Raw genomic sequence first — 108,100 nt, forward strand, 5'->3', positions numbered from 1 at the left:
AACCCAAGTCTATGTCCCTTGCCCTTTTCATTCTGTGGTCTCTCATGAGGTGGTGGTGCAGAGGAAGGCCAGACTAAGATGCCGTGTCGTGTGCTAGGAGCAGGGGAGACTTGCCGGGAGCTGTCTGGGCCGTCTTGGTGCTGGCCAGGGGGCACAGAGGTTGGGGGTGCAGGGATGCGTGCAGCCGTGCAAAGAAAGAAAAGGCTTTGCAGAGCGCAGGGTACAGGACTGTGAATATCACCTTGGTTGCAATCAATCACAAACCTTAGATGTGATCCGAACCCTTCGTGGCGCAAATGGAAAAACTGAGGCTCAGGGAAGTTCGTTAATTGTTTGAGATCACGCACAACCAGTATAAGGCAGGCAGGCTTAAATCTTGGGGGTTTTTTTTTTGGGCTTTCTAAAGGATGCCAAGATAGCCAAAGAAAATGGAATCCGCTGGGATGGGAAGGGGAAATGTGGGATGAGAAGGAAGACAGCAGCTAAAAATCAGGCTAGGAGGAGGTAGGGACAAAATCAGAAAAATGGGAGCTGTGCCTTCTTGGGAATGTCTTTTTCTTCCACTGAATTACCCTCTCAGTGCTGACCTATAGAAAGCCTGCTGTCCTGTTACATATCTGTTATGGAACTCTAAATTCCTCGATTTCAGTACTTAGCCTAGCTCCTAGTACAGAGCAGATGCCCACTAGATGTGTTTTAATGACTGAATGGATGTTTTATAAAGGCCTTACAGATATCACAGCTGAAAATTTTTGAGTAGGTTTGTGCCTCTCCTGTGACCCGTGTGTAGTGTGGAATCCTTGAAGACCAACAACCAGCATCTAGCACAGAGTTTGGAATTTATTAGGTGTGCAGTATATGTTTGTTGATGAATAAATTACATTACTTCTTGATTCAATCAAGATAGGTAATCTCTTCTGGATCACAGGCTCTGAGGAAGGTCTTTGCCTTAGATATTCTTCCGTCATCACAGTCAATCCATAATTCTGGCACGGGGCTGGTGGGTGCCCGTTAGTCACATATTGTGTATATGGGTAAATAAATAACCAAAGTAAGTTTTTCTTAGGGTCTGCCACAAATGTGGTAGTACTAACACAAGTACCACCTTTACTCTTGACAGCCTTTAGTGGCTTCTCATTGTACTTAGGACAAAACACAAATATCTTACCATGGCTTGCAAGGCCCTGCATCATCAAGCCTTTTTTTTTTTTTTTGTTCACTACACTATAGCCACCCTGGCTTCCTTTTCAGTTCCTTTCGTGTACCACACTCTTTCATGCTGCCAGGGACTTGGCACACACTCCTCTGCTGAATGTTCCCACCCCCCCCTTAAGCTGGCTTTTTTTTTTTTTTTAAGATTTTATTTATTTATTCATGAGAGACACACACACACACAGAGGCAGAGACACAAGGCAGAGGGAGAAGCAGGCTCCCTGTAGGGAGCCTGACATGGGACTGGATCCCTGGTCTCCAGAATCCCGCTCTGGGTCAAAGGCGGTGGTAAACCTGGTAAACCACTAAACCACCGGGGCTGCCCACGCTGGCTAACTTCTATTTATCCTTCAAGTCTTAGATTAAATGTGGCTTTCTCAGAGAGTCCTTCCCAATATAAATCAGAAGGCCCCTGTTAATCTCCCTTGGGACATCCTGTTCTTTTCCTTCAAAGCACATTTTTGACTGTATTTTTGGAATCCCACACTAGGCTGGAAACTCCTTGAGGGCAGATAATACATTTGTTTACTTCTGTAAACCTAGCGCCTAGTATTCTCTAGCAGAATAGCATCTGCATCTGCTTAATAAATATTTGCAAAAATGAATGAAATGGCATACACTTATAAACTTGGTATCATATGCTGGCTACAGACTGTCCTAGGACAGGGGCCTGTCTTTATCACCTGCTACCTCTTGGTGTCCCAAGCTTTTTTAGGGGGCCCATGGAGGTTGCTGGGCACAGTGCTTGGGAGTAGCGTCTAGTCAAAGATCCTTAGCTCCTTGGCCTAGGCAGCTGCAGAAGCGTAGGCATAAAGATGGCCAGGTACCCGGAGAAACCAGCTCCTCTGACTTCTCTGGGGCTCTCTCCCAGGTTTCTCCCCTCGCCACCTCTCAGTCTCTCCACAAGGCCCCATCTCACATGCACACATCACCTGGGTTTCCCACCCAACGTAAAAGCCTCCCTAGCCTGTGCCTTGCCTCCTCTGCTGCTGCCACCTCTATCACCCACAGACAGATGGGAAATCTCCATCAGACTAACACTTCCTTCCAGGCTCAGAGGATCACAGCAGGGTCCTGGAAGAAGCTCCACTAACAGGCAGCTCAGGAAAGGATTGATAGGATTCATAGCTACCCCTCCCCTCAACACACACACCGACCTAAAATAGGAATGACCATCTGGATCCACTTATAGGGCTGGCTGGGGGAGGGAAGGATAGTAGAGCCGGAACTGTCAAGCTGGGAAATCTTCGAGGGCAAGATGCTGCTTGTTTGATGGGTGAACTCAGGGCACGTTCTCTCGGTGGGAGTCAGGGTACCCCCTCACTTGGCTCCATTTATGAGTCCCCGGGGCTCACACGCCACCTGCCTTCCACTATCACTCCTCATCCTGGCATTCAAGGCCCCCATGGTCTGGCTCTGAACCTCAACCTACTTTTCAAGCCTCATCTCTATTTCCCTCGGGACTTGCTTGGAGTTAACCTCACTGAGCTGTTTGCCCTTCAGAAAATGAGACCTGCACTTCATACCTCATGTCTTTGCTTACACTATTCCTTCAGTGGAATGCCCTTCCCCTACTCTCTCATACTACTTTCAAGGTTTCTGGCAAATGTTCCCTCTTTGCTCCCAGAGCACGAAGGCTGTGTTTCTACCTATTGAATATTCATGTGTACTTGCATTAGCATTAGCTGTTTACGTGTCTGTCTCCGCTGAGGGACTGTGAACTCCTTGAGAAGGGGTCTGACTTGGATCTATTGGTCCCTGTAGCCAAGCACAGCACCTGCAGATAGGAAGTGCTCAGGGAACACCACCATTGCTATTTATTGACCGTAGGTGGTCTCCTTCAGGCTCTGGGGAAGAATGACCTCGATCAATAACCCCAGGGAAGCAGGGCCAAGCCAGTGGGTGGTCAGGGGCAGGCTGGAGTTGCTGCTGGGCATCATGCAGTGTGTCTGGCCTGTGGGAGGGTGGAGTCCTCTCCAGCCTTTCTGTTCCTGCTCCATTCATTATCTTCTCTGGCTCCTGGACATTGGGATTCTCCCCCATTAAACCCTGAACTGTCTTCCAGGATGGCTCCAAACCTCTCCATGGTGGGGAGAATAGACAATCTGACTCTTCGGACATTAGAGTTTACAAAACAACTTCCTTCTCTGTTCTGTTTTATAGATGGCAAACTTGCCTGAGATTATTGAAAGCACAGCTAGGACCAGAATCTACATCTCCTACACCCTGGTGGACAGTAAAGCATGACAGTTAAACATGTGAACTCTGGAGTCAGTCAGCAAGCCCAGTGTTTCAACCTAAGCTTTGTCAGTGGTTGTCATATCTTAGGAAAGTAACTGAGACTCTTGGCATCAGTTTCCTCACATCTAATATGGGAAACGGTAATTCACATATAGAGTTCTTATAAGGTTTATTTGACAGGCTATACCTGAACAGCTCCTGGCCCCAAATAAACTCAATTTTAGCTATTATAGCAGTGAAAGCCACACAATTGTAGAACTCTTACTTAAAAAGCACTTTGATGCATATAATCTATGATTTGGGACCTTCTTACAATGTAGTGAAGTAACTGGAGCAGGTATTAATATACCCATTTTACTGATGAGAAAAATGAGCCCAGAGAGGTTCAAGAACTTTTCTGAAATCTAAGCACATATTAGATAAGAGTTGGGGTTTTTGAGCCTCAACCCTGGCTGTCTCTGCTGGTGACCCCTCTTAGGTCTACTGAAGAGTCACGAGGCTGAGACCAGCTTGAGATTCTGTAAATCACCACAAAATAGGTGCAAAGTATAGCTCATTAGGACCAGCTATTTTATATATATAAAAAGAAACCAGTCAAGAGCAGGAGGCAGAACAAGACTGAACAATAGAGTACCCCATGCCTGCCATCATGTCCATCAGAATGCTTTCCTCCTTTACCACCCATACCAGACACAGAGCCTGGCAAACCAGTGGGGAGAATGTACCGGGGAGGACTCCTGATTCCCACTGAAATCCAATGTTCAGGGACGATGCACAGTCTGCATTTCTATTCCACATCTTTCAAATAATGTGGAGGTACCAGGAGGGCAGGGATTAGTCTGTTGTATGTACTTTCATTAAGCCAGTGCTGGGCACAGAGGAGTTAAAAAAGTTTCATGATATTTAAATAAGATGATTTTTAAAGACTTGGACTAGGTGGGATCCCTGGGTGGCTCAGCAGTTGAGCCTTGGTTCAGGGTGTGATCCTGGAGTCTTGGAATCGAGTCCCACGTCAGGCTCCCTGCATGGAGCCTGCTTCTTCTCCCTCTGCCTGTGTCTCTGCCTCTCTCTGTATGTCTCTCATGAATAAATAAAATCTTAAAAAAAAAAAAGAAAGACTTGGACTAGGAATCAGAGTTTAGGGATCTAGTCCTGGTTTTGGTGCTTTTTTTTTTTTTTTTAAGATTTTATTTATTCATGAAAGAGAGAGAGAGAGAGGCAGAGGCAGGCAGAGGAAGAAGCAGGCTTCCTGTGGGGAGCTTGATGCAGGACTCGATCCCAGGACCCTGGAATCACCCTGAGCCAAAGGCAGACACTCAACCACTGAGACACTTAGGTGCCCCCTGCCTTATAAAACTAAATATGCACCCCCCCCACCCTGGTTTTGCTTGTAACTCACTGGAGTCCTTGGACAGCTCATCCCTTTTTCCTGCCCCTCTTTGGAACTGTCTCTTCAGAAAATGTAGTCTTTAGGGTTAGATCAGTGATCCTCAGCTCTAGCCATACTTAAAATGAATCTGGGATGCTTAAAACTAATGGATGGATGCCTGGGTCCCACCTTGGATCAATTAAAACAATCTCTGGGGTGGGACATTGTTTAAAGGGGCCCCTGGGTGGCTCAGTCTGACTCTTGATTTTGGGTCAGGTCATGATCTCCAGGCCATGAGATCAAGCTCCAGGTCAGGCTCCATGTTGAGGGCAGATGGAGGCTGCTTAAGATTCTTCTTGCCTCTGACCATCCCCCCCAAAAGTATCCTGGGTGATTCTGATGATATAGCCAGAGTGGAGAACCTCTGAGCTAGATGATCTCTCATTGCTCTTTACATTTTGCAGCCACATTTCAGCATGTGCTGAAGCATGGAGATGGGGAGCAGGCCTCTAAGGGCTACAACTGCTCACCACAAACAGGGGACCCAATTTTATTTTTTAAGTAGGCTCCACTCAGTGTGAAACCCAATGTGGTGGCAGGGACTTGAATTCATGACCCTGAAATCAGGACCTGAGCTGAGATAGAGACTTGGACGCTTACCAACTGAACCACGCAGGTGCCCCACAGGGGGCCCAATTCTAATGTCTGTTTTGCTTGCCAGGGCACCTGGCTGGTTCAGTTGGTGGCACATGTGACTCTTAATCCCGAGGTTGTGAGCCTCACATTGGGTGTAGAGATTACTTAAAAATAAAACAAAAATTTTAAAAAGGATTGTTTTGCTGTGCATTCACTGAGAGGGCTGATCTGACCCCCGCCTCTCTTACCAGTACGGCTGTAAGAGCTTTGGGTGAGTCACATATGCAGAAACACATTAAAAATGGAGCACAAGGGAACTTTTTTCTCTCTCGTTTTGTCTTTTCTAGAATGTCATATAGTTGGAATCATACAGTGTGGTCTTCAGACTGGCTTTTTTCATTAAACAATATGCATTTACGTTTCCTCCACGTTTTTGTGGCTTGATAGCTCATTTCTTTCTATCACTGAATAATACATTATGTGGCTATATCACAATTTACTGATTCACCTTCTACAGGACTTCCTGGTTGCTTCCAACTTGGACATAAGTTTCAACTAATTTGGGTAAATACTAAGGAGAGCGATTGCTGGATCTTATGGAAAGACTATATATTTAGCTTTGTAAGAAACTGCCAAACTATCTTCTCAAGAGGCCATACTATTGTGCATTCACACCAGTAATGAGAATTCCTGGTCCTCCACATCCTTGTCAGGATTTGGTATTGTCAGTTTTTGGATTCTAGGCATCCTAATGGGTGATGATATTTCATTGTTGACTTAATTTGCAATTCCCTAATGACACAATGCTGAGCATTTTTTTTTTTTTGTACGCTCATTAGTCCCCTGTAATCCTCTTTGGTGAGGTGTCTATTCAGATCTTTTGCCCATTTTTAAATTAGGTTGTTTTCATATTGCTGAATTTTAAGAGTTCTTTGTAGATCTTTGTATATTTGGGGTACAATGCCTTTATCTGACATGTTTTGCAAACATTTTCTCTCAGTCCTGGCTTGTCTTTTTCATTTTGGTAACAATGACTTCGTAGAGCAGAAGTTTTTAATGAAACCCAATTTATCTATTCTTTCATGGATTGTGCTTCTGATGTTGTTTCTAAAAACTCATCACCAAACCCAAGGTCACCCAGGTTTTCTCCTGTTTATCTTCTAGAAGTTTTATTGTTTCGTGTTTTACATTTGGATTCACGACCCGTTTTGAGTTAACATTTGTGAATGGTGTATAGTGTTTAAATCCAGCACTATCTATTGAAAAGACTATCCTTTCTCCATTGAATTGACTTTGCTCCTTTGGCAAAGATCAGCTGACTATATTTATGTGGATCTACTTCAGGGTTCTCTGCTCATTCCAATGATCTATTTGTCTAGTCCTTTGCCAGTACCACACTGTCTTAATTATTGTAACTTTATGATAAATCTTGAAGTTGAGTAGTGCCAATCTTCCTTTGTTCTTTGACTTTACTATCCATTCAGTTGCATGTAAGCCTGGGGCACCTGGGTGGCTCAGTCAGTTAAGTGTCTGCCTTCAGGGGGATCCCTGGGTAGCTCAGTGGTTTAGCGCCTGCCTTCTGCCCAGGGCGTGATCCTGGAGTCCTGGGATCGGGTCCCACATCAGGCTCCCTTCATGGAGCCTGCTTCTCCTTCTGCCTGTGTCTCTGCCTCTCTCTCTCTCTCTGTCTCTCATGAATAAATAAATAAAATCTTTAAGAAGAAAAAAAAAATGTCTGCTTTCAGCTCAGCTCAGGTCATGATACCAGGACCCATTGGGCTCTCTGCTCAGGGGAGAGTCTGCTTCTTCCGTCTGCCCCCCCAGCCCCCTGCTCATGGGCATGTGTGTGCACACATGCAAAAATAAATAAAAATCTTAAAAGTAAAAAAGAATAAGTCTAAAACTGCTCTAAAAAAGTATTTTAAAGAGGGGGGGAGGGTGAATACCAACTCCAAATGAAATGGGACGCCTGGTGAATGAAGTCTTCTAGTGGCTCCTCCCTGCTGACAGGCCTATAGACTCTTACCAAGCACAGAGTCCTCTACAACTGGACTGCCCCTTCAGCCCATGAGCCACCCCAACATCTACAGTGCAGCTGAACTGAATCACTCAGGCTCCAGGAGGCAATCTGGGACTTTACAATACTCTCTTGATCTGTTAACACTGTCCCTCCCTTGCCTGGTCTGCAAATATCTTGAAGTTTCTGCAGACTTCAACTTGGGCATGAAGAAGTGATACTAGTCCAAAGCACCTGCTTCATAACACCACAGTAGGTGTTTCTGTCTGGAGCACTTGTTTCTGTCAGGATCTCCTTCCTGTCTCCTGCACTAAACTGAGCATACCCTAACATATCCTGCTGCCTCCTCATCACCCCCTGTTCTTTCCAAATATACAAACAGAAGAATCACGTTTCAGGAATGAAGCTATTATTCCCACAATATTGAACCACAGTCCTGAAACTATGCATCAACAACCTTAAGGTGCCATAACAAATTTTAGGCGGTATGGTAGGATTTTAAATTTGGGAGATACTCAACATCTATTGGCTACAAAGAGATCTACTAGTTCAACGTAGTTAGTTCATAGTTTCATCATTAGGTTGTGATACATTCTTATGGTTATGTCATCTTTGAGGAGCTGGGTTTTTAGTGGTTGCTGTGATAAGAAGCAACTGAAAGTTGATGCAGAACAGGAAATAAAGGCAGTAGTGTCTAATCGCTGATTAGAAAGTGTGACAAGTTTTATAGTGCCCAACAAGCACACTGATCCCATTACTTACTGTATTTAAGAATGAAATAAAAGTATTGTTTCCCTTTAGTTTATATGTACTATTTTTTTTAAATGACTTAGTAGGACATAATTCTTGTTATGTGATTTGAGCATAAATACTTGATAAATAGAACTGTTAGGTATTTCTTATGGTTTAAAGGCTCCATGAGAAAATGACTGAGCCACTAGTGCTGAGGTGAGTGCTGTGAGCTGAGAAAGTTTGGGAACCTCTGGTCTAATAAATCCTCTAATTCAGGGCACATTAAAAAACTGTAGGTTTGTGAAGTCCATTTAGTGGGTTGTGGCCAGCATTTTTTTTTCTCCTTAATAAAATAGATTGGTAAATAGAACACATTGCATGTAGCAAAGGTAAATATTATTGCATAAAACTTATGTTCATTATGTATACGTACAAATAAGTATGGGTATCTTGGGTCACAATGTAAAATGTGTATTTCTTGTTTGGGATGATTTTAGAAGCTGAAAAGCCACTAAGACTTCAACCTCCTTATTTTAGAGATGAGAAAACAGCCAGGAGAGTGAAAGCTGATTACTGCAATTCACAGCCACCAGTGGCAGGCTCTGTTGCACTCAGCCTTGCTATGCTGGGTGGCCTCTGCTCACAGGGATCCTCCAAGGCAGGCCTCAATTCTACCCTGTAGAGGTATGGTCACTCAAAGTCACATAGCTACAGAAGTGAGGGATCAGTTACCCTCATTTTGGTTCCAAGACCCATTTACACCCCACAAATGCCAGCAGCCACACCTAGAACAAAATGGTTTTAATCAATTGCGTCACCCTCACTCTCCTGGGAGCGGAGCAACAAAAAGGCTCGGCTCCTGCCCCCAGAGGACAGTAAGGCTTATGTGTCTCTCCACACTGCAGGGCCCAGGCTGGGCAGGCAGGGGGCAGAAGGCAGGGAGGGAGGGAGGGTGGGAGGGAGGCAGGGAGAGAGGAAATGGCAGGTGGCTCGAACACAGGAAAGCAAAGGGGCCCCTGCTGGTCCTTGGGCCCCAGGGCCCAGCCCCAGTACTCCTGCTTTCCCCTCCCTGGCTCGAGAAAGGTCATGGAGAAGAGACAGGGGAGCAAGTCCCAGCAGCAGGAAAAGCAGCAGCAGCTGTTTCCTTCACCAATAAATATACTTCATTACCAAGCTAGAAGAGAGGGGTGGGAGAGGGACTGGGTGGGGAGGAAGGGGGGAGAAGCTGCCACCTGTGTTGCTGGGATTAAAGCAATGACGAGATGGTGCCAGACCCCCCACCACTAACCTCACCGCCCCCCAACCTTCTTCTTAAAACTGTGAAAAAGCTTTTAACATGGCCCTCCTGTCTCCAGGGCTGCTCTAAAGCCTGACTGAGAGGAGGCACCTGGCAGAGACCAGGCAGAGGGAGGGAAGGAGGGAGGCTGCTGCTCCCCAGAGGCTGCAGCTGGAGGGCTGGAGCCAAGTAAGCACTAAGGGGAGAGGGAGAGAGAAGGAGAGGGAGGGAGAGGGGAGGAAGGCTGAGCCACTCTCAGGAGCAGCTCCCAGCTGAGACCAGGGGGCAGAGAGAGGCTTGGTGGGTGGTGGGTGACCGCTGTCCAGTGTTAAGCTTGGGGCTGCTGAGGAGGGAGGGGGCCGAGTTAGGGATTTTCCCATCTGAGTGGCTCCGGAGACCCCCCTCCCCCCAGAGCAGCAGGGGACAGAGAAAAGCCATCACTTCTTTGGTCTTTGTGGCGGCTCAGCAAGTGGGGTGGGAGGGAGGGCAGAATGGGCCCTTAGCGGGGAGTGCCACCTCAGCAGAGTAGGACTGGCTGGGAGCTCTGGCAGAAAGGTCACAGTGAGGCCAAGGAGCCCCCAGAAAGAGGAGTGGGAGTAGTCGTAGTGCAGTGCAGAAAGGTATGGGCATGGTGCCCTACCCTCTGCCAGGGCCCTTGGGAAAGGCTAAGCCCCCAGGGGTGGCCAACGAGAGCAGGCAGGCGCAGGGTCCAGAGCCAGCACTGGGAGAAGGGCGAGGTCGCTCTACTGCCCAGGCAGGGGGCTGGTCTTGCCTACTGCAGAACTCCCACTTTCCTTCTGCTTCCACCCGACATGGTAGCTCTGGAGGGAGGGTGGGACCCCATCCTTTTTCAGAACCTTCCCTGAAGCCACGGAGGAGCTAGCCTTGCCCGTAGGAGCAAGAGTGGCAACAGGACAAGGCTAGCCCTTACGGACTGGAATTCCACTCCCCTTCCTGCCGCCAACTGAAGTATAGGGCAGTCCTTGAAGACAGCTTCAGCCCTTGCCTCCCAACCTGAGGCAGGCCAGAGCCCTCCAGGGACATGGAAGCGGGACATGGGGGGCATTAAGAGGGGCTTCCCCTCCCGCTCTTCTGCTCAGGGCTGGGACCAGTCAAGGGGCAATCTGCCCAAAAGTCTGAAAGCCAGCAAGTTGTAGCAACCCCCCACCCCCAATGCCAAACAAACAAACAAAACAGGAAAATGAAAAAATGGGGAGGGGGGGAAGACAAACCAAAACAGAACCCCCTGACCTCCTGCCCATGGCGGAGGGTCCAGCCAGTAGCAGAGGCTGGGGACCAGAGCTAGGAGGGTCTAGCTGGGCCGGCACTGAACCTGGCCCTCGGAGCTGTCCTCGTCGTCAGAAGCCCCAGCACCCCCACTGCTCAGGCCTGTGATCCGGTAGCCCATGTTGAGCAGCATCACCTCCAGTGGGTCGGCATTCATGCGCCGCTGGTTGGCCTGGGAAGCACCCTCCATGTCCTCCACAACTCGGCCTGTGAGGTCTTCACTCTGTGGGGGAAGGCACACACACCACTGGGATATATGTGTATGCAGGGGCAAACACACACACAGGAAGCAATACATTTGGAGGGGACATACATACCAGGAGATGTACATGAGATTTGTACATAAACTCATGTGTGTATATTGGGTGCAGGGGAATACACATACTGAGACATGTACAGGGACATGCTCACCAGGATACTTCTGTGAGGACATGACATACCACATGAGGGGCCCATTTGGTAATATACATTGGGAGGGAACAACACAATACACTGAGATAGATATATATATATATATATAGGCACACACCTATCAGGATACATGTCGGTGGGGCCCCATACCAGAAATGATGGGGACATACCACATGGGGGGCCTGTATGTGGACACATACAAGAGAGGACTCACACAGGGTCTGTTGGGCACACCTGCTAGATACCCAGGATGGGGAGCACAGACGACACCCCCATCCTATTCCCTTCTGTCATCACTTCCAACAATGCTTCCTTTATCCTTCTCTTCTCTCCTCATGGGAGAGGCCTGTAGGGTTCTCTTTAAAATTCACAGTAAACTGCCTCTGTAATTAGATACACCACTTGATTTCTGCTTTGCTGGCTAGAAAGGGGAGGGAAGTGGGTCAGAGGGCAGGGGAGGCCTCAGGCCAGCCTGCCTGGCTATGCACTCTGGGAGCAGAAGGGACCATAACACCCTAAGTGTCGCTATGGACTGGACACTTCATAGGAATCACTTCTTTAAAACAGCCTTCTGAGGTGGTATTGTCATTTCCATTCCAATGTACAGATGATAAAAACCTGGGCCAGAGATGGTTAAATCCCTCAGGCAGTGAGTGAAGGGACTAGGATTCAAACATAGGTTCACCAGACTCCAAAGCTTGCATACTTCCCATGTAACCAAGGGATTGGTTTTTGCCCAGCTTCTGGGGGACACAACACAGTGGTCTATGAGGGGCAGGGTACTTAGGTACCTAGGGGGCGTCTGAGGTACTGTTCTCACGAGGTGGTGCTGGAGCGCTTTGGTTCCCTCCCTCCCTGTCTCCTGCACCCCTGTCCTTGGTTACTATTTCCTGTATATGAGTCTCATCTCCACTTGCTCAGGGATATGCCCCTAGAAGGCAGGTGCCAACTCTTGCCCCGGAACTGCCCACTCACTACATTTGGCACTTCCAGAATTTGATGGTTCCCACCTTGACACAGTGTTGGGCCTTTGGGTAAGAGCTCACTCATCCTAGCAGCTTTTAGCCTTTGGCTCATTTCCCCTCCCAACCCTTCCTGAGTCAGCCAGAGGCCTTGCACAGTGTCCAGCCCAACCTTCCTCCCTGTCTAGTTTTGCCCATCTTCTCTATACCCTTACCTCTGGCCGTGGGTTCCAGAGCCGCACAACAGGGTCGATGCCGCTGGTGGCCAGGAAGCAGTAGCTGGGGTGTGGCTGCAGGCAGTTGACGATGGACTCGTCCCCTTGGAGCACGCGGACCAGGTTGGTGGTCTCCTTTTCCCAGATGAAGAAGGAGCCATCGTCAGAGCCACTGACGATGTACTGAGCGTTGCTGGCAGAGGGGCAAAGGGCAGGGAGGTCAGGTGGGGTACTGCCCTACAGCCTCAAGTAGAGGCTGTGTGGCTTAGGGCGAGGGGGAACACGGACATCTGGAGCTGCTCAGCCCCCTGAACTCTGGGATCTTCACTTGACTCAGAACTCCCACACGTGGTAATCCTCTCTCCAAATTGCTGAGCCCTAGTCACTGTCCAGCTATTATTAAGCTCAGGATTAGGGACTGTTTTGGTCCCTTCAAGATACTCTCCCTCAAAGCATATTATAAGCTCCCTGGGTGCTGGATCAGATCTTGCATCTCTTAGGTCTCTGGGAACACTCTTGTCTAAGCCTTCCCTCAGCAGCTCTAGCCTTCCCGGGTCCAGACCCTACAGTACATCTGCTCCTCACACAGGACTTACACTTAGAGGGGATCTTGATGGAGAGATTCTCAAATTCAAGTGTTTCCTACCCAAAGAAAGTTACACCATCTACAAAGGAGGGTTAGGGGTGATGGAATCTGAGACATGGGCTATGTCCCTCAGTAACTGGGCACAGTTCTGAGCACATGATGTGCCAAGACCGCCAGCTTCTGAGGGCTCTTGCCTCATACCTCCAGCGGAGGAAAGCTCCAAGTATCAATATCAAAAAACCAAGCTCTGGCACATGGAGACCGAGGAAGAGGAGGTAGAGGATAAAGGCAGAGTCCAGGCCCTGTGCTAGATGCTTTATGGTTGTCCTCATTAATCCTCATTATGGACGACCTCTGAGTGGGGATGGCTGGTCTCATTTTATAGATGAAGAGACTGAGGCCCACAGAGGTGAAGCCATTTGGTCAAGGATACAGAGGCAGAATTGGGATTTGAGACTTCTCTAAAAGCATTATGCCCCCACCCCCACCCCTGACCTCCTGCTGCCAACTAGCCTGTGCCCTCCTCCTCTTCAGGACCTCGGACCTGCCAAAGAAATTGGCCTCCTTGATATCCGTAGTGGTGTTGCAGTGGCCACAGTAGCGGAATTGGTAGTCGTAGCTTCGCTCCCGCAGCACCATCTCATCCTCCGAGATGGAGTCCTTGCGGCTTGTGCTGCGGAGGCGGACAGGGCCGCCACCGCCACCACCAGCTCCCTTCTTCTCCTCTGGGGGCAGAGAGCATGGAAAGGTGAGGCCTGTCCCTCTTCCCCTGCCCTCCCCTGTCTCCACCCCTGGCCCTGTTTTCAGCCCTACCCCTACCCTGGAAAGCTGAGAATGACTGTGAGGAAGAAGCATCTTTGGACAGAGCCCTTGAGGATGTTCAAGAGGGGACCTCAGATGCTAGGAGGGCCTTGGCTCAGGTCCCTGAAAAATGTCTGAAAGCCCCAAGGATGCAGAGGCCCGCAGTCTGTTTCTGTGGAGGTGAGAGGCAGGGAGGAGAAGGTGAAGCACTACCGAGAGCCTTGAAGGGGAGATTTTTCTAAATAGATCCATGGCTCTGAAGGCAGTAAGGTCCAAGCCCTTCCTCGTTGGAAGACAAGTTACAGATCCTAACTGAGGCACTGACTGGTTAAGAGCCTTGGGTAAAATCACAACAGTTTTCTCAGTGCCTTAAAAGTGCCTTGGTTCTGCCTGCCTCCAGGCCTTTGCATGTGCTGGTCCCGAGACCAGGAAGTCTTCACCTCCCACAGCTACTTTTAATCTAGTTACCTCTTCTCCCTCATCCTCGAGATCTCAGGTTAAATGTCTCCTCCTCTAGAACCCCAGCCTGATACCAAGCCCTGCCCCATGCACCCATACCATATCGGGTCCCCATGGCACTCATCACACTCTGTTTCTCCTCCATCGCTTGGTTCCTTCACTAGGGCTGTAAACTTCATGAATACAGAAATCTCATCTGACTTGTTCACAGCTGTACTCCCAGGACCCAGCACAGTGCCTAGCACATGGTAGATGCTTGATAACTACTCAAACAAATGAATCAATCGCACGGTTAGTAAACTGCATAGGAGAGATGAGGATCCATGTCTGCCTCCAGTGAGTTCACATTTCACCAAATACCCAGCTCACTCTCCAATGCTACTGAGGTGAGCTAGACAGGGCTTTTTAATGCTCTCTGTGCAGGTAAGGCAGTGGGTTCAGGGAGGCTGCGCTTCACCCAAGATCACATAATTACCACACGGCAGAGCCGAAGTTGGAACCCAAGGTTTTACACCACATGCATGAGGTATTTCTACTGCGCTATGCTGCTGCCTCTGTTGCAAGTGTGCAAACTGGAATGAGTGCAACCCCCAGCTGCTGCCTCTTACTCAGATGTCCAATGGAACGGCCAAGGCCCTATCTGTGAGCAGGCTGAGCAGGCCCAGCTGGAGCTACATAGATGGCCTGAGCTGAGCTTGTTCCTGTCCTGAGTTCCAGGCATTATACCAGGTGCTTTAAGCACGCTATTGCTAATCCTCCACAGAAACTGTGAATGGGAGGTACTATCACTCCCCCTTTACAGATGAGGAAACTGAGTCTCAGAGAGACCAAATGACTGTTCCAAAGCCACATGATTTCTGAATCAACACCTGAATCCAGGCGTCACTGATGTCAGAACTATGTCCTCTCTAGCATGTCACATAGGACCTCAAATAGAAAGTGACAGTAACCCCTCCTCAGTGCCCACTCACCACCATCATTTTTGGAGAAGAGGGCTGCCGTGATGTCTCGGCCCAATGCGTCACAAGCGCTGCTGTGGGCCTGTTCCGGGAACTTCCCTTTGAAGTCATCCAGGCACTCCAGGGCCTCAGCCACATACTTGAGCTCAAAGAGGCAGCGGGCCAGGCGAAAGTGTGCCTTCAGGTGGCATGGGTTTAGGGAGATGGCCTTGAGGCAGTCCCTCAGGGCATCGTAGTGGTCACCATCCCTGGGAAGGCAGGGGAGTGTGGCTTGGAGGTGGGGCCACATAGCAAGCAAGGAATCCACTCAGTCTCTTCTGCTTCCTGTGGCCACCTCCGCCCACCTCTGATGGATCTCAGGGAGAAGGTACTTGGGGATGGAAAGAACTCTAGCTCAGCCCAGGCCTTGGTCCCCAGGAGACAGAGTATGTTAAGGAGATAAGTCAGGAACCCTGAAGTCATGGTGGGGATGGTGGATGGGGGTAGGGGTGGGGTGGGTGGTGGGTGGTGGTGATGGTTTGTGTGTGCTCTTGGGGGGGAAAGCAGTGTCAGGCTGCCCTCTGCTGGGCATAGAGTGCAACTGTGCACTGGCTCACCCCAGGCACCCGCAGCTCTCTGCAGCAGAAGGCCTGGCATCTTGCCCATCTCAGGCTCCCCAAGCCCTCCTTTTCTTTTCCAACTACCTCCTCAAATCCCCCCGGCTGGTCTTCAAAGCCATGGCCAAGGCAGGGGGCCCTCAAGGACAGTTCTGTGGTCTGGGGAAGCCAGAAGTGCCAGGCTGGGGACTCAGGGTCTGATCAGCAGGCAGCAAGCCCTCAGCCAGACCCCCCTCTGTCCTGGCTGACTGATCCACAGCAGCTGTGGCCTCTACCTCCCGGGGCTGAAGGATGGGGACTGACAGACTGGCAGAGTCAGCTCTCTGAAAGCTGATGGCAAAGGGGGGTGGGCACACCAGGAGCTCCAAATCATCCCCACTCACTTCTTCAACCTCCCATAGCATGGTCGAAGGGAAGTGGGGATGGTTTTGTGGGGAGAGTGAGTGGGGAGGGGTCAAAGGAAAGTCTCTTGCTCTCCCACCCTATGCCAGAATATAGAATACACTCCCCAGCACCTCTCATCTGTTTCCACCTGTCATTTGGAGAGCCAGAGAGGTCATAAGAACCACTTCTTCTCCTTCGGTAACTGTGTGTTTTGTTTTTTTTTTTTTTCCTTTCCCTGCTGAGCTGAGATGGGCCTAGGACCCAACTGTGCCAAGCAACACTCTCCAGGGTAGATGTTCCTTCCACCAACATAGAGCACACAACCCTCCTGCATAGGGCCAAAGCAGGCCCGACAGGGAAAATGCCCTCCTGACCCTCCTTTCCTACAGCACTCAGAGGGAGCATTCAGCCCTTGCAGCAGCCATGCCCACTTCGACAACAAGCAGCTCACCAGTGTGGGAGCAGGCAGGGGACAGAGTGCTTTGAAGGCATGGCCTGCGTCAGAACGACTGGCTGTGATGAAGGAGCAGGCACTGTTTAGAAACCCAATTACCACCTGCAAAGTGCCCCTCAGAGCTCCTGGAGAGAGCCAGACAGAGACCAACCAGGAGCCAGGGGGTGACAGCTCCCACTGCATCCAGGAGCAGATGGCAGCCCTGGAGAGACAGGCCTGGGACAGAATGTGACATTCTAGGGGTCACTGGCAGGCATGTGGGGATGGGGAGAGCAGGCTGGCCCCAGGGCTCACCCATCCAGACTCACTGCCAGATCAATCTCCCTGAAAGGACAGCCCTCAGCACATCCCTCTCCTGCTCAAAACTCCTCAGTAGCTGCCCATCATCCCACTGAATCCAGGCCAAAACGCCACCGCTCTGCATTCCAAGTCCTTCCCAGGCCGGCCCCAGGCTACCTCACAGACTCATCTCCTGCCAGTCCCTTCCAGAACCCTCTGCTCCAGCCAAATGGATTTGTTGTTCTGCAAACAAGCTCTTCAGTCAGTCCCCCACCCCCACGCCTTTGTTCACACCATTCATCTTCCTGGGAATGTCCTTCCCTGTAATCCCCTCCTCCTTTTCATTTCCTTGCCTAAGCCTGCCCACATTTAAAGCCCATCAGACACCTCATCTTCCTGACATTTCCCTGACCCCAGCTAAAGTGACCTAACTTTTCTTGATGCCCACAGCGCTTCACCTGATCACTCAAAGACTCATTGCTTCCTGCCTCTTTGATGATGAACCATGATGTCTTTGTCCTCCGTCCAAAGGCTGGGCACTCTGGAACACAGGAACTCAAAGTGAAGAACTTTGTGTCCCTGGTCTCTAGTGCATAGTAGGAATTCAGAGAACATGTCAAGGGCACCCATGGATTGGGAAATCATTAGCCACTCTTAGCAAGAATGTAGGAGTGAAACAGCTCTCATTCTAAAGCCTGGATGAGGACACTATTCTACCCAACTCCTGAGACAGAGAGGCAAAACACATCAGGATGGCCCCCAAACCATCACCTCCTGGGTTGGGTTGCCATCTGAGCCTTTGGCAAACTCTTGATGCCTAAGCTAAGGCCTATGGGGGTAGCATCTTCCCAAACCCCCATCTACCATCCTGCTGACTTGGGTGGGTTTCTTAAGCTTCCCTCTCTGGCCTGCCTTGTTGCAGCCAGACGATGGCACACCAGCTGGCCTGTCTGTCTGGGCAGAGCCGACGGATGCCAGACGGAGCAGAAATGGCTGTGGGCCCAGCTCTATCCATCTCCAGTCCTGGCCTCGGCTGGGGGATGGGGTCTGCCCGCCTGCTTGCCTGCTGGTGCTGCAGGCAGAAGGGCTGAGAGCCCTGATGGTCTCCAAAGATAGCGGGTTCTTCAGGATATGGACCCACCCTTTTACCACCAGCCACTATGACCCAACATGACCTACGGCCAGCTTTAGATCCCTGGTATCTTGTTTGTGCTTGGTCCAATGGTCTAAGAGCATAGGGAAGCAGGCCCCAAGGTCAAGGAGCTGCAGAATCAGATAGATACCACCTGAATTCACCAAATGCCTCTTTTCTATCTAACAAGAATTCCACTGCTCCTTCACAGTCCAATTCAAGGCACAATTATGCAGCAATTGGGATTAATCATTCTCTTCAAATCCTACTTGCCCAGTGACCACATCATTTTATAACAAAATACCGTGTTGAAGCTACTTGTGAACATGTCCTACTTCATTATGAGCTTCCTTGGTGCTTGAGACCTCCTGACTTCCAGTCTGGAGGTGGGGAGGAGAAGGAGGCTAAGGAGCCCTAAGAGGCAGTGGGATGCCACTGCCACCTTCCCGGGAGGCCTCAGCAACTTGGCTCCACCAGGCCCCGTCTTCATCCCTCATCCTGGCCAGAGTCCACTCACCACTTGCGCTTCATGTAGGCAGCAGCTCGGTTCCCATAGAGCATGGCATTGTGAGGGGCCCTCTGCACGGCCTTGCTGTAAAGCTGAATGGCCTGGGTCCACTGCTGGCAGGCAAAGGCCTCGTTGGCTTGCTGTTTCACACGCTCCAAGTATGGGGGCAGCTCTACCTGGGGGCTATGGAGAAGGAGAGCCAAGTCAGGCCAGCCAAAGAAGGTCAGAGAAGTCTGAAGCCTTGCCTGAGGGCCACCCGTATTTTCTTGGTCTGTGAGATCTCCATTGTCATTTAGAAGAGGGGACCACTCCTATCCTTGGCCTGGATTACTGTAATAGGTAGTGGGCACAGTCCAGATACACTGAACCAGTGGAAAAAAAAAAAAAAAACAGAGAAACAGAAATGAAGCTATCACAGACAGGTTAAAGGCAATTTTCTCTCTAAGTAAACTCTACAACCAACATGGGGCTCAAACTCATGACCCCAAGATCAAGCGCTGCATGCTCCACTAACTGAGCTATCCAGGGACCCCAAGAGCGATTCTACTCTATTTCCCAAAGGCAATTCTTAATCAAATTCCTGGCCATGACAGTAGCTAGCCACCTGCCTCCACATTGAGATGAACCTTATGACCACCCAAGTTCCTCCCATGGATCTATAGACATCTGTTTCTCTCAAAGCTCAGAGGATTTGAGCACCTCTGTATCTAAAGTCCAGCATTGGGTCTGGCAGTGAACAGAAACCAAAAGATGGTATGGGACAAAGAAAAATATAATAGGGGAGGTCCATCTGTGTGGAACACCTTTAAGAGAGAGCTCAGTACTAAGAGGCAGCTGGCCCCCGGTTCCTGACCTAGCTACTGATACCAAGGGACTGAAGCTTCAGTTTGAGCATGACTGGAATCCTACCAGGGAGGAGCAGTATTGGAAACACTAGCCATATCCAGAAATACTCCGTTACTCCATTACAACCCTTGCCCCAGCCCCTCAAACTCTGAGGTGTGTGCCTGGATGCTTTACAGGACATGCTCTTTTCTCCAATTATATGGTAAGGTACCATAAGGTGTAATTGGGACTGAGAGGGCTGGACAAGTCAGTCTGGCCTCACCTGACATGTCCCCTATTCTCTGGCAGCCGGAAGCCGTTGCTGTGAAGGTGCAGGCCATTGGACACACCGTTGGATACACCATTGGTGGACATCTTGCCATTCTGAACTTCTGGCAGGGGTGGGGAGAAAGGAACAGCAACAACTCAAGAGAAAGTCCTCATTTCTCCTCAGCAGCCTTCCAGCTTCCATCACAGGACCTGATGGTTCCACTGTGGGCCATTCTCCCGTGGTGAGATCCATTCCCAGAGAGCAAGTTCTGACACGCAGGCAAATGCATAAAGAAAAGCCTGTGCGCCCTCTGCTGGTTGGAGAGGGACACAGCTTCAACTTGACATTACCCTTAGCTGGGGGTTGGGCAGGGAGAAGTAGAGGTGCCTAAATCAACAGTAAGGCTCAGAGAGGAGTCAGTGAGGAGACTGATCCAGGATGAGAAAGGAAGGGCAACTACTTCAGGTCCTCAAGAGACAAGCCATGGAAAGAAACTGCTTTTTGAGAAGGAAGTGAAAAGGACCGTGATGCCAACCTCTTTGATGGATCTCTCTGGCCTACTGTTATCTTCCTTCTTACTGTACAGAAGAATGTTCTTTCAGGGAATCTACCCCTTTTGGTGGATCACAGCCACAGTACAAGAGAAGAGGCAGCTTTCTCAGCAGAGGTGACACACATTCAAGCTCCCAGCAGAGATACCCTATCCCAAGAGAGAACTTACCCCCTGAGGAGTGGCATTTTCGAGGCAGGAGGAAGGTATATGGCCGCTGCTTATAAGTCAGGTCAAACAAATAGACCTAGAGAGGAAGGGTCAAGAAAAGAGACAGAGACCATGAGGTAAGAATGTGGCTAGCCATGAGCAAGGCCTTGGTGGCTTGATGGCTCTCAGGAACACAGTGGGTGTTGAGGAGGGAGCCATCAAGCAAGGCCAGGAGAGGTTCCTATGGAGCAAACCTCAGACAGGAAAATATTCCCAGTTCCTGGCCCTTAGGGTAGACTGCTTAAAACACTGCCATTAATTAGAATCACATGTTTAAATTGGAAAGGTGCTCAGAGGTCACAAAGCCAAATGTCTCACTTTACAGATGGGAAAACTGAAGCCTCAGAGAAGGGAAGCAATTTGCCCAAATTAACACTGCTACTTACTTATCTCAGCAAACATTACCTATTATATTATTATCTGTTATACCATTAGTATAATATATTTATTATAGCATCTATAGTATCTATTATAGTATATCTATTATACTAATAGTAATATATCTATTATACTATTATCTATTATAACATTTATTGAATTCTTACTTTGCTTTAGAAACTTTGCAAACTGTTTTATATGATTTATCTCATTTCATCCTAGAAACCACCCCATAGAGAGGTACTACTATTTTTTTAGTTTATTGTTTTTAATAATCTCTACACTCAACATGGGACCCAAACTCACAACTCCAGGGACCAAGAATTGCATGCTCTTCTGACTGAGACAGCCAGGTGCCCTAAGAATTGCTATTATCATCTCCTTTATAGAGGAAGAAATACAGGCTCAGACTTTACTTACCCAGGGCCATAAAAGCAACATGTAGCACAGCGAGGACCCAAAACCAAGTCTGTCTGGCTCCAAACCACTCTGCTAGACTGCCTCTCTACTCATCCGTATGTTACCTTTAGGCCAGGTGATGGCTCAGCAATCTGAAGCCAGAACTATATTCTGAACTCAGGTGCTCGCCTGTTCTCTATCCCAGTTCTTTGGTACATAACCCATCATGCCTTGTAATGTCATCAACTGGTTCGCTTGTCATGTTTCCCCTGTCAACCTGGGCTGGATCATGGTTCACATTTGTTTCCTTCATGTTTATAATAATGCTAGTCCCACAGTAAGTACTCAGTGAATGTATGCAGAATAAATGGATTTGAGCAAGGCTTACTAAATATCCTGAGAATATGCAAACAGTAACCTGCCATAATCAAGGAACACTCCTACAGCTGGCCCTAACCCACAGCCTCGCTCTGAGCCCCAGGATTTTCTCCTAGGAAAAAAGATGAGGAAATTGAGGCTCAGAAGAATGAAGACACTTGTTCAAATTCACAGTACACAGAAGATAGGTCCTGTCAGTTCTAAAGCTTAAGAAAAAGCCAAGGCCAGGGCACTTCTCTAGGAATTCCAAAGATGCCTTGTTGCTCGTACATTTCACCATAAAGTCATTTACAATAAGGCTGTTGCTTCTTGTCTGCCTCATGGTAGTGGAAGTAAGAAATAGGACCTGGCTACTGAATATGGGTGGCGGAGCAAAGCCACCCTGGGAAGCCATACATACCTGCTCCCCTCCCATGTTGACCAGCAGCTCTGTGCCATTGGGGCTGAAGGTCACATAGGTGGCAACCAGCACTCGCAGACGGTTGTTGTAATCAGGCAGCTTCACTGGCAGGTGACCTGTGGGGAACAGCTTAGTTACCCTAATTGAGCTTCTCCATCTCCCCCCACAGGGGCAGGGGATTGTATGAAGCCAACCATATCAATAATGGTAGCAATTATATTCATCATAAAAGCAGCTTCAAGTGTTGAACACTTACTAGATGCACTAGGCTAATTAATTGCTTTTTAAATACTCTATCTCACTTAATCATTATGATGCCATTTTATGGAAAAGAAATTAAGATTTATAAAGGGTAATGGTTTGCCAAAGGTCACAGTATGGCTGGTCAATGACAGTCAGGATTAAAGCCCACATCTGCCTTACTCTAAAACCCTTGCTCTTGACCACCATGCCATGCTGTCTCCTGTACCACCCCAGAGAGAGTCAGCACCCAGTCAAGAATTTGGGGCCAGAGCTGTACTCAGTCCTACCTGCTACGTAATACTGGGCTGCACCATCTGGAAGGGGCTTCTGCCGGTCACAGAAGGTGTGGACACCTGCTGAAGGGCTCTGCTTCATGCTCTTCCTGGTGGGAAGGCAAAGCATATAGATTATAACCCCTAGCACTACCCCTGGCTGGACCAGACCACAATCCCTAAAAGAAAACCTAAATGAGTAACTCTGAAAGGAGGTACCTTTCTTCCTTACCTCAGCAACCCCAAAGGTTCACCAACTAGATAGCCATGGCCACATACATTACAGTGCTTTACAAGTAGGTCCTGTCCATTGTCTTGGTCTTCATGACCACCCTATAATCCCCATTTTACAGATGATGAAGGTAAGGGTCAAGGTCCACTCCAGGTCATGTAGTGTGTGAGGAGCAGCAGTGGTTGCCCAAACCCACAAATGAAAGTAAAGCAGGCCAGACATTCCTGTGTCTGTCCCAGGAGTCAAGTGAAAACCCAAGCTAGCAGAGCAGGTCTGGGACTTATGTGGAGGTTCTGAGTATATTCTATGTTTGTTTAAAAAAAAAAAAAAAAGAATAAAAAAATTAAATTTTCTAAAAAAGAATTACAAGATTATAACTCTGTACAAATATTCAGAGTAAAAGAACAAGCAGAAAATATTATACACAGTGATTTCTTTCAGGTGGTGGACTATGGGTAGTTTCTTTATTATACTTCCCATATTTTCCAAAACAAGTATGGATTACATTTTTTTTTTTAAATCACAAAATTTAAAAAACCTACCTCAAAAAGAAGAGGGCATGGCAACGAGGGAAAGGGGCAGCAGGTTCCCAGGGACTTGCCCAGGGGAGACCGAACTATTCATACCTGTGGTTATGGATCATGCGAATGTCATAGAGCCTCACAAAGGGCCCACTGGCCCCTACTGCCAGGCAGTTGTTGTCCTGGGGGTTGACAGTGAGGCACTTGGCCTCCACCAGCTGGCCACAGTACTCTGTCAGGTCAATCAGCACTTCCGAGTGTTTGCTGTTCTCCCGAAGGTCATACTGGCTGTGAGAGAGGACAGTGTTAGGGGGTGGGGGTTGGGTCCTCCTGTGAGGCAGGGTAGAAGCTAATGCCTTGTTATATAAAGCAACTGAGAGTGGCTTTGACCTGTTCCTTAATAATAAGAATGGCAAAAACCATTCCTATTTCTTTTTCTTTTTAAAATATTTTATTTTTAAGTAATCTCTATACCCAATGTGGGGCTTGAACGCATTACCCTGATACCAAAGTTGCAAACTCCTCCAACTGAGCCAGCCAGATGCCCTGAAAAACCACTCCCATTTCTTGAGTGCTCACTGTGGGCCAGGCACCTGAAATAGGCTTCTCACACAATCTGTCTTATTCTTCATATAACTACTGAAGGTAAATATTACTGTACTGTTTTTTTTAACAGGTATCAGTGATATTGCTATTAAATACTATTACTTTTGATTAATAAGAGTGAGAAATTGCTTTGTGTCCAGTATTGTCCCTAAGTGTTGTGCATGGCTTATCTAATTAAATCCTTCCACCATTCCCAGGTACCATTAGAACACTGAGGCTGAAGGCAGGTAAAGAGCCTATCTGGGATGACACTGCCAATAAGTGTGAAGCTGTGATAGTGCAGAGCTGGCGAGACAGCCTTTAACCACTTGGCTCTTCTCCTTAACTCTACTTTTAATCTAATTTCTTACAGGAAACAGAAGAAGTATAGAGGTGACAGAAAAAAGAATCTAGAGGTCACCTAAGAGCTATCTAGAAACAGTGCGCCAAGACAACTCTGAATCCCACTCAGGCGGTAAAGGTCATGCCAGACATCCCGGGCAGTAACACGCCCCTCAGTGCAGTTTGGGGGACTGTTGTGCTGTCGAGAATGGCACAGAGAAAGAGGGGGGATGTCCCCTGTATGCTCACTCACCTCCTGCCTAGACATAGGCAATAATCTCTACCCTGTCCGCCTTACCTTTCTAAGCCAATCTCACTAGATTACTTTTCCTAAAATACTGTTTTTGTTATATCACTCTCCTGCTCAAAAAACTGCAGATTCCCCAATGCTTCTAGGATGAGTTTATTGTTAGTTTATTTTCACCAAACTCCTCAGTCTGTTTTCCAAGACCTGATTTCATACCAGTCTTATTCCTCAGTTTTCTGTGTCAGTTACAACTATCCCCTATGTGGCCTATCTACCCCTGCCTTTACAAACTCTGCTTAAGTTGGGGAGGCCACTCTGCTTTTCCTTGCCCATGCAAATCCTGTCTATTCTGGAAGGCCCAGTGTATGCTCACCTTCTACTAGGAAGGTGATTCTCTACTACTAGTAGTCTTCTACTACCTTCCCTGATTGTACCTTTGCTTAAGTGCTTAGGCTCCAACTCTAGATGCTTAGCTTCTACCTGCATCCCTGGCACACAGTAATTAGTCAAGGTCAACAAGAATAACATGGAGTTGCACCTGCCATCGCCAAGCGCTTTCTTTCTTCCAAGTACTATCCTAAGGTTTTCACAGGCATTATCTTTATTTTATTTTATTTTTTAAATAAATTTATTTTTTATTGGTGTTCAATTTACCAACATACAGAATAACACCCAGTGCTCATCCCGTCAAGTGCCCCCGCCCAGTGCCCGTCACCCATTCACCCCCACCCCCCGCCTTCCTCCCCTTCCACCACCCCTAGTTCGTTTCCCAGAGTTAGGAGTCTTTATGTTCTGTCTCCCTTTCTGATATTTCCCACACATTTCTTCTCCCTTCCCTTATACTCCCTTTCACTATTATTTATATTCCCCAAATGAATGAGAACATATAATGTTTGTCCTTCTCCGATTGACTTACTTCACTCAGCCATTATCTCAATTTTAATACTCAGGCCAGCAAAGGGGATAATATAATTCCCATTATACATGAATAAACTAAGATTCAGGGGGTAAAGTGACTTGCCCCAAACACTGAGTGACAGAGGTAGGACTTGATCCCAGGTCTGTCTGACATCAGTGCCCTGCTTCTAACTGCTGTTTATGAATGATTTACATATCTCTCCACCATTGTAACAGGGAAGAGGGCATAAAGCCCTATAAGATCTAAAGGGAAGCATTAAAGCAGGTTGGGGAGATAAAAATTCTAAGGTCACCTCTGAAGAAAGGAGTTAAAGGGCATTGTGACCATTTTAGGATGAAGGGAAGTAGAGGCAAAGGTGTGACAATCCAGGCCACTGCAAAGGGAGAAAGCCCACTTTACCATTTCTGGCTGGCTATCTCTCCCTTCTCACACATACGCTCACTGATCAACTATTCGAGAGAAGTGTATCAAGCACCTTTATGTGGCAGGCACTGTGCTGGGCTCTAAGGACACAACCAGGGACAAGAGACAGGTGGAGTGCTCTGACAGTTCACTGTTTGGTGAGTGATACAGACAAGAAGATAAACCAACAAGTAAATAAAATAAGAGAACTACGGATGGTAATTAGAGTGATAGAGGATATAATTAGGGTGCTGAGACAGAATAATGGAAGGGGGTCCTACTTCAGACAGGATAGTCAGAGAAGGTGCTTCTGAGGTGGTGATTCTTTTTTTTTTTTAATTTTTTTTATTTATTTATGATAGTCACAGAGAGAGAGAGAGAGGCAGAGACACAGGCGGAGGGAGAAGCAGGCTCCATGCACCGGGAGCCTGATGTGGGATTCGATCCCGGGTCTCCAGGATCGCGCCCTGGGCCAAAGGCAGGCGCCAAACCGCTGCGCCACCCAGGGATCCCTGAGGTGGTGATTCTTAAGGTGATCTCAGGGTGAGAAAATCCAACACAGAAAAAACTGAGGACAGAGGAAACCACATGGAGGGAAAGCAAGTGTGAAAGCCCGGAGGAAGCAGACTCTGTGCTGGTGAGAGCAGGCCGGCAGGCCTGGATATAGTGTAGGAGAGGGTAAAGAGTGGGGAAGATGAGAGCAGGACAAGCAAATGTTCACAGACAAGTGCCCTGGGCAGACAAGTGAGGGTGGAACTCTGCTGAAGGGAAGGAATGAGGCCTGTAGAAGGAAGCAGCAGGGGCAGATGGGATAGGGGAGCCAACATGCAGGGGAACCAGGGAAGGCACAGGCCCCGCTTCATCCCTCAGGCCCTTACCGAATAAGCCCATCCTCAGCAGCACTCCAGAATGTGTTGGGCCACATGGGCGCTGTGGCGATGCGTTTCACCCGGTTTGTGTGGTCTCCAAACATGTGGATCGTTTCCTTTACTGTCAGGTCGTGGACATGCACTTTGGAGTCGGCTGCCCCCGTGATCAAGATTCGGTCCCCAGCATGAGGCAGGAACTGCTCCAGAAAGATTGAAGAAGAGATTGGCAGGTAGTGGGGGTAGGGCTGGCCAGGAAAGAAGACTAGCCTGGATGTTACCACCCTCTTTTCTTCATATCAGGTAAGAAAATGAGCCCATCTAAGACAGTCCACTAAGAAAACTGGATCTCAAGAATCAGCCCATAGGCCTACAGGTCAAAATTGGGGCATACACCTTTACTTTGCTGGAGTAGTCCTGACATGCTAAACTGACTACCTAAGGAATCCCTTTCCTTTGATTCTTCCTCAGGTAAGAGCTGAGTGGATGCTAATCATGGCTGTTACCATTTACTAAGCATTTACTATGTGCTAGACACCTGAGCAGGTACCATATCTTATTCATATTTAAAATAACCCCTTAAAATTGAGGTTCAGCACTAACACTGGGTTAACTCAAGTCTGTCTGATTCCCATATGCACACTACCTTATGAGGACTTTTTGATAAACTGAGGATTCTGTAATAAATTATCTTTAAAATGAAAAGGACTTCCAGTGTTTTAAGAAGGAAGTAGGAATTTAAATTGGCTTCAAATATTTCTGGAGAATAATCTGGCAATAGGTAATAAAATAAAAACTGTTTCTATTTTTCGACCCCAAAGTTCCACTCCCAAGAAATAATTCTATTAGAAAAAAAGGGACCTGTGCAGAAATGCTCAGTGGCCCTCCTCATAATAACAAATACTGGAAATGGCTCAAATATTGGACCCTAGGGAAAGATTGAGCATCAGGAGACAACATCTCCATGTAGCTATTATAAAGAATGAGAACCCCGCCATTCAGACGAAGTTGAGAACAAAATATTCCAGATGACATGTGATAAGAACAAAACAGCCATAAGTATAGCTTTGAACAGTAATTTTACAAAAGTGTGCAGTTCTGTCACCTAGCTTTGGGAAGAAAAAATTTAGGTGTCGTGCTAGTTAACTTTTTCTCTTTTTCTTGAGTTCAAAAAAATTAATTATCTTCTTTCTTAATTGAAAAGTTTCTTCCTACCCAAAATAAGGCTGAATGGGTGCTGGGGGTAGGGCATTATTCTGCATTTAAGGAGCTCAAGTCCTACTTAACTGTTCACAAAAGAACAACAATTCACTCTTTCCACATACCATTCTCTAATGGATCACCAGGGCAAGGGGTAGATGAAATAGATGGAATTTAATCATTTTCAGGGGCAACTAGTAGTCTTTAATCCTGTCTGGAGACAGCATATACCTCATGCACAACAGAAATGAACAGGTGAGCTCTTGAGGGCTAGAGCCACACTCATCACACACTGTAGTTGCCACCAGGGGGAGCTTGTGGGTTAAATAAAATTGTGTGTAGTGCTACTTAGTATCTAGAGAGAAGAATCCTTTTCTACACTTGAATGGAAGAGGAGGCTGAGGGTCTGTGAATGTTAAGTGCCTTGCCCTAACTATTAGCGAGTATCAAGACCATTGTCAAATTCTGGTTTCCGAACTCAACATTTTGTGCTGTATGATGCCAAACTGATGGCATAGGTCCCTTTCCCAGATCCCAACCCCTGGATTCAAATTGAATCTAACACTTTTCAGGAGGCAGAAAACAGTCCCTGCTTGCCATGCAAGAGGTGAGTCAGCATTGTTCTGTCTCTAAAATTGCAGAAAATCATCTAGGATTGGTCCCTGGAACAGGAGGTGAAAATCAGAGCTTAGGAAGGAGGCAGGGTTTAGGGAGATAAGTAGGTTCTCTGCTCTCAAATCTACCTTCTTCATGTATCTTGTAATTCTTCTTGATATTAATTAGGAAAATATTTCTTAGATTAGTGAAGCTTTCCAAAAGACAGCCTCATTCTCACATACATCCATTATAGAATTTCAGAGCTGGAAAGGTCCTTAAAGGTCATTTCCTCCAACCTTATACCTGGCAGATAAAGTTCCCAGTGTGGAAGTACCTCAGTGCTTGGACATTTCTTACATTCTCAAAGGGTCCATTCTACCTTTTCCAAATTGCTCTAGCATTAGACAGTTCTCTCCTTCATCTGGTCCACATTTGCTCCTGTGGACTTAAGAGTCACTAATCTCACATCTGTTCTCTGGGACCAAAAGGCAGAAGTTTCATGTCACTTCCACTTACAAGCCTTCAGAGGTCTGAAGACACTTCTAAGTCCTATTCCCAACTCTCCTCAGCTCAACTTCCACCAACGAGTCAGTAGCCCAAATGTAGAATAGCGAAAAGCACCTGTGCCAGGTGCCTTTTTACAATTATCTCATTGAACTATAATATTAAGCCTATGGATTGCTGCTTCCCTTTTAAAATTAAATGATTTATTTACTCATTTATTCATGAATCTGGGGGTTTTTCCTAAGCTAACTTCCTATTTACAGATGAGTAAAGGGGCTTGCCTCGGTCACACAGCTTCTAAGAGGCAGAGAAGTCTTTCTGCTATCTAAGTTCATGCTTGGAACCATACCACATACCATCACCACTCAAATAAATGTAAATTCACCTAGAGCTGGCCTTGTGGCTCTACGTAAGGAAGCAGAACATGAAAAAGAGATGGGGTTCCAGGAATCATAGTCAGATGCTCAGATCACAAAGGTGTCTGTAACCCCAGGGGGAACATGGGACACCAATGGGCAAATACAACCATGTGCACAGCCTAGTCACACCTTGTACTTGCTCTGTGCCTTATCCTGCTCACCTTGACAGAGAAGATATTTGCTGTGTGTCCCGTGTGCATGGAGAGCAGCTTCTTGTGGTGCAGAGGGTCCCACACAATCGTGTGCTGGTCATCGGAACCAGAGGCAAGCAAACTGCAAGCATAATGAGGGGTTCTGACCTCTCAAGTTCCTAGGCTCCATTCCCTTACCCCACATTCCCTATTCATAGGGAATGAAGCCACATAGAGCACGACAAACAGGAGATATCACAGAATTCAAGGTTATCTTGTAAACATTACTTGAGTTTCTTATATTTTGTCCTAAGGACTCCTCATTATTCCTTAAGTGCCTTAGGTTATCAGAAAAACAGGGTTTGGGCAGTTATCCAGTTCATCATTCAACTCTGTGTTGATAATGATGGACTAAACTGAAGTATACAGAAAAGTGCAGCAGTCTCTCTTCCTTAGTTCTACTAAGGAGGAGGAAAGTTTCCCCTCTCAGCCTCCTCACTCCCATCTCCAGAACCTTCTGAGGTGCACTAGCTCATACTCACTCTCCCTTTTCATTCCATTCCAGACAGTTGACACATCCTGAGTGACCCTGGGGGAGTAAACGGAAAGGAACAAGAAGAGAGCCAGTTAGAGGTTCTTCTGGGGGAACACAACACCGAAAAGAACTAAACAGATAAGCTGGGGATCCCTGGGTGGCGCAGCGGTTTGGCGCCTGCCTTTGGCCCAGGGCGCGATCCTGGAGACCCAGGATCGAATCCCACATCAGGCTCCCGGTGCATGGAGCCTGCTTCTCCCTCTGCCTGTGTCTCTGCCTCTCTCTCTCTCTCTCTCTCTGTATGACTATCATAAATAAAAAAATAAAAAAAATTTAAAAAAAAAATTAAAAAAAAAAAAAAAAAAAAATAAACAGATAAGCTGGCCTTTCCATCATCCATGTTTTCCTGGTGCATGTGAGTGACCAGATTTGAATTAAACTGCCTGGAATCTTAGAATATATAACCTACTTTCATAATCACAATCTCACTTAATACTGAACCCCTGAGCCTTTTATTTAATATTTAAATTTATTTTTTTAAGATTTTATTTAAATATTTATTTAAATATTTATTTATTTTTTTTTAAGATTTATTTATTTATGATAGACATAGAGAGAGAGAGGCAGAGACACAGGAGGAGGGAGAAGCAGGCTCCATGCCAGGAGCCCGATGCGGAACTTGATCCCAGGACTCCAGGATCGTGCCCTGGGCCAAAGGCAGGCACCAAATCGCTGAGCCACCCAGGGATCCCCGGATTTTATTTAAACTTTTAAAAAGATTTTACTTGTGGGCAGCCCCGGTGGCTCAGCGGTTTAGCGCCACCTTTGGCCCGGGGTGTGATCCTGGAGACCTGGGATCGAGTCCCACATCAGGCTATCTGCATGGAGCCTGCTTCTCCCTCTGCCTGTGTCTCTGCACCCCCCACCCTCTGAGTCTGTCATGAATAAATAAAATCTTAAAAAAAAAGATTTTACTTGTTTATTTGAGAGAGAAAGAGAGAGAGAGAGAGAGAATGAGCTAGAGAGAGAGCACAAAGCAGGGGAGCGGCAGAGGAAGAAGGAGAAGCAGCCTCCCCACTGAGCAGGGAGCCCTATTCTCCCTGCTCCATTCCAGGACCCTGAGATCATGACCTGAGCCGAAGGCTGACGCTTAGCCTACTGAGCCACCCAGGTGCCTTTTATTATTATTATTATTTTTATTTTTCCAGGTGTCTTTTAAAGGACAGGTTTTATCGATCCTATTTTGCAGAAATGTAAACTGAAGTTCAGATTAAAGTAAGCAGCGGGAATGAGATCCAAACAAATTTTGGCTCTAGCACTAAAAGGGACATGTCCCCTTCCAGGGACATCCCCTCAGCCACAGAAAATTTGCCCAGAGGAGTATGTGACCCAAAGGCAGTCAATTAACTAGGAGGCTGATTGATCTTTCATCCATTTGCCATATATTTAATTTGTCAAGCACCTACTGCATATCAGGTACTGTTTAGACACTGGGGATACAGCAGTATAGAAAACAAAGTCCCTGATCTTCTGGAGCTTACTACAAGTAGGTGAAACCTGATATAGAAAGATTAATTGGGACAGTCTTGAGCTTAGAGGTCTGAATTGAGAAACATGGAGAGAGTGAGCCAGTTACCAATACACTGAAGGTGAGAGCATGCATGGAGAGAAATCATGGCAAAGCTAGAGCAATGAGGAAACAGAACCCATGAAAAGCAGAAGGTATAAATTGGCAGAAATTAGTCTTACATGGGAGAAGAAAGGAGCAACTCACTAGGCATTCCTACATACTGTTTTCTGTTCTCTCACTCTCCTTTACTCCTAAATGGTACCTAGATGTTCATTTATTTATCTCCCTGTTTCAAATTAGACCATGGGTTTTAGCAAGTGTAAATCCACTGTCCTTGCCATACTGATAGGTTTAGGAACTTAGGTCTTAGTCAAATTGGACATGGCATTCACTTGGGCACAGGGATTGGCTCAGAAGTAACCCTGTGACCCCAATCAGATGCCAGGGCCACGGTGGCTGGGATGCTTCTGGAAAAGGAATTTCCTCATTCTTAGAGGACAGTCTATGAAAGAGATGCCTTTCTTCTTTTGAATGCTGAGTGTATTGATGTGACATCTGGAATTGCCACCACAAGGGAAGCCAGCCTGAGAGTGAAGTCAACACGCAAAGGATAATCCAGCCAAAGGGAATCATACAAATATGGAGCAAGAATGACCAGAGTAACCAATACTGATGCCTACTCTACTTCTGGACTTCTAGTTAAGTGAGACAGTCAATTCATTATTGTTTGAGGTCATTTGATTCAGGCTGCTACTTGTGGCCCAAAGTGTGCTGATAGCTCCAACTCACTCTTCAGGTCTCAGTTTATGGGTACTTCCTTTAAGATGCCTTTCCTGTCCTGTAAATTTGGGAGGGAGGAACACCCTTCCTTGTGGACTCCTATTGTCACACTGTATTATGACTCTGTGTTGACATCGTTGTTTGCTTCACCAGACTGAGCCCAGAGAAAGCAAACTTTGTGTCTTATATTCATTGCATCCTCAAGGCCAGATACAGAGCCTGGCACATATCCATTGCCTGAATGAACAAACAAGACCAATGGGATTAGTAGGAAGGATCGAGCAATATGAACAAATCTAATTCCCCAACTATCTGGTTAGAAATGCTTTTCTTCTGCCTTCTCCTTCCCTTTTACCCTTTGTTCTATAAAGATTCTCATTGGGGTTGAACCACATTTCTTTCCAGGTTCTGCACTTATGTGCATTCACTCTGTTCAGACTTGTCAGATCACTTGGTGACCTGAGCCTCTCTCACATTCTCATCATACTTGGTTGAAACCTCCATGCATGGCTCTGGTCACTCTTTTTAGGTCAGAATCATTTCTGTCCTCAGCCATTTCATTTTCCCACTAGGATGTAAATGATGTGCCGGGGCGGGGGGCGTGGGGGAGGATTGTCACATCTATAGCTTGCAATGTTCCGGTGTACCAAAAGCCTTGAGTGATTGCCATCCACTGAGGGCTTCCACAGGGCTAAGTACTTGTGGTAGGCAGAAAAATGGCCCCCAGGTGTCTATGTTCTGATTCTCTAGAACCTATGAATATGTTATGTTTGGTGGCAAAGGGGACTTTGCAGATGTGATTAAGGTTAAGGTCTCTGAAATGGGGAGAGCATTCTAGATTATTCAGGTGGTCCCAATATGATCATGAGTCCTTAAAATCAGAGAACGGTTCCTGGCTGCAGAGAACTAGAGATATGTAGTTATAAAAAGGACTTGTCCTGTTATTCTAGCTTTGAAGATAGAAGAAGGGGCTTATGGGTCAAGAATGCAACAGCTTCTAGAAGTTGGGAATTGCAAAGGAACAGATTCTACCCTATAGCCTCTAGGAGGAACACAACCCTGTCAAGACCTTGCTTTTAGCCTTGTGAGACCTGGAGCAGACTTCTGATCTATAGAACTGTGAGATAATAAATTTGTATTGTTTCAAGCCACTAAGTTTGTGGTAACTTGTTATGACAGCAACAGGACACTAATACAGCACTCTACATCCATTATCCTATTTAAGAACAGGTTATCACTACTCATTTCACAGGTAAGAAAAACTGCTCAGAGAGGATAGCTAACCTGTGATACTGTAATTTATAATAAGAAATACATATTTGGTCTTGTTCCCCATTTCTGAACCCCTAAAGCCCTTAAAATTTCCTTAAGTGGTAACAGTGAAAAAGATGTCTTGATACTCATAACAAGTTCCTCCCAAATACATCTAAGTTGTGTTAATGAAGTGATTTTTGGAAAGTATCTAAGGATGGGGTCTGGCTGCCAGAGGAACCAACCATGTGACTGGCGAGTTAGAATTTTCAGGCCCACTCTGCAGAGAGGCAGCTGGAGGCTGAACAGATCACCAACGGTCTATGATTTAATCAATCATGCCCACGTAATGAAGCCTTCACAAAAACTCGAAAGAACAGGGTTCAGGGGATCCCTGGATGGCTCAGCGGTTTAGCGCCTGCCTTCGGCCCAGGGCATGATCCTAGAGTCCTGGGATCGAGTCCCATGTTGGGCTCTCTGCATGGAGCCCGCTTCTCCCTCTGCCTGTGTCTCTGCTTCTCTCTGTCTCTGTCTCTCATAAATAAATATAAATAAAAATCTTAAAAAAAAAAAACAGGGTTCAGAGAGCTTATGGGTTAATAAACATGTGGAGGTTTGGGGGAGAGTGGCACATTCCAAGAGGGCATGGAAGCTCTGCGCCCCTTCCTACATATCTTGTCCCAGGCATCTCTTCTCTGGCTGTTCCTGAGTTGTATCTGTTTAGAATAAATGGGTAATCTAGAAGTAAAATGTTTCTGAGTTCTGTCAGCCACTCTAGCAAATTAATCAAATTCAAGGAGGAGGTTATTGGAACCTCCAGTCTATAGACAGTTTGTCAGAAGCACATGTGATAACCTGAACTTGGACTGGCATCTGAGGGGGGTGGTGCAGGGGGCAGCAGGGCAGTCTTATTGGACTAAGCCCTTAACCAGTGCAATCTCACTTACCTTCCAAATTATGATCTCTTAGTTCCTGTTTAACTTTGTTAAATATTTATTGTAATTACTATTTATTATAAGTCCCTATAATTTGCTAGGTAGTGTGGTCTATGGGAGGAGGATGAGGCAAGAAGTGTTTTATTCTGACACTGCTCAGAATTTTAGGTACATAATGATGATTAAAAAGCAAAAGGTTTTTAGTGGGTTTTCTTACTGCTTTCAAATTCTTTACACACTATGTACCCCTTATAGCCTGCACTACAGCCCCCACCTTGGTATGCCACTAATAGAAAGAATGCTAGATATTAATATACATGATTTAATTATCACTCCCTTTTCACAGGTAAGACCAAGTCTTAGAGATATGAAATAATTTACCCAGGGTCGCACAAATTATAAATATCAGAGCCCAGATGGGAACTCAGGTCAGAATAACACCAAAATATTTCTCTGGTTATGCTGGACTATCTCAGCTGCCATGCTTATTACTGTCTATATTAAAAAGAGATCTCATTGCTACCATCACCTTAAAGACTATTTGGTCGTGTCAAGTAAAGTTAAACTTATATCTACCCTATGACCCAGAAATTCTATTCCTAGGTAATTACTTGAAAGAAATTAAAACATTTTCCCACACAAAGATAGACATCTATGGAATATCTGTAGATGCTTTATTTCTGAAAGCTCCAGGAGCACCTGGCTGGCTCAGCTGGAGGAGCATGTGACTCTTGATCTCGGAGTTGTGAGGTAGAACCCCATGCTGGGTATAGAGATTACTTAAAAATAAAATCTTTAAAAAATGAAAAATAAATAAAAGCTCCAAACTGGAAAGAAACCAAATTGTAATCAACAGGAAAAAGGATAAATAAAATATAGTCTATCCACATGGTAGAATACTACTCAGCAATGAAAAGGAGAAACAGACTATAGATACATGCAACAACATGGATGAAACTCAAAAAACACTATGCTAAGCAAGAGACGCCACGCACACACAAAAATGTACCATTTAATTCTATTTACATTAGATAAAGAACAGGCAAAACTACTCTTTAGAGACAAAATCTAGAAAGTGGCTGCTCTGAGGTAGGAGGGTTGACTGGAAAGGGCACCATGAGAACTTTCTATGGTGATGGAAGTACTTTCTAATTTATTGCAGATGGCAGTTATACAAGTGTCAAAACTCATCTAACTCAATACTTGAGACCTATGCACTTTATTTTGTGTAAATTATACCTCAATAAAGAGAGAAAAAGGTAATAATAGCAATAGTGATAATATATCAGCTGATATATACTGAGCACTATTTCACCATGTACCAGGGACAGTACTATGCCCTTCATATATACTTTTATTTTTATTTTTTATTTTTTAAAGACTTTATTTATTTGAGAGGGAGAGTGCAAGAGAGAGTAAAAGCAGAGGGGGAGGGGCAAAGAGAGAGGGAGAGGGATGAGCAGGCTCTCCGCTGAGCAAGGAGCCTGACACGGGGATCCATCCCAGGACCCTGATATCATGATCTGAGCCAAAGGCAGAAGTTTAACCAACTGAGCCACCTCAGTGCCCCACATATAAGCTTTTAGTTCATCTTTATAACTGTCGTATGATGGAAACATCATTACTATTTTCATTTTTCAGGTGAGGAAAAAGTTAATACCGTATATTAAATTTTTAAATTCTGAGCTGTCTCTCCTAAAAACTTAAATGTTTGCTATGCACCCACCAGTATTGTATGGGCTCGTAGAGACATGACTGAGTCAGACACATCTTCTATCCTCATAGAGCTGATGAGGTTTTCTCCTCCTCTTCTCCAAACATGTAACATTAGCCTTTGCCCATGTTGTTATAATCTCCTCAAAAGCATCACTTCAAATGGCTATAGAATATTCCTCCAGGGCAGCCCTGATGGCCCAGCGGTTTGGCGCTGCCTTCAGCCCGGGGTATGATCCTGGAGACCCAGGATCGAGTCCCACATCAGGCTCCCTGCATGGAGGCTGCTTCTCCTTCTGCCTGTGTCTCTGCCTCTCTTTCTCACTCTCTGTCTGACATGAATAAATAAATAAAATCTTTAAAAAAAAAAGAATATTCCTCCAAAGGTTAAACCATATCCACCTCTACCTTAGTGTTATACATATAAGTTAGTTGCAAATTTGGCGAGATGATTTATTTTAAAATTCTAGTGGGAAAAGAACATTTACAGGTGACTGGCCAGTTCTGACTAGGTATAATGTCATGTTTTGGGGGGCTTTTTGCTCTTTTTATTTTATGGCACTTGACCGGAAATATATAAAATCTGTGTTTTTTAAAAAATTATTTATTGAGAGAGGAGAGGAAGGGGGAGGGGCAGAGGGAAAGGAAAAGAGAGAGAACCTCTGGAAGACTCCCTGATGAGCACAGAGCCAGAAACAGGGCTCAATATCACGACCCTGAGATCCTGACCTGAGCCGAAACCAAGATTCAACTGATTAAGCCACCCAGGGACCCCTAGAAATCTGTGTTGCAATGCTAGATATCACCTGTGCTATTTAGGAGCACGATGAGCAGTCATGGTGTGGAAAACTGTACTAAAATGGGAAACATTGTTAATAAATACAAGTTAGTGAGGGTGCCTAACCTGATTTCAGCTCAGGTCATGATTTCAAGATCATGATATCAAGCCCCACATCGGGCTCCACATTCAGTGTGCAGTCTGCTTCTTTCTCCCTTTCCCTCTGCTCCTCCTCCCACTTATGTGTATGCATTCTCTCTCTTCTCTCAAATAAATAAGCAAAATCTTTGAAAATAAATAAGTACAAGTTAGTAGACAGCAATCTATCAAAATGTGGGAATCCAAAGGGAGTAAAGAAAAGTCATTCTAGTCATTCACTTCTAGAGGAAAAAAAAATGGGACCCATTGTATAAGGGAATAATAATAATAATAAAAAGAGAAGCAAAGAGCTAAGAAGTCTACAAATCAGTGTGTATCCTGGTATAACCAAAAGAATTAGAGAGCCTTTTGTCCAGACTTATTTTGTTTATTTATTTTTAAAAAGATTTTATTTATTTATTTATGAGAGACACAGAAAGAGACAGGCAGAGACATAGGGAGAGGGAGAAGCAGGATCCATGCAGGGAGCCCAATGTGGGACTCAATCCCGGGACTCTAGGATCATGCCCTGAACCCAAAGGCAGATGCTCAATCGCTGAGCCACCTAGGCATACCAAGTTTATTTATTTATTTTTTAAATAAGCTGAGGCTAGTTAGTGAGAATCAGAATTGTAAAGTGAAAGTCGTCTGGGTTCAACTTTGGCTTGGCCTCTTCAAAGCTGTATGGGTGGTCACTTAAGATTCCCAGAATCTCAGATTTTTCATTTAGAAATGGGGGTGATGATAATGTAAACCTGACAAGATCACTGTGAAGATCAGATGATGTAATATATGCAAGCACATTTTGGTAAACACTGGCCCCCATCCCTGGAACTAGTCCTCAGGTATAATCTCTCATATACTTGGTATATTCACATAGCTAGGATACTCACAAAGGATAAAGATCTTGAACAACTGGATTCCTTATTTACTTACTTTTCCAAAAGAGTTATTTTCTACAGCTATTAAATTGCTATCCTAAGCTACGATCAAACAGAAAATTCATTTATTCAGTACCCATTATGTATAAAGTACTGGGAGAAAAGGGAATAAATACTGGATAAACAAAAAACAGGCCCATGTCCATGGCAACATGAGACAAAGCTCTACCATAATAAAGGAGAGAGATACCCAAAAAACCTAGAAAAAGACAGGAACATTTGGCTTTCGGAACAAGCTTAAAGGATCTTTGAGGACACTGGCTTGCATATTCACATGCAAAAGAATGAGGTTGGGCCCCTATATCACATCATATACAAAATTAACTCAAAGTGGATCAAGGACCTACACATAATATCTGAAAAAGTATTGAAACCTTGTGCCTTGGGTGGCTCAGTTGGTTAAGCAGCTATCTTCAGTTCAGGTCATGATCCCTGGTTCTAGGATCAAGCCCCATGGGAGGGGCTCCCTGCTCAGCAGTGGGTCTGCTTCTCACTCTCCCTCTGCTTCTGCCTCTCCCCTTACCGGTGCTCTCTGTCAAATAAATAAATAAAATCTTTAAAAAAAGATTTTATTTATTTATTCATGAGAGACACAGAGAGAGAAAGAGAGAGAGGCAGAGACACAGGCAGAGAGAGAAGCAGGCTCCCTGCGGGGAGCCCAATGTGAGACTCAATCCCAGGACTCCGGGATCACGCGGTAAGCCGAAGGCAGATGCTCAACCACTGAGCCACCCAGGCATCCCTAAATAAATAAAATCTTAAAAAAAAAAAAAGTATGAAACTCTCAGAAGGAAACATGGATATAAATCTTTGTGACCTTGGATTAGGTAATGGTTTCTTTTTTCCCCTTTTTTTGGTGGTAGGGCTATAATTGATGATTAGTGATTTCTTAAACATGATACCAAAAACAGAAGTGATAAAAGTAAAAAAACAATTTGGGCTTCATTAAAATTAAAAACTTTTGTGTGTCAAAGGTGATATCAAAAAAGTGAAAGACAACCCAAAAAATGGCAGAAAACCATTTAAAATCACATATACAATGAGGGTCTAGTACCCAGAATATATAAAGAATTTTTACAGCTCAACAATAAAAAGACAAAAAACTCAATTAAAAAATGGGCAAAAGGGGCAGCCCCGGTGGTGCAGCGGTTTAGCGCCACCTGCAGCCCAGGGCGTGATCCTGGAGACCTGGAATCGAGTCCCACGCTGGGCTCCCTGCATGGAGCCTGCTTCTACCTCTGCCTGTGTCTCTGCCTCCCTCTCTCGCTCTGTATCTCTCATGGGTAAATAAAATATAATCTTTTAAAAAAATAAAATAAAATAAAAAATGGGCAAAGGAAGGGTGCCTGGGTGGCTCAGTTGGTTAAGTGTCTGCCTCTTGGTTCAGCTCAGGTCTTGATCTCAGGGTTGAGTTCAGGCCCTGTGTTGGGCTCCATGCTGATGTAATGCCTACTTTAAAAAAAATGGGGCAAAGGATTTAACTAGACATTTCTCCATATAAAATATACAAATGGCCAATAAGCACAAAAATCATTAATCAGGGAAATGCAAATCAAAACAATAATAAAATACCACATTACAACCACTAGGATGGTTATTATAAAAAAGACAAGCAATACATTTTGGTGAGGATATGGAGAAATCAGAACTCTCATTTCTCCTGGGAATGTAAAATGGTGCTGTCACCTGGAAAAACAGTTTGGCAGTTCCTCAAAAAATTAAACATAAAAACAAACAAAAACCATATGATTCAGCAATTTCACTCTTAGGTATAAACCTGAAGGAATGAAAATGTACAATCGACACAAAAGCTTGTCACAAATGTTCATAGCAGTATTCATAATGGCTGAAAAGTGGAAACAACCAAAATGTCTACCAACTATGAATGGATAAACAAAACGCAGTATATCCAAAATGGAATATTATTTGGCTATAAAAAAGAATGAAGTACTGACTTATGCTACAACATGGATGAATCGTAAAAACATCATGCTAAGTAAAATAAGCCAGAGAGAAAAGCCATGTATTGTATGAGTCCATTTTTATGAGAGGTCCAGAATAGGAAAATCCAGAGATAGCAAGTAGACTAGGGGCTGGCAGGGAGAGGGAATAACTAATATGGGTAAAGGGTTTCTTTGGGGGTGATAAATATGTCTAGAATTAGATAGTGGTGATAGTTATGCAACTTTGTGAATACACTAAAAAACACACTGAATCGTATACTTCAATAAAATAAAAAAGGAACTAAAAACAAGCCAACAAATTGGCGGCAGACTGGATTTGGCCCTGATATGCTGACCCCTGATCTGAAGGACATTCCTTGAAATCTCTCACAAAGTCAGGTCTCACTTCCATCTTTTCCTTTGGGTGACTATTTAATAAACTTGGTATATAATTTACTTCTCTATAAGGATATTATAAAAAGAATTCTGACAAGTCTTTGTTAGAATAAGGAAGAATAAAACTTCCCTGGTCTACTACTATATTCAAAAAGAAAACCAATCTAGTTTGATAGGACTTGTTTCTAGTGAATTTATGCTCAAATTATATAACAAAACAAACAAAAAAGTAAATCAAGCCATATTGTGAAGGTGAGATATGTAATGTTTGCAACTTATATAAGGAAAATATTAAGAAAACTAATAAGGCAGGTGGCTCAGTCAGTTATGCAGCTGCCTTTGGCTCAGGGTCCTGGGATCAAGCCTCAAGTTGTACTTCCTGCTCAGTGGAGAGTATGCTTCTCCCTCTGCCCTTCCCCCTGCTTGTATGCTCTCTGTCTCTCAAATTAATTAAATAAAATCTTTTAAAAAAACTAATAAGGCAAGAGAATAAATCCACTAAGCCAAGAACTATTTGTTAAACCAATTAATTAATTAATTAAAGTAAGCTCTACACCCAATGTGGGGCTTGACCTCATGACCCAGAGATCAAGAATTGCCTGCCCTACAGATTTAGCCAGCCAGGTACTGCTCAACCCTTTCTAAAAAAGTAGACACATGGTTGAGGTAGGAAGGATTATGAACTGTGTGGCCAGACACGCCTGATACAATGTTATTAATCATGTTTCTACCACTTATGTAACCTTGGAAATGCTAGATTTTACTTTTCTTATTTGTAAAGGAAGATCCTTTCCTCTCCCTCTCTCTACAGGTGTGGAACATTGTGCCAAGAAACCCCACAAGTGAAAGAAATAGAATGGATCAAAGTGTGGTCAAAACTTTAAAGTGGAACTTGGGAGATCCTGATGATGCACCAAAAATGAAAGTGTCCTGCAGAAAAATTTCAGGACCCTGTAGATTTCAGGATCCCTGCCCTGCAGGCTATAAACTGGAATCCCAGGATATTTGGCTCCTGTCCAGTTATGACATTAAAACTCACCAAGACAAGATGAGCTAGCACATGTAACTAAAGTGGGACGTGGAATGCTCAGCAAAGATGTCCAAGGAAAATACATACTAGAACATCTTAGAATTAATACTAATTAATATTAAACTTAAATCCTCTAATCTCAACTTCTTTTCTGGCTCTTACTCAGTTGCTGCCAATATACCAGTTCTTTTTATTTTCTCTTTTTAAAGATTTTATTTATTTTAGAGAGAGGCAGACAGCACAAGATCAGGGGCAGAGAGTGAGAGAGAGAATCTCATGCAGATTACACACTGAATGCAGAGCCCAACGTGGGATTCAATCCCAGGACCCTGAGATCATGACCTGGGCTGAAGCCAAGAATTGGATGCTTAACTGACTACACCACTCCTTGTATTTTCTTAATGAACATTTTAAACTTGTAAAAGTTTTATTTATTTTTTGTCTTTTTATTTTATTTTTATTTTTAATATTTTTTAATTTAAAATAAATTTAGTTGACACATAGTGTATTATTAATTTCAGAGGAAGAATTTAGTGATTCATCAGTTGCATATAACACCTAGTGCTCATTACATCCTGTGCCCTTGTTACCCTAACCCCCACTCACCTTCCCTCCAGCAACCCTCAGTTTGTTTCCTATAGCTAAGAGTCTCATAGTTTGCTTCCTTCTGTTTTTATTTTTCCTTCCCTTCCCCTACGTTTTGTTTCTTAATTTCCACATGAGTGAAATCATATGGTATTTGTTTTTCCCTGACTTACTGCACTTATAGTATATAACATCCTCTAGTTCATCCACATCACTGCAACTGGCAAGATTCATTCTTTTTGATGACTAAGTAATATTTCATTGTGTGTATACATATGTGTGTGTATCTCACATCTTCTTTTATTCATTAAACTGTTAATGGACATCTGAGCTCTTTCCATATTTTGGCCATTGTGGACGTTGCTGCTATAAACATTAGGATGTATGTACTCCCTGTGAATCACTGTTTTTATATCCTTTGGATAAATACCTAGAAGTGCAATTGCTGGGTTGTAGAGTAGTTCTATTTTTAACTTTTTTGAGGAACCTCCATACTGTTTGAGTGGCTGCACCAGTTTCTTTTTAAGTAATCTCTATACCCAATGTGGGGCTTAAACTCACAACCCCAATATCAAAGTCATATACTCTTCTAACTGAACCAGCCAGGCACCCCATAACTTTCTATTTTGAAACAATTTCAAACATATAAAAAAGGTACAAGAATAATACAAAAGCACCCATATATACCTTTCCCCTAATTCATTAATTGTTAACATTGCCACATTTGCTTACTCCCTCTCCCTTTCTCTCCTTTCTCTACACACATAATCCATTTTTTTTCCTGAACTATTTGAGAATAAGTTGTAGATTTCAGGACCCCTTACACATGCAACTACTTCAGTATATATTTCTAAGAATAAGATCATTCATTTTTTTTCTTTGTTTTGAGAGAGAGAGTGTGTGTGTGTGTGAGAGCTGGGAAAGGGGCAGAGGGAGAGTGAAAGAGAGAATCCCAAGCAGGCTCCACACATAGCATGGAGTCCAACATAATGCTCTATCTCACAATCCTGAGGTCATGACCTGAGCCAAAATCAAGAGATGGAGGCTTCACCAACTGAGCCACCCAGGAATCCCAAGATCATTCTTTTATTTAACCAGAGCACAATTATCAAAATTGAGAAATATGACACTGATATCATTGCATCACTATCATTTAATATGTAGTCCATATTAAAATTTCACCAACTGTCCAATAATGCTCTTTTGATTTTTCCTGATCTAGGATCCAATCTAGGATCCCAAACTGGGATGACAATGAGGTCAGCTTCTCTTTAGTCTCCCTTAACCTGGAACAACAGTTCCTCAGCCCATCTTGTTTTCTATGGCATTGACATTTTTGAAGAATATAGAGCTATCCTGGAGAAATGTTTCTTAATTTGGATTTGTCTGATTATCTTCTCATGATTAGATTTAGGTAATGAATTTTGACAGAAATACTCCCTAAGCAATTTTGTGTCTTTGTCATTGTACATAATTTGGTGGTGTATGTGTACTATTTGTCTTGCTTAAGGTGGTATCTCTCAAGTTTCTCCCCTATAATTTTACTATTTTCCTTTTGTTATCTGTGAGGAAATACTTTTACGTTGTGCAAATAAAGGTCCTAATGTCTATAACATTTCCACTCAAAGGTTTCACTATTTGATTATTCTTGTCTGAATCAATTACTAGGATAATGTGGTATGATGTTTATAAAATGGTGATTTTTCAAACTCTATCATTTCTTCATTCAGGAGTTGGCAATCAACTGGAATAAAGGGCTTTTCTCTGTCCTTCTTCCCCTCCCATTCTTCTCTCCCTCCCTCTCTCTTACCAGTGTAACTCAGATATTTTTTATTTTTTAATTCATTACTGTCACTATTCATCCTGATGTTCAAATAGTTGGGGATCCCTGGGTGGCTCAGCAGTTTAGTGCCTGCCTTTGGCCCAGGGTGTGATCCTGGAGTCCTGGGATCGAGTCCCGCATCAGCTCCCTGCATAGAGCCTGCTTCTTCCTTTGCCTGTGTCTCTGCCTCTCTATGTGTTTCTCATGAATGAATAAATAAATAAACAAACAAACAAACAAACAAATAAATAAATAAAATCTTTAAAAAAAAGATTGTCAAAGATTTGGCCAGTAGCATGCCTTTTGAGCTAGCCCCTGTGTCCTTTTTTTTTTTTTAGCCCCTGTGTCCTAATGATATCTCTCTTCTTTCATTTTTCATCTATTTCTTTGCTTTTTATCTTCTGCTAGAATATGTTGTACACTCCTTGTCTGAGACCTAGAATCTGTTATTTTTCTAAGACCTTTTAGTTTCTTTTTAGTGGGGAATGCTATTTATACAGCTTATAGTTATTGAGGTATTATTACTTCTGGACTCTATCAAAACATAGAGCTGGAATATGCAAGTATATATTAATATATACATATTTGTTAAACTATGAGTGCATATTTTAAAAAAGATTTTATTAATCTATTTGAGAGAGAGAGAGAAAGACAGCAAGAGACGGTGGGCACATATGAGCAAGGGGAAGGACAGAGGAAGAAGGAGAAGCAGACTCCCTTCCCCGCTGAGCAGGGAGCCCGAAGAGGGGCTTGATCCCAGAACTCTGCAGACTGAGCCACCCAGGTGCTCCAAACTATGAGTTCATATTGATACTAACTCCAATCCATTACCTTAGAGTTATTCTTTGCCTTTCCTTATTCCATATCTAAATTTCCTTTCTCCCATAGTGAGAACAACATTGATATATTATATATGAAGAAATGTGTGGGAAATATCAGAAATGGAGACAGAACATAAAGACTCCTAACTCTGGGAAACGAACTAGGGGTGGTGGAAGGGGAGTGGGGGTGAATGGGTGACGGGCACTGAGGGGGGCACTTGACGGGATGAGCACTGGGTGTTATTCTGTATGTTGGTAAATTGAACACCAATAAAAAATAAATTTATTTAAAAAAATAAAAAATAAAAGTAAAAACTCTTCCAAAATGTCCAGAAAAAAGTCGCCTCCCTTTTCTCAACCTCTTTACCCTTTATCTTCCATCCACTAGGGGTGACCGATTTCACTAGTTTCTGCTTATCTATTCTATGCTTGTGTTGGCAAAAATATGTAGGTACCTCTATAAATTCTTATTCCCCTTCTTTTGTTACACTAAAATTGGCAAAAATTATATTAAAATAGTCCTTAAACATATGGAAAAGATATCCAATTTGACTCATAAGAGAAATATAACTTAAAAATATACTGAAATACCATTTTTCATCTGTTAGAATGGTAAAAAACAAATTCCAAAGCCTAACATCCCAGTCTGTTGCTGAGTAGTGGAGAAGCAGACACTCTCATGGATTACTACAGGGAAGGCAAAATGGTGCAACTCTCATGGAGGAAAATTTGGTAATGTCTAACAAAACCATATATGTGTTTACCCTCTGGCTAGCACTATTACTTCTAGGTTTTTACCCTAAAGATACATCTCCAGCCAAACTAAAATACATATACACAAGGTTATTCATGATGGTATTGTTGTAATTATAAACTATTAGAAACAACTCTGAGTCCACACATGGGAAATTCACTGAATAAATCTTGGCTATGGGACGCCTGGGAGGCTCAGCAGTTGAGCGCCTGCCTTTGGCCCAGGGCATGATCCTGGAGTCCCAGGATGGAGTTCCACATCGGGTATCAGGCTCCCTGCATGGAGCCTGCTTCTCCCTCTGCCTATGTCTCTGTGTGTGTGTGTCTCTCTCTCTCTGTGTCTCTCATGAATAAATAAAAAAAATATTTAAAAAATAAAAAATCTTGGCTCATCTACATAATATAGTACTATCCAGTTATGAAAAAGAACTCTACGAACTGATACAAGTGATTTCCAAGATACACTGGTAAATGAAAAGAGTGTGTGTGTGTATGTATACATATATATAATCTCAAGTCATGCCTCACTGATTCTTCATCCTCAAAAAGTCCTCAAAGTCAGTCAACCTTCAACCCCTCTATTCTCTCTTTACATACTGCCTTATGTTCTTACTTCCCTTCCTATTCCCCTAAGAATCCATGATTCATTACTAAAATCATACTCTTCCAACATTTATCAGACAGAACCCCAACCCTGGATGATATTCTAGCTCTCCTGTATCTTCTTCTTCTTCTTCATTTTTTTTTTTAAGATTTTATTTATTTATTCATGAGAGAGAGAGGCAGAGACACAGGCAGAGGGAGAAGCAGGCTCCACACAGGGAGCCCGATGGAGGATTTGATCTCGGGACCCCAGGATCACACCCTGAAATGATGGCAGACGCTCAACCACTGGGCCACCCAGGCATCCCTCTCCTCTATCTTCAACTTCCCTTTCTATACTGATTCTTTCCCTGTGTAATTAAATAAGCCCAAGTTCCTCTAATCTGGAAAAGTACTTCCTTTTTTAACAAAAAAAAAAAAAAATTATTTATTTATTTATTTGAGAGAGAGACACACACACACACAGACACACACACACACACACACACGCAGAGACACAGGCAGAGGGAGAAGCAGGCTCCATGTAGGGGGCCTGACATGGGACTGGACTGGATCCCAGGTCTCCAGGATCACGCCCTGGGCTGAAGGCGGCACTAAACCGCAGAGCCACCCAGGCTGCCCAGAAAAGTACTTCCTTTATGCCAAATTTACATCTAGTTATGGCCTTCCACTTCTCTTCCCCTTCATAGCTACACTGAAAGAGTAGCTATTCTCAATATTTTCACTGTCTTACTTCCCAGTAATTCCTCAACCCATTTCTATCATCTACACCATACATACAAAAATGGCTCATGCCAAGGTTACTATTCAGCTTCCTTGCCCTTAATCAATGGACACTTCTTAATCCTTATCTTACTTGGCCCCTGGTAGTATTTGATAGTGCTGACCACTTCCTCAATGAAACTTTCTTCTGGGTTCTGTAGCATCACCGTCTCTTTTCTTTCCTATTCCTTAGTTACTCTTTCTTGGTACCTTTTGCATATTCTTCCTTGTTCACTGGTCCTTACGGTGGTCTTCTTTAGGTCTCTACCTTAGGCTTTCTTCCCACTACACATTCCCCAAAGGGAACCAAAACTCTTTCACTGATCCAATCACTATGGTGCTTACTGCTCCCAAATCAACATCTCCAGTATATACCTCTATCTTAAGCTCAGACCCAAGTATTCCAACTACTTATCCAGAAAGCACCAAATAACACACAGCATACAGCTCCAGAACATCCATACTGAGCTTGTTATCTTTCCCCTCAAACCTATTCCTTTTCCAGTGCTCTCTAACTTAGTGAATGATACTACATGTCAGGCAAGCCAGAAACTTGACCTTCACTCTTGACTCCCCCTTTCCTAACTTTTCATATCAAGTCACCAAGAATTCTGTTTATTCTATCTCTTAAATGACTTTTTAAAAAAGATTTATTTATTTATTCATGAGAGAGACTGAGAGAGAGAGGCAGAGACACAGGCAGAGGGAGAAGCAGGCTCCATGCAGGGAGCCCGACGTGGGACTCGATCCCGGGTCTCCAGGATCAGACCCTGGGATCAGTTTAGAAGGCAGCGCTAAACTGCTGAGCCACCTGGTTAATACAAAGTTAATACATTTTAAATGAAAAGTATATATATTTTCTAAGACAAAAGAATTTAATGAAAAGAGAGGCATTGCTTTACATAATGTCTAGCTTAATGGAAGGTAATTGGGTTCTCATATCTACTTTTGTATTGTCTGCTGCAATATGTTATTTTGGTTGATTGGAGTATATAATGAAAATACAGCATCACAAAGATAAGTAGTTGCAATACGGAGGAGTATTTTAATACTCTTTTCAGATAATTCTAGATATTCTTCTTTGATACTGCACCAAAACTTCACAAGTAATGGTTTCTTAAGTTAGAGTGTAGAATCTGAAACCATATAAATGAACTATTGGTACCCTGCTATGTTAAAATGCCTTGGTCTAGTACATATTATGCATAGGTCTTTTTTTTATGCATAGGTCTTTTAAACATGTATGAGTCTGTTACACCATACATTTGTCATTTTGAAAACAGTGACTCACTGAATTTAAAGATATTCAATGTTAACATTCATTATACATTATTACCACAGATCCTGTCAAAAAACCCTTTTAAGTATTGAGAAGTTATCAAGCTCATTGCAGCAGATACAAGTTTTCCTATATTCTATTTTTTGTTTTTTGTTTTTTTTTCCCTAGATGTTCAAGTTTTATCCTTAGCAACAAATACTGTCAGTTGTTTTTCTTGAATTAACTGCTCAGTTCATTTATTTTTAAGAAAAAGTACACCAAATACTCATATTTGAATAACCAGTTTTTGTCTGGTTCTTTCAGATAGTAGTACTTCATGAAAAAAGTGGTTGGTTGGGCTTGCAACTCAAACAATTGCACCAGTGCTCTTTCCTCAAGACAACCATCATAGTGCAGTGTGCACTAGTAGTACTTTATGGGTACTTCCCATCCCCAATACAGAATACTAAAGAGATGTGTACGTAAGGGTTTAGATTTTTTTTCATAAGGTGTTTTTAAAAAATTTATTTATTTATTTATTCATGAGAATAACAGAGAGACAGAGAGATAGATAGAGAGGCAGAGACATAGGCAGAGGGAGAAACAGGCTCCACGCAGGGAGCCCAATGTGGGACTTGATCCCGGGACTTCAGGATTATGCCATGGGCCAAAAGCAGGGGCCAAACCACGGAGCCACCCAGGGATCTCCAAGGGTTGAGATTTAATAAAACTAGTAACTTTTACTGCTTCACATCAAGGACATTTTAAGTAAAACCTGTTTTGTTTTGTTACTGCAAATGCATGGCTTTAATAAGTCAATGACAATTTGTTGCTGTTTGCTTTAATTCATGCTAAGATAAATAAATGTATTAAAAATGATGTTTTCAGGGTGCCAGGTAGCTCAGTTGGTTAAGCATCTGCCTTCAGCTCATATCATGATCTCAGGGTCCTGGGTTTGAGCTGTGCATCAGGCTCTCTGCTCAGTGGGAAGTCTGCTTCTCCCTCTCCCTCTGTGCTCTCTCAATTAAGTAAATAAATAAAATCTTTTTTAAAAATTATGTTTTCAAATAATTTTTTAGAAATATGGGAAAGCAATCATGATTGAAAAGTATAAAAGAGTTTACCAAATTGTTTAAATGGTACAAGGCCCATTTTGTGGGCAAAAAAATTTATATAAGCATGGGAAAAAAATGAAAGACTTAAGAATCATAATTGTTATCACTGAACTAGCTCTCTATGATCCAGGCACTGTGTTAGTGCTTCACACAAATCTCATTTAACCAACACAACAATTCTCAGTTACTGCTCTATTTCACAGATCTATTTCACAGATCAGGAAGCTAGGGATAACCTGTACAAGGCCATACAGCTCAAGGAAACAGGTTTTTAAAAATTAACTTATTGGGGGATTCCTGGGTGGCGCAGCGGTTTGGCGCCTGCCTTTGGCCCAGGGCGCGATCCTGGAGACCCGGGATCGAATCCCACGTCGGGCTCTCGGTGCATGGAGCCTGCTTCTCCCTCTGCCTATGTCTCTGCCTCTCTCTCTCTCTCTGTATGACTATCATAAATAAATAATAAAAAAATTAATTATAAAAAAAAAGAAGCATTACATGGCATCAGCCTATGCCTTCCCTCCACCATAGGTCAGGCCCTTGTTCCTGACCTCCTGCCCATTGCTTTCTCCAACCTCTCTCTTTAAAAAAAAAAAAAAAAAAAATTTAACTTATTTATTTATTAAATATTTTATTTATTCATGAGAGACACACACACACACACACACACACACAGAAAGAGAAAGAGAGGGGGGGTGGGCAGAGACACAGGCAGAGGGAGAAGCAGGCTCCATGCAAGGAGCATGACGTGGGATTTGATCCCAGGTCTCCAGGATCAGGCCCTAGGCTGAAGGCGGCCCTAAACCGCTGAGCCACCCGGCTGCCTGGAAACAAGTTTTAAAACTAAACTTATCCAGCTGTAATACCCATTTATTAACTAGTATTCTGCTTTATAACATCCAAAGGCAGCCTACCAGATGTTAATTATATTTATCTCTAAATGATAGAATTTAAAGTAATTTTATTTTTTTCTCTATATTTTTCTATTCCATATTTTCTACTTTGATAATATTTATTACTTCTATAATCAGAAAAATTATAAGTGAAAGTTGTGAAGAATACTTGGTAACATGGAGAAAAGGATTATTATATGTTAAGATCCAAAATTCAATGTAGAGTAGGATTACAATCACGTGAAAATATGCAAGAGATAAAAGGAAGTACACAAAATGCTAATAGTAATTCTATTAGGGAAATGGGACTAAGAAGTAATTTTTATTAATTTTTATCTTTTCAAGATTATTATTAATGTAGTTATTTTTTTTTAAAGATTTTATTTATTTATTCATGAGAGACACACACAGAGAGAGAGAGAGAGAGAGAGAGAGAGGAAGAGACACAGGCAGAGGGAGAAGCAGGCTCCATGCAGGGAGCCTGACATGGGACTCGATCCCAGGTCTCCAGGATCATGTCCTAGGCCAAAGGTGGTGCTAAACCGCTGAGCCACCTGGGCTGCCCTATTAATGTAGTTATATTTTAAAACGGATAAAAGTATATAATTAAAAGAAAGTAGTAACAATCATCTGTAAGTCGCACTACCTCGAGATAACACTTGTGAACATTCAAAAAATTTCTGTCTAGTCTTCTTCTAAGATCAACATGATCATTTATAAACACGAACTTGAAGGAAGCAAAGAGAATTCTAACTCAACCTGCAGATAACACTAAGTTGGACAGGACAGCTAAAAGTTGGATTAAAAACATGATTCATGGGGCCCCTGGGTGGCTCAGTCAGTTAAATGTTTGCCTTCAGCTCAAGTCATGATCCCGGGATCCTGGGATCAAGCCCGTTGTCAGGCTCCCTGCTCAGTGAGGAGCCTGCTTCTCCCTCTCCCCGCTGCTGGTGTTCTCTCTTGCTATCTGTGTGGCTATCTCTGTGCTATCTATGTCTGTCTCTTTCAAATAAATTAAAATCTCAAAAAAAAAAAAAAAAAAAACATGATCTGGAGGAAGGAAAGGGACTGGAACTAACATTATGGAGTGTCTCTGTGTTAGACATAATGAAAAAACTGAACTTCTGGACCGAGGACCTGGCTCTCCATGGACTGGACAACATTGGAAAAGGTGTTGGACCTTTCTAAACTTTGTTTTTAAAGACCTATTTCCTATATACCTCCCCACAACATTACTTTGAAGCTAGAATGAGAAAGCGTGTGTGTGTGTGTGTGTGTGTGTGTATGTAAACACACTATGTAAACTCTAACTTCCTCTGCAAAGGTAAGATTATTGTCCATGCCAATAGTAAAAACAGTGGTATGCCTTTCAACAATCTTTTTTTTCCAAGCACAAAGCAAATAATATGATCAAAAAACAATTTCTGTGTGACCATGCCAATCACTAACTTTGATTCACCTGCCTATATTTACCTGCCCAATAAAACTGCTGGAAAGGAGAGGTAACCATCAGATATGACCTGCAGAGAAAATCTTGTTTATGCCTTGATTAATGCAAAAGATTACAGACAGAGAATGGAGAGCCAGCTATCTGCACCTAGGATGCAAACTGGATTTCTTACCTGTAGCTCTGCTTCCAGGCCCAGCCGTCTGATAAAGGGGTCAGTGACATGGTAGCGCCGCTCAAAGCTCAGGGCACCTCGCTCCTGGGGAACAAAAACAAATTCACAGTTTCATTAATTCAATCCAACATGACTTATGATGTGCCTATTATGTATCCAGCACTGTGCTGGGCACCACAGGAGTTATGAAATATAACAAGAAGTTGGCCTGCAGGAGCCTGCACTATACTTGGGCAGGGATTATAGAGAATAATAAAAGACTGTAAAATTAAGCACTAAATTGTGCTTGTTGGGTTACAAAAAAAAAAAGGAAGAAGAAGAAGAAGAAAGAAGAAAGAAGAAAGAAGAAAGAAGAAGAAAGAAGAAAGAAGAAGAAAATTGAAAACAACAAACAGGGACACCTGGGTGGCTCAGTGGTTGAGCGCCTGTGTTTGGCTCAAGTCATGATCCAGGTGTCCTGAGATCAAGTCCTGAATCAGGCTTCCCGCAGAAAGCCTGCTTCTTCTGCCTCTATGTCTCTGCCTCTCTCTCTCTGTGTCTCTCATGAATAAATAAATAAAATCTTAAAAAAAAAAAGAAAACAACAGAGTTTCCATTTTTAGGTTAGAGAGGGTGGGCATCATTTTTAGGACACATATTGTGGGGGATATTCACTTATTTTTTTTTTAATTTTTATTTATTTATGATAGTCACAGAGAGAGAGAGAGGCAGAGACACAGGCAGAGGGAAAAGCAGGCTCCATGCACCAGGAGCCCGATGTGGGATTCGATCCTGGGTCTCCAGGATCGCGCCCTGGGCTAAAGGCAGGCGCCAAACCGCTGCGCCACCCAGGGATCCCTTGTGGGGGATATTCAAAGAAAATAAATAACTTGCATGGTTCCTCCAACTCTATGATTCTATGCCTCTAGGAAATGATCCTAGCCCTTGAGGGTCATCCATGCTAACGAAATTACAAAAAACCCCACAAACGGACAAAGCTCCCAAAGAATTCAGGGATGCAAGGAAAAACACATGAAACATAGATTGTTGTGCACCAAGTACATGGCTCATGTAGAGGCATACACTCAATCCTTTTTGATGATGATCACAGCTTATGCTGCATACCACTTAATTTTTAAAAGATTTTTAAAAATATTTTTATTTATTTATTCATAAGAGACACAGTGAGAGAGAGAGAGAGAGAGAGAGAGAGAGAGGCAGAGATATTGGCTGAGGGAGAAGCAGGCTCCCTGCAAGGAGCCCGATGTGGGACTTGATCCCGGGATCATGCCCTGGGCCAAAGGCAGACACTCAACCACTGAGCCACCCAGGTGTCCCTAAAAGATTTTTAATTAAAAAAAAATTTTAGCACTTAAAACCTTTTCAAAGAACTTCCTCATGTTCTTTCAGATTTCACTCTCTATGATCAGCCTAAAGACAGACATTATTATCATTTAACAACAGAAAACACAGGGAGGTAATTGACTCAAGTCTTATAGGTAATTAGGTCAGTGGTGAGATTAAGCTCCTGACCCCAGCTTGGAGCTCTTAATACACCAGCATATCATGTCTTGCTGGAAACTCTTCCATTAAATCCCTGCACTCTTTTACTGTGGGTTTCTCTGACAAAGCCTGGGCAACCTTGCTAAATAAACTTGACTGCCTGTCATCCATTCATCTCACAGAATGTACAAACTGCACAAGTCAGGTGCAGGAGACCCTTAAAGAAATGGAAGAGTCTATGTGAACTGGGACTAAGACTCTTCCAGGCTCTGTTACATGTACAACTTAGCAGGTGGAGCAACACGAAGATGCCATATTTTCTCCTGCTGCACCCCCACACACACCTATATATGCACACATCTGTGTATACACATGCACAACACACTGATGGCTCCCTTCTCTCACCAGCCTCCATTAATTTCAGCAGTTACACAGCATGGGGACAGAGGAGTCTCCATGATTTCCCTGTTCTTGGGCAAAAGATGGGAGTCAAGAGACCTTCATTCTAGTCCTGGGTCTGCCACTAAGTAGTTGTGTGACTTCAAGCAAGTCACCAACTCCAAACCTCAGTTTCTTCAGCTGTAAAATGAATCTGTTAGGAAGAAAGGACCTCATGCTCTGGTTCAAAGGTCTAAGCTGCTTACCTTGATCTGCCTACGGATGAGGTCTCTAGTTATGTTGACTTTTGCCATCTTCTCTTAATGGATTCAACAGCAGGAAGCTATAGAAGGATCTTCAGGACCCTTGAGCATTCCAGCCAAGCCCAGGTCCACAAGACACACATTTAATTACCTGGGGAAAAAAATAATCAAACCCTGAGGAATGGAATAAGGTGGCTTCAGAGTTCTGGTTCCATCCCTAAAACAGCCCACCAGCCTACCTAGTGAACTGGCTACTGCCTGTGATTTAGGACACAGTGGGCTAGCCCTGCTGCTTAGCGTTGAAGAACCTCTGGAAGGTGAAAGGGTGGTGTGTGTGTTTGTGTGTGTGTGTGTGTGTGTGTGTGTGTGTGTGTGTGTGGTGGGGGAGACAATGACTCAGAGCCACAGGAAGTATGGGAACAAACACAGACAGAGTCATGTATGCTTCACCAGAAAATGGAGGGTTGGGTAGCAGTAAGAAGGATGGTGGGAGCGTATCCTGAAAATAAGAACAAGGCATGCAGCAAGAAAGATTCAAATTTCACTTGCTCACTATGCATCTGTGGCAACCAGTCTTCTCATATTTTGAATCCCTGACCCTCATCTTGGTTCTTTCCAAAACCAAATCAGTATCAATATAGAGTACTCAACCCTCTAACAGATTCAGAGAATCAAAGAGTGGACAGGAAATGTAAAGGTAGTTATGGCTAAGATCCAATCTAATAAAGAAATCCCTCTTCAACATCCTGGTAGGTAGGCTTTCAGTCTCACTCACCTCTTGAACCAACTTATTTTTTTGTAATAAACTATGATGGTTAGAAAGATCTACTAATCTCATTTATGATAACTTACCATTAGAAAATGCAAAAATACAAGAAATGCAAAAGTTCTATACCCAAGCATATTCATTACAGATTTTGTTTTTATTTTATTTTTATTTTAAGTAGGCTCCATGCCCAACACAGGGCTCAAACTCAGGACCCTGAGATCAAGAGTCCCATGTTCTACCAACCAAGTACCCCTATCATAGACTTTATTAAAAAAAAATTTAAAGTGCCCAAATTTCCAATTATAGAGGAATGGCTCAGCAATGTATAGCCATATGATATTAAGCAGCATTAGAAATGCTGCTTATGAAGGAAAAATGCTTGTATCACACCAAATGTTTATATAACATGATTTTAAATACTATTAAAGCTATGTTGAAAAAAGGAAAAATAAAATAATAATAGCCATCTTTGAAGAGTAGTGTGATTTTTTCCTTCTGTTTTTTGATATTTTCAATTTTTTCCTATAAAAGCACATTAATATTGCAATCGGGGGAAAACGCTAGAGGAAAAAACAAACACTAGGCTTTAAAGGAAAGTTCTGCCTCCTGTTATTTCCAACTTTTGGTCTTGGTTGTACCAATGAAGCCACATAGAAGGTCTGGTCTTTCTTCCCCATTATAGCCCTCTGTGCTGTGGTGATGGCTTTCAGGACCCACCAAGCCTCTCTGCCAACCCTCCCAAGCCACCAGGATTCTCAAGACTGCTTCTGGATCTCCTGGCCCTGGTTTTCCATCAGCTGCCCTCCTACAGATTCCTAGCACACCCTCCTGAAATCACTCTCCACCTGACCTGTAAGCAGACTCCTTTTCCTTTGGCATTTAATCACAAAAGAAACTATATAAACACTATATCATTGCAAATTTTATTCTTTAGCATTAGGCACACAGCAGGGCAATAAAAATCTTACTGATTAGATGTTCACACTCAGCCCAAGTTCTTTGGGACTTATGTCTTCATGATCTATTTTGGGATCATAAACTCTTAAAAGGGCAAGAGCCTTCCCTCACAATGTGGGAGCCACTCAGTATTGCATCTTAGGATTACCAGGGAGATATGGAAGTCACTGGCATTGTTTAGAATCATAAAACCTGTGAACATGAAGAACACCTAGGGATGCCAACTGAAAACTATGGTTTCATGATAACTTTTCCAGGGGTATCTGGCCAGCAAATTAAAAATGTGAATTTGGATAGATTAGCATAAACTAATGCTGGCCTGCAATTATGTTTATGGTTATGGTTTGTGATACAATGGTCAACCTCCCCATCTTCCAAAACAACAGCAACAACAACAACAGTAATTTCCCCCACAATCACCAAGAATATACGGTGAGACCTATCAGAATGGAAAGAACACCAAAATCAGTGAGTATATCTGGTATTAAGTAAGCTATGCAGCCTTGGTCAAGTCTCAGTCTCTCCACGTAGGCTCTTATTCCTGTGTCTCACAGGCACAGGAAGAACTAGGACAAACACTGAAGGGGCCACACGTGCTTCAGCCTCAACACTTTTTTTCTTGGAAGATTACTAAAAAGGCCAAATGATATAATGTAGGTACAAGTTTTTTCTTTAATTTTATTCTTAGAATAATATACTATTATCTGCTAAGAAATAGCAAGTTGACAAATATACCCTTACTATGTACCAGGAATTGTGCTAAGGGCTTAATATACACAGACACATCAACCTCAGACCTTAAGTAGGATCTGGTATCAAAGAATCAGAGGACCATGGAGAGTCCATGCTGGCAGCAAAGTGTGGCTATAGTGGTCGTTAAAGTCCAGTCAGCTGGTCATAGTGGTGTAAGCCCTATAAGCGGCAGCAGTGACCTCAGGGATTGGTTCTGTGAATGATTTTGGCTGAGAGTCCTGGCTACTACCCAACTTCCCTTGTTCTAGCCCATTCTTCAAGCCTGGCTTTGTGGCCTTCCCTGATATTTTGTTAGTTTCCCTAATAACCTTTCAGTATCAGCCAAAGTTGGTTTCTGTTGCTTACAGCTACAAATCCTGCCTGAAAGAGAAGAACCCTCTCAAAAGATGACACTCAGGGTGAAACGTGAATGGGAAGAAGTCACAAAGAACTTGGGGAGGGTGCTTTTGAGGAGAAAGAACAACCACTGTTAAAAGAGTACAGGAGAAGACTGGTTCAAAAAGCTTGTATGGTGGATGCTGTTACTATCATGATCTCACAGAACAGGAAACAGAGTCATGGACATGAAACAATTTTCACAATGTCACACAGGTAATAAGTGAAGCTAGAGCAGAGACTCAAGCCCAGAGCTATATGTACACTATCACTTTGTATGTATGAATAAATCATGTAATTTCCTAGAGTAATGTTCACTATGATAATATACCATAGGAGTCAACTAAATTGTTACTACTCATTCATTAATTTTCTTAAAACAATAACTGGGTTTGTACTAAGTATCAGGCACTGCGCTAGACATGGGGGAATACTGACTGGGATGAAAGACACAGCACCCAAGAAAGCAGAAAATCAAAGGCAAGTGACTTTAGCTAAGATTGGTGTGTGTTTACAAAAATGAAAAAGTGGGACCCCTGGGTGGCTCAGTGGTTGAGCGTCTGCCTTTGGCTTAGGGCATGATCTGGGTCCGGGAATCAAGTCCCACATCAAACTCCCTGTGAGGAGCCTGATCCCTCTGTCTATATCTCTGCTTCTCTCTGTGTCTCTAAGGCATAAATAAATAAAATCTTAAAAAAAAAAAAAAACTAAAAGGAAGAACAGAAGAGAAACAACAGAAAAAGTAGACACACACACAAAAGCCATTACAATTCAGATAAATGGTAAAATGAAAACTGGGATTTAAAACAATATCAGACAGGTAGGCAGAGATTTAAAAATCAAAAGGTCTAATTTAATAAAACTACTGCTCCATTAGTATTTTGGTTAACACTTCTGATCCCCTCCTAAGAAGAAATGATAGCATACCAGCAGACAGCTCATTCTAGAGCACAGCCCATCTTCACTCCTCTTTCAGGAAACATGGATTCAGTACCTTCTACAAACTTTTTTAGGCAGGCAATCATTAACTGGAAACACTTCTAAGCAGAGATTATTTAAAAGGTTCACATTAGGAGGGAAATACCCCCATATCTATAAGGGGCATAATTAGTATCATACTTTGATTCACAAGTCCCCCAAATACAAATAACAAAATCAATAAAGGAATAGTCATTTGAATATGAAGAAAATTAATCACAGTCAAAATTTGAAAGCATTATTTTAAGGAGTGTCCTGGAATAGTAAATTCCATAGAACAAAGAGAACTCACAGATATAGAATGACATGATGGAGATTTTAGAATTGAAGAAAGGAAGTTATATATTTATGATTAAACACCAGAAAAGACTACATCAAGGGGATTTCTATCTCTGGTGCAGTATGCAAATAATGTGTTCAGTTCTGCCGAGATGCAAAAATACTGAAATAAGTGACTTCAAGAATCCATAAGATAACATTTTCAATGCCTAGTATTCCAGCACCACACGAGACTTTGAAAATACAGCAAAGAACAAGCCAAACACAGACCATTCTCTTCAAGAGCACACGATATAGTTGTCATGAATTGAGTATCAATGGCACCAAGGCTATTGTGACCAGAACACCTTAAAGGGACTGAAAAAGGCCAATTTAAGCAAATGACCAAAATGAACAGCTAGACAGTAAATTCAGAAGGAACAACAAGAATAATAAATTAAATCTTATTTATGCTCATTTACTCATACATCTTAGAAGAAAGAACAAAAATGACAGTGGGGAAAAACAAACTAAACATGGCAGGAGAGCAAGAAAGGGCACTTGGAAATCACAAGCAAAAAACTAGGACTGTAACAAACCACAACCAACTTTTAATGTGTATTCTTCATTCTAAGGATAGCACAGTGAACTTATGTTCATCTTAAAGCTCTAATGACATTGAGAACTAATTAGCAGAACAAGAAAGCTCAATAAAAACATTTCTCTAGGTAAAGTACAAAGGTTTAGGAATGGCATCTGCTGTCATTGAGGATACTGCAAGCCAACTCTAGTTGACAATAAAAGAAGGAAGAAGGAAGCCAGCTTCTGGGAGTTGGGAATATGAAAAATATAAAAAATGCTTAAGGCACAGAGGAAAACATATGACATAATGTTAGAGTAAATATGAGCTCCCATGCATATGATATACCTCCCAAAAGGTATATTCTACTCCTAGAGTCTGAAATGCCTAGCATGTCGCCACTTAACTCTATCTCTTCCACAAATTTTTAACTCAGGTTATTGGAAAACTTTCTACCATGGGCAGATCTCTGCTATTACAAAGGAAGTTAATAAGAAATTTCAGTTAACAGCTCAATTTGGAGGAATTAATCTACTTCCTAATGCAAAAGGAAAAAGGTACTAGTAATATAATAGCTTGAGGTTAACAGGCCTTAGAACAAAGTACACCTGGCAAAGATAACTCATTTGGAACCAAAGATTGAATGGTAATATCCAAATAAACATGAGGAGCCAACCATATCAGGTGTGCCATAGTCCTTGTTTGGACTCTGGTAGCAGAAAGGGAAGCAAACTTAAAATACTTAGGTACTTGGGCCTCAAATCCAGCCCTCTCTTACCGATTAGTACCTACTTAGGCAAGTTACTCAACCCTTCTGAGTTTCAATTTCCTTATGTGTAAAATGGGGATGCTCATCTACTTAAATTGGTTGTTGGAGGAATAAATGATAAAATATATATGAAGGTACAGGTACAAATAGTACCTGGATTACAGTAGGTGCTCAACAGATGTTATTAGCCAAATCTGAATTCTAGTAAGACTTGATAGCTTCTGATCTATGCTCAGAAGTGGTGTGGTTACATTTCTCCCTTACTTCCTTTTCTACCAGAGACAAAGCTGATATTGAGGACTCCATTGTAGGCTGATGGGGCACAGAGAGTGGGATGTCTTTCTCACCTCTGCTAGTTTAGAATTGCAAGATCAGGAGGAAAAAGGTGACTTTGTTAAAAACAAAGTAACTCCATACAACAGTGTGTACAAGAAGGGTTATAGTAGGATTATTCATAATAGCTAAAAGGCAGAAACCCAAATGCCCATCAAGTGATGAATGGATAAACAAAATGTCGTATATCTATACAATGGAATGTTATCTGGCCATAAGAAGCAATGAAGAGCTGATACATGTTACAACATGGATGAAACTTAAAGACATTATGCTAAGTGAACGAAGGCCACATGTTGTATATAGCTTTCTCCTGCTATCCAAAAGTAAATCATTCCTATGAAACCTATCCTAAGGTGCAGTGACATAACGTGAAGAAGCAGTTACCATTAGTTTATATGGAAAATTTTTTGAGCATTCCCAAACCAAGAAATAACCTCTCTTAGGCTTTTTCTGATATCACCTTGCTAATGGATGAACAAAATAAATGAAGATAAAGCACAGAGGCTCAAAGACACAGTTCAAAGCAATGGTGTCTTGATGCCGAATGTAGTTCCCAGGGGAGAAGCTGGAAAGTGCCACCCTCGCTGCTCAGGGTGTGCACTGCCTCTATAATGGGCTCACAGCAAAACAAATGCTGAACACTATATCCAATTTTCATCCTTTTCATAAAAGCAAAAATCCTCTTTAGATTTCCTTTGGTTAGCAAAAAACAGGTGCTAATGTAGGTCTTTCACAAAGTGAAGTGTCATAATGTGAACTTTCAAGAATTGAGGATGCCTGTAATTCCATTTACATGCAATGCCTAGAATAGGCAAATCCATAGAAATAGAAAGTAGATTTGTGGTTTCTTGGAGCTAGAGGGATGGAGGATAGAGTAGTGATAGCTAAAGGATAGGTGTTTTTTTAATTGAAGTGAAATTAATATAATATAAAATTAACCATTTTAAAGTGTACAACTCAGTGATATTTAGTACACTCACAATTTTATGCAACCATCACCTCTAGGTAGTTCCAAAACATTTCCATTGCACCAAATGAAAATCTCATAATTATTAAGAAGTCAGTCCTTCTTCCTTCCTCACTGCCCCCACCCGCCATCTGGCAACCACTAATTAACTTTCTACATCTACGAATTTACCTATTCTAGAATTTTTATATAAATAAACTCCTACAATATGTGGCCTTTTGAGACTGGCTTCTTTCACTTAGCATAATATTTTAAGGTCCATCCATGTTGTAGCATCTATCATCAGTACTTCATTCCTTTTTATGGTGGAATACTGTTCCATTGCACTGCTATATTGTGTACTGTTTATCGACTTGGGGCATTGCAAATAGTTGCTGCTATGAACATTCATATACAAGTATCTGTTTGACTACCTGTTTTCAATTCTTTAGTGTATGTACCTTGGAGCGCAATTGCTGAGTCATATGGTAATACTATATTTAACTTTTTGAGGAATGGACAAACTGTTTTCCATAGCAGCTGCACCATTTTACAATTTCACCAGCAATGTACAAGATTCCAATTTCTCCACATTCTTACCAATGCTTGCTTTAAAAAAAATTATTTATAGCTACCCTAGTGGGTATGAAGTGATATTTCATTGTGACTTGATGTTTCTTTGTGAGGTAATGAATATGTCCTAAAATTAACTGGTGATTGTTGCGCACATCTGTGAGAATACTAAAAACCACCTAATTGTACACTTTAAACAGGTGAATTGTATGGTATGTAAATTATATCCCATTGAAGTTATTATATTTTTAAAAAGGAACTACTGATACAGGTAACAATATGGATGAATCTCATGGATTCTGAGCAATAGAAGCCAGATATAAAAAAAGTACATACTGGGGGCGCCTGGGTGGCTCAGCTGGTTGAATATCTGACTCTTGATTTCAGGTCAGGTCGTGATCTCAGGGTCATGGGATCAAGCCCCATGTAGGGCTCTGTACTCAGCACAAGAGTCTGTTTATCCCTTTCCCTCTGCTACTCCCTCACTCGCACTCTCTAATAAATAAAATCTTTTTAAAAAGTACATACTGTACAATCCTCTTTATAGTTGACTCTTGAACACAAGAAATATGAAAATATGAAATATGTGGGTCCACTTATATGTGGATTCTTTTCAATAAATACTGTATAGTACTATAAATGTATTTTTCTTCCTTATGATTTTAACAAATTTTCTCTCTAGTTTACTTTATTATAAGAATATAGTACATAATACATGTAACATACAAAATATGTTGTCAACTGTTATTGGTAAGGCTTCTGGTGAACAGTAGGCTATTAGTAGCTAAATTTTGGGGGAGTCAAAAGTTATATGTGAATTTTTGACCGCATGGAGGGGTGTCAGGGTTGATGCCCCTAACTCCCACATCGTTCAAGAGTCAACTGCATATGAAGTTCTAGAATTGACAAAAATTCAGTGGAAAAAAACAAAAAGGTGCTGCTTGGGTGGAGATTGACAAGGTAAGGACACCTGAGAACTTTCTAGAGTGATAGGCTCTCTATATATATTGATAGGAACATGGTTACATGGGTATTTGGGGGTATGGGTTACATGAGTATAACCATTTGTGAAAATAGCACAATCAAGATTAGTGAATTTTAATGTTTGGAAATCTTACTTAAAAATAGAATGGAGGTGGAAAGCAGAGGAGATATAGATAAAACAAGAATGACAGAATACTGACAGTTATTGAAATAGGAGGACAGATATATGGGGGGTTCAATATTGTTTACTTCATAAAATTTGAAATTCTAATAAAGTCCTTTTTTAAAGAAAATATTTATTTATTTTAGAGAAAGAGAGAGTACATGAGCAAGAGGGGCAGAGGGGGAGAATCTCAAGCAGACTTCTCACTGAGTAGGGAGCCCAATGTGGGGCTCAATCTCACAACCCTGAGATCATGACTTGAGCCAAAACCAAGAGTCAGATGCTTAACTGACTGTGCCACTTAGGTGCCCCTCTCATAAGTCCTTTTAAAATTCTTTTTTCTTATTACAGAATCATTCAAAACATGGAAGACTGATTAATAAAATAGAAAACCATTCATATATAGTTTTAAAAAATCAGGTTTAGGACATATCTATGGCCATCTTAGCCTTGGAGAAAAAGAAAAGACACACCAAAAGTGTACATCTCTCCAGTGTTACAACAAAAAGAATATGCATCAAAAATGTGCCAGTTGTCTTCTCTCTGGTAAGACAACAGGTGATATATATATATTTGTGTGTGTGTTCCTCTGTACTTACCAAGTATTCTATCGTGAACATTTATTGTTTTTATAATAATATAGAAATAGCCATTAGGAAAAAGCTTTGAACTGAAAGAAACTGGAGTCTGAACCGGGGTCCACTATACACTAGGTTGTGTGATTTTGGGTAAAACTATTTACCTTTTAAGCTCCTGGGCTGTTTGTTTGTTTTTTACATGTAGATATATGTAATAATATCTACTTCATAGGGTTATTGGGAACATTAATGAGATAATGCATTATAAAACACTTAGCATAATACCTGGCAAGTGCTCAAGAAATACCGGATATTTTTCACCTGTTACATGAAGATATATTATATAATAGCACCTACCTCAGAGTTGTGAGGATTATATGGGATAACTGGCACATTGTAAATACTGTAAATACTTATTAAGTATGAATGATAGTATTACTTGCAATAAGAAAAAAACTGTTTAAGAGAAGCCTCCTCTTGGGGTGCCTGGATGGCTCAGTCAGTTAAGCATCTCACTTGATTTCAGCTCAGGTCATGATCTCAGGGTTGTGAGACTGAGCCTCATGTTGGGCTACACACTGGCTTGGAGCCTGCTTAAGATTCTCTCTAGGGATCCCTGGGTGGCGCAGCGGTTTGGCGCCTGCCTTTGGCCCAGGGCACGATCCTGGAGACTCGGGATCGAGTCCCACGTCGGGCTCCCGGTGCATGGAGCCTGCTTCTCCCTCTGCCTGTGTCCTGCCTCTCTCTCTCTCTCTGTGTGACTATCATAAGTAAAAAAAAAAAAAAAAAAAAAAAAAAGATTCTCTCTACCTCTCCCTCTCTCCACCCCTCTCTCCCTCTCTTAAAGGGGCGGGGGGGGGGGGAAGAAGACAGGCCTCTTCTCAAAAAGTTAAACATAGAGTCACCATATGACCCAGAAATTCCACTCCTAGGTATAACCCAAGAAAAACGAAAACATATGTCTACACAAAAACTCACAAATGAATGTTCATAGCCCCAAAGTAGAAACAACCCAAATGTCCACCAGTGGATAAATGTCCACAAATGGATAAAAGGTGATATATCCACATAATGGAATATTAATCAGCTATAAAAAGGAATGAAGCACTGATTCATGCTACAATGGAATGAAATTTGAAAACACTGTTATTTGAAAGAAGTCAGTCACAAAAGGCCACTAATATTATATGAATCCATTTATATGAAACGTCAAGAATAGCAAAAGCTACAGAGACCGAGAGTAGATTAGTGGTTGCTTGGGACTGAGGAAGAAGATGGGAGTGACTGGGGTGGTGATGATATAGCTAAAGGGTATGGGTTTCTTCGGGGCATGATGAAAATGTTCTGGAATTAGATAGTGGTGATGGTTGTACAACTTTGTGGATATATTAACAAGTCAGAATTGAACACATTAAAAGGGTAGATTTTATGGCATGTGAATTATATCTCAATTACAAAGTCCCCCAAACCATTTCTTCTTTTCTCTGCCTCAAAATCAGAACTTATGAAAATTTAGTTCTCACCCTTTCCTTCTATCTCCTGCCTTGAACTATAATTATTTTTGTAGCTTCTTGAAGAGACTAAAAACATCCTGAGGGTCAGCTCTTCATCTGGTTCATCTACTGACCCTCCTAGGTCTCTAAGGAGTGATGTGGGCTTAGCAGGTGCCAATAAGTACTTACTGAATGAATGACTGCATGACTATCTTGCAATACATACAGTGCTTTATACCCATCAGAGTGCTTTTGTTCCTTCTTTTAACTTGAACTTCACAACAATCCTGTAAGGAAATTAGAAAGCTATCATCACCCCTTTTAACAAAGGAGAACTGAGGCAGAGTGCTGTGTGGTACTGAGAAATAAGCACTGGACCAGGATCTAGGGTCTTGTGCTCCAGGCTAGGCTCTGCCTCTAACTGGCTGAAGGACCCCATGTGAGGCATTTCATTGTCTCAGCCTATTTCCCTATCTGCAAAATGAGAGGCAGACTCTGTGATGAGCTATAAAACCTCTTCCCATGATTCTAAGGATACACTACTAGTAGCAGTAGAGTGGAGATGGAACCTCAGTTATCTGTATTCTTTTTCCTCTGGACATGCTGCCTCCCACTGCAGAAAAATGCCCCAGCCTGAGTGACCACTGCCCTCCCCCTTAAACATTCTGAATTATGCGAGAGACATATGCAAATCCTTTCACTCTATTTGCAGTGGTTTACCTACTGGAGCAACCCTATAGATGACCAAAAAAAAAAAAAAAATGCACTTCCAAAGTATAAAGGTCATCGGAAGTAGCATAATAAAATGAAGAGCTGGGCGCTGAGTTCGACAGATTTTGCCACTATTTTCTGTGTGACTGCATTTCTAAACCTCCGCTTCCTAATCTGCAAAACAAGGATGATAATGCCTACCTTCAGAGTGAAGATCCACACATGTAAGATGCCTGATACCAAGCCTGGTAAAAATATTCAGTGAACATTCAAAGCATTTCATAAGTGTTATCTGACAGATTCCTCATAAACCTATGAGGCAGGCACTACTGTTATCCTCATTTTACAGATGCAGGATCTGAGGCACAGAGAAGTTAATTTGCCCAAAGTTACAGTTATTAAATGGAGAGTCAAACTAGATAGTTTAATTCTAAAACCCAAGTCACTGGCCACTAAATAATAGTTACTATCTTTAATCAGATCTTTTAAAAGATCTAAAAGAAGCTCTTAGCATTCCTTGGTTAAGCTAAGGAATTAAAATCATCTTGACTCTGCCAGTCTCAAACATAAATTTCAAGAATGTGTTTCGGAGTCATGGTAAGTTGGCACAAGGGACAGTATCCAGGAAAGTTTTGGTTGATGGGCTAGGCCCATCAGCAAAGCATCTTTGGAAAAGTTTTTTGCCATCTTTGAGGCTCCTGACTCAAATGATTCCATAAAGGGTTGACTAAAGCTTTCTCTATGGAAGTCTGTCCTAAGAAATGCTTCACTTTGTGGGAAACTGGATAAAAACTCACTTCGATGGCTTCTCTGCATGAATGGGTTCTGTATTGCCATTTGTGTTTTGTGAAAAATTTTTCTTGATGTTTTCAGAACTTTGCTTTTCAGTGATTACAGCTAATTTATCTGCTTTCTCCTAAAGCCACAATTACCTTGAGGTAATGGAAGGGAACAGAAAGAGAAAACAAAACAGAGCATACTTTGATAATGCTGTCCTCTCTCACTGTATGTATGAGCATCTGCAGTCTTGAATTTTACCTTTAACCTGCATCTTTCCAAATTCTGCCACTATACAAAGTATGTCTCATAATAAAGCCCTTGAAGTTTCACCCTCTAACTTTCCTCCTAGCAGTAAGGTTAAGGAAAACTAAGCCAATCAATGTGGAAATGCTTCCTTTTTAATTCAATTGCTTACATCCAGATGTCTGACTCAAAAAGGAACCAGGTAAAGCTACTGGACCCAAATACTTAGGGCTCAACTGATGAAGCTCCAAGACCAGAAATGCCTGACTCCCATTCTGAGAAAGTCTCCCTAAAAGGTATATAGTTAAGCAGTTTTGCACTTTCTGAAAACAGAATCTGGGGGCTGTGAACAAGGATAAAATTTTGCCACCATCCTGATCCTAACACTGCCTCAGGGGAGCCCCTGGATAGCTACCTGGGTAAGGTCTGATCCTGCTCTGCCCCACTCCCCAAGAAAATGGGGTTAATACCTCCCCAGATGGCTACAGGGAGGATTAAGGGTTATTATTCTTGGCATCCAGCTCTATCAGAGCTCTAGCAATTGTGACCTTGTTCATTCTAAAATCAGACATTAAATATAAAAATGTAAACAGTGATCCCTGAATCTGACTCTCTAGTAGGGTAAGGACTTTCTTCCCACAAGGCCTCTGACACTGCTTCCTAGTCTCCAACCTATTGGCTGAACCCTCTTCTTTCTCAGCCTCAAGTTTTTAAGGTATTAGTCACTAATGCCACAAAGCCCTTCAAAGAGTCAGCAACTATTACAAATAGTACAAAGAATGAACCCCAGAATTCTCAGGGTTTGTCAGGCCTGTATTCACCCTAAAGAAACAAAGTGGTACTCTTTTACCCCAAACCAGGCTCTAAAGGGCAATCAGTAAGGTCTAGTGAAAAGTATTATACCATTTAGTACTCATAAACCCACTATAAGGAGTTACTGTCACAAATTTCATTTCACATAGGAATAAACTATAGCTCAGAGAAAACAAATGATTTACCCTATGTTACAGAGCTAAGAAGGTACAGACAAAGGTTCGGATATCAGTCCTACTACTACTAGCTGTGTAACCTGTACGTTAGTCTGTTTGTTTGTTTTTTTTTTTTTAATTTTCTGGAGCCTCAGTTTCCTCATTTGTAAAGTGGGAATAATGATAATTTCTACCTCATAGGGGATCTGAGGGTAAATATTGTAGGGAAAGCATCTAACAAATAGCTGGCACACAGTAAGTATGCAATAAAGGTTAGTTTTTTACAGATCAAAATGATAGGAGTTTGACATCATTTCCATATAAAAACAGGGTGTAGGGACACCTGGGTGGCTCAGCAGTTGAGCTTCTGCCTTCTGCTTTGGGCATGATCCTGAGGTCCCGGGGATCATGTCCTGCAGGGAGCCTGCTTCTCCCTCTGCCTGTCTCTACCTCTCTCTCTCTCTGTCTCTCATGAATAAATAAATAAAATCTTTAAAAAAACAAAACGGGGTTTAAAATACCGAAAGACGGGAGCCTGGGCAGCTCAGTGATTGAACTTCTCCCTTTGGCTCAGGTAGTGATCCTGGGGTCTTGGGATCAAGCAACGCATCAGGCTCCCTGTGGGACTCTCCCTCTGCAACTCTGATGAATAAATTTTTTAAAAATCTTAAAAAAATTAAAATACTGAAAGACTACTTATAGTCCAATTACTTACATAAGTAAGAACTCCTTTACCAAATCATTGTAAGAAGTGGCAATGCCTCTGCTTGAATGCCTACGATGATGGATAACTCCTTCCTTCACAAGGTGGCCCATTTTACTTTTATAGAGCCAAATTCTCTCCTATCAAGCCAACCCCTCTTGGAATTTCCATCCCTTGATCCTTGTGCTGCCTTCCAGAATCACACAAAGGAAGTCCAGTTCCCTTTCTACAGGACAGTTAAATACTTGAAGGCACATATTGTGTTCTCCCAGGCTCTCAGTTTTGGTCCTTTCAGCTCCTCATGTGTCATAGCCCAAAAGGAGACACATGAAGTCTAATGGGCTGCTTGATCCCAGGACCTGAGGATCACTGTCTGAGCCAAAGGGAGAAGTTCAATCACTGAGCTGCCCAGGCTCCCGTCTTTCAGTATTTTAAATCCTGTTTTGTTTTTTAAAAGATTTTATTTATTTATTCATGAGAGACAGAAAGAGGGTAGAGACAGGCAGAGGGAGAAGCAGGCTCCCTGCAGGAGCCTGATGCAGGACATGATCCCGGGACCCCAGGATCATGCCCAGAGCAGAAGGCAGAAGCTCAACTGCTGAGCCACTCAGGTGTCCTTACACCCTGTTTTTATATGGAAATGATGTCAAACTCCTGTCATTTTGATCTGTAAAAAACTAACCTTTATTGCATACTTACTGTGTGCCAGCCATTTGTTAGATGCTTTCCCTTATTTGCTATGTGGCCTTAAGCAAGTTATTTAACCTCCCTGTACTTGTATCTTCATATGTATAACAGGGAAGATGATTTTTGCCTCATATAGGAAAGTAATGAGGGCTAAGCTAGATAAAGTAAAACACCACTTAGCACACAGCCCAACATATACCAAGCTCTCAATAAATGCCAGAGTCACTTTTAAGAATGTATTCTAATTAGTAAATATCTCTCAAAGTAAGTAGCCATAATTAAATATTAACACCAAGGGATTGTTTTCTGATGGAAACTGTCAGGGCTTGTGTTTTTAAAGCCTAAGAAGTTATGTGAGTCCCTCTGCAATGGCAGCCCAAAGATGCAGTGGAAAGGAATCAGTGACCCAAAAGAAAGTAAGTATCACCATACTACATGTTGTCTATGATTCCCTCTTTGAGACCCAGGACTGCACATGTGGACCACATTCCCTAATACAAAAAGGAGAGAAGAAAATAATTAGAAAGAAATTTAAAAATTATTAAAGTCACAGTTCTGGGTCTTTGCAGCATTTGGTCCCTCAAAATCCAAAGACATTTAACAGAGGGCTTTAAGATCTTCAGTTGTATCCTTTCAGGTCCTAAAGCCTAGGTGTGTGAAAAAAAGAACCTAATATGATGTCCCATGAGTCACTACTGAGTTTCTTCTAGCTAGAAAATTTGTCAGCGCATGACAATTCTAAAACCCACAAGTGGCAAATCGCCAATGTTAATATCATCACCATAATCATTACACATACTCTCTTTCTTTTAGTAAGTCCAAGGGAAGGAGTCTCAGGCAGAACTATGGATTGTTGTCCAATTATTCTTCAGAGTTGACCCAAAGCACTACAAATTGAGATGTGGGTTGATCATAAGTGCCCCCAAATAGGTCAAAATATCCCAGTATTAAAGCAGCAGGATCATAAACTATGGCAGAAAAGGCTGCTTCCCACCTGCCAATGAAATGCAACAACCTGCAATGAAGCTTCATTGTTAAGTCTCAGGGTCAGCCCAAATGAGCCTTTCTAGTTACTCCCTAGTCTGTGCTAGAGGATCCAATTATTATACTCAACAGACAAGATTCAATTCAATCTCTTTAAAAATATAAGAATTACAAGGAAGAATAAGCCAGAACTCAAACCAGAAATAGCCTTAAGTAGTTCCCTCACTTAGTGAAGACACTAGCCACTCAGGAGGGACTGTAAGGTACAGCAAAAGCTTGGTTCAGACCACTGGACAGACCTGTGCCCTAGGCAGAGACTTCCTAATATCTTTGAGCCAGCTGGCGTCCTCTGAATCGTCTTCTTCTCAAAACCGTTTCAGACTTTGTTAAAAGGGAACACTTAACTGCCACTTTACCCTGATCATCTACCGCATCCTTGGGAAGAATGGGGAAGTTACAGACACCCTATCAGGTTTCTAAACTCATAAACTTAAGAGGAAAACTTTAAAGTTGCTCTACCACTACCTCAGGAAGTTAAAAAAAAAAAGTCACAGAAGAAAAGGACTTTGAGGAAAATAGTCAAATTAGGCAGTTAGACTTTAGTCATAAGTCCTGATACCTCTTTTCTTAGAGACCCTGGTGGTATACCTGCAGAGGAGAGTCAGAGGTCACTAAGCAAATTCAACCTGGCTGGCAAGGGGGCGTCCCACTGCAGCTTTCAGTGACAAGAATTGGATCCCGCTGGTCGGTTCACAGTCTCTCTTCCATTCCACACTTCCTATTTCCCTTTGAATTGGGTACTGAATAGCTGGTACCCAAGTAAAGGCCCTCTGTAAGGGCGTTACAGTCGCCCGGAGGGAACACCTTGGCAGAGTTCAGCTTGGTGCCAGGATGGGCCACTGAAGGCATCTGCGGCTGCAAAAAGCCTGACCACGGACGGACACACGGACACACACACACTCTCTCTCTCTGAGAGAGCAAGAGAGAGAGAGAGCGCGCGAGAGCGAGAGCGAGCGAGACAGAGCGAGAGCAGGAGAGCAGGAAACTAAGAGAGCAGGTCAGGTCAACGTAGCCCTCCCGGCATTTCCACCTGCCCCCTTCTTCCTGAGACCGGCGCCAGATCAGATGTCAAACAAAAACTCCGCAAAAAAAGTCCCGTGATGGGACGACTTCCACCTCTCCGCTGGCAGAGTCTCCCTGGATTCCCAGAGCCTCCCCCACCACCCACGTCCCGGCCAACCCTCCATCCCACTCCGCCCCCGGCCCACTCTGCCCTTCGCCCCAGCGAGGCCTGCCCCCTCTCGGGACACCCCTGAGCCCCGAGGCTGGCGGCCTCAGGCCCCGGGGCCGGCAGGGCTGCGGGCGGCCCAGAGCGGGCGGCCCGTGTGCCGGGACTGCGGGAGCCGGTTCTCGCTCCGGCGCCCGGCGAGGGCAGGGGGCGGTGGCTACCGGTACCTGTCAGGCCTCTTCCCAGGACCGGCGGCGGCGCAACTTCAGGAGCCCATGTCCGTCCGGGGGGCCCGGCCCCTCTCCCGGGAGGGGGGGGGCGCGGATCCCGGGGAGGGGGCTGGGGGCCCGGGCAGCTCTAGCCCCTTCCCATGCTCCCCGCCCGGCGCCTGGCCGGGGCCGGACAGCGCCTCCGCCCGCCCCTGCGCACCGCCTCACACCCGCGCTCACACACACTCACACTCCCTCGCGCGCTCTCACACACGCACTCCCCTCCCTCCTCCTCCTCTGTTTATCTCCTCCAGCTGTCTGGGGACCCAGGAGAAGCCCGGCACCGCGCCTGCGCCACGCAGTCTCCGCCCCCGCCCCGCGCCTCACAGCCGGCGGCTACGCTACGGAGACAGCGTCCGGCGGCTTCCAGAATGGCTAGCCGGGCCCCTCCCCCGCCCCGCGCGCCCGGTCAACGTCTGCTGCCGGCGGTGCCTACTAACCTGCTAGTGGGGGAGCCCCGCACCGCCGCGACCAATCCGCTCCTGCGCTAACCGGACCGGCAGCCAGTGGGCAGGCGGGAAAGCCGGACTAAGCCCCGAGGCATCCTGGGAGTCGTAGTTTTTCTCCGTGGAAGAGCTCCTGCCGCGTGGGCTCACCCCGCCCAGTTGCCATTAGTTACCCTGACGCACCTCCCACCCCACATCCAAGGAAAATGCTCCCTCATGTGGCTTCTGGGACACCCATCACACTCACCCATTGCCCCTCAGAGCCCGACGGAGTCTCCTAAGAGCTCCACAGAGACTTTTCAGACTGGGGCCCCAATGCCTCCCTCCCATCCCCCAGAGCCGAGCTTCATCTTACTTCTTCCTGCCCTGGGGGGCTGCTGAAATGGCACATTCCTCACTCTTGCTCCTGGGCCTGAAGGAGGCGGATAAAAGGTAATCAGTCCTACAACCGAGTGGCTTGGACGGGAGCCAGCCACACACACTCTGGAAACCCTCAGCCTGACCGAGAGAGAGAGACGGGGTCCATCTGGGACTAACGGTGGAAGCACTGCTGTTTCCCGCCTCGAAGGAAGAGGCAGTTCCAGCCTAGCGGAGTGCCAAGTCTGATGGAGGAGACACCGTCCTCTCTAAGGAAGTTCCCAAGGTGACAAGGGAGGAGGCATATTGCCCAACTTCTGAAGGCAGAGACCAGGCCCCACCCATGAGGCGCCTCAAGTCAGAAAAAGAAGATACTGTCATCATCTACTGAGAATGGAAACTTGTCACTCACCCATAGGGTGGGTGCCACTTGTCAGATAACGATAATTAGCTTTTATTTAGTATTTACTGTGTCACCGCTGTATTAAGTACAGTTTGCTAGATACTCTTACGGGGTTTTGCAGAAGAGAAAGCTAAGGCACAAAGAGATTAAAAGCAACTTGCCCAGGGTCACATAGCTGACAAGGAACCAAACTGGGATTCAAACCTAGATCTGCATTACTTCAGAGTCTGAGCTTTTTGAAGACTCCCTGTCCCTCCAGTGAGAACCAGGCAGCACCCACTCTCAGGAAGGACTAGACATATTTAGCATCCATAGCGCTTGTTCCGTGTTTATCACTCCACGAGTTGCTTGTTTTTTCTGCTTCTGCTCACATCGAGTGTATAAATTAGTCTGTGAGCTCCCAAAGGGTGATTTCTTCCCATTTGGAGAAGTTAGGACCTACTTGTGAATTCAGCTTTGTGAAATGTTTATCTCTTGTAACTGTGGGTCATCTTCCTGATCTCTCCCCCCACAGATGTTCCACTGCATATAAAATATCATAAACTTTGGGACTAGAAGGAAGCTTTGAGATTATCTCTCCATAGCTCTCCAGGCTCAGGCTGAAACCTGGCTAAGGTCACTGGCTCAATAAAACTGAATAATAACTAACATGTATGGAACACTTACCATGAGGGGTAAGTTCTGTCCTCACAAGTTGCATAGCTAGGAAGAGATACAGTTGGGATTCAAATCCAGATTCTTTGAATCCAGAATTCCCATTTTAAACTCTTGCTCTCTGCTGGCAATATCACAGAGGCTCTCAGAAATACCAACAGAGAAGTGTGGGTGATTTGTCTGTGGCTCCTAGCAGTCTTTGACACATAGTAGATTGTAAATATTTGTTGGCAGAATGAACTTTTGTTGGTGAGGAATGGATGATAGGATAAAGAATATTAATAAGAGCTGGGGGATGCCTAGGTGGCTCAGTCGGGTCTGACTTTGGTTCAGGTTGTGATCTCAGGGTGCTGGGATCGATCCCCACATTGGGCTCTGCTTGTCCTTCTCCCTCTCCCTCTCACCCCCACCCCCCGCCATTGCTCATTCTCTCAAATAAATAAAATTTTAAAAAGAAAATAGCTGCAGCTATAGTTAATTGATTATTTTCTACCAGGAGCTCACTTGCCCTCTCATGTACTCTCTTTCTGTTTTCTACATATATGAATATATGCATATATATTATATGTGTATACTGCATATATATACGTGTACATACATATGTATGTATATGTGCATACATTTATCTATGTATACACATACATTCACATACACACTAACTCATTTGATTCCTATAGCTACCTTATGAATTAGGTATTATTCTTACTCCCATTTTCACATAGGAAAAACAGGCTCACAGGAGAATTAAGCTCAGAATCAGGCGCCCCTCCCAGCCATAGGTGTTTTTGGATAATTTCAGAGAAAACTTTCTAACCTATAGAGCTGAGCTACTTTGGGAGGTTGTAAATCCTCTGTCTTTGGTAGTATTCAAGGATAGGATGTGTAATCATCTGTCCAGGATACTATAGGAACAGTTGTTCTATTGAGTAGATATTTAAGTGACTAATTCCAATATTCCCTTGTTTGGCTTTTGGAAGAAGACAAGGATTATTCACATAAGGCTTGTGACAACGAATGTAGCTCCTTTTTCTCTCCTAAGTGCACTGGATAATGCTTCAATTGATCAGCTCTGCAGAGGTAGTCACTGATACAAACTTTTTCATCTGCTGATTGGACACTTGGGCAAAAGGAGGCATATTTGACCTAAAATTGAAGATGCTCTTGTTCTACAACCCAGAAATTTTACTTCTAAACTTTAGAGGAACTGTTGCATGTGTGTGCAAGGAGACATGGGCAAGGAACCCTACTTCCAGCCTTGTTAAAATAGCAAAAGAAAGTAAAAACAAGCTAACTGTCCTTCTGTAGGGGAATGTATGGATAAATTATGTTTTTTTCATAAAATGAAGTACTAGACAACTAGCTAAATTATTTACATGCTGTCAAGAGAGTTATAATAATGAATGGAAGAAGGAAGTTGAAAGATGATACATTCAGTGTGATATTTATGTAAAATTTAACACAAAAAATACCATATATTACAGATACTTATATAGGCGGTAAAAATACACAAACTGAAATGGGAAAGATGCACAGCAATTTTGGGAGAATGGTTGCCCCTGGGAAAAATGAAAGAAGATGCGAGGGATGAGGTTTTAACTATGTTTGTAACATTTTATATCTTAAAAGATTAGAAGTAAATATAGAAAAATATTAAACTTTTATCTTGCTGATTATATTATTATCTGTACTTTTTTAAAAGTTTGAAATAGTTTATAATTATTTTTTTAAAATTTAAAGATTAAATAAGGGGCAAAAAAAAATCCCATCTGGACACAGGTACCAGCCTTGTCTAAAAGTTAAAGGTCAATATATTAAAAAGAAAAAAGTTAAAGGTCGATATCCATACTGTGGTAATTATTATTATACAAGAATCTCACTGATTAAAAAAAAAAAAAAAACAGGCACTACCTCCTTGTATTTTCTTTAGGACTTGTAGTTGCCTGGGTCACTGTGAGAAAAGGTTGAGACTTGCTGATTTCAGTTGGTCCCTTCATATTACCAAGGAAAATCCATGGTCTACAATAGTTCAGTGATTAGTCTAAAGTAACAAATTGCCGAGGGCCCTAACTGTCCACTCCAGTCCAACTGGTCCATCCAGAGTATCCAAACTCATCTTAAAGACACTGCACCTTTGTTCAAGCTGCTCCTTTCACTTGGAATCATGCTCCTGCTCCCATTTATCTTGCTGATCTGTTCTTTCTTTAAAACGCTACTCCACTAGGCTAGGAAAGAATTAGCTAATCTCACTCCCCAAACTGAGGTTTGAATTTTGAAGCTGAGCAGTCCCTAAAGGGTTCCCTGCTAGGCATCCTCAGTTCTCTGATCAGCCCTTCCCAGGAAGGCAAAGTTCTCTGTCTCACGGAGCAACACATTTCTGTGTTTGAACTACTCTGATTGGTAGGCAACCCTTAATAATAAAAATCCTTCTTTGTCTCGACTCTGTTCTGTAACAACCTCAATTTTGTATACTAAATGAGGTGGTATTTGGGTAAACTAGGCCAATTTGGTGAGGGGTAGAAAGAGTGGCAGTCATCATTATCCCCTTTCCTCTTAAAAAAGCTTCAGATAATGAATACAGCTCTCATGTCCCTAGCGAGTCTTTTCTTTCCTAAATAAAATGTATCTACTTCCTTTGATACAGCCACAAAAGGGGGAGGCAAAGATTGATGCTACTGAAGACATTCAGAGAATATGTCAAGGAATCCTATGGCATTTCCAAAAGAAGCATTCCAAAAATGTCTATGCAAGGATAGACCTACTAGAAGAGTTAGATTTATTTAGACTGTTTTCAGTTACAAGTAATGTATAACTTGACCAGCAGTGGCTTTAACATATGAGAGTGAAATTTCTCACATTAACAAGAGGTTTTGAGATACATTATTCCTGTAATTAGTTCAGCTGTTTAATATAATTCATTTCTATTTTTTCTGCCCCAGGATCCTTAGTTTTGGTTTTTCACTATAGTAATAAAATGGCTGCTGCAGCATCAAGCATTGTATCTATGATAAAGACAAGAAGAATTGGGAGGTGGGGGAAGCATCACTAGCTGCCTTTTATTAAGAAAGTAAAAGCTTTTTTAGGAACCCCCAACGGAGGAATGTATATTACTTGCCAAAACTGTCTTTTAACTACCTGCAAGGTAGGGTTGGGAAAGTCTGGAAGCAATTATTTAGCATTTCCAGCTGCTATATTGCAGGAAGAAGCCAAGCAAAAGAGATTAATGAATTATTATTGGCTAGCCACACTAGGAATACCTACTACAGAACCTTTTAAGATGATAGTTTTGCACATAACTCAGTCCAGTGGCCACACCCAGTTGTATATGGTTAGACTCTCAACAGTGCCAGGGTTCCTAGTACCAATCAAATCAGGGAAACACCTTCTGATAATCAAACTCAGAGAAAACAGATCAAATAGTATTCCAGTGTTTTAATCTACATGGGGAATAATTAACCTTGCAGACAATAGACCAAGGTTCCTTTCCCAGGGACCAGGTTAGTGCACGAAGGCACTAAAAAGCTGAGACTCTGTTACCTGTTGGATGAGCAGATTATTTAGCCTCTTTATGCCTCTGTGAATAGAGTATACCATATGCCACTATCTACTTGACAGAAGCTATAAATAGAAATTAGCAGTATGTATGTAGAACGCATTGAAATTGTGACATTCAAATTTTAAAATACTGATGAATTGGAGGACTGACACTTTCTAACTTCAAGACGTATTACAAAGCTGTAATAAAAAAAAAAGCTGTAATAAGACAGTGTGGTATTGGCAAAAGCATAGACAAATTTATTAATGGAACAAAATAGAGAACCCTGACAAAGACCCACACATATATAGTCAACTGATTGTTGACACTGAAGCAAAGATTATTTAATAGAGAAAAAGCCTTTTTCTCAAGAAATGATGCTGGAGTAACTGGACATCCATGTACCAAAAAAAAAAAAAAAACCCAAAAAACTAAATGCTGCCCTTATATCTTTCACAAAAATTAACTCATAATGGATCATAGACTTAAATGTAAAACATAAAACTATAAAACTTATTGAAGATAACAAAGGAGAAAATTTAGGTAACCCTGAGTGGGGTGATGAGTTTTTAGATCCATGAAAGAAAAACATGAAAGTCTGAACATCATTAAAATTAAAAACCTGCTCTACCAAAGACACCATTAAGAGGATGAAAAGACAAGCCCCAGACTGGGGGAAAATTTGCAAAACATCTATCAGCTAATGGACTTGTATTCAAATTATATAAAGATCTCTTAAAACTCGGTGAGAAAGCAAACAACCCAATTTAAAAATGGACAAAGATCTGGAACATCTCACCAAAGAAGATAAATACAGCTGGCAAAGAAGCATATGAAAAGATGCTTTCAAGATGCTCAACATCAGATGTCATTAGAGAGTTGCAACTTAAAACAAGATATCACTACAAACCAAAAAAAAAAAAAAAAAAAAAAAAAAAGATATCACTACAAACCTAGAATGGCTAAAATCCAAAAAACTAACAATACCAAATGCTGGCAAGGACGTCGAGCAATAGTAACTTTCATTCATTGCTGGTAGGAATGTAAAATGGTACAGCCACTGTGGAAGAAGCCTGGCAGTTTATTACAAAGCTAAACATAGTCTTATCATATGATCCTGTGATTGCAATCCTAGGTATTTACCCAAATGAGTTAAAAACTTATGTCTACACAAAAACTTGCACACAGATATTTACATCAGCTTTATTTATAACTGCCCAAAACTGGAAGCAACGAAAATGGGCCTTCAAATAGTGAGTGTATAAATAAGCCATGGTACATCCATATAATGGAATATTAATTGATGATAAAAAGGAATGAGCTATTACAAAATATGGAAGCAACCAAGCCCATCTATAAATGAATAGATAAGACGTGGGGGATATATATATAGATAGACGTCTATCTATCTATCTATCTATCTATCTATCTATCATGAAATATTATTCAGTCATAAAAAAAGAATGAAATCCTGTCATTTGTAAAAACATGGGTAGATCTAGAGGGTATAATGCTAAGTGAAAGAAATCAAAGACAAATATATGATTTCACTCATGTGTGGAATTTAAGAACAAAATAAATGATCAAAGATAAAAAGAGACAAACAAAAAATCAGATTTTTTTTTCAGACTTCTAAATATAGAGAGCAAACTTGTGGTTACCAGAGGGAAGGTGCATGGGAGGATGGGTGAAATAGGTGAAGGAGATTAAGAGTACACTTATTATGATGAGCACTGAGTAATGTGTAGAATTGTTGAATGACTATATTGTACACCTGAAATTAATATAACACTGTATGTTAACTGTACCAGAATTTTTAAAAAATACAAAAATTAAAAATATGTGATAAAAAAAGAGATGAGCTATCAAGCCATAGAAGACATGGTGGAAACTTAAATACATATCACTTAGTGAAAGTACCCAATCTGAAAAGGCTACATATTATATGATTTCAACTATATGGTATTCAGGAAAAGGCAAAATTATAGAGATAATAAAAAGGATCAGTGTTTTCCAGGGGCTTGCGGAGGAATTAGAAAGGGAGGGATGGAAATAGGCTTTTGAGGGCAGTGAAACTGTTCTATATGATACTGTAATGGTGGATATTACATTATGTATTTATCAAAACCCATATTGCTGGGGCGCCTGGGTGGCTCAGTGGTTGAGCATCTGCCTTTGGCTCAGTTCATGATCCCGGGGTCCTGGGATCCAGTCCCGTGTCCGGCTCCCCTCAGGGAGCCTGCTTCTCCCTCTGTCTATGTCTCCGCCTCTCTCTCTCTGTGTCTCTCATGCATAAATAAATAAAATCTTTATTTTTTTTTTTTAAATAAAATCTTTAAAAAAAGAACACCCATATTGCTATATACAACATAGTGAACTCTAATGTAAACTATGGACTTTAGTTAATATATCAATACTGGTTCAACTGTAATAAATGTAGTATACTAATGCAAAATATTAATCATAGAGAAATGTTTGGGGAGGGAAGAAAGCGGGTAAATAGTCCTCTCTCTACTATCTACCCAGTTTTTTTTTTTTTAAGATTTTATTTATTTATTCATGAGAGACAGAGAGAGAGAAACAGACACTGGCAGAGGGAGAAGCAGGCTCCATGCAAGGAGCCTGACGTGGGACTCGATCTTAGGTCTCCAGGATCACACCCTGGGCTGAAGGTGGCGCTAAACTGCTGAACCCCCCCGGGCTGCCCTATCTACCCAGTTTTATATAAAGTTTAAACTGTTCTAAAAAAGTTAAGTCTGTTAATTAAAATAGAGATAGATGCTTTTTGACATGCTTCTTTTTTTAAATTGCATTTTGATGCCGACAAAGATGGAGAAGAATGGGCAACCTCACATGCTGCTAAAATAAAACAGAGAGAAAGGGGAGAAGATAGTTGCAACATATATATAAATCAAAAAGAGCTGATGTTTGAAATATATAAAGAATTACTACAAGTCACACACACACAAAGAATTACTACAAATCAATTAGGATAGTTGACCTTTAAAATAAAGGGCAAGATAGGAGTTTCTAACTGGCTCAGTTGGAAGAGCATAAGACTCTTGGTCTTGGGGTCATGAGTTTGAGCCCCACATTGGATGTAGAGATTAGTCAAAAATAAATAAACTCCATAAGATAAAGGGCAAGATAAAAATGGATAAGATGCTTAAGTAGGCACATACAGAAAGAGGAAGTTCATTTGGTTATTAAACATATGAAAAGTTGCTTAACCTCAGTCGTGACGTTACAAATTAAAACTTCATGAGAGGGTAGCCCTGGTTGGCGCAGCGGTTTAGCGCCGCCTGCAGCCCGGGGTGTGATTCTGGAGACCTGGAATCGAGTCCCGCGTCGGGCTTCCTGCGTGGAGCCTGCTTCTCCCTCTGCATGTGTCTCTGCCTCTCTCTCGCTCTCTCTGAATGAATAAATAAATAAATCTTAAAAAATCTATAAAAAAATAAAACTACATGAGATCTTACTACTTACCCACAAAAATGGTTAAAATTTAAGATTGTCATTATCAAGTTTTAGAGGTGTGAAGCAACTGGAACCCTAATTTACTACTGTCGGAATGTAAAATGGTACAAGCACTTGGGAAATCCTTTGGACAGTGTCAAGTAAATCTGAACATACATGCATATCTTCCACTACAGATAGATTGTGAGCATATATGTTCATATGTATAACAAGATATGCACAAGAATATTCTTTACAGCCAATAAAAACATAACAACCAAAAACTGAAAACAACCCATGGTATTCAATAGTAAAATAGATAAGTAAATAAACTGTGATGTATTCATACAGTGGAATACTATATAGCAAGGAGGAGAAGGAAACTATTGCTACAAGCAACAACCTAGATGAATCTCATAAACATAACACCATAGAAAGAAACCCCAGGGATCCCTGGGTGGCGCAGCGGTTTGGCGCCTGCCTTTGGCCCAGGGCGCGATCCTGGAGACCCGGGATCGAATCCCACATCGGGCTCCCGGTGCATGGAGCCTGCTTCTCCCTCTGCCTGTGTCTCTGCCTCTCTCTCTCTCTCTGTGACTATCATAAGTAAATAAAAATTTAAAAAAAATTAAAAAAAAAAAAAGAAACCCCACATGCTGTATTATTCCACTTGAAATTAAGTCAGATTGACCTATCTAGATCTAGCTCATCTAACAGCTATATAACATACCACTGAGTAAAGATGCCATAAAGATGCAGTATAGATATTGTTTAACTATCCATATATGGATAAGCAATTAGGATACCTTCAGTGTCTTTTTTTTTTTTTTTTTTTACCTTCAGTGTCTTTTGCTATTTTAAACAATGTTGCAGTGGGATTGATTTCATGTAACTTTCCAAATCAAACATTTTCTTGTGAGACATATAAAGCATTTACATATTAGATAAAAATTGATAAATTTATTGTTCCTAGGGACTAGCACATGACATGACGTAATATTTGATTTCAGAATTTTAGCTGATGATCAACAGTACAAGCAACAGCCCGGCAGTAGAAAAGAGTTTGGCAGTCAGTCTCTAAAGAGGAGACTGTTTTGGCTATAGCTAGATTTCCCAGAGGATCAGTTTGGATGGGAAAGTTGAGGTTTTGTTTTTGTTTTTATTTTTCAAGGATTTATTTATTTATTTCAGAGAGAGAGAGAGAGAGAGAGAGAGAGAGAGCATGGGGTGGGGTGGGGCAGAGGAGAGAGAATCCCAAGCAGACTCCCCACTGAGCATGGACTGTGACTCAGGGTTTGATCCCAGGACCCTGAGATCATGACCTGAGCTGAAATCAAGAGCTGGATGCTTAAACGCTTGCACCAGCCAGGCGCCTCTATGGAAGTTGAGGTTAAATGGAGAGGATTGGAAACCCCTTTAAGAAGTTTAGACTGATATCCCCACAGGATCCGGGGAGCCATTGAAAATTCTTGATCAGGGGAAATACATCTAGTCATCAGAAATTCACCAAATGCTCATGTTGTGTTAAGCACTGAACTAGGTAGACACTGGACTTACAAAGAAAAAAGACATTGTTCTATTTGCTCATAATATAGTGAGAAAAATAAATGCATCTATGTTCAAAGCAGTATATTTGCTAAGTTTTGTAGAAGTTTATGTAGAGTTTGCCAACAGGAAGAAGAAAAAAATCCTGTTTTGCTGGGGAGAGCCAGGAAGGGGTTCCAGGTGAGTCTGGAGTTTGGCAGGCAGAAGAGTTAAGGGATGACATGAAATCAGAAACTCTGAGAGCTCATGCTCAAGAAGTGGCTACTCTGTAGGTGAGGAACAGGTGGCCTCTGGGACAGGGGAGGGAAGGAGGTTGACTTTTTGTTCTACACCTTTTAGTACTTTTGATTTTTGTGCATTCATTAGTAAATTGCCCAAAGTCTGACCAAGGTCTGTATAGCTGCCACCTGTGTTCTTAGTCATTACACTAGGCTGCCTCCCAATAATGATTCCGAGCCTTGTCCACTTGGAAGAGAGAAGAGAGGTAGAGGAGAGCTGGTGGCATTGACTCTGATGGGTAAAAGAAACAGCTCTTAAACAGAATCCTTAGTTTGAATCCTGGGTCACTAAAGGAGAGTAGTGCCAATGACCAGAATAGGCATCCTGGGAAGGCTTATTGATTTAGGGAGGAAGACAAAGAGTTTGTTTTGGAAAGGGTGAATTGGAAACTTGGCAGAAACATTTAAATAGAGATATCCTATAGATCAATCCCTAAGACCATTTCAGGGAGTCTTCACATTCAAACCAATATCCATAACAGTGCTAAAAAGTTATTTGCTTTTTCCACTGTCATAGTGTACAGTGTACATAATGTACAGAGACTAAAACATGTGATAATGAGATCAATCTGATGGCTAGTGGTATATATGCTTGTGTAGGCCCATGCTTTAAAATTTTTCTATTTAATTTCTCATGTGGTAAATATCAATGGCTTAACCCCCGCAAAAGCAAAGTTTTTGAGATTCTCAATAATTTTTAAGATGTAAAGTGATCCTGAAACCAAAAAGTTTGAGATCCTCTACCAATTAATGACTTTCAAACTTTTTAACAAGGTCCCCCAGAGGGAATCCATTTTATATCATGACCCAAGATCCACCTATATACACAGAAGTATAGTTGCAAGAGTTTCACAAATCAATATTCTGGCTCCCTATTTGGGATATATGTGGTGTTTTCTCTCTCATTTTAAATGTTAAAATGTTGATAACAGCTCACTAAATTGATTTCATGACCTACTAATGAGTAATGACCTACAACTTGAAAAACATTGGTCTGGAGTCTAGATGATTGGCAATCTGGAAGGGAGCTAGAGCATTCAGAGAGGCCATGATCAATAGAACATGGTGTATATTTAATATTTGTTGAGGAAGTGAATGGAGGGAATGACTTATTCTTCAAACTTCCAGTTCTCCAACTATGTAACATTTGCATAAAGCAAATAAATAGGTTGTTGTGAAGATTAAGAAAAAATGTAGATGAATCTCTTTGTATACTGCAAAATACTACAGAGGTAGGAGGGTTTGCCGTTACAAAAAGCTGATGGAAATGTATAAAGATTACTGGCCTTAGAAAGTTTAGGTTTAAATCTCATCTCTATCATGACTAACTCTGTTACTACTAATAATAACTAATATTTATTGAGCCTACTGTGTGACTGATATGGTGCTAAGTTTTAGTAAATGTTTATCTTACTTGATCCTTACCTTGACTTTGTTCTTCAGAAACTGTCTTAGGTTGTACTCATTTACATACAGAGAAAATGAGATTTGGAGAGATTAGATCATTTACAAGTTACTTAGTGTAGAAGATTTTTTCTCTGTGTTTGCTTGTTTGCCTACCTAGTTTCTAATCTCTTTTCTTCTTTGAAGAATACATGGATTTTCCTTAAGGAACCACCCCATCTACCCACTTAGTCCATGTGGCTCAGGTAAACTGGCTCTATGCCTCTTGGATTCAGGGCCACTTGTATGATGAGGCTGGCCAAGTGGCATAATCCTCCAATGTGCCAAAGCAATTGTTTGAGGTATGGTCATTTGACTCAGGTAGGACCAATCAGAGTTAATTCAGGGGCTTTTCCTACAATATCAGCAAGGAGGCATCTCCTTCTTCTGGACTGATGGCTGTGTTCCTCTAACCCTGGAGTTGTAGTAATCAACTCTGAGTGAGAGGTCAGTCTCCTGAGGATGGATCGACATGAAACAGAGTAGAACTGAAATGTGGGGAGAGAAAGGGAGGAAGAGAAAGAAAGAGAGAATTAATGATGCACTTTGAGCTGCTGGATCCAGCTTAAAGACAAACACAGATACCCATGAAGAGTTCAGTTGCAAGAGCCAAAACATTCCTTTTGGTTCTAAAGTCAGTTAATTTAAATTAGTTCCTTAACAGGCACTTATCTCGCACTTACTAAGTGCCAGCAACTATTCTGAGCACTTTACAAATATTAACTAGTTTACTCTTCATGACAACCCCATAAAGGGAGGGAATAGAGTCATTTTCATTTTAAAAATGAGAAAACCAAAGCACGGGATAGCTAAACAACATGTCTGGCTCTCTCTTGGATGTTTGCCTTTAACACCTGGCCAAGATTTGATCTGAGTCCAGACAGATCCCACACACCTACTCCTTTGCCAGTGTTTTGCAAACTCTCCTCATTTTCCATCTTTGTCACTATTACCATAGTCACAGACCTTCTATACTATTATTCATTGAACAGTTTCCCTTAAGTCTTTACATAGTGACTTTACATAAAGTCACTTCTTTGATCTGTCCCAACCATAATTATCAGTGACATCATAAGCTTGATGCTTTCTAGGAAAAGAAACACGTTAACTATTAACATGTAAAATATTTATCCATGTGTCAACTAAAATCACTGAGTCACCTTATGCCTCCTGCACTGCTCTTCATTTCCCTCACTGATGCATTGTGGCTCTATTTGTAAATAGGGCTCATGCTATGGTATTGTTATTTAAAATAAATGAGGAAATAATGCAGGCATTTCTTTGTTGGTTGTAAATTATGAAACACAGAGCTGGTACCATAGCTCTTAAGAAGACAAACTTCTCAAGGGCAAGGATGAAGATTTGGGGGTTTTTACCTCATTTTATACCAGTCTCTTTCTCTTGCTACATGCCAGTCTTGCTAGGTTGTGTTTATGCCCTCAGATGGGCTCTGCTCAAGCATTCTCTACACAGTTACACTTCTGCCACTGGGGCAGAATGTGTTTTCAACACTGGCCACAGCGACATTTCTTGTCCTGCAGTTATTCTACATCAGTAAGGTTTGGGAATTTAATATGCATCCGTAGTAAGTCAGATATCTCCTCTGTTTGCCTGGATAATTCTTATTTCTTCTTCAGTTTTCAAATGAAATGCTTCTTCTTCTAAAAGGTCTTCCCTGAGCAAAATTCGAGTAGGTCCCTGGTCATAATCTCCCAGAACATCTTCTACCTCCTCTTTTGTGACACTTACTCCATCTGCCATGATTTTTTTCACCGTCAGCTTTTGCTATACTGTGAGCCCTCTGAATGCTGGGACCATCTGCCTGCAGGATCTCCAGCAGCTAGCCTGATGGATAGCAGCATGCAGGATGCTCTCACTACTTTTTGAGGGAATTAATGGATAAAGAACTGGAGGAGAAAAAAAGAAAAAAAAAAAAAAAAAGAACTGGAGGAGACCAATGATAAGTTGCAGCAGCTTCCTGAAAGAGGATGAGATAAAGGTTTTTTTTTTTTTTAGATTTATGTATTTATTTATTTATTTATTTATTTATTTATTTAGAGAGAGAGCATGAACAGAAGAGGCATTGGGAGACAGAGAATCTCAAGCAGACTCTAAAGCCTGATGTGGGGCTTGATCTCAAGACCCTGAGATCATGATCTGAGTCAAAAGCAAGAGGCAGGCATTTAACCTACTGTGCCACCCGGGTACCTCTGAGACAAAGATTTTAAAGGAAAGGCAATGTAGCATGAACAGTACCAGGCTGCAGAAGTATGAGGAATGACAGGCCTTGGAGAGCCTTTCTAACCTAGTTTTGAGAATCAGGAAGAATAGATTACCCTGGGGTGAGATTTGAACCCAGGCTTCCCAGGAAGATCCACAATATAAACACAATATTTTAGATGAATCACACATGTTTATTTTGTCTGGCCACAAAATTCTCCGAATCCTTGCTACTTAAAATGTGCTCTGGGATCAGTAACAATGACATCACCAAGGAGCTTGTTAGAAATGCAAGTTCATAGGCTCCACCCCAGACCTATTGAATTAGAAACTGTATTTTTAACTAGGTAAATTAGACACCTTATAGTTTAAGACAGTGTACCTTCATTGCAGGAGCTGTGGCTTTTGGACTCAGTACCTTGGAAACATTAGGATGTCAGCTCCACGAAGGGAGGATTTTTTTCCCTTCTTGCTGTCTTCTGTATGTCCCAGTGCTTGTGTGTGGTTAAAAACTCAGGCTAGGAGCTGGGAAACCTTATTCATTTAGTCTTACACTCTTCAATGCTCTCGCAGAAGATGCATCAGATACTGGGAGGACCTCAGCTACCAGCCAATGCTGTCTGTTAGAACTATCCCCAACGATGGAGATGTTCTATATCTGTGCTGTCGAATATGATAGCCCCTATCCACAACTGTCTATTGAGAACTTGAAATGTTGGCTAGTGTAACTGAGAATGGAGTTTAAAATTGTAATTAATTTTTTAGGGCAGTTTTTTTCAAAGATTTATTTATTCATGAGAGACATAGAGACAGAGGTAGAGACATAGGCAGAAGGAGAGAAGCAGGCTCCCTGTGAAAAGCCTGATGTGGGACTTGATCCCAGAAGCCCAGGATCACGACCTGAGCAGAAGGCAGACACTTAACCACTGAGCCACCCAGGCATCCCTAGGCCAGTTTTTTTTTTTTTTTTTTTTTAAGATTTTAAAATTTATTTATAAGAGAGAGAGAGAGAGAGAGAGAGAGAGAGGCAGAGACACAGGCAGAGGGAAAAGCAGGCTCCATGCAGGGAGCCTGACATGAGACTCAATCCTGGGTCTCCAGGATCATGCCCTGGGCCGAAGGCAGGCACTAAACCGCTGAGCTACTGGGTCTGCCCCCTAGGCCAGTTTTTAAAAAAGATTTATTTATTTGTTTTAGAAAGAGAGAGTGAGTGGGGGAGGGGTAGGGAGAGAAGGAGAGAGAATCTTAAGCTGACTCCCTACTTAGCATGGATCTGGACGTGGGCTCAATTTCATGACCCTGAAATCATGACCTGAGCCAAAATTAGAAGTTGAATGTTCAACAGACTGAGCCACCAGGATATCCAAAATTGTGTTAGTTTTAATTAATTTAAATTTGAATGGCCACATGGGGCTTGTAGCTACCACATTGACATCACAGGCCTAGACAAATCCTTTATTCAGTGGACAGGAAGACTGAGGCTAAAAAAGTTGTCAGTGACTTGAGTAATTTCACACCATGAGTAGATTGGCACCTAGATATGATTTGATGAGCATTGAGGGTGAAGTGTACAGAGCATAGAAAGAGATAGATGTAGGTCTCTGGTAGTGGTTTCAGGCCCAAGAAACTGGGCAACTCAGATAACTTCTCTGGGCCTCACATCCCTTCTATAAAATGAGGCTTTTACTTTATGTTTGCTTGCTCTAAAAATTCCTTCTAATTATCCATGTTGAAAGGTTCTAAGGGTGTGTGGGTGGCTCAGTCAGTTAAGCATCTGATTTATTATTTTTTTAATTTTTATTTATTTATTTTTGATAGTCACACACACACACACACACACACACACAGAGAGAGAGAAAGAGAGAGAGAGAGAGAGAGAGGCAGAGACATAGGCAGAGGGAGAAGCAGGCTCCATGCACCGGGAGCCCGACGTGAGATTCGATCCTGGGTCTCCAGGATCACGCCCTGGGCCAAAGGCAGGCGCCAAACCGCTGCGCCACCCAGGGATCCCAAGCATCTGATTTAGGCTCAGGTCATAATCTAAGGGGTCCTAGGATGGAGCTGCACATTGGGTTCCCCACCTAGCAGGGAGTCTGCTTCTCTCCCTCTGCTCCTCCTCCTGCTCCTGCTCTTTCCCTTTCTCAAATAATAAAATCAAGAAAGAAAGAAAGAAAGAAAGAAAGAAAGAAAGAAAGAAAGAAAGAAAGAAAGAAAGAAAGAAAGAAAGAAAGAAAGAAGAAAGAAAGAAAGAAAGAAAGAAAGAAAGAAAGAAAGAAAGAAAGAAAGAAAGAAAAGAAAGAAAGGTCCTAATTGGATAATTTTTGTGCCTTCCTTGTACAGTGCCATCTAGTGGTGCACTGTAGACCCTGCATCTCCTCCTCTTGGCCAAGGAAGATGGAAACTCCAGCAAGTTGACCACTCCCTTACTGTGCCTAATTTGGCCATGAGATCCCACTCCGGTCTACTCTCCTTGGGCAAGCAGTGCAGTGCTGACACTGCTAGATGTCCCAGGGCATTTCGTGACCACTACCCATTCCCTCCATCCACAGGAACAAACTTTGTGACTGCTTTTGGTGGAGCAATACTTAACTTACATGTCAAAAGCTCATCCCTGGTCCACGGTGTGGCAACCACCTCCTCTGCCAAGCCCCCAGTTTGATTTTTTTTTCTTTCTCTCGACACAGCCCAATTGATGACCAAGCGAAGAGCCAGTAGGTGGAAATCCATGAGCCTCTTAACATCAATCAGGCAAAGTGCAAGAAAGATTCTCATGGTTCTAACCCACAAGATCATAACAGTTCTGTGAATTTGAAGAAGTTATTTAATTTTTCTGAGTCTCAGTTTGCACAGTGGAGAGAAAAAATATCTATCTCTTGGGTAGTTTTGAGAATTGGAAATAATGCAGAAAGTACTAAGTCATAATAGGTTATCAATAAATAGTAGGTGGTTATAATCACAGTAATAACATACACCTTCTATTTGCTTGGGACTGCTATCTGAACTCTAGGGGATACAGAAGGGTTGTAGAAGATGTGATCCCAGCAGGCTGCCACTGTGGTTGTGAGCAGCAGGCTACCACACAGAAACAAGAACAGATCATTGGAGACAGGGTATAATTAAGTGCAAAATGGTGGGTCATGGCCTGAGAGTGCTGTGGGAGCATAGAGCCAGGGAAGATAATAATCATCCTTATGTCTATGTAACACTTCAGTGTTTACACTGTCCTTTAACATCTATAATTTTACATATAACAACTGTGAGGTGGATATTAATGTTGTCATCTCCATTTTACAGAGGGAACTGAGGCTCTTGGAGGCAATGAAACATACCCAAGGTCACACTGGGAAGTAGCAAAGGTGGGACTTGAGCTAGGGGCAGCCTGACTCAAATACATCCATTTTTCACTCCCCAGAAAGTTTTCTAGATAATTCTGGACTTAAAATGGGTCTTGAAAGGTGACAAACATTGGAGAAGCAATGGAGCTTCCTCAAGGAGGGACACCCATTAAAGATGCAGGGGAAGAGGGTATGAAATTGGGTCAGATAACCACTGGGATCCCTCTGGGTGGGAAGAAAGCCCCAATTCTATACACTAATGATTCCTAAACCAGCCTGATGGTGCAGAAGAGGTTGGGGAGGGCTTCCTGGAGAAAATGGCATCTACGCTGAGACCTAAAGATGAGCAGGAGTTGGCCAGAGCTTCCAGGCTAAAGAAATATGAGTAAATTTAGGAAACTGGAAGTAGTTCAACCAGGCAAGAGCAGAGAGTGTTAGATGTGAGGCTGTGGCCATATGAGACAGGGCCTCATAAGCCACATTGAGATCTTAGACTTTATTTGAGGCCACTGAGAAATCAATGAGGTGTTTACCCAGGCGATTTGAGCTTTAGACCAATCACTCTGATTGCAATGTGGAGACCCAATGGCAGGGGCCAAACTGGAGGCAAAGTCTGGTGAGGAGGCTAATGTAGCACTTAGGCAAAAAGGGAGGGCTGCCTGGTAGAGGGAGCATTGCAGGTGATTGGTGATTGATTGGAAACTGGGAGTTGGGGGGAGTCAGGCAGAAAAAAAGGATTTGAGAATGACTTCTGGTTTCTGGTTGGAACAGCTGTGTGGGTGGCTGCGTCTATCTCTGGGTTGGAGAAAAGGGAAAAGTGGTCCCTGAAGGGAGACCAGAGGGGAGGGGCTTCCAAGGGCAAGAGGATATAGCAGCTGATGGGGGAATAGAGTCAAGTACTCTTAGTGGAAGGAAGCAGAATTTCCTCTTTTTATTTATCAAATGCATTAGGGACCTTTAATGTGTCAGACACTAGGAATCCAGCAGTAAACCAAACAGACCAGGTCCTTGTCCTCATGGAGTGGGTAGAGACCGACAAGAAGCAGAGAAATAAGTATGTTAAGGTGTATGAATGACATAGAGTAAGGGGATGTGGGTGATGGAGGCTGCCATTTGGATGGGGTTGATAAAGGCTTCTCTGACTTTTAGGCAGACATGAATGAAGAGAGGGAAAGATATGGGGAGCAGAGGGACACCCTTCTGGGAAGAAAGAGTGGCAAGGCTTAGAGGTGAGAGGTTCTTTGTATGCTGCAGCCACTCTAGCCATGGCAGGGGGTGGGGAAGGTCAGAAACTGGTTTTGCATTCTCCCAGCTCTGCCACTTCCCACCTACATGACCTTGAATGTGTTACTTACCCTCTCTGAGCCTCAGCTTTCTCACCTCTGAAATGGGTATACTAATATAGAGGACTAAATGAAATGATGCACAGTGCCTGGCACAGAAGGATTCCTCACTAACTTCAACCTTTTGTTTTCTTTTTCCATGGAGGGACTAAAATATATGGGAGAGTGAAAACTGGTTTAACCGAGGTGAGAATCTGATAAATTCTAAGATTGAACTTTCATGGCTACGACTGCTGGCGGAAAAGTGTACACCAAAATATGTGCCCCTTCATCTCGTTTTTCTCTTCTCTCTATTCCTCCCCCAGCTTCTGACCTGGACTTATTTGTGTTTCTAAGCAAGCCTGTTGAAGACTGATAATGGACCACTCTCCTGATGGCACGGTGTCCTAGGTTCAGTCTTAAAGTATCTCTTCTGGCTCCGAGTCCCCTGTCCTTACCCACGGACTGGTTTCATTTCACTGTGGGAGGAAGGAGTGAGCAGAGGAGGTGTGGTGGAAAAAATGACTCAACCTTGGGTTTGGTGATTTGTACCATAAAGCTCCACACTGCTGCGGGGTCCCTGTGCTGGGTGGGAGGCTCCAGCCCTTATCAGGTGTGGCATGTTGAGATTCTAAACGCTGAGCCTCTAAGGACCACTGAACCAGCCCAGGGTGGGCTATGGAGGTGATCGCCTCTGTGCTAATAACTTAGATTCTTGTCAGAACTTGTCCTCTGCAGGCAAAGAAGGAAGAGCACGTGGAAGGAAGGGGCATCAGGAGGGGAGGGTTGTAGGAGGCCTCAGGAAACTGAACTGCGTGAACTTGGCTGAGTCATTATGTAATTAGCCACACCCTTGCTCAATAGCCTTCAGTGTTTCCCCACTGCCACAGGATAAAGTCCCAAAGAACCCAGCCTACCCCCCCTCCCATGCTTCCTACTGTGATCTCTGCTTGGGATAAGCAAGACCTCCTTTTTTTTTCCTGAAGCCTTTCTCCCATTTCATATATACGCATATATGCGTATAGACACACATACACAGACATCAAATATAGGATATATAAAAACAAACTTTTCCTTTAGAATAATTTTAAATTTATTTATTTATTTTTTTAAATTTTTATTTATTTATTTATTTATGATAGTCACACAGAAAGAGAGAGAGAGAGGCAGAGACATAGGCAGAGGGAGAAGCAGGCTCCATGCACCGGGAGCCTGACGTGGGATTCGATTCCGGGTCTCCAGGATCGCGCCCTGGGCCAAAGGCAGGCGCCAAACCGCTGCGCCACCCAGGGTTCCCAATAATTTTAAATTTAAGGAAAAAGGTAGAGATAGTCAAGACAGTTTCCGTATGCCCCTCACCCAGCTTCCCCTACTATTAACACCTTACATTATTACCCAGGTGCATTTGTCAAAACTAAGAACTCAGCATAGATATATTTCATTAGCTGAACTCCAGATGTATTCAGATTTCACTAGTTTTCCCACAAATGTCTTTTTTCTGGTCTAAGATCCCATCTAGGACACCACATTGCATTTAGTACTCATGTCCCCTTCGTCTCCTCAGGTCTGGGACAGATCCCTATGACCTGCATAGTCTTCAGGAACACTGATCAGATCTTTTGCAGAATGTCCTTAACTTGGGTTTATCTGATGTTTTCCTCATGGCTAGACAGCATTAGGGGTTTATGGGAAGAATAGCACGGAGGTGAAATGGTCTTCTCTCACACTGTAGCAGGGGCACGTGCTACCTGCGTCACTTATTACTGGTGACGTTAATGTGGATCACTCTGTGATACTCCCCAGGTTTCTTTACTGTGAAGATACTTCCACCCACTCCCACACCCTACTCTCTCTCCCCCTCTGCTATTTCCATATTCTATTCTTAAGCAAGTCACCAAGTCCAGCCCATACTTAAGAGGTAATGAGTGGATTTGTCTCTTCTCCCTTATTCTTTTATTGAATTATTTATTTATATCAATATGGACTCAACTCATATATATTTATTTTATACTTTGGGTTATAATCCAATACTATGTTATTTATTTTGTTACTCCAATTGTCCCAGCTTTGGCCACTGGGCAATCTTTCAGGTTAACTCCTTTGCCATGCCCCCATCCTTTTGAGTATTTTCTTACTTTTTGGCAGTATAAGATGCTCTGGGCTCATCTTGCCTATTCTCTGCCCCAGGCTTTCAATGGTCCCCCACTGCCACAGAATCAGCTTCTCCAAATATCCCTGGTTCTTTTTATTGGAGAATTTTTTTAGAACCCAAAATCTGGACATTGGATCCTTGTTTGTTGCTACTGGGGAGTAGACCTTTTTTTTTTTTTTTTAATGAAAGTATTACAACAATGTTTTGAAATTGTGAATATACATACACAGAAGTGTAATCAAGCAGATAAGTACAGTTTAAAGAATAATTATAAATTGAAGATAATAAAATCTGTTTTTTTACTGTTAATAATGTTCATTCCTTTGTATCTTCCTCCTGAAACCATCTCCTGGCAAGGCCAGGATTGGATGCCTCTCATATGAGCACTCGTAGCACCTGGCATTTATTCCTGTCCTGATTCTGTATTAATGCATTTCCATGGTAAACAAGTTGGAAGATCCAGATCTTTAAGGGTGAGATCAAGCCAGCATTTCTACCATCCAGGGGAAAACTTCCTAACTTCCTAACTTGCCTGAGTCATCTGAGGATATAATGGGTTCCCTTTAGATCTGTGTTTCATTTGCTAGCCATATGGGGCCAATGAGTACATGAACTGTGGCTGGGTTTGAGATGGGATGATTTAATACAAAAAAAGAATGTAAAGTATCTCATTAACAGCTTTTTATATTGATTACTTGTTAAAAGAATAATACTTTGAATATGTTAAATTAGCTAAAACATTATTAAAATTAATTTCGCCTGTTACTTTTGACTTTTTTTTTTTGGTATTTAACAGAAAATTTTAAATTATGTACATGGCCTGCATTGTATTTCTATCAGACAGGGGTGTCCCCATAACTGGTTGTATTTGAGTACTGATTAAATTTTGGTAGAGTGGTGATGGCATCAGTAGAAGTCTGATTACGTGAAATTTATTTATTGAAGTATAATAACATATAATGTTGTATTAGTTGCAGGTGTAAAATAAAATAATTCAACAATTCTATAAATTATTCATGCCTTTGGTCCCCTTTACCTATTTTTCCCTTCTCTCTACCCACCTACCTCTGGCAACTATCAATTTGTTCTCTGTAATTAAGAGTCTGGGGTTTTTTGTTTGTTTATATCTTTTTATTCTTTGTTTTGTGTGTTTATTTTGGTTCTTAAATTCCACATATGAGTGAAATTACATAGTATTTGTCTTTCTCTGTTCCCACATATTATTTATCCATTCATCTGTGGATGGACACTTGGGTTGTTACCATGTCTTGGCTATTGCAAACACTGCTGCAATGAACATAGACATGAATCTCTTCTTAAATTTGTGTTTTTGTATTCTTCAGGTAAATACCCACTAGAGGAATTATTGGATTATATGGTGATTCTGTTTTTAATTTTTTGAGGAACTTCTTTTCCACAGTATTTTCCAGAATGACTGCACCAACTTACATCCCCACCAACAGCACACAAGAGTTCCTTTTTCTCCACATCCTTGTTAACACTTGTTATTTAATTTTTTTTATTTATTTTTGATAGTCACAGAGAGAGAGAGAGGCAGAGACATAGGCAGAGGGAGAAGCAGGCTCCATGCACCGGGAGCCCGACGTGGGATTCGATCCCGGGTCTCCAGGATCGCGCCCTGGGCCAAAGGCAGGCACTAAACCGCTGCGCCACCCAGGGATCCCATTTCTTGTCTTTTTAATTATAGTCATTCCAACAAGTGAAAGGTGTTATGTCATTGTAATTTACATTTCCCTGATGATGAGTGATGTTGAGCATCTTTTCATGTGTCTGTTGACCATCTGTATGTCTTCTTTGGAGAAATGTCTATTCAGTCCTCTGCCCATTTTTAATGGGATTATTTGTGGGGTTTTTTTGGTGTTGGGTTGTATAAGTTCTTTATATATTTTGGATATTAGCCCCTTGTCAGATATATTATTTGCAAATATCTTCTTCCATTCAGTAGGCTGCCTTTTTGTTTTGTTGATGGTTTTCTTCACTCTGCAAAAGCTTTTTATTTTGGTGTAGTCCCAATAGTTTAATTTTGCTTTTATTTCCCTTGCCTAAGGAGACATATGTATCTAGAAAAATGTATCTATAGCTGATGGCAAAGAAATTACTGTCTATGTTTTCTTCTAGGAGTTTCATGGTTTCAGGTCTTACATTTAGGTTCTTAATCCATTTTAAGTTTCTTTTTGTGTATAGCATAAGAAAGTGGTTCAGTTTCATTCTTGTGCATGTAACTGTACAATTTTCCCAGAACCATTTGTTGAAGAAACTGTCTTTTCCGCATTGTATACTCTTGCCTCCTTTGTCATAGAACTGACCATATAAGTGTAGGTTTATTTCTGGACTCAACACCCTGTGTGTCTATTTTTGTGCCAGTTACCATACTGTTTTGATTACTACAGCTTTATAGTACATGTTGGGATTGTGACACCTCCAGCTTTGTTCTTTCTTGAGGTTGCTTTGGTTATTATTCAGGGTCTTTTGTGGTTCCATACAATTTTTAGTATTATTTGTTCTAGTTCTGTGAAAAATGTTGATATTTTAATAAGGATTGCATTAAATCTGTAGATTGCTTTGGGCAGTATGAACATCTTAACAATATTGGTTCTTCCAATTCATGAGCATGGAATACCTTTCCATTTGTTTGTGTCATCTTCAATTTATTTCATCAGGATTACATGATTTTTTAAAAGTTTTACATGTTTATTTTTATGTAATCTCCACACCCAATGTGGAGCTCAGACTCACAATCCCCAGATCAAGAGCCGCATGCTTTTCTGGCTGAGCCAGCCATATTCCCCAGGATCATGTGATCTCTAACATAGATTTTATCCTTGAGAGTTTATGATTCTATACCTTTAGACTTTCTCCTACTCTTTGCCTCTACACTCTTCTATGAAATTGTTCTTACTCCCCAAACATTCCCTTTGGTTGTTTGTTTCTGAGCCTCTATTTGTCCAGTATGTTCCATCTAGAATGCCTTCTCTCCTATCACTTTTGTCAGAATCTTACCAAACCTGGAAAGCAGTTCATGTGCTACCTTATCCATGAAGACTTTCCTGGCCCCTTACAGCCAGAATAAACCTTGAACACTTCCAGAACTACTATTCGCCAACCCTGCCATACATTCTGTACTTTGGCAGTTTGCTAGCTTCCCTCCCCTACTAGATTGGGAGTGCCTGGAGGGCAGGGGGAAATGGCACAGATACTCCCAAGAACCAATGTCCAGATCCTCAAACTTCGCTTGTGCTCTTTCTGAAGATCCATTTTCTGGAGAACACATGCTTGAGTCCAGGGCTATCTTCTTTCCCATCTTCTCTGCTCACACTTTACAAAAGCCACTCAACTTAGGGTTTTACCCACAGCACTGTGGAGGTGGGGGGTCTTGCACTTTCAGGGCACCAACCAAAGGTGAAGGATTCTAATGACAGTAATAAGGCAAATCGGGCAGTTGCTAGTTCCTTTCTTTCAATATAGTTGAAGGAGTTTCTAATTTTGTTGTCATTAAAAATAACTCTTCATGATAGATCACTATGTGATTTTTGGCTTGTAACTCAGAAGGAATTCATTTTTTTAAAATAGATTTCTTTTTTTTAAAGATTTTATTTATTTACTGGACAGAGAGAGAGCACACAAGCAGGAGGAGCAGCAGAGGGAGGGGGAGGAGGAGGGACAGGTCCCCCACCAAGCAGGGAGCTCAATGTGGGGTTCAATCCCAAGACCCCAGGATCATGACCCACGTTGAAGGCAGATGCTCTAACCAACTGAGCCACTCAGGCACCCCACTCAGAAGGAATTCAAATAATTAGGTGAAATTATTGTAACAAAGCTCCTTCCATTCTCATCTTACCTATGGTAACATGGTTTCTTAGTGATTCTATCTATAGAAATAAAAAAGAGGTATAAAATTGTGGCTGAATCCAGCCTTATTCTAATAATAAGCAATATTTATCCAGAAATATATGAACTCATTGCAAAAAAAACTTATTTTAATAAGAGATGCATTTCCAATATTATTTTACTCCTGGCTTAATAATTATTTATGTTAAAAAACAAGATTCAACTGAGTAAATTTGACAAACCTGAATCAGGTAACATCCCATCTAACAAGCAGAGGTGTGCTTGAGGGAGTTGTACAAAAATGTAAGGTTTTTATGGGAAGGAGGATGAGGCAGGAAAGTTACAAACAAAAGAAAAGAAAGGCAAGATCATCTTCCCTTAGGGGGAAAGGCAGGGGTTCTTACTGCAGACTACCTCATCTTCCTTTGGGAGAGGAGAAGGCCTATGCTTGAATTACCTCATTGATGCTTATCAGAAAATTCTTGATTGACTGATTAGGATTTACATTTCTCAGAGAGGTTGAAGAACGATTGGATTAGGTATTAAACCCTGGTTTAGTAACTTGGCCTGGCCCAACTAATGCCTTTTGGGGCCTGTGGTTTTCTTTTTCTTGTGTCTTTCTTTCTTTCTTTCTTTCTTTCTTTCTTTCTTTCTTTCTTTCTTTCTTTCTCTCTCTCTCTCTTTCTTTCTTTCTCTTCCTTCCTTTCTTCCTCGCTATTTTATTTTTTTTTAAATTTTATTTTGTGGTTTTCTTTTTAACATTTACCTAAAGATAGATGTTATGGGGGCACCTGGCTGGCTCAGTCAGTAGAGCATGCAACTCTTGATCTTGGGTTGTGGGTTCAAGCCCCATGTTGGGTGTAGAGATTACTTAAAAATAAAGTCATAGGAGCACCTGGGTGGCTTAGTCGGTTGAGCTGTCTGCCTTCAGTTCAGGCCATGGTCCCAGAGTCCTGAGATCGAGTCCTGTCTCAAGCTCCCTGCTCAGTGGGGAGTCTGCCTTTCCCTCTGCCTCAACCCCAGCTTATGCTCTCTCTCTCTCTCTCTCTCTCTCAAATAAATAAAATCTTAAAAAAAATAAGAGGGTATCCCAGGTGGCTCAGCGTTTAACACCACCTTCAGCCCAGGGCCTGATCCTGGAGACCCGGGATCGAGTCCCATGTTGGGCTCCCTGTAGGGAGCCTGCTTCTGCCTCTGCCTGTGTCTCTCATGAATAAATAAATAAAATCTTTACAAATAAATAAATAAATAAATAAATAATAAAAAATAAGATAAAAAAAAGATACGTTGCTTTGATCAATTATGTAACAATACATATAATAATGATACTGGTGATATTTAAATTTTTTAAATTTCAAAATTTTTTATTTTCAAAATTTTTAAATTGTAATTTTATATGTAAATTTCTGTTGAAGTATACATTAGGTAATCAATAACAGACTTTCAAGCATAAAATACATCACCCTAGGATAACATTATGTGAAAGGAAGCAAAATGTAACTATACATTCAAGAACAAAAAAAGAATGATGTAGCATTTCTGTCGGTGAAAGTAGAGCTTGTTCCAGTATTTTCTTGAAATGAATGATAGTATGTTGATGACGGAACAGTTTTGTTTAAAATATTGATATTTAAAATATGCTAGGAAATATATCCTTTGCAACAATTTATACTTATGATGAACATTTTGGTTGTCATTCAAAAAATATGCCACATATTCTGCCTGTGGACCTGCAGATCCATTCTTCACCCTCCTCCTCCCTTCCTTTCCCCTGGTTGGCTCACATGTAATGAAGGATAGTTGGAAGAAAGGCAGGTAGGGACAAGGCCCGCCCCCCCCCCTCCCCATGCTAAGAGGAAACCATCCTTAGAAGGAATTTACACCACCCTGAAAGGAGCCTTCCACCTTTTCCCACGTGATAGATAGATGGCAAAAACCTGATTGGATGACAGGTGCATGGAAGGTTAATCAGATTAGAACAGCTCGCCAACAAGCCCATAAAAACTCCTAGACTTAGAAACTCGGGTGGCTACCTTCTTGGGTCCCTTCCCTCATTGGGGGCTTTGTACTCTATCATTCTATCATTACTATTGCTCAATAAACTTTGCTTTGTGGCCCACCACTCTTCGTCTGGACTACCACTTCATTCTTTGAAGCGGCGTGACCAAGAATAGCGGTTGCTAAAGGGGAAGAAATCCTGCTAACACCTGGAAGGAGGACATCAACCACTCTGTGATTTCTGGCCTTGGCTTTGGTTTGGCCAATGGGGAGTCTTAGCAGGAGACAGAGGGGGATAAAGAAAGTGAGGTCAGGATCTCTATTGCCCTCGTTCCTACCTCTGCAGGTCTAGTCAGTCTGGCCTTGTCCCTGGACAGAAAGGTAGTAGTCCTCTCAAACAGAGGAGCTGCCCCTCTAGCTCTCAGATGGTAACTGCCTGGCTGCTGCCCATCTCAGCTTCCTGCATGATCCCTTGTGATTTTCTCTACCTTGATCACACCTTCTAAATTACCCCTTTATATATAGTATAACCATCTTGAATGGTCCTAATTTGAGTGTGCCACTGTTTCCTGTTGGAATCCTCACAAATACAGAAGGGATGCATAGTTTTTCAAAATCCCTTAAGGATTTTATTTTTTTAAATTATTTTTTAACCTTTATTTATTATTATTATTTTTTATACATTTTTTATTGGTGTTCAATTTGCCAACATATAGAATAACACCCAGTGCTCATCCTGTCAAGTGCCCACCTCAGTGCCAGGCACCCAGTCACCCCCCCCCCCCACCCCCCACCCACCTCCCCTTCCACTACCCCTAATTCATTTCCCAGAGTTAGGAGTCCTTCATGTTCTGTCTCCCTTTCTGATATTTCCCACTCATTTTTTCTCCTTTCTCCTTTATTCCCTTTCACTACTTTTTATATTCCCCAAATGAATGAGACTATATAATGTTTGTCCTTCTCCGATTGACTTATTTCACTCAGCATAATACCCTCCAGTTCCATCCACGTCGAAGCAAATGGTGGGTCCCTTAAGGATTTTAAAAGCAAAAAAGTCTGAAGACTGCTGATCCAGATGACAGCCTCATCCATTCGTTCCATAAACATGTACTGCATCATGCCTAGTGCTCCACTACAGAGATGAATTACATGAGGTCCCTTTCCTCAAGTAATAATAGAGTGGAACTGAAGATACACAAATAATTAAGCAAAGAGGGATCCCTGGGTGGCGCAGCGGTTTGGCGCCTGCCTTTGGCCCAGGGCGCGATCCTGGAGACCTGGGATTGAATCCCACGTCGGGCTCCCGGTGCATGGAGCCTGCTTCTCCCTCTGCCTGTGTCTCTGCCTCTCTCTCTCTCTGTGACTATCATAAATAAATAAAAACATTAAAAAAAAATAATTAAGCAAAGAGCAACAGAATGGAGTATGATACGTGTTTTAATAAAGATATGGACAGTAAGTTGTGGGAGCACTGTGGAGAGAGCAATCAAGTAATTTTACTTGGGATAACTGGGGATAACTTCACAGAGGAGGTTTCATTCGTTTTATGGCAGCAAAGATAAGTAGGAGCTTGCTTGAGAGGGAAAGGGAGAAAGGGCATTTAAGGTAAAGGGGCAACGTGAATAGAGAACCAATGGTTATCAGAGGATCGCTGAGTCATGGCTGGGTTTCCAAAGGTGGTTCAAAAAGCACAAAGAATAAAGGAAATAATATGTAAATATGATTAGGCTAAAATAAATTAGACACGGCAAAAAGCATTGTAAACAAAGTTAAAATACTAAATGGCTCCCTGGAAGAAGGTAATTGCAATTCATATATAAAGAACACCTAGAAATCAGTAAGAACTAAAGATTAGCAAGCAAGTTGAAACATAGGCAAAGGACAGGAACAGGCAATTCTGCAAGAAGAAGTCTCTAAGGGAGAGAAATGCAGATTAACACCATTAGATACTGCTTCCAAGTAACAAAGTGGAAAGGGGAAAAATAATAACTCCACAGTGGAGAAACCTGGAAATGCCACATTAACCACGTGCCTAAGGGTAATAACATCACCAGTAATAAGTCACGTGGGTAGCACATGCCCAACCCCCCACAAGGACGTGAGAAGAGCACTTCACCTCTGTGCTATTCTTCTCGTAAACCTATTACCTTGTCGAGTCATGAGGAAAACATCAGATAACCAAAATTAAGGACATTCTGCAAAAGATCTGATCAGTGCTCCTGAAGATTATCCAGGTCATAGGGACAGGAAAGATAGAAGCTGTCATGGATCCAAGGAGACTAAGGAGACATGAGGACTAAATGCAATGTAATGTCCTAGATGGGATCTTAGATCAGAAAAAGGACATTAATGAAATCTGAAATCATCTAAATTTAATTAATAGTAATAAGCTGGGGCACCTGGCTGGCTCAGTTAATAGAAAATGTGACTCTAGATCTCAGGGTTGTGAGTTTGAGCCCCACATTGGGTTATAAAGATTGCTTTAAAAAAATAAAAAAATAGGGATGCCTGGGTGGCTCAGTGGTTAAGCATCTGCCTTTGGCTGAGGTCGTGATTCCAGGGTCCTGGGATTGAGTCCCACATCTGGCTTTCTGCAGGGAGCCTGCTTCTCCCTCTGCCTATGGCTCTGCCTTTCTTTCTGTGTCTCTCATGAATAAATAAATAAAATCTTTTTTTAAAAATTAAAAAATAAAAAATAAATACAAAAGAATAAGCCTATTACTGCTTCTTAATTGGCTTCCTCATTTTGAAAAATCTGTCAAGGTAACATAAAATGTTAATGAAATTGAGTGAGAAGTATATGGGAACTCTCTTGACTATTTTTGCAACTTTTCTGTGGACCTAAGATAGTCCAATAATAAATACTCCAAATAAAAAGTTTATTTTTAAGAATGTTGAGGGGCTCCTGGGTGACACATTTGGTTAGGACTCTCACTCTTGGTTTCAGCTCAGGTCCTGATGTCAGGGTTGAGAGATGGAGCCCAGCGTCCGGTTCTGTGCTTGGTACAGTCTGCTTGAAATTCCCTCTCCCGGGATCCCTGGGTGGCGCAGTGGTTTGGCGCCTGCCTTTGGCCCAGGGCGCGATCCTGGAGACCCGGGATCGAATCCCACATCAGGCTCCCGGTGCAGGGAGCCTGCTTCTTCCTCCGCCTGTGTCTCTGCCTCTCTCTCTCTCTCTGTGACTGACTATCATAAATTAAAAATAAATAAATAAATAAATGAGATTTCCTTTAAAAAAAAAAAAAAGAAAGAAATTCCCTCTCCCTCTTCATCTGCTCTCTCTCTCTCTCTCTCTCAAATTAATAAATAAATCTTTAAAAAATGTAGAGACACTATTTTCTACCCATCAAATTAACAAAAACAAGAAGTCTGACTCAAACAAGTATTAAGAAGATATGGGAAAAGTAGCTCTCTCATACTTACAGGTAGGAGGCCAAAAGATACCTTAGGAAGGGACACCTGACTGGCTCAGTTGGTAGAGCATGTGACTCTTGATCTCGGGATCGTGAGTTCGAGATTAAAAGAAAAAAAAGGTACTTTAGGAAAACACTTTAGTCTATTAAAGCAGAGAATGCATAAACTTTAGAATCTGGAAATCATTTTCGAGTATACAGGGAGAAGAATTATTTTTTTTTAAGATTTTATTTATTTATTCATTAGAGACACAGAGAGAGAGGGAGAGGGAGAAGCAGGCTCCATGCAGGAAGCCCGATGCAGGGCTCGATCCCAGGACTGCAGGATCACGCCCTGAGCCAAAGACAGACGCTCAACCAATGAGCCACTGAGGCGTCCCCAGGGAGAGGAATTCTTTTTTTTTTTTTTTAATTAATTTTTATTGGTGTTCAATTTACCAACATACAGAGAAACACCCAGTGCTCATCCCGTCAAGTGTCCGCCTCCGTGCCCGTCACCCATTCCCCTCCACCCCCCGCCCTCCTCCCCTTCCACCACCCCTAGTTGGTTTCCCAGAGTTAGGAGTCATTATGTTCTGTCTCCCTTCCTGATATTTCCCAACATTTCTTTTCCGGGAGAAGAATTCTTAAGCATGTGCATCAAGAGATATGTACAAGGGCAGTTGATATGATAGTCTTCACAATAACACAAAATTAGAGCAACTTGAATGTCCATTAATAGGGAAACACATTTATTTATTTTAAAAATATTTTATTTATCTGAGAGAGAGTGAGATAGAGTGAGGGGAGTGGGGAGGTGGGGCCAAGGGGGAGGGAGAAGCAAGCTCACTGGTGAGCAGGTGGCTCAACGTGGGTCTATTCCTAAGACTCTAGGATCATGATTTGAGCTGAAGGCAGATGCTTAACCAACTGAGCCACCTAAGCCCCCCAAGAGAGAAACACATTTAAAAATTGACATATGTTGGCATGCTGGGTGGTGCAGTTGGTTCAGTGTCTGACTCAGGTTGTGATATCGAGCCCCACATTAGGCTCTGCATGCTCTCAGCATGGAGTATGCTGGAGATTCTCACTCCTTCTCTTTCTTCCCCTCTCATTTGTTCTTGTTCTTTCTCTCTCTAAGATAAAGAAATAAATCTTTATAAAAATTGAGGTGCATTAATATGATGAAATATTTACTACAGAGCAGTTCAAAAGAAAGAACAAGATCAATATATATCAACATGGCTAGATGTTAAAAATATAATATCAAGTGAAAAGGTAAAGATGAAGAAGGATAAATATGATGCCCTCAATATAAATTTAAAAGACACACAAAAATACCATATATTGTTTATGTTTACATATATCCTAATTTGTTCACCTAATAGATCTTTCATGAGTGCCTTATTATGTGCCAAGTGCAATTTTCAGTTCTGAGGATACAGCAGTGAAGAATAATAGCTAACAATTATATAGGACTTGCTGTGAGCCAAGGGCTCTGTGATAATAATAATAATTAATAATAATAATAGCAAACACTTGTGTAGCATTTACTACATAGCAGGTATAATTCTAAGTACTTTACATACATTAGCTCATTGAATCCTCATAGTAACCTTATGACATAGGTTCTATTATTACTTCCATCTTAGAGTGCAGTACAGTGAGGTGAGCTTGCCTAGGGTCACATGACTAGACTGTGGTAGTGAGGGCATTTGAATCCAGGCAGCTTAGCTCCAAGTCTGTCCAACCAACCATTATGCTCTCTGCCTTGAATCTGTGCTGTCATGGAGCTTGCGTTCTAGGGACGACAAGAAAGGCCATATAAATGTGTAGTATGTGTAGTGTGAAGACAGTGAAAGAGCTGCATGAGAAAAATAACAAGGGGGAAGGAAGAGGGTGAAGGGGATGTGGGAGTCAGGGAAGACCTCATTGAGAGATAACATCCGAGCAAGGAAGTGAAGGAGGAAACCATGCAGATATCTGGGGGTGACTGCATTCCTGGCAGAGGGAATAGCAAAGGTCAAAGACTCTGCAGAAGCAGTAAACCCAGAGTATTTGAAAATAAATAGCCAGGAAGCCAGGGTAGTAAAGCAGAGGGAAGAAGGGGAAAAGATGAGGCTAGAGATGATGAGGCTAGAGAGATGTGAGGGCTACATTGCATGGGGCCTTTGAAGTCTTAATGAGGATGGTGGAGGGGGTCTAAGCAGTGGGTAGCAGCATCTGACTTAAACTTTCCAGGGCTCCATCTGGCTGCTTTGTTGAGATGAGACTGCTCAGACGTTTTTGTCATACCTGGGCAAGAAATGGCAGTGGAGGTGCAAAGAAGTAGTTGGGTGCTGGACATATTTTGCAGATCCAATTGGCAGTATTTTCTGAGGATTGGCCTGAAAGAGAGAAAGGAGTCTAGGATGACTCAGGTTTTTGGCATAAATAAGTGGGAAAATGGGGGGAGTGTTTCCTGGATGGTGCAAAAAAGCAGGTCTGAGGATTGGGGGATGGTCTGGAGTTCCCTTTTGGATGTTCTGCGTCTGAGGTTTCTATTGAACAACCAGGTGGACATGCGCAATGTTCAGATGGACACTATAGTCTAGGGTTTATAGCAGAGGAGATAAAAAAATCTGTGTAGGGTTTGCAAAGAGATGTTATTTGAAACCATAAGAAAGGGTGAGATCACCAGAGACATGAGTGTAGATAGAAAGTGCTGCAAAGGTGAAAACCAAACCCTGAGGCCTCAACAAGCAGAGGCTGTGCAAGAAGCTGAGGAAAAGGGAGCTGAGACGGAGAGGATTTGGCAACAGGAGACTGAGAAGGAACAGCCAGTGGGGTGGAGGAAAACCAGGGGGAAAAAGGAGAGAGTAGGGTTTCACCAGCTAATTGAAGAAATGGGTTCAAGAAGGAGCAAGTGATCAAATGTGTTGAAGGCTCTGATAGGTAAACAAAGATGAGGACTGAGGAATGACTGATTGAGCTACATGGAAGTGTAGGGGGCAGAGGACAACACTCCAAAATATGCTACTTTGGTGTAAGGGTTATTTTGAGCTGAAGGCAACTGAGGAGGAGCAGATACAAGGAAGATTCTCTGTCCTCCCCCTCTTTGGATGAAGGGAGGACACAAATTTACAAGGGTGTCCCTGCTCCTTCTCCACCAGGAAGGACAAGAGTTAATCCCCAAGCTAGCTTTAGAATGTTAGCCTGGAGATAGCACCCAAGGAGTCCATATAACAAATTTCACTAATGAGCCTCTCTTTATCATTAGTTTCCTATTTATTTGCCTTCCCAACAATTTGCTGCCCCTGGAGACAGGTTCTTTTTCTTTGTCTTGTCACTTCCCTAAAAATGTATTGTTCCTTGGCTAAGATGATATATAAGCCCAAGTTCTCACTCAACTTTTGGGTCACTCATCTGTGGGCATGCGATCATGAACTTCTGCTTGCTCTTCCCTTGTTAATCCATCTTTGGCCAATCTCATTTATGGGGCCCCAGCTGGAGAACCTAAGATGGGTAGAGGAAGAGACTTTTCCTCTCCAACGAGGACATTAGTGACATTGACAAGAGGGTTTAGTTATGGGGGTAAAAACCTAACTGGATCAGATTTCAGACGATGGGAGGAGAGATGATGCAGACAGTAGAGACAGTTCTCTCAGTTTTTGGCAGTAGCTGGAGGGAGTGCTGAGTGAAGAGATGTGTGTTAAAATGTCAAAATAATACATTACACTCATGATAGAAGCTGCCTGTCATTGATAGAAGTTGATGTACATTACATCCATGACAGAGGTTGATGTCAATGATGGTTCAAAGAGACTCTTTAAGATTTGATAGAACAGTACATATATCTGCTAAAAAAAAAAACCCCATCAAAGACAAATAATTATATGTTGAAAGCAAATATAAGGAACTCTAATTGTTGACAATTTAGAAGTGAAAATTCTGGTGTTTGTTATGTTATCTTTGTACTTTCAAATTGTCTTATAAATAATTAGGGGGGAAAATAAACAAACAAACAAACAAACAAATAAATAAGGGGGAAAGTTGTGGGCCTAAATGCATGAAGTACCTTGTGTGCTATGTGGAGAATGGGGTGTACAGCTGTCTAACCAGAGGATGATCACGGCTTAGAAGGTTCTCTCTGAAAGCTTTGTGTGTGCCCCACTTGTGCACAGCCAACTAGAGGTGGGAGTAATAAAAAGTTTTCTTTCTTTCTTTCTTTCTTTCTTTCTTTCTTTCTTTCTTTCTTTCTTTCTTTCTTTCTTTCTTCTTTCTTTCCTTCTTTCTAGAGAGGGCCAGGGAAGGGGTAGAGGGAGAGGAAAAGAGGGAATCCCAAGCAGGCTCCACGCCCAGTGAGGAGCCTGACTCAGGACTTGATCTCAGATCCCTGAGATCATGATCTGAGCCAAAATCAAGAGCCAGATGCCTAATCCACTGAGCCATCCAGTAACCCCAAAGTTTACTTTAATAAATCAGGCCAGTTTTCCTTTTTTTTTTTTAAAGATTTATTTATTTATTTATTTATTTATTTATTTATTTATTCATGATAGACATAGAGAGAGAGAGAGAGGCAGAGACACAGGAGGAGGGAGAAGCAGGCTCCATGCAGGGAGCCCGACGCAGGACTCGATCCAGGCACTCCAGGATCGCGCCCTGGGCCAAAGGCAGGCGCTAAACCGCTGAGCCACCCAGGAATCCCCAGGCCAGAGTTTTCCTAAGTGAGAACAGGGCCATCTGCTTCAAAACCTCCCAAAGACACTTAATAAAAATCCCAGCCCTGGGCCCTTCCTTTCCAGCCTGCTAAATTTTAACTTCTCCAGCAGAGCCAAGCAATCTGTATCTGGAATACGGAGTGGCAGCAAGTTCAGGGGAAGATGGGAGGCCATGTTTTTTTGTGTTTTTTTTTTTAAGATTTTATTTATTTTTTCATTCAGAGAGAGAGAGAGAAAGAGAGGCAGAGACACAGGCAGAGGGAGAAGCAGGCTCCCTGCAGGGATCCCGACAGGGGACTCCATCCGGAGACTCCAGGGTCACGCCCTGGGCCAAAGGCAGGCACCAAACCGCTGAGCCATCCAGGGATCCCCCAGAGGCCGTGCTTTATACCTGTAGGTAGAAGTACCTATGGGATGTCCAGGCAGTGAGTAGATGTATCAAGTTCAATGATGGGTGTTTATCAGATTCTTCATTGAACTCCCACTGCAGGAAGCACAGGAATTTGCACATAGTAAGTACTAAATATTTATTTAAAAAAAAATTTTTTTTTTAATTTATTTATGATAGTCACAGAGAGAGAGAGGCAGAGACACAGGTGGAGGGAGAAGCAGGCTCCATGCACCGGGAGCCTGATGTGGGATTCGATCCCGGGTCTCCAGGATCGCGCCCTGGGCCAAAGGCAGGCACCAAACCGCTGCGCCACCCAGGGATCCCCTACTAAATATTTATTGAGTGAATTATGATCTTAGCTTAAAATCCTCTTGCTGAATTCCAAATTCTTTTTTTTTAAGATTATTTATTTATTCATTCAGAGAGAGCGAGAGAGAGGCAGAGACACAGGCAGAGGGAGAAGCAGGCTCCATGCAGGAAGCCCGACGTGGGACTCGATCCCAGGTCTCCAGGATCACACCCCGGGCTGCAGGCAGCGCTAAACCGCTGTGCCACCGGGGCTGCCCTGAATTCCAAATTCTAACTCCAGACCATCCTCCCAACTCTCTTCTAGTTGCCTAGGGTGTGTGTATGTTTCCATGCTGGCTATCAGCCTAGAGAAGTAGGAAAAACTTAGGCTTCAGAGTCAGACAGACTTGAATCCACACCTGACCCCCCCTTATTCTCAGGAAAGAAGCATTTATCCTCTTGGAGCCTTGATTTTCTCGTGTGCAAATAATGTCCTGTCATCCATTAATTAATTAATTAATTAGATCTCCTGCCCTCGTGGAGCTTACATCCTATGTGGGAAATGGCAGTAAACAATAAATATAGTAGATAGGTAAATTATATCATATGTGAGAAGGTGAAAAATGCTATGGAAAAAAAAAAGGAGCAGAATAGGGGCTGGGACTGGGTGGTAGTGGTGGTGGTTGGACAGGGGAAGCCTCACTACTAAATAGGGTTATCAGGCAGTAGGCCTTGTGCAGGAGGGAGATTTGTGGGAAGGTTTGAGGGATGTGAGGGAGTGAGCTGAGTGTATATGTAGGGAAGAGTGTTCCAGGCAGAAGGAACAGTAAATGCTTAAGGCCTTGAGGCAGAAGCGTCTAAGAAATAGCAAAGAGGTTAGGTGTGGTTGGAATGGAGCAAGTGAAGGGGAGATTGGGAAAAGGGGCAGTGATATTACATAACAAAGGAAAGAAAGAAATGAACAGTTGCTGAGTGCTAACTATGTGCCAGGAACTGAGATTGACATACAGTAGCCATTTCCACCTTCAAATAACCTTACAGGTGCAAGGGCAAGCAGATCTCATTTTGTTGTGCTTCACAGATACTGCATTTGTTACAAATTGAAGGTTTGTGGCAATCTGGCATTGAGCAAGTTTATCCCGCTGTTTTTCTAGCAGCTTTTGCTCACTTTGTGTCTCTGTGCCACATTTTTTTTGTATATTTTTTTAATTGGAGTTCAATTTGCCAACATATAGCATAACACTCAGTACTCATCCCGTCAAGTGCCCCCCTCAGTGCCCATCACCCAGTCACCCCAACCCCCTGCCCACCTCCCTTTCTACTACCTCTTGTTCGTTTCCCAGAGTTAGGAGTATCTCATGTTCTGTTACCCTCACTGATATTTCCCACTCATTTTCTCTCCTTTCCCCTTTATTCCCTTTCACTATTTTTTATATTCCCCAAATGAATGAGACTGTATAATGTTTGTCCTCCGATTGACTTACTT

General features: G+C 42.4%; 1 protein-coding gene across 3 annotated transcripts; it reads right to left on the minus strand.

Annotated features, from left to right (window-relative positions):
- Positions 1–8,993: 8,993 nt before the first annotated feature.
- Positions 8,994–71,136, minus strand: WDTC1 (WD and tetratricopeptide repeats 1). Of its 3 annotated transcripts, none has more exons than XM_041766542.1 (16): positions 70,815–71,136; positions 53,775–53,922; positions 51,649–51,732; positions 29,950–29,996; positions 29,438–29,549; positions 26,569–26,756; positions 23,301–23,483; positions 22,458–22,552; positions 21,928–22,043; positions 20,334–20,409; positions 19,625–19,733; positions 18,526–18,699; positions 15,176–15,411; positions 13,489–13,669; positions 12,359–12,493; positions 8,994–10,993 (listed from the first exon to the last, which is right to left on the minus strand). In XM_041766542.1, exons 2-16 carry the CDS (start codon positions 53,820–53,822, stop codon positions 10,924–10,926), a joined length of 1,854 nt encoding a protein of 617 aa, XP_041622476.1. In that variant the 5' UTR covers positions 53,823–53,922; positions 70,815–71,136; the 3' UTR covers positions 8,994–10,923. The 3 variants fall into 3 exon arrangements, with proteins under 3 accessions (XP_041622476.1, XP_041622475.1, XP_041622474.1); XM_041766541.1 differs by having other exon boundaries at positions 12,359–12,551; positions 19,625–19,730; positions 70,815–71,135; XM_041766540.1 differs by having other exon boundaries at positions 12,359–12,551; positions 70,815–71,134.
- Between the last annotated feature and the right edge of the window lie 36,964 nt (positions 71,137–108,100).

This window comes from Vulpes lagopus, chromosome 8 (genome assembly GCF_018345385.1).
Source record: "Vulpes lagopus strain Blue_001 chromosome 8, ASM1834538v1, whole genome shotgun sequence".
Lineage (NCBI taxonomy): Eukaryota > Metazoa > Chordata > Mammalia > Carnivora > Canidae > Vulpes > Vulpes lagopus.

Excerpts from the sequence above, each read along its gene's own strand:
- WDTC1 (XM_041766540.1), bottom strand. The coding sequence starts at position 53,822 with ATGGCAAAAGTCAACATAACTAGAGACCTCATCCGTAGGCAGATCAAG. Across the intron at positions 22,553-23,300 it reads CGCATGATCCATAACCACAG|GAAGAGCATGAAGCAGAGCC; the intron begins GTATGAATAGTT and ends CCTTCCCACCAG. Across the intron at positions 15,412-18,525 it reads GCCTACATGAAGCGCAAGTG|GGATGGTGACCACTACGATG; the intron begins GTGAGTGGACTC and ends CTGCCTTCCCAG.